General features: G+C 47.7%; 1 protein-coding gene across 1 annotated transcript; it reads left to right on the top strand.

Moving 5' to 3' along the window:
• The first annotated feature begins 54,717 nt into the window (after positions 1-54,717).
• On the top strand, positions 54,718-114,024 carry si:ch211-161h7.5. Its single transcript, XM_038808483.1, has 8 exons — positions 54,718-55,080; positions 67,358-67,472; positions 73,792-73,936; positions 83,837-83,941; positions 102,734-102,878; positions 104,875-105,022; positions 111,925-112,095; positions 113,829-114,024. The coding sequence occupies exons 2-8, from the start codon at positions 67,367-67,369 to the stop codon at positions 113,927-113,929; spliced, it is 921 nt and encodes a 306-aa protein (XP_038664411.1). The 5' UTR covers positions 54,718-55,080; positions 67,358-67,366; the 3' UTR covers positions 113,930-114,024.
• Positions 114,025-144,179: the final 30,155 nt, after the last annotated feature.

Genomic DNA, 144,179 nt, shown 5'->3' with positions numbered 1-144,179 from the left:
TCTCTGCAGATCCTGTTACCATCTGGCTTCCTACCAGTAAATGGCAACTTCTGTTACCTGTTTCAGACACATATGGAACGTGAGTTAGCAGCAGGGCTGAAACCCAAGCAATGATTAGATAATAATTCACCAGAGACTGAAATTTACCATTTTTTTGTTGATTAATGCAAATGAGGAAATACGCCATTGCAATATCTGAAAGGTTGTGGGTAAAATCTTTCAGCGCTGCTAGACAATCACTTACTTGGGCAGTGCCCCCAGTTGGTATTTTCTGTGCTATGATCTAGTAGTGTGACATTAAATCTGAAAATGGACCTGAACTATTCAGTTCATAGTTGGTTAAACTCTTTTAATGTGGATTAAGCAAAATGAGTTTGATCATCTAGCACTTACAGTAGATGCACTGCAAAGAGACTACTAACCTTTAAATATTGTCCATTCTTGTCTGATGCAGATGCCTGTTTTCCAGTTTAAGAAGCCAGACAATTTTATTTGAAGTTCTGCAGTACATTCAAATACCTGCATCCAATTGTTAGCCTTGACTCAGTGGTAGCAACTTTTCTTTAACACCAACATTGTGGGTGGGTTCAAGTGCCTTTCCAGAGGATTCACACGTCGCATCATCGACCCAGGCTCTATGCGTCTCCAACAATCTACTCAGGGTATGTCAAAGATTCCATGGCATGATTTGATGTGGCGCTTTCCTGCCCAGTAATTATCCCTCAAACAAAATTACTTAAACAGAGCTGGTCATTTTAGAACATTAGAACATAGAATTTACAGTGCAGAAGGAGGCCATTCGGCCCATCGAGTCTGCACCGGCCCTTGTAATAGGGCGCCCCACTTAAGCCCCACACCTCCACCCTATCCCAGTAACCCCGCCTAATCTTTTTTGGACACTAAGGGGCAATTTAGCATGGCCAACCCACCTAACCTGCACGTCTTTAGACTGTGGGAGGAAACCGGAGCACCCAGAGGAAACCCACGCAGACACGGGGAGAACGTGCAGACTCCGCACAGTCAGTGCCCCAAGCCGAGAATCGAACCTGGAAACCTGGCGCTGTGAAGCAACTGTGCTAACCATTGTGCTACCGTGCTGCCCGTTACTGCTGATGGAACCTTGCTCTACACAACCGTGCTGTTATTCTTGGCTATGTTACCTCAATGGCAACACAACAAATCCATTCCATTTTCTGTGACACATTTTAAACATTGTGAGGTCATGAAAGGAGCTCTTATCAACAAAAACCTTTTTTCCAATACAAAAATGTGTCGTGCTGACTGGTGATTATTAAAATAACCTTTAAAACCATTTACTATTTGAAGCAGTGTAGCTCAAAAATTACATTGTAAAATTATGTCATTTAGTGTGCCACAGAACTGAAGTCAAATTCTAGCATTTGTGGGTGACAAAAATCAAATTACCCAAAGACGTGCTGTTGTTCAGAAGCTTCAGTTTGCTGGGACCTAATTGGATTACCAGATGTTCAATCTAAAAATGTAAAGTCTATCAATAACACAACCCCAGCTCACACAAACATTCTCAGGGTATTAACAGTGTTCGAGTCTTTCGTTCATGCTGTTGTTAAAGGTATAGGTATAGTGGTGGTGGTGGTGGGGGGGGGGGGGGGGGGGGGGGGGGGTCCTAAATTGGATAGCTCCTGAAAATGGGAAAGGGATTGCAACACATGTTTAACCTGTATCCGCTCAACATAATGCATGCAGCATGCCGTCTCATGCTGCCTTCTCACTGTCAGATTGCTGTGTGCTACCAGTACTAATTGCGCTGTTTATTAGCTGCATACACCTACACAAGCCCCAATATCATCACTTGTGCAGAGATCTACCATGCGGTTCAAGTGCAGTCTCGCATACAATTTAAAACTCAATAGAAATGTGATTTACACTTCTCGGATGCAAAGTAAGAATCTTTTATTGCCTCTACTGATTACAATTGAGAGAAGCTTAAATCTATTCACAATAAAGCCTTGTCATCAAAAGACTTGAAGAGAAATAATTTAGAAAACAATTTTAACGTTCAAAAGTAGTACAGAAATGGTTTCTTGCTTAAAGCAAAACTGCTTGCGCGAACTTAGAGTGGAAAAGTGAAAATACGAAAATAAGGATAGCAAGTAGTTAGATCAATGTATTGAGTGATCCTGGATAGAAAATGGCTGTCTGAACTCTCATGTTTAAGGAAAATGTTATCAGTCTGAGGCCACCTGTCCATACCTCTATGTTGTCCTGATTGGTTTGGGTGAGTTTCAGATACATTTGATTGGATAGTTAACTGTCAATCCTCAATGTGCAACATAAGTTTTAAATGTTTCATGTTTGAATATTTGTGTGTGCTAAGGAATGTGATTTTGTGCTGGAATCGAGTCTGGTTCTTACTGGTTTTCTGCTGACTTTCATTTTATCCATATTCTGAACAATGGTGGTTTCATATTGCTATGGTGCTTATTTCGACCTTGATCTGATTACTGGTACAGCTCATTTATTTATATGAAATCTGTTCATTAGAACAATAGTCAGTTCATATTGTCAGTTAAAATGTTGCATTTATCTTCAACTAGTTTGTGGATGTGTCAAGTTTTGTACCTCTGTTGAAGTTATGTGTTTTGTCATGACCGAATGTTATGAATACTGAAATCCTTATTTTAAAATGGGTATTAAAGACTGGGCTTTAATATTTACATTACAATGGCCTTTTACCTATCAGAAATAGTGAATTCCCCTTTCCCTTCAACTTGCTAGCATTATTTCAAACAAGACCGCACTAAGTAAAGCTAACCCTTACCTCTTGTGGCTGCTGGAAGTGCTCTCATTTAGAATACCGCTGTGCAACAAAGAACAGTGGCTCGTTGTGGGAGGGAATCTGCTCCAAGGTTTTCCAACCCAGAAGGAAAAAGGAGTAAAAATGGGGAAATAAGAGTAATGGTTCGAAATGGTTTTTTTTCCCTATTGGGAATGCTGCACTGGAACTCTTAGTGGAGGATGTGAGAAAGGAGGGGAAATGTTTCAATCAACATGCGAGCAGGAGACCCTCCAAACTTGTGATGAGAAGGCAATGGGAACAGAGGTAAATCCCAAGAGTTTAGCCCTAAGGGCCTGGATGCAGGACCGCATGACCATAAAAAGGAAATAGAAGACGGAATAATTTGCTGCCCGATTTGAGGGTGGAGGCAGAGATCCTAAACTCTTTTAAAAACTTCCTGGATCTGCATTTTAAGTCTTGTAAGATACAGGGCTGTTGCAGGAAGGTGAGATTAGAAAGGATACCTGGGTGTCACGGGCTGTCATGGACAAGATGGGCTGAATAGCCTCCTTCTGTGCTATAACTTTTCTATGATTCTATTCTAAGGTGGTTCAGCCACCTTTATTGAATACAACTGCGGCTTGGTAGGCCATTTCAGAGGGAAGGTAGAGGTCAACTACATTATTATAGGATTGGAATCACATACAGGCCAGACTTGGGCTAGAATTCTCCAGCCGTTGGGATTTTCTGTTCCCTCATGCAGTGCATCCCGCCTGCGGGTTTCCCGGAGCGTGGGGAAATCCCTTGACAAGCGGCGCGCTGGCGAGGAACACAGGGCTGGGGGATCGGAAAATCCAACCATTGGTAAGGGCAGCAGATTTCCCTCCTTAATGCATATTGGAGGATCAGAGGAGTTTTCACAGCAATCCTGCAGCTTTGTGGTGACCATTAGTGATACTAACTTTTATTCAGTTAACTGAATTTAAATTCCCTAACATCTATATTGCGATGTGAACTCAAAACTCAATATCATTAGTCAAGGCCTCTGGATTATGAATCCAATAACATAGCCACTGTGCTACTATACCTAACCAAAGCTAGTTGACTCACTAAGGTTGATAAAATGTCATTAAAGGTGATACAGTGTCACCAAAACGAATGAGACTAATGGTGTTGACAGAATTAGCAGCTCTCACTTCTTCAATTGTCCGCTATTAACAAACCTAATGGATTGCACCTTTTGAGATTGGAAGCTATCTCATTGACAGCACCATGGATCAATACCCGTGAGCATCTTGGGTCAAGCAACCATTTCTGGTTTCTCTATGGGGCCGGGGCTAAGGCCAGGGACTACAGCAATATTGGAGAAAGACTAGAACTAAGGGACACAGCTTAAAAATTAGTTGTCTCCCATTGTGCGATGAAGATAAATTTCTCCTCTCAGAGGATCATGAGTCTGTGGAACTCTTCCCCAGAGAGTAGTAGAGGCATCATTGAATAATTTTAAGGCAGAAGTAAGTAGAATCTTGACTAACAAGCCAGTGGAGCTGAGACCACAATCGGATTAGCCATGATCGTCTCGAATGGTGGAACAGGCTCAATAGGTCTACACCTGCTCCTAATTCCTACATCCGTATGGCCCACAATACCTTCAGAATCATTATTGTTCATAACTTGCCATCTTGAAAGGGCGATTCATGTTTTACACAGGTCATAATATTACCCATCGTTATGTTGATCAATGATATAAGTTGCATACTGCACAATTTTCCTACACAAAAAAGGTTAGCCATGAAGGATTCATGGCATCAATCTTGAATCTAGATTAGAATAATAAGTATACACTAAAAATGAAGAAATAACAGCAGAACCACTAGTACAGGTTGGAAACTGGTAAGTCAGGCCCTTGTCCAAAATGATTTAGTGTCTGAGGTGTCCTTCAAATGACCCCTACACTCTACATATATCGAGGAAAATGTCACATAAAACACCTTCAGTGTAAATTCACCCAGTATTTCATCCATTGTCAATGTCCACCTTTGTTGTTTGTGCTTCACAACAGAATGAGCATAGCCTATTTGCCAGTATCACACTGCTGGTGTAGAGCTCCATTTGTTGGAAACTTAATGAGTGGGTAATCATGGTGAAGGTGTCTGTGTTTACGTTTGGTGCATTAGGTTCCCACCAAGAAGCTGTAGCATTGTTGTTTCAGAGCTCCAAGGTCCCAGGCTTGGGTCACTGTCTGTGTGGAGTCTCCACGTTGTCTCCGAGTCTGCATGGGTTTCCTCTGGGTGCTCCGGTTTCCTCCCACAAAATTGCAAAAGACGTGTGGTTAGATTAATTGGACATTCTGAATTCTCCCTCTGTGTACCCGAACAGGCGCCAGAAGGTGGCGACGCAGAATTTTCACAGTAACTTAATTGCAATATTAATGCAAGCCTACTTGTGACAATAAAGATTATTATTATTATTATTATTATTAAATCATCCCTCAGGTGAATAAGGTTTATTGAATAAATTGAGTATTGTATGATTAGCTCAGGTGTTTTGCAATGATGCGGGTTGTCAGTGCTCCTGCCTTGCTTCAGGCACCTACCTCCCTTCTGATAATTTCCACATGGAGGTCGTGTTGTCCAGATTGGCTGCAGAATTCCATTGACAGCCTGTTATCGGTTCAGGAACCTTGGGCGGGATTCTCTTTCCCCAGGTCGGGCCGGAGAATCACCGGCACCGGTGCGAATCGCGCCACGCCGCCGGTCCGCTGATTCCCCAGAGAGCGAAGAATCGTCGCCATTGGTGCCGACGCGGTGCCCGTCGAGGGCTGCTCTACGGCCCCCCCCCCGCCAATTCTCAGCCCGTGATGGGCCGAGCGGCCACGCCAAAAAAATCGGTCCCGCCGGCACCATTCACACCTGCTCTTACCTGGCGGGACCTCAGCGTGGATGTATCTGGGGATGACCCGGTGGGGGGGAGGGGGGGGGGTGGGGGGGGGGCATCCGGCTGTGGCCTGGCCCGTGATCAGGGCCTACAATTGGTGGGCCGGCTTCTCGGGCTGGGGACCTTTTTTGTTCTGCACCGGCCCAGTAGCCCTACGCCATGGTGCGTTAGGGCCAGCGCAGAGAAGGGAGCCACTGCACATGCGTGCATTGGCGCCGGTCCCACTGTGCATGCGTGCATTTCCGCCAGTGCCACTGCGCATGCGCAGACCAGCGGTGCCCATCTGATGCCGGGGATTGGCAGCTGGAGTGGCGTGTGTCGCTCCAGTGCCATGCTAGCCCCCTGTAGTCAGAATTTCTGCTCCTGAAGGCATGTTGACACCGTCGAGAAACGCGACAGCGTTTACAACGATGTCAACACTTAGCCTCAGGATCGCAGAATCCCGCCCGTTAGATCTTACTGGGCTGAATATTTCCCTGTCCTTTTCTGACAGCAATAATGGTACACCATTGAGTTAGTTGGAGGAATTAGTATTACTCCATTATCATTGGCTAACAGACTGTATTGGAAAGATATCTCATGGTTTGTATTGTCCAGAATAAAAATAATATACTGGGCAAAGTGGTAGAGAGGAGGTCTTGTGGAGCACTGGTAACATCCCTACCTCTTGAACTGAAGCTCTGGGTTCAAGTGCAACTTCAAGACTGGATGACCATGGAAGGTTGATTATCAGTCTGTAAACCCTTCCAATATGCTTGAAGGCAAGCAGTAAGAGTGGAAGAGCTTCCTGGTCAACCATACTGCAGAAAGCAACAGCAGGCCACTGCAGTACTTTGCCAAGCAGAATCATGGAGCAATCCAGTGGAAGTCCCTAGTTCCCAATGCCTTCTTAGGGAATGGCACCGAAAGAGGAAGAAAGCAGTTGGAGATATTTTCCCCAGAACCTTGCACTCCCTTTGAGCTTTCCCACAATTGAGAAATGTGCAGTGGTTAGCACTAGTTAATTCAGTGACATATTCTGGCTAGTTCCCATTTTGCCCAATCTTGTGTGCTTAAACTGCCGAAAGAATGTTCCACTAAAATGAGGTAGGGGGCGGCACAGTGGTGCAGTGGTTAGCACTTCTGCCTCACGGCGCCGAGGACCCGGGTTCGATCCCAGCCCCGGGTCATTGTCCATGCGGAGTTTGTACATTCTTCCCGCGTTTGCGTGGTTTCGCCCCCACAACCCAAAGATATGCGGGATAGGTGGATTGGCAATGCTAAGTTGCCCCTTAATTGGAAAAATATAAAAAATTAAACCAAACAAGAGGGAGCCAAAGAAAAAAGAACCAGCTGAAAAATAGAAAAACACCAAAAACCTATTGGTTAGAGTAGACAATCCCTGCTGAAGGAAGAAAATAATACCTCATGTCGCCATGATTATTGATGTTAAAGGAACTGTAGATTGCAGCTATTGTACAGTGAATAACGGCAGGTAGGGGGTGGTTGGATGGGGTGGGGTGGGGGGGGGCGTGGATGTGATTACAAGGGAGTGGAAGATGTTATAAATTGTAAATCTATGAGCTAAGCTATGGAGTTTCAATGTCTGCCCAAGTAATTGCTATTACTCTGAAGCAAATGCATTTTCCTGTCACCTTGGATCAGAAGCTTAGTTTGAATTTTCTCCAACTTGTCTGTAATTGGATTTGCTTTCCTCTGGTTCGTTGATGGGAACAGAAGGCCGTCCTGAAATCGAAACATTGACTAATACCGCACTACTCTCTGTAGACGTTTAATCAGCACACCACACCTGATCTCATTCCGCTAAAACATTCCCAGGAGGACTACATGTTGGAAACATTTCACAGAGCAGCACACTTAAAACCAGTCTAGATCAGTACATCAACAAATATATTTACTGCAATGTAAATAATCACGGGCTCGGTCCATTTTCTGAAAATAAATGTCATTTACTCATTAAATCTAACGGCACTTAAAGGAGAAAATTTCAAGATAAAGTACACTTTAATTTTTCTGTAATAGAGGACAAACCTATTTTAGGCTCATCCCTTTCCTAACTCATGATTAGTTAAGTTATTTTCTCTTTACCTCGTTGATTCTGCTGTTATTCTCTTTCCCACTTATTGAGGTATTATTATCTCATTGATTATGAAGTATGTTAATTTTCTTCCTGGCAGTGTAAACAGCAATTTCTGGAGTGAATTGAAGTGGGATTGAGTTAATCAAAATTAAAAGCAAGGAGGGAGTGCTTTCAATGTAAATTCCTCACCAATCTAGGCAAAGTTAAAAAAGATCTTAATAGAGATATTGAAAATTAAAGGTAATTTGATATCACCCCGGAATCTGTCATTTTAATTCTCTGCAAATAGCAAAGGAAGCAATCCAGTAGTCAATTTATGAATTAGCACATGCTGAATGATAACTTGGACTGTGTCTGCAGAGATCTTTAGTTTAATTCCATAAATCCCTCAACTGTATTTGAAAAATGCCTCGTAACCTCAACCTCAAATAGACATCCCTACTTTGGAGGTTTGGTAGTGCAGAATTTGAGTATTGCTGAAAAAAGACACATGTTGTCAAAACATTTTGCCTTGCACTCATCAGCACAATCACATAAATACCAAATGTAATGGGAGCAACAATTAATACTGCATAAGAAGAGAGTGCTGATGGGTTAGCAAGTGGACTCTAATCGGTGTCTTAGCCAATTTTTTTCCCTTTATTCGTACATGGGAAGTGGGCTTCGCTGGCTGGGCCTGCATATTTTGCCCATCCATGAGGGCATTTAACAGTCAACCACATTGCTGCTGATCTGGAGTCACATGTAGGCCAGACCAGGTAAGGACAACAGATTTCCTTTCCTAAAGGACATTAGTGAACCAGATGGGTCTTTACCACAATTGACAATGTTTCATGGTCATCATTAGACTTTTATTTCCAGATTTTTATTGAATTCAACTTTCACCAACTGCCCTTGTGGGATTCGAACCATGTTTACCTGAGTCTCTAGATTACTAGTCCAGTGATAATACCACTATGCCACTGCCTCCCCTATTGGCAATGTCTCTACCAATTAGAGTCCACTTGCCAACCAATCAGCACTACGCAGTATAAATTGTTGTTCCCTTTACATTTGGTATTCTTGTGAATTGTCTTGATGAGTGCAAGATGAAAAGCTTTGACAAATTGTGTCTTTTTTAGCACTATCTGTACTATGGCCAATGTTAAGAAAGGTTTAGCAGCTGAAGTTGAGTGCTGTACTGATTTTGGGTATCAGGAAGAAGTGCGGTGAGCTAGTCAATTCTAAGCCCCCAACCAGCTGTTAGAGGTAAATTGTACTTCAAAGCTACATAAAAATAATAATCTTTATTACTGTCACAAGTAGGCTGACATTAACACAGCAATGAAGTTACTGTGAATACCCCCTAGTCGCCACACTCCAGCACCTGTTCGGGTACACAGAGGGAGAATTCAGAATGTCCAATTCACCTTACAAGCACGTCTTTCGGGACTTGTGGGAGGAAACCGGAGCACCCGGAGGAAACCCACGCAGACACGGGGAGAATAAGCAGACTCTGCACAGACAGTGACTCAAGCGGGAATCAAACCTGGGTTCCTGGCGCTGTGAAGCAACAGTGCTAACCACTGTGCTACCATGCCACCCAAGATATTTTCACCCTAACTTAGGCTTTATTCCCTACATCTTTGGTCTGTCAGTCGAAAGGGTCACAAAGATGAAATAAACCATGTCTTCACTTTCCTCACCAAAAAAACACTCTGAACAAAATTAGCATCATGTAAGATGTAGCACATTATCAATTGCAACAATCAATACAAGTTTAATATTTTAATATCAAATTGTAGGGGGTTTGTGAAGTACTCTGCACAGTTTTGGTTGCTGTACAGTTATACTTGCCTTAGAGGGTTGCAAAGAAGCTTTACTAGGTTTATTCCTGGGGTAAGAGAATGTCCTGGAAACACGTGGAAGCTTGACAGGATTGATACTAAGAAATTGTGATCCCTGGGTGAACAGTCTGGAACTAAGGGTATAGTCGTAGGAAAATAGGTTGGCCATTTAGAATGGCAAAGAGAAGACATTTCTTCACTCAGAGGGTTTTGGATTTTTCTACTTTTCTATCCCAGATGTCTGGGGTTGCTAGGTTCCTGAGTGCATTCAAGGCTAAAATTGACAGATCATTTTACTCTGAGAGAATCAAGGGGTGTAGGGATCAGGTCAGCAAGTGAAGTTAAGATCAAAACTCCACCATGACCTGAGTGAATAGAGGAGTAGGAACAATGGGAATCTATTTCTTGCCAGCTCTGATGGTGATAAACATGCCCGTTGATTTTTTTTTCTTTTCTGGCAAAGTGTCAGACGATCTGGACAGCAAACCTGGCTGCATTCCTGGGTTGTCCAATGCCGGTTTTCAAACAGAACCAGACACTTTGCCAATTTTTTTTGAAAACTCTGCCGTTCAAGCATGCAAGGCATCAATATGGCACTGATGGTGCATGAGGGAGCGATCTTCTGCGATTATGATTAACATGTATTGTGCTGATTGAGAGATAACTTTATGTGTATCTCATTCTGTACCTGATTGGGAAGTAGCAGAATTGCAAGCACTTGCAACTTTGTTCATGATTTATTGATTTTTGTATTATTGGGTCAATATACATGATTCACCGATATAGAAAATAGAGAGAACAATTCTCTATTTCTCCTGAGTATTCTGGTGAATCACACCCATTAAAACAAAGGAGCAAAATCAATAAACAATGAATGAAATAACAGTATTGGCGGTGTTGGACCGTTAACATTGCTGTAAAAATGTTCTATTCAGCACTATTTGTATGGATGTCATGTCTCCTTAAGGAAACTATTCGAAGGCATTTCACGTAAGGAACAATGGATTTATTGAGATTAGGTAGAAGCATTAAGAGAAATGAGGGAAAACACAGTGAAAAAGATGCATTTTGAGGAGTTTTATTTAAGTTGGAAGCGAAGTAACAAAGTGAAGAGGTTTGGAAAGAAGACCCAACGTAAGAGTTGAATGGAGGAAGACTTTGTAACCAATAGATAAGTAAAGAGAAGAGAGTGTGAACAGGAAACCACAGTAAGGCCAGAGGAAGAAAGGACATGTTCGGGACGTTAGGGCAGAATGGTCGCACAGTGGTTAGCACGGTTGCTTCACAGCGCCAGAGTCCCAGGTTAGATTCCTGGCTTGGGTCACTGTCTGTGTGAATCTGCACGTTCTACCCATGTCTGCGAGGGTTTCCTGCGGGTTCTCTGGTTTCCTCCCACAGTCCAAAGATGTGCAGGTTAGGTGAATTGGCCATGCCAAATTGCCCTTCGTGTCCAAAAGGGTTAGGCGGGGTTACTGGGTTGGGGGGATGGGGCGGAGGTATGGGGCGTAGTTGGGGTGCTCTTTCCAAGGGCCGGTGTGGACTTGATGGGCCGAATGGCCTCCATCTGCACTGTAGCTTCTATGACATAGGAAAGAAGGCCCGACCAGGAATGGGGAACGCTTAAGAGGAGAAATCGCAATGGCATTGGGAGGGGAAGAGGGTAATTCTATTCTGCACATCCTCACTCCGTATTCAGATAATTATGGGTGTGATTCAGCGACCCAGTTGTACCCGGCGCAGATCGGGGTGCAACGGGTGAATCGCGGGAACGCCCCAAACTAGGTGAGATCCAGATCTGAATATCCAAATTAGCATAACGGCGCATTTAAATACCCAGACATCAGATTCACCCAGTGCCCAGGACTCACCGGGCATGCCTGGGAGACCTCGCCAAGGTTCTGTTTAGTACTGGTCCACACAAATGTAGGTGAAGCATAAGGGTACCTAGGAGGATCTGCCAGGCCATTGGAGACTTCTGAGTGGATGGTGCCAGGGCACACTGTCAATGCCCCGGCACCAGACTGACACCCTAGCAGTGGGGGAGGGGAGAAAGACTGCGACTGCTGGGCAAAATGGCGCTCCAATCTGCGAACACCCTGAGGCCCAAAGAAACGGCAACGTGCCGTTGGATCGCGGGATGTTTCTCGGCGCTGTGACCCCTGAGAAACACCCCGCCAAACATGCCATTCTGAAGTTAAAGTCCGCTGAATCGCGCCCTACATTTTAAAAACATACCTTTTTGGTGGTCATCTCAGTTCGGTTGCATATTGAACTGGCTTTGCTGAACACTCATTGCATCCAGGGCAATCCAACTTTTCACACTGAACTTCAAAAAAACTTTAAATTCCTTATTTGCAACAGGGAATCGGTGGCTGTTTTGTGCCAGTTTTCCGGGCGTAAAACACTACCATTTTCCCACCGGCGTCGGGACTTAGTCTCCAGAATGGAGAATCCAGCCCCATGTCTATCCCCAGTAAGTATTATCCTCATTGGACTAATGCCTTGAGTGAGTCCCAGATAATTGTGCTCAGTTTCTTTGACATACATTGCCTGTCATCATCCATCTGTTAATCAGAAGCCTGAATATGCCTTTGGCATCAGGGGAAATTGTCTGGCATCGTTCTCCCACTGAGTGAAGGTTCCTACCAGCACTACATATCATAAAGTCTGGCAGACGTTGGCACATTTAACCTTTCATTTAAATGCTGAGAAATTATGTAGTAAGATTTAGGATGAGCAGTTATGGGGAACAGTATGTGAAATAGAGAGAATCCTATCCGGCTGCATCACAGCCTGGTATGGCAACTGCTCGGTCCAAGATCACAAGAAACTTGCCACCCCCACATTGATTCTGTGTACATCTCCCGCTGCCTCAGGAAGGCAGACAGCATTATCAGAGACCCCTCCCACCCAGACATTGCCTTCTTCCAGACCCTTCCATCAGGCAGAAGGTACATAAGACTCGTACATCCAGACATAGGAACAGCTTCTTCCCCACAGCTACAAGACTCCTCAATGACTCCCCCTCGGCCTGATCTGTTACCTGTAAGAACACTATTCACGACGGCCTATGCTGCCCTTGCTCATGTATTTCCTTTGTTTGGCCCTTTGTTCCGCACTGTAACCAATTACTGTTTGTCGATGCACCATTGATCAATGTTCTCTGTTGATTATTCTTTTGTCTACTATGTAAGTACTATGTATGTTCCCTCGGCTGCAGAAAAATACTTTTCACTGTACTTCGGTACAAATGACAATAAATCAAATCAAAAATCAAAGCAGTACTGTAGCAAGCGGAAGGGTCGTGGGTGGGGTATGACTATCCCATCTCTCTGAGATCAGCCAATTTGTCAGTCAGGATCCTGAAATAGCTGATCGCAAATAATTTACTAATTTAACTTTAAATTCACAATTGCATTGTTGTTTTGAGTATGATCAAATGCCATTGGGGGGTGAAGTCGTGTCTGTGCTGTGCCACATTAACCAAATGTGATCTTTAACGTCTGACATCTTTCAACCTTAATTCTGCCCTGGCTGCTGGGAGCCTAATTTAATGATCTAGGGTGAAGTGTCAGAAACGCATTAAAAGCTGTTTCCCCAAAGGGTCGGCCTGATGCCTGGTTGGTGATATGGAGCGATGCCAACAGCGTGGGTTCAACTCCCGTACCGGCTGAGGTCTTTTCTGAGGTACCGTCTTTTCAACTTTGTCCCTCGCCTGAGGTATGGTGACCCTCAGGTTAAATCACCACCACTCAGCTCTCAAAGGATACAGCACAGCCTTTGGTCCTCCGGGCCTATGGCGACATTCACATTTCCATATCACCGGTGAACAATGTATTTGTAGATGTGTATCTATTTTATTACCCGTGAATGAGAAATTCAATTTAAAATAATCCAGCAGCAAAGCCTTTTTACTTAAGAAAAGGGAAAGGTTAATTTATTTCAGTCTATTGTTCTGGAGGTTACATAAAAAGGATGAAGTTACTAAGGACTCACACACATACAAAAAATAGTTATAAATGAAGAGAAAAGACTACTTATAAAATTGAATCCGTTCATTCCTTATTCAGTATAGGCCTGGTATTTTTGAAGTGGAGATATTGAGCGAGATTCTCTGAAAATGGGGCTATGTCCCCACACCGGCAGGAAAACCGGCGCCAACCACTCCGGCGTCAACAGCACACCCCCCCCCCCCCCCAAAAGTGAAGAATTCTCCAATTTCCCGGGGACTAGGTTGACGCCGGAGTGGTTCCCGCAGCTCTAGCCAGCGGTGAAGGGCCGGCGCGACTTCGCGCATGCGCATACGGCCGGCGTGATCTTACGCATGTGTGGACCCGTTGCCGTTTTTCCACACATGCGCAGACCGGCCGGCGCTTTTCCGCGCCTGCGCAGACCGGCCGGCATATTTCCGCACATGCGCGGGGGTTCCCTTCATCGTGCTGGCCCCCCCGGTAATATGGCGGAGCCCTACAGGGGCCCAGTGCAGAGGAAAGAAGGCCCCCCACGGTAGGCCCCGATCGCGGGCCAGGCCACCTTAGGGGCCTCCCCCGGGGTCGGATCCCCCCGTGCCCCCCCCCCCCCCTCCCCTAGGACCCCTCCCCCGCATAATTACCTGCCAGGTCCCACCGTGCATGAAGTGAGTAATTCACGCCGGCGGGACTGGGCAAAACATTATGGCCATTCGGCCCAGCGGGGCCCGGAGAATCGCCGGGGATCCGCTGTCGTCGCGGTGGTGGGGCAGGATTCACGTCTCCCCCACGGGGATTCTCCGACCCGGCGCAGGGTCAGAGAATCCCGGCCATTAAGTTAACAGTAGTGAACATTTGAAGTTATAGGATTGTACTTGCAGCTGCGATAGCTTCCACTATCGAATTGCTGGAGTTTGCTTTAACAGGTCACTTAGTAGGTAGAATCAGGTTTGCAGGGAGGAGAGTAGATTCCTTACTTCTGTTCTGCAGGCTGAGCACTTTTAGGTAGTTAGTTACTTTACTGAAGACCAGTAACTGCTTTTAGATCCCCCTTGTCTGACTCTCCATGGGTTGAACCTTCTTCAAGATGATTCTCTGTTGTAAACCAACATTGCTAAAAAAAAAAATTATCTGGTAAATATCTCATACGATCTGTGGAATCTTACTGTGCCAAAACCCGTTGTCACTTTTCACTACATTACAACAGTAACCACTCTTGAAAAGACCTTCAGTGATTTCATAGTTATTTCGGCCATCCTGAAATCAGGAAAGACATGTAAACGTGAGTTCTTTCTTTTATCTTCCTCCATGTAGAGTCCAGGATGGTCGCACTCTTAAAATGGTAGATTGATCATATGGGAGCGCACAATACCAAATATCTTTAAAAGAAAACTCTTTCTCAAAATTTATGCTCCTGATTCAATGCCTTTCACAGATAAACATAATTTACAGCACACACTTTTATGTCAAAGCTGGGAAGAAATACACTTTTAAATAGTAGTGGTGCCTGGGGACAGGAGAAAGATGGGCTGAATATAGAGAAAGCGGATTACTTAATAAGGTAGGAGTAACAGCAGTCCTAGAGAATTGCAAAGCTTATTACAATAGAAGTCAACTGATTGAGAAACATCCAAGGCAAATTACATCTCAATTATCAAGTTGTTGCCAATAATCAGAAACCCATTAAAATCACTGAGCCACATCATCAGTACACAGAAACACAATACGATCAAAAGGAAATATGCCAGAAACTGATCAACAACTTCTTACCCAGAGTTCATTTATTTAAGATATTGACGTTTGCTCATTTAGAGCTCTGGATTCCAGTCAATTGAACAGCCATCATTCACGTTAGACGGATCATTAAATGTATTAAAGAGCCATTGTTCAAATTGGATTGCTCAAATTGTGCTTCTATTATAGTTCGCCCATTAAAACAACTCACTGGCCCAAAACTTGCTGGAGCAGGACATCTCGCAGCTTGCGTTGTGAGTGGATTTTTATTCCTCATGCTTCAGCTGCAATTCTTTTCCTGTTGAAAATTGCTCAGAATGCAAGCTGATAACAGCAATGGGGCATCCAGGTGAGAAGAGGGACAACACCTCCGTGTGCAGTTAAATTTAAGGCTGGAGAATGCACTGAACTAAAATGAATGATGAAGAAGGAAATAGGGTGGACTAGACTCGAATTAAATGCAAATTGAATAGGGAGAGAGAATCATAGAATCATAGAATTCACAACACAAAAGGAGGCCATTCGGCCCATCGAGCCTGCACCAGCCTTTGGAAAGAGCATCCTACTTAAGCCCACACCTCCAACCTATCCCCGTAACCCAATAACCCCACCTAACCTTTTTGGAAACTAAGGGCAGTTTATCATGGCCAATCCACCTAACCTGCACATCTTTGGACTGCGGGAGGAAACTGGAGCACCCGGAGGAAACCCACGCAGGCATGAGGAGAACGTGCAGACTCCACACAGACAGTGACCTGGGTCGAGAATGGAACCGAGGACCCTGGAGCTGTGAAGTTCTAGGAACAATTTACCACTTGCCAGAGAGACACTCTACAGTTTGAAATTGTTCCCTTTCTGCACCTACAAAGTTGACGGGCATTGCAGGCACAAACATTACCCAAATTTACACCATGATATCGCTGTCCTAATTTCTTTGCCGCAGTTTTAGTTTATCCTTATCCCACATATCCACCCAGAACAGCTTCATTTTGGTTCATTTCCAGCTGCTCAACAACATTTTCAACATCAGAGAAATAGGAGATCTGCAAAAGTGACATCAATAAAATAAGTGATTGTAATATCTAGTGAGAGGCACTCGACAGATTGAAATGTATGGCATTTCTATATTATGAGAGATCCTTGGGGAGTGGAGTTCAGGTAGACTCATGAACTCCATTTCACTCCATAGCTTACTTGCTGCTTCTCCAAGTTAGCCTCGGAGACCTCATTAAGCAGCTCTTATATGGGTTCAGCTTCTGGGGCAGGCCGTCTGCAACATTTCTGAGGCAATGTAACACTACAGCAGAATTGCCTAGGTTGGACGGCAATTTTTTTTTTAACGCTTCCAACTGTGTATTTCAACTTTATAATGAGTGTGAAGTAAACATTATATTGGTAGATGACATACTTGTCCGCACCGCCATGTGCGCAAAGTGCCTTGCAGTATGCTTAATCAGAACTGTTTCTTGAAAGTGTCTTACCTGTAACTATTTTCTATCAGCGTACATACTATATTGCAATGGTTTCCTTAGTATTGGGTAGGGGGTGTACTTTTGGCTTGTCCAAAACCATACCCTTCTATTGTCTCTTGTTTTTACACCAACAAATATTAACACTGAGGAACAAAATACTTCCCACGTAAGGCAGCCAAAGTGGGCTTTCCAATCGCAGCATAAGAGAGCTGTTCATAGTTTAAAGTTTCCTTTGAGCTGTCCAACATTCAACTTTGACCCTAAGATCAGGAAAGTATCCAATTTGCACCGATTTCACATTTTCACCCCTACACCAGGCAGCCATTGAGCCGAATGTTGTTCTTTCTCGTACGCATCTAGTTAAAATTGCTTTGAAATTGCCAAAATTCATTTCACGTAAGATCTTCCAGCCAACAGAAAAAGACTATTATTCTTGGCTGGATTTATTACTTGATTGCTCCCCTTTCCACAAACATTCAAACCCTCTGCCACCGATGAACAGCGGCAACCGTGTCTACCATCGACAAGATGCACTGTAGTAACTCACCAAGGTTCCTTAGACAGCACCTTCCAAAACCATGACCACTACCATCTAGAAGGACAAGAGCAGCAGATACCTGGGAACATCACCGCCTTTAAAAATGGCGTCCCGACCTCGTCCTGTACTGAGGAGTTCCGGCAAGTGGAGCGCCTCAATGGAGGAAATGAGATTAAGTGCGGCCTCATCGGGGAGTTGCCCATTGAGTCTCTGAATCTACTCGAATGGGAACCGAATCCTGGTCGATAGTGGAGTGCTTCTTGGCGCTTTGAGTGGCGGGAAACACCCAACTAAACACACTCATTGTGGGATTCTGTTCCCATTCTGGTAAATCGTGCCCAGTGTCATTTTTACGTCCCTCTCTTTTGGACGTACTGTGACCAGGACAGGAGTATCAGATTAGCTCAGATGTTTAGTGTAGTTACGCATAGTTACTGTAGTTAGATCTTGTTAACCTCATCACTAGTATCAATGTTAAAGTAAAGAACTCACGCAATTATTGTTATAGTTACTCAATAAACCTTTTGTTACTACTGGATGAATTCGAGTCTTCATCGAGATTCAGCAACCTCATGGTTTCCTTCTTCAGGGTAACCTCAAATTACCCTGGTTTAATTTGTCTTAAAACTTTATTCACTGCACCAGAAGCAGCACAACACAAATTCCAAACTGTCTTTCCCTAATCCTCGGCATCTCCACATCCTAATCCAAGGGAGTAGGATGGTGGGGTTCTCGCAGGGCAATTATTTATTATCCTTACTGACTTGTGCACTCGGAGTTCCAGGAAGAACTATATGCCGGAGAAGGGTATAGGGCTTTGCGCGATGGAACGGTGAAGATGCACACGGCACCCTCACAAATTGAGGCCATAGAAGCCAGTCACTGTGAGCAGCCAGAGACCAGAGGGAGAGCAGAACGAAGAAGTTGCTGCACACGCACCAGGAAGGCAGAGGAGGGGAGGCAGGGCAACCAGCTACTAACCTGTGGTAAGGGTGTAGAAACCTAGGATATCCTACCGCAATATGATGGAGAACCAGTGGCGAAGGCGACTGAGGCTAAGTTGTGAGGTGGTGGCGGACAATCGTCACATGGTCCTGCAGCACACCAGTCACAATCCATCGATCCCCATACCCTTCCAGTGGCTGTGAAAGTAACCATCACGTTCAACTTCTATTCCTCAGGATCTTTCCAGGGATCAGCAGGAGACCTGTTTGGTACATTCCAGTCAGCTGCACACAACTGCATCAATGCAAGAAGCCACAGCCTTTCCCCAGTTAGCAGGTTTTCTCATGCGCAGGCTATTATTGACTGCACCCATGGTGCCATAAGGCTTCCACATCCTTCTCGTCAAACTTGGCAATGCTTGGACATATTTAAATAGATCCAAACCACGCCTTTGACTATGGCACTCTTTCTCACTATCCTCATCACTGTCATCCAACTGTATGTTTCCCTTTACACCTGCCAATTTTAACTGACTGTCTTGTTTCATGGCCATTTTCTGAAGTTCAAACTCTCTCTCTTTATCTTTTTCCCTGATCTGTATCTCCCTTTCTCTTTCTTTTTGTTCTGCTCGGGCTATTCTTTCTTTTCTCCTTTCTTCTCTCTCCTTTTCTTTTCTCTCTCTCTCTCTCTTTCTTTTTCCGCTCTCTCTCTTTCATATTCAAGCCACTTTAATTCTTTCTCATGTTCCATTTGTTTGGGTTAGCCCTGCTGCCTCACGGCGCCGAGGTCCCAGGTTCAATCCCGGCTCTGGGTCACTGTTCGTGTGGAGATTGCACATTCTTCCGTGCTTACGTGGGTTTCACCCCCACAACCCAAGGATGTGCAGGGTAGGTGGATTGAACATGATAAATTGCCCCTTAATTGGAAAAAAAATTAATTGGGTACACTAAATTTTTTTTTTTTTAAATGTTCCATTTGTTTAATTTGCAACTGAATTTTTGCCATTTCCAATGAGTCAAACTGTATCTCAGGCAACTTTAAATGCTTAGCCACCGCCTTAATTAGCTCACCTTTTCGCATTTTGTCAGGTAATGTTAACTGCAACGTTTTTGCCAAATCTAACAGTCTGCTTTTACTCTCTGTCGGTAAGGTACTGCGTGTGACAGTCTCCACCCCCAAAAACTTCTGGGCCTCTGAAAAAGCCATTGTCAACAACACACTTAACTAAAATACCACACCGGAAAAGCAACAATCCTTCACTGTCTTTAAGTTCACAAAAGCCAATCCAATAGGTAGACTTTTATCCCGGACGAGCCCCCAATTGTTGTGGGAGAGATGTTTTCAGAACCCCAAAATGTATCATGGCGTTCAACCAACCCCCACGTTTAATGGATTATTGCTTTTGAAGCACACGGCTTATACCCCAGGTGTCGTATTACAATTATGGACATGTGGTGTTTAAAACAAAAGTGTTTATTCCATGAACTCTAATTAACCTTTTAAATAAACATTGGATCTCTTAACACCCCTTACTTCAAAGATAACACCGAAAATAAAACACCACCCAGTCCTGCACACTGTTCCTTTACACATCCAAAAGACTTAACAAATCCTTCAAACAGAAGCACATTAGATTTATATTCAATACTGAGACCTTTTTACAATTCCGATTTCACCAATGGATTAAGAGATAGTCCTTCATGGCAGAGATCACCAGCAATGCAGCTCATAGCCACACCCAAGCTTTCTTCAAACTGAAACTAAAACTCCCAAAAAGCAGAAGTGAGCTCAGCTCCTCCCCTGTGACATCACTTCAGTAATATGATCAGCTTTATTTCTTAAAGGTACATTTCTTAAACATCCAATTCTTAAAGGCACTTTCACATGACACTGTCCATCCTCCACAAGGGAGAGGATCAATATCAATGAGTTTGATTCAGTTACATTAAATAGGTTGAAGCCCTCACAATCATAATCATGGGCCTCAACATATTACAAGCATATGACAAGAATAAGTCATTCACAACCTGATCCCTCACACAAACTCCAATGACTGTAAATGAGGGGCCTCTGCCACCAAATTGCCTATTATCAATTCATGCTCACAATGCTCAGAATGACAGAATGTCAGAATTCAACTCCTAAACATGCTAATAGGATTGTTTGTTGTAGAATACATGCAGATATGGCATCATATGGATGCTCAGAATTATACAACAGCTCTGGTTAATGGTCCAGTTTCTGATGCCATATTCAATATCCCTGCCTTCCATATATCTCTGCTCACTGCGCAAAGCACATCCTGTGGCAATTCGAATACAAATGCAGCCAAAGTTGGGGACACAGCAGATGACCAATAATACCTGCATGAAACATGGCTTTTTGGGCCGTAATGCCTACTCATGGGCCACTGTGTAATACTGCAGTGCCTTGCACTCTGCACTGACGATTGAGATGCATCTGTCACCCAGCATCTGTTCATGTAGTCTGTCCCTTGAGTCTCCTTTAACGTGAATCTTGGATGGACAATGAAATACAACGAGAGTCTCAGTGGATGAGCTTTTGAACGCTCAAAGCTTTGATGAGAGTCCCGACAGCTGTTACAATATGAGGACATCTACTCCCCAGATGAAACATTGTTTGATTGATAGCTCAGGATCTCCAATCTCTGTGGTCGATTTCACAATGTTTGTTGACAGACGTTAAGTGGTTTCAAGGGTTTGTGGTTTTTGAAACTTCATAGGGAATGGATTATTGGCATTTTTATTAGTTCAGTCCAGACTTTTTCAAGCTAAAGTTATCAATGGTTAACATTTTATTCAATTTAACTTGGAGATCTGGGTGCCCTTTAAAAACAGCACCTCAATCTCGGAGGAGCCGGTCTTGAGAAACAAATTCCAAGTGGGGAAGAATTCAGGAAGAATCTCCTCAAGTTCCAAAAAAATGACTTAGGGCAAGCTCCCCATTCAAGAGACTAAGGGCTGGATTCTCTGATTTTGAGACTAAGTGCTGACGCCGGAATGGGAACTGTGGGGCGAGATTCTCCCAAAACGGGAGAAATCGTAAAGCTGCCGTAAAACCCGGGCGGGTTTTACGGCAGCGCGCCCCTTCCCGACCGGGGACCGATTCTGGTCCCCGGTCGGGGCTAGCAGCCCGACGCCGTAGGCTCCGGCAAGACGGGCTTAACGAAAATCGTTAAGCCCGCTTGCCGGAGTTAGCGCCGGCTGACGCGTCATATGACGTCAGCCGCGCATGCGCAGTTTGGAAGACTCCAACCCGCGCATGCGCGGGTGACATCATCGCGTTTTTGGGCAAAACCCGCGCATGCGCGGGCCGGGTTGCCCCTCAGCCGCCCCGCGAATGGATACTGCGGGGCGGCGGAAGGACAAGTAGTGCGCGGGCATCGGGCCCGCTGCCCGCGATCGGTGCCCACCGATCGCGGGCCCATGGCATCCTTGGCACGGCCGTGGTACTGCCGTGCCAATCGGTGCCATGGTTATAAAAAGCGAGTTTGTGACGCCGTGGGCGAAATTCTCCCCCCCCCACGACGGGTGGGAGAATAGCGGGAGGGCCTTCCCGACTTTTTTGACGCCCTCCCGCTATTCTCCCCCCCGCCCCGCCGAAATCCCGACAAGAATCGCTGCCGCCGTTTTTTTACGGCCGGCAGCGATTCTCAGCTGTTAGAAGGGCCGAAGTCCCAGCCCTTTTTACGAACTTTTTACGAACGGCAAACACACCTGGTCCTGCCATTCGTAAAAACGTCGTGACAAACTCGCAAAAAATAACCATGGCACCGATTGGCACGGCAGTACCACGGCCGTGCCAAGGGTGCCATGGGCCCGCGATCGGTGGGCACCGATCGCGGGCAGCGGGCCCGATGCCCGCGCACTATTTGTCCTTCCGCCGCCCCGCAGTATCAATACGCGGGGCGGCTGAGGGGCAACCCGGCCCGCGCATGCGCGGGTTTCGCGCAAAAACGCGATGACGTCACCCGCGCATGCGCGGGTGGAGTCTTCCCACCTGCGCATGCGCGGCTGACGTCATATGACGCGTCAGCCGGCTTTAACTCCGGCAAGCGGGCTTAACGATTTTCGTTAAGCCCGACTTGTCGGAGCCTCCGACGTCGGGCTGCTAGCCCCGACGGGGGACCAGTTTTACGATTTCTCCCGTTTTGGGAGAATTTCGCCCCGTGTTTACGAACGGCAAGACCAGGTGTGTTTGCCGTTCGTAAAAACGGCGGAAAGGGCTGGGACTTCGGCCCATCTAACAGCTGAGAATCGCTGCCGGCCGTAAAAAAAACGGCGGCAGCGATTCGGGTCGGGACTTCGGCGGCGGGGGGGGGGGGAGAATAGCGGGAGGGCGGCAAAAATGTCGGGAAGGCCCTCCCGCTATTCTCCCACCCGTCGTGAGGGTCGGAGAATTTTGCCCGTGGTGTTTTACGACAGCAAAAACGGCGCAACAGGTGCACCGATTCAGCAACTCTAAATGTGCTAGCACCATCGGCACGTGTTTCAAGCGAAATGGCGCCGGATTCACCGGGTCCGTGATTGCCGCACATGAGGCTCATATGCCGCAGCCGCACTTAAACGATTCATCCTCCCCAGACACACCATCCCATTCAATGAAATGGCTGCATGGAGAGCAGCGCCACGGTTCAGGGGCGCTGAGCTGGGGACCCCCTGCATGCTGAGGTGGAGAGGGGGTGACCCTGTACCCCAGCCCGGGAGGAAGGCCGTTAGGCACCGCCGTTTGCTGTGCCTGGGAGCAGTTGGCAGACGCGGTCAGCGCCATTGGTGAAGTCTTCCGGACTAGCATCCAATGCAGCACGAAACTGCACCACCTCCTCAGGATGGTCAGGGTGAGTAGACAGCGCTGTGCCCCTGGAGCCAACACCCCTCCCTCCCCACACACATGTAACCTCCCCCACCCCCAGGGGATGGCCGAACACCCACCCTGCCCCACATGCCAGCCGCAATGGCTGGGTGCCCTGGCCACTGACGCCATCATCTACCCAAACACTGGGCTGAATGCGCCGGACTGTCTAACAGTGTCGTTGTTTGTGTTTACGCACCCCCCCCCCCCCCCACCCAGCCAGGAGAAGGCCGCGCACAACCGCCGGAAGCAGGAGAAGACCGGAGGGGGAACCACCAGACCTGCGTCCCCTCACCATGCGCAAGCAGTGGGCACTGGATGTGGTCGGCAGCCCCGAGGAAAGGTAGGTCGCCGATGTGGAGATCGACGGTGGACGAGCAAGTGAAACACCCTGCTTAGTTGCAGATCCTCATGACACATGTGTGGAAACCCCCCCAACGCCCCCCTCACCCTCACCCCTCACACACCCACACCCACCTCACCCTGTCCCCTGAACCCAACCCTCTCCCCCACCCCGCCCCTCCGTCTGGCTGTCCAACCATATATGTCATCTTGTGCCTCACAGGACCTGCCGGAGAGGGAACTGGTCCATCCGGGGCCCCCACCCCAGCCAGTGCCAGAGCCGGTGCCCCCCAGATGCCAGGGCACTGACGGGGAGAACAGCCTGAACACCAGCCCTCTGCCCGAGGCCCAGGAGACGCCAGGAGTTTGGGTTTGAGGAGGACACGGACCTTCCGTCATTGCTATCTCCAACACCCTCCACCACCTCGGTGGCACCTCGGGGCAGCACGGTAGCATAGTGGTTAGCACAGTTGCTTCACAGCTCCAGGGTCTCCGATTCGATTCCGGCCTGGGTCACTCTCTGTGCGGAGTCTGCACGTTCCCCCCATCCTGTGTGGGTTTCCTCCGGGTCCTCCGGTTTCCTCCCACAGTCCAAAGATGTGCGGGTTAGGTTGATTGGCCATACTAAATTGTCCTTAGTGTCCAAAAAATGATAAGTGGGGTTACTTGGTAACGGGGACAGGGCAGATACGTGGGCTTCAGTACAGTGCTCTTTGTAAGGGTCGGTGCAGACTCGATGGGCCGAATGGCCTCCTTCTGTACTGTAAATTCTATGATTAGTGAGGAGGCTTCTGGGACACTCTCTGGTGCGCACCATACAGTCATTCAGGTACTGCAGGTAGGAGCAGCCGAGGAGCCGGACAGGTCGGAGGGCAGGCCGGCCCCAGGAACCAGCTGCCGCCCAGACGGGTCCCGGGTCCTGGATCATCAGTACCACCCACAGTGCAGACGCAGTCAGAGACCCAGGGACTACGGGAGGAGATGACATCCGGCGTCCAGCACCTGCGGGCGCAGGCGGAGGAGTCCATCCGCGTGCAGGAACAGGGGGTGGCGCCGGTCATGTGTGCCACCTAGGCCAAAACCACACGGATGGCGTCCGCGGTGGAGGCAATGGGGGCAACAGTGTTGGATATGGGTCAAGTATGTGCAAGGCCTGGGGCATTCTGTGCAGGCTGGGGCCGAGGCCCAGGACAGGGATGCCCTCTCACAAGCAGGTGAGTGCCAGAGCCACCTGAAAATTGTAGCTGCACTCCTCAGCATGGCCCAGTCAGAGCAGGCCGTGGCTGAGAATGTTGGCAGCATTGCCCAGGTGCTGGCCGACATGGCACAGACTCTGAAGGAGGTGGCCCACACGCAGGGGGATGTGGCACAGTAACTGGCTGATGTGGCACAGACCCTCAGTGTGGTGGCACAGTGGCAGCGTGATGTGGTGCAGTCCCAGATGGAGATTGTCCACTCCCTGTGCTCCATAACCGCGAGCATGCAGACCCTTGTCGAGAACAGAGCGGGCCGCCAGTACTGGCAGCGCCATATTGGGGGGGGGGGGGGGGGACTCAGAGGATGTAAGGCCAGAAAGTTGGACACCAGTTTAGTTGGCACGGGTGGAGGGCACAGTTTAGTTATAGGGGCTGGGACACAGACTGTATATTATATTTCAGAATAAATCTATGTTCACACCGTTCAAACCTGCCTCTGTGCTCTCTCTGATGGGTGTTGGCCGGTCAGTGCTGGCCAGTGAGAGTGGGGCTTGGGGAACGAGTGAAGGCCCCATGGGTGGACCGTGCTCACCTCTGCCCCACGCACCCCCCCTCCCCCCTACCCCCCATCCCCCACCGCCCTCCATGTGCTGGACGGGCCAGCTCGCATGCAAGGATCACCCAGGTGGAAGGTGACACTGTGGGCATGAGTCAGACATTGTCTAATGATGTGGAGCAAGGAGCCTATCACAGAGCCGGCTGTCATCATCTTCCATCCCATGGACCAGACCCACTGTCTCTGCCAACCCAGTGCCCCCAGCTTGTAGCACCGCAGGTATGTATAACGGAGGGTGTGTGCATGTGGGTGGTTCGGTGGTGTGGGAGATGAGGGGGTTCGGTGGTGTGGGAGATGAGGGGGTTCGGTGGTGTGGGAGGTGAGGGGGTTCGGTGGTGTGGGAGGTGAGGGGGTTCGGAGGTGTGGGAGGTGAGGGGGTTCGGTGGTGTGGGAGGTGAGGGGTGTGGGATGGTGGTGTCCGTGCCCCTGTCCAACAACCCCCCTCCCCTCCTAGTCGGTGAAACGTGAGGCGTCGAGGGCGTCCCGTGCGCACTGGCCCTGGCAATGGTGTTGTGCGGCCTCCCATGCCTGCCCGGGCCTCATTTTCCACCTCATCCTCCTCGTCTGATAAGGCCAGCCCTTCCTCCTCATCCTCCTCCAGTACATCGCCCCTCTGCTGGGCTATATTGTGGAGGATGCAGCAGACCACCACAATGTGGTTAACCCTCCTAGCCTCGTACTGGAGGACTCCTCCAGAGCGGTCCAGGAACCTAAAACGCATCTTCAGGAACCCGAAGCACCACTCGACAACACCCCTGGTCGCTGTAAGGGCATCATTGTAGCGTTGGTCTGTGGCCTCCGTATAGGCGTCATCAGCCACGTCCGCAATGGGTAATCCCTGTGGCCAAGCAGCCAGCCCCACAGGCGGGAGGGGTGCCCCTTGAACATATTGGGGTTTACCGAGTGCACCAAGATGAATGAGTCGTACACACTGCCTGGGTATAAGGCGGACTGAGCAGCCGGAGCATGCGCATCTGATGACTCTTTCGGCTAGTGTACAGCGGCCTGTTATCTGCCGGTGGCCATAGGATGACATGCATCCCATCCATCACCCCCTGGACTGGAGACATCCTGGCGATGGCAGTGATCCCCGCTGGCCGGGCATCCTGGTGGGCCGGTCCACAGGGTATTGTATGTACCGCTCCGCCTGGGCATACAGGGCGTCCGTGACGGCGCGGATGCACCTGTGCGCCAATGCCTCTAAAATCCCGGACGGGTCCCCACTCGGTGATTGGAAGGACCCCGTTGCATAGACGTTGAGGGTGACCATCACCTTGACAGTCACCAGGAGCGGGTGTCCTCCCCCATACCTCTGCGGTGCCAGGTGTGCCATCATCTGGCAAATGTGTCTGACAGTCTCTCTGCTCATCTGCAGTCTCCGTCTGCACACCCGATCCGGAAGGTCCTTAAATGACATGCGGCGCTGGTACACGCGGGGCCACATCTTGAATGGGTGGCCCAATACTGAGGTCTGACATCTGGTCCCCACCCCCCCCCCCACATTGCAAATCCTGCCTCCCCCCCATTGACATGTAGAGGTATCTTCCTCCCCACCACCACAGGAATTATTAGTCACCCCCCCCCCCCACAGCATGAACGCATGAGGTTGACCAACCCCCCCTATCAGAGACCCCCGTCAGAGACCCCTATATCAGAGATCCCTATAATCCCCATATCAGAGATCCTTATATCAGAGACCCTCCAAGTCAAAGACCCCCCCCAAGTCAGAGATTCCCCTATGTCAGTGACCCCCCATCAGACACCCCTGCCTGGAAGTTAAAGAGCAGTCCAGGCAGAAACAGTGAAAATCACTCCCTTACACTTGCTGCTATAGACTGAAGTGCTTCTGACAGAAGTGTCAAAAGCAACAATTGTTACATGTGCCCGAGGCTTCGTAGAAAGCTGCAAAACATCACTAGGCTTTAAACTCCCTCAGGTCCTTTGATCGCGGGGCTTCTATTCACTTTCAAAGAGAAATCACTTTCAGTAGGGTGTAATTGACAGGGTAAAAGCTTCCAGGCAACCAGGTGACTGGATAGTTTATTTTATTTCCCTTCATGCTTGAATGTAGCTCATGTACCCAGCTTTGAAATTAACCACAAAATATTTTTAAACATCTAGGAGATAAATGCTTTCGTTTCTGCTTTTTATCAGCAGAACTTATTTTGAAATGGTCAGAAGCTGTCAATCATAGCTAGATGTAGCTGACTACTGCTGTTGGCAGGGGACCGGATCAGCATAAAATCCTGTGCCAATCCCATTTTTATCCCTACGCTTGATTCGCTGCCGAAACAGGAACCCCGCTACCAGTGGCAGCTGGTGGTGAAGCCAACCCAAAGTGTTGAAGTCCTACAAGTCCATCTACAGAAATTTTGCTTCTCACCTCCTTTCTACCTCTTATACAAATGCCTTAAGTACCACATCTGAAAACCTGGGAGCCCTCCTCTCTTCTCTGCAGCTTTATCTGATGCTTTCCTGCTCCTGAATTCCTGCAGAGACAGCCTGCAGCAGAATCTGTGTCGTAAATGCCCCTTCTCTTTGAGAAGTGCAGGCTGCCTTTAAGAGCTGGTGCAAGCTAGCTAAAACACATGCTCGCCCCGCATGCTGCTTGGCCTCCTGTTGAGCATGCAGCCACAGCCATTGGTTCATTCCATGCTGGCTGAACCCTGAAATACCTGAAATGTGGAGGGTAGCTTGCTGCTTCTTCAACAGGATGGGGTGCTGACGATGACAATCATGACCCTCTCCACCCTGAGAAACAGGAGAAATCCAATACTTAACTCGTGGGCAATGTTTTCCGAGTATTTAATTATCAATTTCAGGCACTAATGTCCTATGTCCCAGTAACTCAACACTGTTTGACCCAACACTGAGTCGGGCATCCCTGACAGCCAGCTCAGAAGAACATCATCATGCTCCTGACACGTATAAGTGAATGGCCTAATGGTTGTTTCAGGCCCACTCTGTGAAACTGGATCCAAATGGATTCTTTGACGGTCACTGTAACCTGAGCATTAACGGCCACCAAACACTATTCTATTTTTAATGATTTGTCCTTGTGGAGACAGGAAGAAAACACAAGTATTTTCCCAACAGTACAGTAAAGCTTGTTCACACCCACTCCAGGGACTTATGTGAGGGCCACTGCCAACATGGAAAATGGCCAGAAATGTATCTACTTAAAGTGGGTGAGGTATCTGTGAAAGTCAAGGGGTACAGGCAACAGGCAGATGATTTACGTGAGACCTTGGACCTTGCAGGTGGTGTTTGGACCTGGTGAGGGGGGCATGGGAGGGGGGAGGAGTTGAGGGGGGACAGACCTGGGGTGGGATGGTGGGACTTTGGACTTCGGGGGGGGTTGAAGGTTTGTATGGTGTGATGGTGTGTCGGGGGGGGGGGGGGGGGGTGCTGGCGGTGGATAGATCTTGGGGGGGACAGTGGAGGGTGTCAGAACTGGGGAGGAAGTGGAGGGGGTCAGATTTGTGGGGCATGGTTGGTGGGATTGTTGGACCTTGGAGTGGTGTGTGGGGGGAGGATGGTTAGACCTCTGGAGGAGAGGGGGTAGGGAGTGTGGATGTGGACAGATCTCTGATGGGAGTGAAGGGGACTGGACCTGGGGAGGAGGGATGCAGGGGTTGGCCATCAGCAATGGGTGGGGGGAGGGGGGGGGGGGGGGAGAGGGGATAAGGAGCACGACCTGAAAAAGGGGTGGGGTGTGCAGTGAGGTGGGAGAAAGTCGGGATCAAGGGGGGCATGGAGGCAGTCATTCTCAAGTCAGAGGTGGGTGGGACCTCGGGGGAACAGGGAAGTGGAGGGCCTTGGTGGAGTCTGGAGGGAGTTCAGACATCAGTGTGGGTGGAGTAGGTTTGAGGAGGGGAATTGGGGGGGGTGGGACCTTGGGGGCTGTGAGGAGTTCAGAGGTCGTGAGTTGGATTAGATTTGGGGGTGGGAGTATGGCTTGGGCTTTGAGGTGAGCTGAAAGGGTTGGGCCTCAGGTGGGTATAGGGGTGGGAATCAGGCTTATGTGTGGGAGAGGTGCCCCTTGCGGGGGAAGACCATGGGGCGTTTGTGGAATATTGTGCGGGTTGGTTAGTTGTGGGATGGAGGGAGTCCCCAGAGAGATTGGGGATATGGGTGAATCCGGGTGAGGGGGGGACATACCATCACTGCAGTCACATAAATATTGGGTAATTCAGCTCATCTTCAGAAATTCCTCTCCCAGCTAATTGGAGTAAGATATTTTTAAGTTAGTAAATGTGAGTCACTAGATTACTTGTTTAAACAAGTAAGATGGGGGATGGAATCTACAAACGAAGGCAAACTGAAAGGAGACAGGTGAACACATGACAGACGAAACTAAGGGGGACATAAATCACCGGGGAATAAATAGATTCGCAGAATTGGAGTGTAAAACGACGCTTAAAAATAAAGTGAGACACTTTTAAACTTAGCAGAGTACATAATGGGCAAAATATTTCCAGAAAATGTCAAAGTTTAAGTGCCGGTGAGCCTCTTAAAGAATTTTTCTTTTCACCATGTGAACCTCTTGGCGATCTCCCGCTCATTCCCTCGCCCCAGGGAAACGTAATCGCTGCAATCACTGGGGACCACCATATAAACGCCTCTCCAGCACTTGTTCCAGTTCTGTTGCAGGTGAGGTGGAGGCCAGGAAGCCTGCTCCAAGATTTTCCGAGGGAGCCCTGACCAGACTCCTGGTTGGAGTCCAACAGAGGCGAGATACCCTGTACCCGCACTCCAGAGAGCAGCCCACCGGTAAGGTCATCACCCCCGCCTGGGAGGGTATTGCGGCATTTGTCAGTGCCAGCTCCCTGTGGAAGAGGGCAGGGCAGTAGTGCCATGAAAAAATTATAATATATTTTTTTAAAATTTAGATTACCCAATTATTTTTTCCAATTAAGGGGCAATTTAGTGTGGCCAATCTACCTACTCTGCACATTTTTTGGTTGTGGGGGTAAAACCCACGCAGACACTGGGAGAATGTGCAAACTCCACACGGACAGTGACCCAGAGCCGGGATCGAACCTGGGACCTCAGCGCTGTGAGGCAGCTGTGCTAACCACTAGGCCACCGTGCTGCCCTATGCCATGAAAAAATAAATGACCTTCATGTGACCAGGGTCTGTCTGCCACCTCCAGTCTCTCAAACCCTCCCCCAACCCCTCGCACCACCACGGTGATCTCTCGCCCAGTACTTCGTAGGTTGCCCACCTACCACAAAGCTCTCTTTCCACGACCACCACCCTCCCCGCCAACCACCTTGGTGCACCACCCCACCCCCCCCCACCCCCGTCTCAACTCTGCTCCTCGCACCCCCACTCCCACTCCAGTCCCACTCCTTCCAATACTCAACCATCTGAACTGGCAGGACTCCCACCTACACTCACTCCATCTGTATCCCCACAGGACGCATTGAGCACAACCGGCGTGAGAGGACGCAGCCACCTGGAGTCATGCGGGTGCTCACCCCCCTCACCCACACCCCCCTCACCCACACCCCCCCCCCCCCCCCTCACCTACCACCCTCCCCCACCCATCCCATTCACCCTGACATGAGGAAAGAACCCTTGAACTGACCGGGGAGGACCAGGATTGCGTCTGCACTGATGGAGAACTGGGGGCAGTGAGAAAAAGTGAGAAACCTAAAGACACACAGTTATTCCTCAAACCTCACTCGAGTAAACATCTCACATCACTTCCCCCGTAATGTACTAATGCCATCTCCCATCCCTTGCAGTCAGATTGTGCAATCAGAAGAGCAGGACGAACAATCCTCGCAACCTTTGGAAATCACAGAGCTGAGCTGCTCAGTGTGGACATAACTAACAAGGAGGGATCACATCTGCCAACCGCATCGTCCTCCAGTGCACATACTCACGCCTCGGTGGGATTAAGTAGAAGGCTGGTTTCCAGATCACTCACTGGTGAGCACCTCACAACTGATAATCCACAGCAGGTGGAGGCAGAGGATCCAGGACGTGGAAGGATGCCCGAGCCCAGGACACAGCTGAGCATCCTGGCTGATAAAGTGCCTCTAGGTCCATTCATCCCACAGCTGATGGAACTGCAAAGGCAGAGATGTGAGAATCAGGAAGGGGTGACAGATTCCATCCTCGGACTGCAAGGCCAGCTGGAAGGGTCCCATTTTTTTCTGACCGAGGAGATGGTGCCGTCAATGCAATACAATGAGACCAACACTGCGAGGGCGGCATCCACAGTGGAGACCTTGGTGCAGGAGGTTTGGGATGTCCACTCCATGGTTCAGCTCATCACTCTCCTGACTGAGGGTGTGAGCTCCATGATCCAGGGCTTCAACGGCATTGTGCAGGCGCTGGTGGGAATCTGTGAGGATTGCAGGGCTTCTGGACCACATTCTCCTGGAGCAGTACAGGGGGCCATGGGCACCCGAAGGGAAGAGGATCGGCAGGACTGCAGCCCGGGACCCTCCACTCAGGAGACCTCAGGGGCGTCCAGCCCATCTGAAACTCCTCCTCCTGTGAGGGAGACACCTCCAGGAGGGTAGCACTGCAACAGCTGTGTTGCCCGAACGTAGACCTAGATCTTCAAGGACCAGGCCCCCAGATGACACCTGCCAAATTCACTTTAGCCAATATAGCGTGGAAGGCAGCAAACTGCCTCAACCTCAGCTGTGAATCCTGGGGATACACCTAGACATAGTGGGAAGGGTGAGGGAGGGTAAGAAACAGTAGGCACCGAGTGGACATGGGTGAACAGAGCTGCCAGTACAAATTGGTCACCAGTACAAAAGCATATGTAAATAACTTTGTTCACCAGCAGGTCCTCCTCCCTATCATTTCATGATGCCATTCTCTGCGAACCCTCGTGTACACTCAACGTTTCATCCATGTGCAGTGTGAGAGGGGCAGTGCAATGCCTCTCCTACCTCCCCATTGATGACTCAGTAAAGACGCACTGATGATGGCAGACCCCCACCCCAGCATCAACACTCAGGCCTCTCATTGCAGCCACTCTTCTCCAGTGATGAGGATTCCATAGGCTGACAAAGTGTAGCAAGGCTGACCCACCCAGGAGGTTAGTTGGAGGAAAACACCAGGACCCCTGACCTCGAATGTTCTGAAGCAAACGAGAGCTCGTCCCGTGTCTCTGAACCTCTGAGAAGCCAGTTCATTGGAAGGATGCATTCAGCTTTTTATCAGGCAGGGGTCTGGCATATTGTTGAGGTAGAGAGGAGCATCGCTCTGCCCCCAATGCAAGTCACCGTCATTCCTCTGTCGAGTCCGGCCAATGGCTTTGGCGCTCTGCCCGGTGGAACTGGACACCATTTGGGCACCACCGTAATGATGAGGTAACAGTCCCCAGGGTAGGAGATCTTCTCACCCCTGGTCCTGCTCATCCCCAAACCTAGAGGCTATGAAGGTGTCCCTCGCCCGTCAGCCCATGCGGGTGCTGACCATGGCCCGCAGTTTTTCCTCCTCCTTCTCCGTGGGTGATCCTCCACAACCCAAAGATGTGCAAGTTCAGTAGATTGGCCACGCTAAATTGCCCCTTCATTGGAAAAAAAATAAATTTTTGGGTACTCTAAATTTATTTAATAAAAAGTTAAAAAATAAATGGTATTGCATGAAGCCACAGAGACTGCAGGGCCACGTGGGTGCCGTCAATCACACCCTGAACCTGGGACGTGCCTGCTAAACAGGCAAAGGCCATGGCTCCAGCACCTTGGCTGTGCTGGTCCCTGTCCAAGTTGATATACATGTGGACCCTTGTATAAAGGGCATCTGTAACCTCCCTAATGCATTTGTGTGTGGTTTACTGGAAGATGCCACACAGGCTACTGGTACTGCACCGAAAAGAGCAACTTACATACACGTTCAGAATGCCAGTCCAGGGGCTGTGGGTATCCTTCCGTTCCATGTGGTGCCAGCTCTTGCAGGACAAGGCAAAGGTGCTCTACCACTCCAAAGGACAGGCAAAGTTTTCTCTGGCACTGTGTCTCCGATATCTACAGACAGTGGATTATCCGATTGTGAGGCTATCTCCTCACGCTGGCATGGGAACAGTCGCATTTTACGCATAATTCGGCGCAAAACGGCCACTGATCCTCCGTTTGGCTGAGGGCCAGCATCCAAGCAGCGTGGAGCACCCGGCTCTAACTGCCGATATGGCCCGGAGAATTGCTGGGTCAATGGCCGCGCATGCGCATGGCGGTGGCCTGCAGCGGCCGCACCGTACAACATGGCGCTGGCTGCACACAGTTCGGCCTGCGTATCCCAGACCATCCCCCAACAGTGTGCCCAGCCCCAGGCAAAGTCCCCCCGGCTCCCCCCCCCCCCCCCCCCCCCCCCCCCCCCCCCCCCGGTTCCCCTGGTTGTAGCAGGGAGGAGGGAATCAGTGCACCCTCCCAGGATGCCCAATTGTTTGGGGGTCTTGACGGTTCTTCTTGGGTTGGGGAACCCCCCCCGATAGGACTGGAGTTATTAGACTCTTCTTCATAGTATTTGTAGGGATGATGCATTGCCTCGGATGGGGTGGGAGAGGTATAGGTTTGGCTGGGGTGCAGGTTTTGGGGTGCGTTGGAGGTCCCGGATGTATAGTTTCCTGTGTCAGAGGTGCTGGGCTAGGCCCAATCTGGCACTGTGGATAGTATCCAGCTGCCTCCAGAGGCTTGGGCTGTCTCTCTTTGAGGGGGCTTGTTGGAGGCACCCTGGGAGGTTGGATTTTGCTTCTTCGGTGCATGGGGGCTTGGGGATGAGCCAAATTCTATCTTGGTGGATATCCTGTGGGGTGCTCTGGGGTGCTCCGGTTTCCTCCCACTGTACAAAACATGTGCAGGTTAGGTGGATTGGCCACCGTGACAATTTGCTCCTTCGGGTGGGGCCACATGGTGGGGGATTGGGCCTAGACAGAGTGGTCTTTCGAAGTGTAGCTGCAGACTCAATGGGCCGAATGCCCTCTTTCTGTACTGTAGGTATTCTCCGATGAGTCTGGTTTTCGAGGAGAAGAGGTTGTGGTGGGTCGTCAGTGCCTTTGGCCCTGCTGGAGTTGAGGGAGATGTACGTTGGTGCGCACACAATGCGCAGAAAATTTGTCCTGCATTCTCGTAATAGTTGTGGGCTCACTATGGGAGGATGTGCATCATATTACCATGGTTTCCATGGCCCCATCTTGTTTCTCCCTTGTTCTTTAATGGAGCTGTATGGTATCTGGTTATGTCTAATGATTGTATCAAGCTAGTTGTGATGTTCTCCTCTCCCTCTCTCTCTCTGCTGAGCCATCTTTTTAATTCCTTGTTCTGGCGATGTATTAATTCAGTGTTTTTCAAACTTTTTTGTCCAGGACCTATTTTTAGTAACTAGCCGACGTTTGGGAACCTTGCCGGCTGACATTCGCGACTCACGTCGGCCGCCCTTTACGACCCACGCCAACCGATCTTCGCAACCCACCATTTTCACTTACCCTTAATATACAGGTGAGCCTGCTTGGCCCTCAAGATGTCACTTGCTTTGTCATTCATTGTTACATTTCTGCTGAGGATTTCAGCTGATGATTAAAGGTTTCGCTTCATCCTTTGAAAAAATCTTTGTCCTCGAACTTGCCACGTTTATTCTTCAATTACCGTTGAGGTTTTGAGGGTTTTAATCTTTCATTTGTCAGTACATCCCTCATATAGCACACATGGCTTTGCATCCTGATTTGCATTGGCACACTTAGTAAATCCACGTGTCAAGAAATCATCTTTGTACTGCTTTTTTCCGGATTTCTGCTTCTTCTCAATGGATTGTTCATCAGAGGCCCTGGAGCTCACACCAGCACTGCTGGCAGCTACAAAATGGAGGGATCTCTCTCGCGCCCAGAGCACATGACCTGCTCTCAGCCACCACTTCTGGAGAGAAAGCTCCTTCGATTTTTAAGAACCATCTGCTCCTGGCGTGTTGACGTCATTGAATCAAAGAATTTACAGTTCAAAAGGAGGCCATTAGGTCCATCAAGTCTGCACCAGCTCTTGGAAAGAGCACCCTACTTCAGCCCATGCCTCTACTCGATCCCCATTACCCAGTAACCCCACCTAACCTTTATGGACACTAAGGGCAATTTATCCTGACCAATCCACCTAACCTGTACATCTTTGGACTGTGGGAGGAAACCGGAGCACCCGGAGGAAACCCACGCAGACATGGGGAGAATGTGCAGATCTGGCACAGACAGTGACCCAAGCCAGAATCGAACCTGAGACCCTGGAGCTGTGAAGCAACTATGCTAACCACTGTGCTACCATGCTTCCCCAGGCCTGTGCTGTACTGAGGGGGCACGCATTCGCAGGCGGCCGGCATTCTGAAAGCCAGTCGTGGACGGCATTTTAAAAGCCGGCATGGCTGTTGGGCACTTATTCCCGTGATCAGGAACGTCACGACCTATGGTCCAACCCTCCCAGTTTGAAAATGGCTGTATTAATCTGTAATTTTGTTGTGTTATTCTCCGAAATGGAAATCCTTAATAAATGTACTTTAAAAAAAATACCATTTACATATTTATTTAGTACAAATGTAACACAAAATTATATGGGATCTATGGATAGGTTGTAAATTCACAGCGCACAACACAATTTGTATAACAATTTTGGGGAAAGAGAAAAGAATGCAGTTCTTGACTGTACTGAATTTTTGCATTCTGTATCATTCTTCTTTGAAAAAATTCAGATCAACAATTCAATCTACATGATTCCCAAGCTGTGGTAGGTAGACGTCTGACTGACAAATCCTGTGGATAGTGTCATTAGTGTAAAAACGGCAGATATTATTTATGGTATATTGTGGGTTGGCGCCAGAGAAGTCAGAATGGCAAGTTGCATCAGCTAGAGCATTGAACTGTTTTATAAATGTAGTCATTACTTCGTAGCCGCTTTCCTAACATCAGTTGATTGCTCTGCGATTAATTATCTTTAGGGGATCAGCTTTGAGCCTCCATATTCACCATTACTAGTCACTCTGCCTACTGCATGCAAGTGTAATGAAAGAGAGACAAACCTACATTTATACAGCACATTTCACAATGCCGCAATCACTTTACAGCCAATTCAGTACTTTTGAATTATAGTAGTCAGTGGTATTATGTGGGTAATGCTATCAAATGCGGTGCAAGCTCAAGGGGGTGAATTGATTACTCCTGTTCCTATTATGTATGTTGGTATGTCATTCTGGAAGAATGAGATGAGCTGGGCTAGATTACCTTAGTCATCCATAATTATCTTATGAATAGAGGATGAAATCATGGCTGGAGTTCCGTTTATTTTATTGCTAATGGATGTGAGCAGGCTTTGTGGGGTGAAATTGCCACGATAGAGTGCATAATGGGCTCATTGTGAATCAGTAACCTGTTTTACACTGAACATGATTCTCAAGAGTCTTTTCCATGGACTTCTATCTTGACCTTTATCTTCTTACTTATTATCCCACTCTATCTTGGTGCTTTTATGGTTTTTTTGAGGGATCAAAATATCGTGTTGCATAGCAGATATTGAAAATCAGCAGAGTCTTCAGACTTGCTGATCAAGAAAACACAGGTTCAATTTTGAACCATTCAGTCTTTGTGCTCTGGCCTCATAAAAGTTTTGTCTCACAGAGACACCAGAGGATTCCAACACTTCTCACTGACAGTGAAGTCCTATGTTTTTCAATGATTCCACTTTGTTACTCGGGGGTCATCTGAACTTTCTACCCTGTGATATCACTGACAAATTAGAATCCAATTGCATCCATTCTATGAAATAATTATATTGAATAATATCATGCACCCAGACAAGAGAAAGTCTTCTACTTCTTCTACAGAATGGAAAAGATTTTATGCAGTTCATCTGGATTGCAAATATTGAATCTTTCTCCGAAATATGAATTAACTGTCATCATGTGCAATGTGTGACATGTTAGTGAGGGCTAAGGCAGTCTCCAAAATCAGTGTTACCGCCTGCACAGTGTGATAAATAACTAATGGGATATTTTCCGATCAAATTAATAATATTGCACAATATAGTTAAAGTGAAATTTGTACTCTCTGGTTTGTTTAACAGCCATGATGGGATCACCTCTGGGGTGCACACAAACTAACAGTGCATTATGTCATTGCTGTTCATAATATTAATGACCTAGGGTCGCACAGTGGCTAGCACTGCTGCATCACGGCGCCGCGGACCCAGGTTTGATCCCAGCCCCGGGTCACAGTCCATGTGGGGTTTGCTCATTCTCCCCGCGTCTGTGTTGGCCTCACCCCCAAAACCCAAAGATGTGCAGGATTGGTGGATTGGGCCTTAATTTGTCCCTTAATTGGAAAAAAAATGAATTGGCCGCTTTGAATTTATTTTTTAAAAACATTACCAACCCATTCATGCATATATATTGGGCTATATTTGTAGCCAAGTGTCAACAATGGGCTTTACCGTTTTACCAGGGCCACTCTGGTGAATCTCAAAAGAGGAAAATATATTGTGCATGATTGAGTGGGAGGGCTGAGATAACTTTTATCAAAACACCTCGCGGGGGAAAGGAAATAAGTGATTCTACTTAGAAAGTTGTCAGGATCTGGAATGCTCTATTTCAGGGAGGATTATAAGAGGGAGTTGGATAAGGCTTTAAGGATGAGGAGCCTACCGTATGCAAAAACTCAGTGGCGTGGAATGAAGATCCAATACAGACATGATTGACAGCTTGGCCTCTTTCTGTGCTGTAGGTTTGTTTGATTGTGGCAGCAGGTCTTAGACAGAGCTCTCCAATTCTGAAAATCCACAAAGTTCAAAACAGAAAAAGTACTAAATGGCACAAATACGAATGGGGTCGGGCCATCCAAGCTCTGAAGGTTGGATTACCAGAATTCTTATGGTTGCAGATGGGAGAAGTCTCTCCGAGAGGACACATGAAGAGACAGCAAGATTACCTAAAGTCAGATTTCTGTACTTTTTTGATACTTGTTGGATTACTAATAAATTGGCCCTGATTTTAACTGGAGTAAGCCAGGTCAGGGTGGTAGGGCTGTGAGCAGTGAAAATAACAGGGTCATGTGCTGTCATCATCAGGCACAATCTACTTATTTCCAGCAAGTGTCTGCTTCCTTTCCAATGGTTTCCCATGTTAACCTGCTGTTTTGAGCAGCCAGCAGTACACCCACCCTGCAGGAAGAAAGCCGAGTCCTGTTTTAAATAAGTAGATCAAGTCAGCTTCGAGGGATAGACAGGGGCCGGAATTCTCCGGCCATTTACGCTTGCAGGATTATCTGCTCCTGCCTTCAGCCCAACCCTTCCGGCGGGTTTCCCAGTGGCGTGGGTCAGCTTCAATGAGAATTCCCATTGATAGCGGCGGGATGATAGGATCCCACAAACATGGTCAGCTCCGCCATCAGGCAAGATCTGCTGGAATCCTGATCCTGATGAGGCTCAGAAAGTAAATGCCACATTTCATTCAGGCTGCCTTGTGGGCCAGAAGGCAGGGTTGCTAACTGTGATTAAATATATTTCTGTCACCTCACCACCACACACATTCCAGCCTCTGGTCAGCCAACACATCAATCCTTGTGGCTCATTGCCTTCCTACACCAATTGGAAAGCAAAAAGACTCATTACCCAATAGCATGATGCTCGACTGTCAGCCAAACGGACATCATGCTCGAAGAACCTACTCCGACTTCTGTTCTCTTCTTGCCCCACTTTCAATATTTTAATATTTGGTCAAATAATAATAATAAATGTTCAAAGGAAATGACAAAAAAAATATATTTTTATGGCACATTAATTTTTCTCCAACATAGAACATAGAACATTACAGCACAGTACAGGCCCTTTGGCCCTCGATGTTGCGCCGACCTGTGAAGCCCCTCTAAAGCCCATCTACACTATTCCCTTATCGTCCATATTTCTATCCAATGACCATTTGACTGTCCTTAGTGTTGGCGAATCCACTACTGTTGCAGGCAGGGCATTCCACGCCCTTACTATTCTCTGAGTAAAGAACCTACCTCTGACATCTGTCCTATATCTATCTCCCCTCAATTTAAAGCTATGTCCCCTCGTGCTAGCCATCGCCATCGGAGAAAAAAGGTTCTCACTGTCCACCCTATCTAATCCTCTGATCATCTTGTATGCCTCAATTAAGTCACCACTTAACCTACTCTCTAACGAAAACAGCCTTAAGTCCCTCAGCCTTTCCTCATAAGATCTTCCCTCCATACCAGGCAACATCCTGGTAAATCTGCTCTGCATCCTTTCCAATGCTTCCACATCCTTCCTATAATGTGGCGACCAGAACTGCACGCAATACTCCAAATGCGGCCGCACCATAGTTTTGTACAACTGCAACATGACCTCATGGCTCCGAAACTCAATTCCTCTACCAATAAAAGCTAACACACCGTACGCCTTCTTAACAACGTTGCACAGAGCGGTGTCCTGGAGATTGATCAATTTCTGGAGATTCTAAGCCAATTGTGAAGGGTTGGAAACCCCATCCAGTGGGACTTCTGCATGAGTAAGCATTGGACAGTCTTTGGGCTACCGTCCCTTTGAATCACTTCAGATATATACCAATGTGAAAATAGTCAACTCTGGTATTGTTTTCCTTTGGATTCATTTGGCAATTTAGGATGAAAACCTATGCAACTGTTTTAGTTTTTGGAAAGGGTCTCCACATAGAATGACTTGAAACCAATTAAAATATATTGGGCGGGATTCTCTGTCGACTGACGCCGGAATCGCGAAACGCTATTGTACAGAGAATCGGTTCCGACGTCGAAATCATGGTGGGCGCTGATTTCACATTAAATTGCAATTCCCCGTCATCTCGACACCGGCATCAATGCGTTCCACAACGCACATACAGTTTGCATATCAGTAGCGAGCCCGACCCGGTTTTCTCCAGGGCCTCGGCGATTCTCCACCTCCGGTGGGCCGAATTCTCAATGGCGAGGTTCACTTGTACTTTGAAAAATTGTGAAGCCAGTATCGTGGCTAATGGGGGAGGGAGAGGAGGTACAGAAAGTGCTTAACATCGCCATAGTTTGCTGACAATCATGCCACTGGCTCGGTGCCTTCTGTCAGGGCCAGGGGGAGTAGCGGATGGTGGCCAGAAAGTGGGCTGTGGGGTCAGGGTGGACGGGGATGGAGCACCATTGCTGCAGCCTGAAAGACAGCCATGCAACTGCCCACTGTGAACTTAGGGTTACAGGTCATATAGGTGTCCATCCAGGGAACTCCCCTCGGTGTCCTCTGGCCCCAGCTGACCCATCAACGAGATGGGCGTGCTCCAGTGCAACCAGTGCCACCTTGTTGGCTGGGATGAGTGTGTGTGGGGAGTGTAATGTGTATATATGGCGCTTGTCAGCCTCCTGAATGTCAATCACGGACCCGCCGAATCCCACACCGCTTTTAATTGGAATCGATTGTGTTCCACAGGGCTCCGGTGCTAGCCCCTCCACAGTCGCTGAACCTTACCCCAGCGTCAACACTTAGGGTGCGATTCTCCGCTCCCATGCCGGGTGGGAGAATCGCGGGAGGGCCGCTCTGGCACCCCCCGCGATTTTCCCACCCCCCCCCCAAAACGCGACACGCCGCTCAGAGAATCGCAGGCGGCCGTTTTTCACAGCGACCCGCGATTCTCCGACCCGGATGGGCCGAGCGGCCTGCCGTTCCCAACCAGTTCACGCCGGCGGCAACCACACCTGGTCGCTGCCGGCGTGAACATGGCGGCAAAAGCTGGTTTGTGGCTTGTGGGGGGCGGAGAGGGGAGTGAGCACCACGACCGTGCTCGGGAGGGGACTGGCCCGCGATCGGTGCCCACCGATCGTCGGGCCGGCGTCTCAAAGGGACGCACTCTTTCCCCTCCGCCGCTCGCAAGATCAAGCCGCCACGTCTGGCGGGACAGCGGAGGGGAAGACGGCAACCGCGCATGTGCGGGTGACGTCATTAGGCGCGCCGGCCGCGTCATTCTAGGCGCACCGGGCCTTGACGCCAGCGATAAGGCCCCGCGGCCGAGATTTACGGCACAGCCCTCCGGAGGGGGGGGGGGAGAATAGGGGGCAAGGAGCGGCCTCTGACGCCGTCGTGAACCTCCTCCGGGTTTCACGACGGCGTCGGGCCTTGCGGAGAATTCCGCCCTCAGTCTCAGGAACGGAGAATCCAGCCCATTAACCTGAACTTATTAGAAGCCAAGCAATAACTCCATGTTAAAAGAAAGACTGAAATTTGCTTAATTTTTTCCTCCCCCCCCAACTTTCATTCAGATATTTTGCTGGGGATTGGTTAGCCATAGTTTTGGAGTGGAATGTATTAGAATTGTTTCTTCAATAGAATTTCTGGTCAGGCAGAACAGTCTGATGCAAACTTGTGACTCGTCCTCGCCTCCTCGTCTTGACAGGAGTGTACTCAGCTTTAATTACTTTTGTAAAAAAATTATTTGCTTCTCTCCATTTCCACTTGCCTTTCTGCTCAGTTATTCAAAGATTTCTCCTGCTTCCCCTAGAACCGACTAACCAAAATGACTGACGAGCTAGATTTTCTTACATTCACGGACTGAATGTGTACTTTGTCTTGCTGTGGCCTGTGAGAGAGAACACTCCGCTCCTTTTTCAGCGCACACAATTTTAAAAAAATGCTAGGCCTCTATAATAAGAAAATTCGACATGCTCATGCGATGCAGAGGTAGAATATCAATGCAGGTATCAATGATAGCACACTGCTGAATATGTCGTCCACTGTCAATGACCGCCTACTACCTTTATGAATACCACAAGCAAGATGCATTTTTGATCATTATAACTGAGACATACTGACCTTTTAAAAATAAACTCCTTTCCCGCATTTGCATGCAGGAGTACTGCACAATCATTGAGGGCTCTTCCCAGTCCTGTGGCGCAATCATCAGGGGCTCTCCCTCACTCTGTACAGCCAACAACCACCCAAGGTAGTACCTCCAGCGCTCCTCCACTCAATGCCAGGTTTACTCTTCAATGACCGCCTCCCCCCTCCCTCAATGGCTGTTCCCCCATCACTCACATGTCCAATAGGCAGCACGGTGGCGTAGTGGTTAGCACTGCGCCCTATGGCACTGATGACCCGGGTTCGAATCCCTCAACCTTCATGCCAAGCTGGCCATCATGGACTTACCCGTGCTGCTGGGTCCATGGATCCTCTTGTGTCACTGACTCAGATCAGTGCTGTGCCTGGGGTTATAGAACACAGAGGTCCCCCGGTCCCCACCCACCCCATGCCAAACAGCAGTGTCTATCTGGTCAGCACTGTGCTGTTGGACTCATGCAGCCAACAAAGGTTCGAATTTCACCAGGGTTGGGGTGAGAGGTGAGGTAGAGCGAGAGGTGAGGTGGAGTGAGAGGTGAGGTGGGGTGAGAGGTGAGGTGAGAGGTGAGGTTTGGTGGCTGGATGAAGACAAAAGGTGAAATGTGGAAGGAGGGCTGTGCAAGGAGGCGTCTGGGGAAAAGAACAAACACGAGGGGGGCAAAATGGATGTTGGGCTGTGCGAGTGTGGGGGTGGGGGGGGGGGGGGGGGGCAAGGCCTCACAATGGCAGCCAGGGGAATATGGGAGGAAGCAGCAAGCCAGATTTCTAATTTTAGGCTTTGAAAGGGACAGTCACAACTTAATAGCCTCGCATCAAAGTTTGAAAAGCTGGATAGTGGAAGGCAGGACGCCTTGGAGAGTGAAGGCTGTAGTGAAGGAATGAAGCAGCTTCATCACTTCTGCCATCCCACCAGTGAAGCGGAGGCACAAGTTCACAATTAGTACCATTCATCAGTGACCAAACAGATTCCATTCACTCACCATGAGCAGCCAAAGCCTGAAGTATTACAAATATTCGGATAATGGGATTATGTTTTAGGATTGTATCTTTAGGGTTATATGTTGGGACTGTAGCTTTAAATCTAGGGTCATGTGACCTGTGCTGAAGTCTGCCTCAGAGCAAGTCTGTGTAGTTTATTGTTAGCCATCTGAGGAAGACTCAGATTGTTTTATTGAGAGGAGGTAATGACACTTGGCTGTAATGACAGCAGATTCTATGCATACATTGATACATAGAAGATAGGAGCAGGAGGAGACCTTTTGGCCCTTCATCACGATCATGGCTGATCATCCAACTCAATAGCCTAATCCTGCTTTCTCCCCATTGCCTTTGATCCCATTCTCCCCAAGTGCTATATCCAGCCGCCTCTTGAATATATTCAAAGTTACTCAAACTTTCATACAAGAGGAGTAGACCCGAGCAATGGGATCGTAAAGTCTCAGCCGCCAGCAGGATTTACGGGTGCCACCAAAATCAATGAACATTTGTCTGGCTCGCTGCATCTACTGCAGCAGAACCCACCACAGTGGGGTTGGGAACTCCCACCCTAAGTCTCCTAAAGTCCCTGAAAGGTATCATAGATTTTTAAATTTAAAAAGGTTGTGCTGTAAACTATTCTCTTACTTTGAAAAGGTAAACCAGGGGCTGGTTTAGCACAGGGCTAAATCGCTGGCTTTTAAAGCAGACCGAGGCAGGCCAGCAGCACGCTTCAATTCCCGTACCAGCATCCCTGAACAGGCGCCGGAATGTGGCGACGAGGGGCTTTTCACAGTAACTTCATTTGAAGCCTACTTGTGACAATAAGCGACTTTCATTTCGTTTTTTCACTTCAAAATGAAAGGAAGTTGGGATCAAGGATAACTAATTAACATCTCTAGATAGATACAATGCTAATAGAGTCATATAGGTCTAGAGCACAGAAAAGGCTCTTCGGATCATCGCGTCTGCATGGTTAAAAAGAATCACCTAAATATTCTTCTCCCATTTTCCAGCACTAGTGACTTGGCAAGCCTCTGCTTCTCTGGTGGGATGGCAGAAGTGATGAAGCTGCTTCATTCCTTCACTACAGCCTTCACTCTCCAAGGCTTCCTGCCTTCCACTATGTAGCTTTACAAACTTTGATGAGAGGGTCTCTGCCTCCATCACCCTTTCAGTTAGTGAATTCCAGATTCCCACCACCCTCTGGGTGAAAAGATTTTCCCTCACATCCCCTCTAAACCTCCTGCACCTTACCTTAAATCTATGCCCCTGGCCGTTGATCACTCTACAAAGGGGAATGTTTTCTTCCTGTCTATCCTATCTATGCTCTTCATAAGTTTATTTATCTCAATCATTTCATATAGAATTTACAGTGCAGAAGGAAGCCATTCGGTCCATCGAGTCTGCACCGGCCCTTGTAAAGAGCACCCTACTTAAGCCCATGCCTCTACCCTATCCCCGTAACCCAGTAACCGCACCTAACCCTTTGGACAATAAGGATCAATTTAGCATAGCCAATCCACTTAACCTGCACATCTTTGGACTGCGGGAGGAAACCGGAGCATCCGGAGGAAACCCACACAGACATGGGAGAAAGTGCAAATACCACATAGTCACTGAGGCCGGAATTCAACCCGCGTCCCTGGATCTATGAAGCAGCAGTGCCACTGTTCCGCCCACGGTCCCCCCTCAGTCCCCCCTGCTTCAAGGAAAACAACCCCAGTCCATCCAATCTCTCTTCATAGCTAAAGCTCTACAGCCCAGGCAATATCCTGGTAAATCTCCTCTGCTATCACATCCCTCCTATAACGTGGATTCCAGAACTGCACACAATACTCTCGCTGTGGCCTAACCAATGTTTTATACAGTTCCAGTATAACCTCCCTGCCCCTTAAACTCCTTGCCTCGGCTAATAAAGGCCATACCATATGCCTTTTTAACCACTGTATCTAAATGTTCTGCTAACTTAAGGAACCGATGTGCATGCACACCAAGGTCCCTCTGATCCTTTGTGCTGCCCAATGTCCTGCCGTTTATCATGTATTCTCTTACCTTATTTGTCCTGCCCAAGTGCATCACCTCACACTTATCCGGATTGAATTCCATTTTCCACTGATCAGTCCATCTGACCAGCCTGTCTACATTGTCCTCTAATTTAAGGCTACCGTCCTCACTATTTACCACCCAACAATTTTCTTTTCACCCGTGAACTTACTGATCAACCTTCCTACATTGATGTCGAAATCATTCATATAAACCACAAACAGCAAGGGTCCCAACACCGAAACCTGTGGGATCCCACTGGACACAGGTTTCCAGTCAGAAAAACACCCCTCGACCATCACCCTTTGCTTCCTACCATTCAGTTAATGTGTTTCGTGTTCCCAGGCAGAACAGAGTAGCGATTCTGAGATCAGGTTATAGGCTTCCCCTTAAACACAGGGATATTACAGACAGATAGTAGTTGCAATTTTGTCTTGTGTGGCCTGTAACCAAATGAGAATTGGAGAGCAAGAGATAGAACCAGTCAGGCCTGCACCTTAAGCAGAAAAAGTGCTGAATCTATCATTGACCATGCTGAACACAGGTTGGAGCTCGTGCTCAGATTGAAGACCGAGTTCAAGAGGATTCAAAGGAGTCTAGAAGGCTTGCATAGCTTGAAGCTGGAGGAAGACGCCTACAGTGTAAATCACACAGTAGTAGCGGGATGAGAGATTATCAAAGAACAAAGAAAATTACAGCATAGGAACTGGCCCTTCGGCCCTCCCAGCCTGCGCCGATCTAGATCCTTTATCTAAACCTGTTTCCTATTTTCCAAGGTCTACTTCCCTCTGTTCCCGCCCGTTCATATACCCGTCCAGATGCCTCTTAAATGATGCTATTGTGCCTGCCTCTACCACCTCCGCTGGTAAAGCGTTCCAGGCACCCACCACCCTCTGCGTAAAAAACTTTCCACGCACATCTCTCTTAAACTTTCCCCCTCTCACTTTGAAATTGTGACCCCTTGTAACTGACACCCCCACTCTTGGAAAAAGCTTGTTGCTATCCACCCTGTCCATACCTCTCATAATTTTGTAGACCTCAATCAGGTCCCCCCTCAACCTCCGTCTTTCCAATGAAAACAATCCTAATCTACTCAACCTTTCTTCATAGCTAGCCCCCTCCATACCAGGCAACATCCTGGTGAACCTCCTCTGCACCCTCTCCAAAGCATCCACATCCTTCTGGTGATGTGGCGACCAGAACTGCACGCAGTATTCCAAATGTGGCCGAACCAAAGTCCTATACAACTGTAACATGACCTGCCGACTCTTGTACTCAATACCCCGTCTGATGAAGGCAAGCATGCTATATGCCTTCTTGACCACTCTATCAACCTGCGTTGCCACCTTCAGGGTACAATGGACCTGAACTCCCAGATCTCTCTGCACATCAATTTTCCCCAGGACCCTTCCATTGACCATATAGTCCACTCTTGAATTTGATCTTCCAAAATGCATCACCTCGCATTTGCCTGGATTGAACTCCATCTGCCATTTCTCTGCCCAACTCTCCAATCTATCTATATTTTGTTGTATTCTCTGACAGTCCTCCTCGCTATCTGCAACTCCACCAATCTTTTTATCATCTGCAAACTTGCTAATCAGACCACCTATACCTTCCTCCAGGTCATTTATGTAGATCACAAACAACAGTGGTCCGAGCACGGATCCCTGTGGAACACCACTAGTCACCCTTCTCCATTTTGAGACACTCCCTTCCACCACTACTCTCTGTCTCCTGTTACCCAGCCAGTTCTTTATCCATCTAGCTAGTACACCCTGAACCCCATACGACTTCACTTTTTCCATCAACCTGCCAAGGGAAACCTTATCAAACACCTTACTAAAATCCATGTATATGACATCTACAGCCCTTCCCTCATCAATTAACTTTGTCACTTCCTCAAAGAATTCTATTAGGTTTGTAAGGCATGACCTTCCCTGCACAAAACCATGCTGCCTATCACTGATAAGTCTATTTTCTTCCATATGTGAATAGATCCTATCCCTCAGTATCTTCTCCAACAGTTTGCCTACCACTGACGTCAAGCTCACAGGTCTATAACCCCCTGGATTTTCCCTGCTACCTTTCTTAAACAAAAGGACAATGTTAGCAATTCTCCAGTCCTCCGGGACCTCACCCATGCTCAAGGATGCTGTAAAGATATCTGTTAAGGCCCCAGCTATTTTGACCCTCGCTTCCCTCAGTAACCTGGGATAGATCCCATCCGGTCCTGGGCACTTGTCCACCTTAATGTCTTTTAGAATATCCAAAATTTCCCCCTTCCGTATGACAACTTGACCTAGAGTATTTAAACATCCATCCTTAGCCTCAACACCCGTCTTGTCCCTCTCCTTTGTGAATACCGATGCAAAGTACTCATTAAGAATCTCACCCATTTCCTCTGAGTCCACGCATAAATTCCCTCTTTTGTCTTTGAGTGGGCCAATCCTTTCTCTAGTTACCCTCTTGCTCCTTACATCCGAATAAAAGGCTTTGGGATTTTCCTTAACCCTGTTAGCCAAAGATATTTCATGACCCCTTTTAGCCCTCTTTATTGCGTGTTTGAGATTTGTCCTACTTTCCCGATATTCCTCCAAAGCTTCATCAGTTTTGAGTTGCCTCGATCTTATGAATGCTTCCTTTTTCATCTTAGCTAGTCTCACAATTTCACCCATCATCCATGGTTCCCTAATCTTGCCATTTCTATCTCTCATTTTCACAGGGACATGTCTGTCCTGCACTCTAATCAACCTTTCCTTAAAAGACTCCCACATTTCAAATGTGGATTTACCCTTAAACAGCTGCTCCCAATCCACATTCCCTAGCTCCTGCCGAATTTTGTTATACTCTGCCTTTCCCCAATTTAGTACTCTTCCTTTTGGACCCCTCTTGTCCTTGTCCATGAGTATTCTAAAACTTACGGAATTGTGATTGCTATTCCCAAAGTAATCACCGACTGAAACATCAACCACCTGGCCGGGATCATTCCCCAATACCAGGTCCAGTATGGCCCCCTCCCGAGTTGGACTATTTACATACTGCTCTAAAAAACTCTCCTGGATGCTCCTTACAAACTCTGCTCCATCTACACCTCCAACACTACACGAATCCCATTCAATGTTGGGGAAGTTAAAATCTCCCATCACAACCACCCTATTGCGCCGACATTTTTCTATAATCTGTCTGCATATTTGTACCTCTACTTCATGCTCACTTTTGGGAGGCCTGTAATAAAGTCCCAACAATGTTACTGCACCCTTCCTATTTCTTAGCTCCACCCATATTGCCTCAGTGCTCGAATCCTCCATCGTGCCCTCCTTAATCACAGCTGTGATACCATCTCTGAAATATCCTGTTGGGAAAGTAAAAAGGAAGTAGCCCATTAATAGCTGGGAACACTTGTGAACTGTAATTCTGTGGAGAGTGCAATGTGTGAAGTAAAAAGCAAACATTTATTTCCATAGTTGAAAGCATAAATTGCCTCATGAAAAATTGTTTAGTCATGAGCGTTTTAGAGTCATTTGATACAGTAAGAGTTTTGAAATGTGAAGTCTTCTTTCAGCTGTCAACTGGAAGTTCAAATTTCTCATTAATGTTTATCGGTCTCTGCAGAGATTGTTACATAAGGAATGATTCACCCCCCCCCTCCTCCTCCCACTGCTGATCAGTAAAAAGAGAAGAGGGACAAAACGGAAAATTCTGGAAATATTCAGAAAGCCTGGCAGCGGGTGTGGAGAGTGAAACAGAGTTAACTGTGCCAGGTTTTCGACCATCAACCACGACCGTCCTTCTCTTGGCTGATCAATCTTCTCATACTGAATAATCTCATTTCTAGCCACTCATTCCTCCAAATGAAGTGTTGCTGTAGGTACCTGTATATGCCATAGTTATGCCTTCCTTTTTGTGGAATATGTGAGACATTTTTTGTTCCAGCTACTCAGATCCCTTCACTTCTTTTTCCAATACATTGATGACTGTATCGGTGCTATTTCCTGCTCTGAACTGGAAAATGTTATCAATTTACTTCCAATTTCCCTTGCCTTTACATTGATCGCCTCCAAACCTTCTTTGTCTGTCTTTTAACTTCCCTGTCTCCGTTTCTCATGATAGGCTATTAACTAATAGGCTAATGTTCATTGCAAACCTACAAACTCCCACAATGACTTCCACTATACTTCCTCACGCTCCGATTTCTGTATTAACCTCATTTCATTCTCAAAGTTTCTTCATCGCCGTCTGATGTTGCAACCTTTCATACTTGGGGCTGCATTTTATGTGGGGCGGGGGGCATGAAATCTGCATCTATCAATAAAACAGTAGCATAATAAGACATGCATCGCAAAGTTATAACCCTGAACCACCAGAATGCCAAATAAGAAACCAACATTGAATTTGAAATTTGACTGAAAGCTGCACACAGGCTTTATTGAAAGAGTTGGTTTCATCAACTGTAATTGGACCATCTGTAAACAAGGGAGAAAATCATCCACTCTACTCCTAAACCACATACAGTGCATCAACAAATGCATAATCTGAATAGAGATCTTCCTACCTGAATCATGCCCTCAAAGCAGATTTATGGGAACAACATTGACGTGGAAGCATCATTTGGTTCAGAAAGAGTAGAAAATATAGATTTTACTTTTATTTTCCAAACATGTCTGTCATTTTTAAGCATCCTCCCCATCTGCACTGGGAGATTGAAAGATGACCTTATAGTTCAACCCCACTCCTCATCCATGAACGGGTATACATATAACTTATCTCCATAAATTATCCAGTCACACACATTAAACAATCTGCCCACTATTATCAAAGGAAAAGGATACCTTTGCAAATCGGAAACTAGTGATTGGGCCACTTTTTGGTCTGGCAGGTGAAGGGATAAAGGGATAAGGCATCCCTACCAAGGACTGCAGAATTTGGAAATCTAAAACACGTATCTCCGAAGGACTTTAATGATGGCTATACCACATTTAACTGGAAACTGAGAATTGGGAATGTAAAGGAATAGATATATCAGATAAACACAGTTAGTAACCAAGGACGAATCTTCGTTGTTTTGAGATCAGTAGAATCAAGTGCTACAGTGCGGAGATAAAATAACAATAATAATAATAAACACTAACTAACTGTAATCATGACATGCATGATGATGTAATCCAATTCAACAGGGAACCAACCATGAATAAGGGGCACAGGGGCCTTATAAAACCAATCATTCAGATACATGTTGTTAATTTTATATCAGTTTGGGGTTAATTGTATCCAGGTGGTGGGTATTCATCGGGAAATGTGCTCTTATACATCAGAAGAGGTTGGAAGAATAGTTGTTGATGCATGATCCATCATGGGTGTCTCTGTAAGCCAAAAAAACCCAACCTGCATAAGTATTCTATCCTTCACAACCTGGCTATATTAGATCTAATATGAATGGGAGAGTCACAATGGAAATTGAAATACCAAGAAAAACAAATAAACAAATAAAATGCCTAGCTTTTTTCACTGCTTGAATAGATGGGTTTTAACATGCTTCCAAAGTCTGAATGGATCATTGGGTTATTCAGCCAATCAACCTGTTCTGTGTTTCTTATTTATTCCATGTTTTCGTGGTTAACTAGTGATAATTTCTGTGTGATACTGTAGCTATGTTTTTGTGAGGTGCACTCAAGTCCACAATCCTCCTTGAAACACTAAATGTAAGAGGTATGAAATCGGAAAATAGTTTCCACACAGGCAAAATGGATCTCCTCTTCCCTCTTCTGTTTGTCTAGGAGAGCATGACCTTCCTTTTACAACTCTGCCAAAGAACATGAAGCTAAAAGGTTATCCTGTCTTTTGCATTTCAAATCCTGACAGACTCATGGTGCATTACCAATTACTAATCTATTGGAGTCCAACAACCTTATTCCAAAATTGCCACATTTCACTTTGCTCTCTAATTAGATGCACACTCCTGTTGTAATGAAGTAAACTGCTTTATTACCTTAATTTGTTTAATCATCGCTGCATATAATTACATTTAAGCAATTGGCACAGTTGTCACATTCTTGCTCATTTGCAAACAATCAAGAAATCACAACTGGATGGTTAGGTCAAATTTTTCCTCACTCAAGGGACAGAGGAGGACATTTTGGAAAAATGAAGTTTGACAAAACAAGAGAATTTTTAAAAAAACAACCTGAGATGTGAAACAAAAGAACTTACTGAGCAAAATAACACAATTAGTAATGAATAAGGGTGAGTATTAGAGTGTAATAGTGTGAGGGTGGGTGTTTCCATCTCACTCAAAGTCTCAGGGTGCTCACTCAGTCACCCTCATGCATGGTGAGAGTGCATGATAGTGTGAGAACCCTGATACTGGTAGTGAGCTTGACCATGGACATATTCTGCTCTCCGCATTACCTACCTACCCTATACGCTCTCAACAACTGGTCCAGACGCCAGTGGGCCCCAGTCTCGGGCACCTCCACTCCCAGAGCCCTACCCCTTGGCTTCCCAGCCATTACCTCCCTGACCCTGCTACTTAGCTTCCCGGCCGTCAGCTCCCCAGACCCTGAACTCACTGCTCCTCCATTCATAGATTATTTCGCTCTCACATTTGTTGCTCACTAATGGGCCTATCAGCAATGAACATGGCGACGAAATGGTCTATCAATGGAGGAGCAGGCATTTTGAAAATTGGCTTTGGGGCCACACAGAGAGTCTCTGTGGGCCACGTTCAATCTTGGGCTGCATGTTGGACAAGCCTGTTCTAATTTGTTCTCCCTCTTTTATAAGATACACAGATGCCTCAAAAATCAAATGCACTTTTCCCATCAGCTCATTCTATGACAGGAACAAAGGACTGCAGCTCCATACTTTTGTTCTTGCAGATAAACTTATTTCAGCAACAGAAATTAATCTCTAATTGATCTCAGTTTGTGTTTATTTTAGCACCGGTCATAATGAAGTGGATCAATTAGATTTCTACTCTGGCTGAATTAGACTGTGTAGCCTAAAGAGGTAGGCTATATTTGACACACGGGGCAACTTTCTGCCAAAGAGTCTCTTTCTATCTATTAAAAAGGGCTATCAAGATATCAATGTCTCTAATTATCTATAATAAAATAATTTGCAGTTTTTAAAAGCATTTTTTATCTTGTTTGATAGCTCAACAGAAGAAATTACCAAAAGAGATTTGGACATTGCAACTACGGATTAAGTTGATAGGTCAAGCAAATGCATCGCTGTCAGAAGGAATATCTGGGGATTATGATGGAGTGAAAAAAGCTATTCTGAATGCTTTGGTTCCAGTTGGTTCCACAGGCATATAGACAGATATTTTGAAATGTAAGAAAACAGCCTGGACAGACTTGTATTGAATTTGAGAGAATCAAACAAAATAATTTTGACCAGTGGATAAAGGCATTAAAAATAGACGTAACCTATGAAACTCTTCGAGAAATAATTAGTTTGGAGGAATTTAAAGATACACTTCCTTCAGTTGTGAGAACCCGTGTGGAAGAAAAGAGGGTTAAAATAGCTGGGCAGATAGCAGAGATAGCTGATGATTATGAGCTGGTCCTTAGACCATAACCATTTTTTCGGCACCCTTTGTCACAACACCCTGGGCTGGTGTGTGGTCAATTCCAGCCCCACTTGACCCAGAGTCGCAACACAGGTGAAATTAGATTTTATTTAAAATGCCCAAGGATCTTGGTTGAGCCAAATCAACTACAATCACCAGGGGCGAAATTCTCCGACCCCTGCAGGGCCGGAGAATCGCCCGGGACTGGCGAAAATCCCGCCCCCGCCGTGGCCGGAATTCTCCGCCACCCGGGAATTGGCGGTGACGGGAATCGTGCCGCGCCGATCGGCGTGCCCTACGCGCCGATTGGTGAGCCCCCTACGGCGATTCTCCGGCCCGCGATGGGCCGATGTCCCGCTGCTGAGAGGCCTCTCCCGCCACCGTGGTTTCAACCACCTCAGGTGGCAGCGGGATTGGTGGCGCGAGCAGGCCCCCGAGGTCCTGGGGAGGGGGGGGGGGGCGATCGGACCCCGGGGGGTGCCCCCACGGTGGCCAGGCCCACAATCGGGGCCCACCGATCGGCGGGCGGGCCAGTGCCGTGGGGGCACTCTTTTTCTTCCGCCGCCGCCACGGCCTCCACCATGGCGGAAGCGGAAGAGAACCCCCCCTACCGCGCATGCGCCGGTGGTGATGTCAGAGGCAGCTGACGCACCGGCGCATGCGCGAACCGGCGAAGGCGGTGGGCGTCAAAGGCCGTTGGTGCCGGTTTTGGCGCCAGTCAGCGTGTCGCCAACCACTCTGGCGCGGGCCTAGCCCCTCAATGTGAGGGTTTGGCCCCTAAAGGTGCGGAAAATTCTGCACCTATGGGGAGGCCCGACGCTGGAGTAGTTGGCGCCACTCCGCTACGCCAGGACCCCCCACCCCGCTAGGTAGGGGAGAATCCCGCCCCAGGTTTGTAACTTTAAAACACTTTATTATGTTCAGTATTAAATTAAATAAAGAGAAAATGTAACTATCTTCAAGCCCTTTCCCACCTCTTCCTTTTTTATTTGCCCCATTCTCTAAACACAAACACACAGATAAACAGCTCAGAGAGGAAAGGGTGGTGGAAAGGGAAGTAAAATATGAACAAAAATAAAAGGATAAGGATCCTGATGCACTGTGATGCCTTCACGTCAATGTCCTTCTGATGTTCAGGCTTTCATTGGAGTGTTATTAGCATACGTACAAGGGGTTGGCAAGTGTCCCACTCAATCTTTAGGTCTGTGAGTACACTCAACATCAAGTTTCTATGACACACCCAGTGAAACCAGGTGTGTACAAGGCCACTATGGCTCACACCACTCTGTCTGATGTTTGTGGCCCATTTCAGAGGCCTGAACCTGTAATGAGGGGAGCATTGAGAAGCTGTAATTCTGTCAGAGAAGCTGACTTTTAGATGAGATATTACACCAAGGCCCTATCTTGCTCAGGTGGCAGTATAAGGTCTGTCAGCACTATGTGGGAGAGCAGCTGGAGTATCCACCCCAGTGTTCTGCCCATTGTTTATCTCTCAGCCACTTAAACAGATTATCTGGTCATTTTCACATTGTTGCTTTGCGATCATGCTATGTATGAATTGGCTGCCCAAAGGGGGGGGATTTTAAATATATGCAAGAGACAGAGAGTGAAGTAAAAGAAGTTACTTGGGGTTTCACTTCAAGTTAAATTCGGACCGTGTGAAAGAACAGGAATCCTAGTTTATGCTCTCTAGCCTGAGACCATCTATAACCCATCCATTTCCAATGGTAGCCATGATGTGGAGATGCCGGCGTTGGACTGGGGTGAACACAGTAAGAAGTCTTTCAGCACCAGGTTAAAGTCCAACAGGTTTGTTTCAAATCACTACCTTTCGGAGGGTAGCTCCTTCATCAGGTGAGTCTTAATGTTGAAGTAGCAGTGATGTTTTGAATTGGGGGAGGGGGGGAATTCTTCACCTTGCTCTTCACTGAGGTGTACCCTGCTGACATGCTGTGTTCAGAGTGGGAGAGTGTGGCTGGTCAGGAGTGGTGCATTGACAGTGTCTGTCTCACGGGGTGATGGTTTGAATGTTGATGAAGCTTTGGCTCGAGTAGTTTTACGCCCCGCTCAGTGGGACATGGAGGAATTCTGCTCTGCTGACTGCTGAATAAGTGACGTTTATGTCAGTTCGGCGTCATGTTACAAACCGCAGAACGAGCCCCGCTTTGACTTGTGTAACTTGCTGGAGGCGGTCTCCTGCCTGTTATATAACCACGTAATTTATTTCCTCCAAAATCTCACGCAACGTCAGCAGTGATTTTGTTTTTTTAAAAATCCCGTCGATTTATTGCGATAAGTGGTAACAGTTCGCAGTTTTTGTGAAGGTTCTTGGCCAAAGGATATTTCACTGAAAAGTTTCACTGTTCACTGGAGTGAGTGAGTATTACCTTTCGCTGTAAACCTCTAAACGTGCCTCTGTTGCCAAATGCAAATGTCCAGTGTCGCTACCAGTAGATGGGTCTGTTCTTAATCTGTTAAGCATTGACTTTCATTAAAATTGCTTAATACCTGTATGTTCATAGCAGACACAAACCCGGGGACCCCCAAACTACAACTACCCATTTGAAAATTGATGTGTTTTTTGCTTTAATATTTGAGTCACATGTTTTATGAGCCCTTTACTCCACCCCGTCCCCAATATCAGAGCAAACCCTTTGCCGTGAAAAGGATCTGTGTTTTAACATCTACAACTTCATGTATCAGCTATGGTTGAGTTGGTAGCACAGTCGCCGCTGAGGGCAGTGTTGTTCCGGGCGTCGCCTGTTCGATTAAACATGAAAGCGAGGGCCCTGTTTCTTTGTACCTAAAGAACCCATGACATTATTTTGAGGCAGAGCAGGTGGGGAGTTATCGCTGTGTCCTGGGCCAATTCTCCCCTGCCAACACTGACTATTTGGTGACCATCAAATTGCACCAAATGATGTGTTCACAGGTGGCACAGTGGTAAGCACCTGATGCCTCACAGTCCAAAGATAGGCAGGTTAGGTGGATTGACCATGCTAAATTGCCTCTTAGTGTCCAACGGTTAGGTGGGGTTACAGGAAAAGGGCCTTGCTGGGGTGCTCTTTTGGAGGGTCGGTACAGTCCCGATGGGCTGAATGGTCTCAATCTGCACTGTCGGGATTCTATGATTCTATTCTATTCTCACTGAGGGAGGGCTGCACTATTGGAGACGCTGTCTTTCAGATGAGACCTAAAAACCAAGACCCCTCTTGGGTGGATGTAATGCATCATTTAAGAACAGATCAGATCAGGTTGCTCCAGTGATTTGTCCTTTTCCCTGTCGTCTTTTTACAAATGTAAATCGGTGATCCTTTTGAATCTTTTTAAGAGACTTTTTCTCCTTCTGTATGTTGAAGCCAATCTATTAACGAGCTTCCATTTAAAACTACCCAGCTTTTTAACTTCTAAGCACAAAACTCTGGACTCCAGCTCAAATCACACTTGTGAATTTACCAATCTAGCCACGAAGAAAGCCATTGTGATCTTAAATCAGTGACACAATGAAAGCATTGCGAAGGCCAAAAAAAGGGGAACATTCTGGTGATTGTAAATAGATATCATAGGTTTCTTATCAGCTGGTTCCATTATATATAACTAATTATACTTGCTGTTATAAAAGTTGTGTGACCCCTCTCCCCACCATTCAATCTTGGGATCAGAATGATTTTTTTTATGTTTTTTCCTTCTTCCAAAGTAAAGCTGATTTTAATTCTTTGTAGTATTCAATTTCAGATGTTTTACCAATGCTTGCTCCTGTTACCTTACACCCCACCGCCTCCCACACCTTTCCCTCCACGAGTTTCTGTCTTGTATTCACACTTGGCGAGCATTTCCAAATTGCCCTGCCCGTTATGATGTCGACCTCTGGCGGAACCGGAAAACCCCTCCTCATGTCTGTCCCTCTCCACATTGACACTATATCACATTCCCCACTCACTGCCTGTCTGACTTCCAGGATGGACCACTGTTCCTGCTTCACCGAGTGACAACCATTCCTGGTGCAGGATAATACAGCTCTTTGCGGATTTGTGGTTGAAACATTACATCCTGTATGCGTCATCCGATGCCTTATGCACATTGTATACCTTGTGTAGCCCATTTTATTTTATTCCCTTTTCTTCCCATGTACTTAATGATCTGTTGAGCTGCTCGCAGAAAAATACTTTTCACTGTACCTCGGTACATGTGACAATAAACAAATCCAATCCAATCCAAATTAACTTTCAGCTCACTACACTAGTGTACTGGTCCATAATCACGGTTCAGGACTTGCTCCTCTCTCGCATTTCATTTCCCCCATCACATGACTACCCTGTGAAAATTGCCCTCGAGAACAAAAGTCAAAAACAGAATGCAAATTGCCCAAATCTCCCTCCCAGTCAGGGTGCACAGCACATGACGTGACATAGTACACATCAAGTATGAGGAAACACATGGGCCACAGAGCCACTATTTACTGAAAGATGGCATATCAAAACGTGTTCTATATTTTACATCATCTCGTGCTCTAAATTTACACAGCTAATTTTCACTTTATTTTCTTGAAGTGAAACCACTTAATCTTTTCCTTAATTCATTGCTAAACAGCGCAAGTCCGCAGTTGGCATTAGTGATATTAATTCATTGCTAAACAGTACAAATCCGCAGTTGGCAATGATACTGTATCAGCTGTAGCTCAGTGGTACTAATCTAGGCCTGAACATGAAAGTCGCGATTTAAATCCAGCTTAAAGACCTCTGCACAAACTCCAGGCTGACATTTCTGTGCAATACTTAGACGTGTGACATAATTGGAGGTGCAATCTTTCAGAGGAGATGTTAAACAGACAGCCCCATCGCTGCCATCATACGCGGTTGTAAAAGACCCCAGGCACTATTTTGAAGAAATGTAGAGGTCATTATCACATTGCTGTGCACAAATTGGCTGCCAGGTTTCTTCTGATAGAACTGGAGACACTTCTTTTGCTTAATTGACTGCTAAGCTGTTTGGGAGGTTGTAAAAAAAAAGTGCCTTATCAAAGCAAATCTTTCTTCTCCCTACATTAGCTTCACAACCTTCTCAGCATTAAATTAGCAATAACAGATAACCTCAATACATCGCTTGCATCGTGTGCATCATACCATCACAACTCAGAAAATAACACTAGAGTAGTGTGCAGAGAAATCAAAACGGCATGTAGCATGTGAAATAATCTTAAAAAGCCAATCCGGTTGATAACTTGGAATGAGAGGGGGTTAAATGGCCCTGTGGAAAGGTCCCGGGTGTTTGCACACTTGAGAAGTTTGAAGACAGATGTGATTTTTTTTTACAGGAAACCCATTTAAGAATTAAGGATTAAACAACAATGTTGCTTAAGGGATGGGTGGGGCAGGAAAATCACTCAGGTTTCCATTGTAGGGTGTGGCAGGTCACTGGGTTGATTAATAATGGGGCTCGGGTGTGAGTTGTGTAATCATCAATGGGTCATGGTGGGCACGCTGTTGGTGTTGGTCAATGTGTATACACTGAACTAGGCTGACATGGCATTCATTAACAAGGTGCTGGTAACTGGCTCCGATCTTGATTCACATCAGCTAATTATTGGGGGGGAGAGGGGGGACCCCAATTGTGTTTTGGATCCTAGATTGTATCGATCGAGTCCCAAGTCTCGGAGTGCATCAGGGTTGGCGAAGGAGTTACTGGTGTTCGCGGAATAGGTGGGGGTGGCATACCCGTGATGGTTTAAGATTCTTATGTCCATTGGGCCAACTCCCGGATTGACTTCTTCGTGGTGAGTAGGTCTCTTCTCCCTGGAGTGAGAACATAGAACATACAGTGCAGAAGGAGGTAATTTGGCCCATCGAGTCTGCAGCGACCCACTTAAGCCCTCAGTTCCACCCTATCCCCATAACCCAATAACCCCTCCTAACCTTTTGGACACTAAGGGCAATTTAGCATGGCCTAACCGGCATGTCTTTGGATTGTGGGAGGAAACCGGAGCACCCGGAGGAAACCCACGCACACACGGGGAGAACATGCAGACTCCTCACAGACAGTGACTCAGCGGGGAATTGAACCTGGGACACTGGCGCTATGAAGCCACAGTGCTAGCCACTTGCGCTACTGTGCTGCCCCAAATGGTGAGGGGGGGAGGAGGGGGCACATGGCGATCACTATATCTGATCATGTCCCGCATTTTGTGGACCTGATGTTGGAGCCCGGCCGCTCTCAGTGACCTCTGTGGAGACTGATCATGGCCTTGCTCATGGTTAAGAGATTTTGTGAGCAGGTATCCTCTCCCATTGGGGAGTACGTTGAGTTCAACAGGAATGAGGCAGTCTCTCCTACCACACTCTGGGAAGTCCTGAAGACGGTGCTTGGGGCAGAGATAATCTTTTTTTTTTAAGGTGCATAGGGACAAATCTGGGAAGGTGGAGAGACAGAGGCTGGTGGACTCCATTCTCGAGGTGGACCGCCAGTACTCGATTGCTCCAGTACTGGAGTTATTGGCGGACAAAAAGAAGTTGCGAATGGATTTTGAGTTTTCAATGGGTGAGGTGGTGACCCAGCTGCGTCACTCGAGAAGAACTTTTTATGAGTATGGGGGTGGGCAGTGGAAGGCCAGTTGTCGATTGGCTTGCCAGCTGAGGCAGCAGGCAGCCTCCCGGGTGATAGTGCAGGCCAGGAACTCGGGTGGCAAAGTAGTTTCTGCCCCAAAGAAGGTTAATTTGACGCCTTCTACCGTGGGTTGTATGACTCAGAGCCCCCGGCGGAGGGTTTATCAGTGAAGAAATTTTGGATGGGTTGACCATAATTGAGCAGGAGAGAAGACAGAATTTGGAGACGCCAATAGAAGATCATGAGCTGTATTTGATTTAATGCAGATGGACAATGCACAGGGTCCACATCGGTTCCCCATTGAATTTTACAAACAGTCTGCTGGTCAGTTGGTTCCACTTCTGCAGCATAAGTTGTCCTGGAGGGTGTTGCCGGCCAAGTTGACACCAAAGTCAATTTCCTTGATCCTGAAGAAGGACAAGGATCCCATGGGATTTTGATCATATCAGCCTATTTTGTTGTTAAACACTGATGCGACGGTGTTCGCAATGTTTGGAGCCTTGACTAACGGGGGTGATTTTGGAGGAGCAGACTGGACTTGTTAAACGCTGGCAGTTGCCGGCCAATATTACGAGATGGTTAAATGTTGTGTTGTCACCCTCCTTGGGGACCGAGCCAGAGCCCAGAGGTGATTTATTTTGATGGACACTGAGATGGCATTTGTTAAGGTTTGAGTGGGGATACCTCTTCGAGATCGTGGGGTGGTTTGGCTTCAGGCCAAAATGTATTTAATGGATTAGGAGGCTGTTGTACAGAGTCCCTACTGCAAGTGTATGTAGTAATGCACTGAGCTCAGGCTATTTTCAACTGAGCAGATGTAGAACACGGGTGCCCATTGTCTCTGCTTTTGTTTGCCTTTAGCAATCGAACCGCTGACCATTGTGTAAATGGCGTCTACCAGATTGAGGGAGATAGAACAGGGGTGGAGGGGAGCACAGGGTGTCCTTTTATGCAGACAGTCTGTTGCTATATATTACTGACCCTCCCTCATTTGTGGGGAGATAATGGAGCTGCTCAGGAAGTTTGGCTCCTTTTTGGATTACAAGTCAAATGTGGGCGGGAGTGAATATTTTCCGGCGAACCCCCTTCCCCGCCACCCCCCACCCCCCACCCGGGAGGGGAACTGATCTGGGGAGGATGCCATTTCCGCCGGCCAAGACTAGCTTCCGGGATTTGGGTATCTGGGTAGCCCATGATTTGGGCCACACTCCGTACATGTAACCTTTCTAGTCTGGTGGATCCCTCCACCCCAAGCCTGCAGGCATCTGTGAGCACTGACTGCAAATACTGGGGACCTTGGTTTTACAATTTGAATAAAAGATGGTCTTTTTTTTTGCTCAGAATTATGAATTATGCTGAAATAATTAAATGTGTGATAGTTTGCTGAAATAATTCAGTGTGTGAGAATGGTAGCACTGGAATAAATGTTTATTTCAATAATATTACTCCAGATTTTGCTGAGCAGGCCACTCTCAGCAGTCCCCATTAGACTTGTCCATGCAAGTTTTCTGATCAGAACGTTGCTCCTCAGCCTGAGCGACAGGGCATCTGGAACCTAGATTAACAATGAGACAGACAATGTATCGTTCTACACCAGGGGTGGGCAAACTTTTCCGTGCAAGGGCCGCATTCAGAAATTCACAATTCACAAAGGGCCGCATAGTATATTAAGTAAAATAATTACTTCACCCGGTTATGATTCTGGGCGCCTCATATAGAACATAGAACAGTACAGCACAGAACAGGCCCTTCGGCCCTCCACGTTGTGCCAAGCAATGATCACCCTACTCAAGTCAACGTATCCACCCTATACCAGTAAGTAACCCAACAGCCCCCCCACCCATTAACCTTTTAAAAAAAAAAAAAAAAAAATTTTTTAAAAAAAAATTTTTTTTTTTTTTTTTTTAATGACTTGGAGGGCCGCAGAAATACCTTTGGCGGGCCGCATGCGGCCCGCGGGCCGTAGTTTGCCCACCCCTGTTCTACACAGTGAGAGTTAAGGATTGAAACCTAAATACAGGAAGGACAAGTTGGATAAAAGAAGGGGGAAGGGAGAATTAGAGTGGGTTAATTCTTTTTTAAATATTTTTTTCCAATTTGGGTTGTGGAGGTGAGACCCAAGCAGACACAAGGAGAATGTGCAAACTCCAGGCAGAGAGTGATCCAAGGCCAGGATCGAACCCGGGTCCTCGGCTCCGTGAGACAGCAGTGCTAACCTCTGCACCACCATGCTGCCCAAAATAGATTAATTCAATGTTAAATCTGGTGCAGAATGAAAGATTTGTGTCATGGAAAGAGAGCAGGATAAAACATAAAGGAAAACCACAATAAAATGCCAAGTTTTAATCTAATTTAAAGATCTTCTAAAGAAGTATACTGAAATTGTTCACTTCTTAGACAAGCAAAGCTAATTAGTAATCATCAGTTATTATCAGGTCATTAAAAGCTTATTTGCCTAACAAGCCAACTTTGGGTTGTGAGTTTAATGGACAATTAATTCACTAATTTAGGAATTTGGTGAGAATAGCTGAGATGAAGCCTGAAATGCCACTTTTGCGAAGCTAATCACACAATTCAACCGGCACACTGTCGTTATCCGCAACAAAATGAAAATCACTTATTGTCACGAGTAGGCTTCAATGAAGTTACTGTGAAAAGCCCCTAGTCGCCACATTCCGCCGCCTGTTCGGGGAGGCTGTTACGGGAATCGAACCGTGCTGCTGGCCTGCTTGGTCTGCTTTCAAAGCCAGCGAGTTAGCCCTGTGCTAAGCAGCCCCAATTCATGCAACATCTCTTTAATCAAGTTGCTGTTCAATTTACACATCAATAACGATGTGCATAGTTCACGCGCTGGTATTGTTTGAACAAAATCTAGCCCAGCATTCTCAGCAAGGTAGCCTGATGCCTAAAGACCATGGTTTGGAAATAGATCTTCCAACATTGCTGCTGGGGACTCTGACCCAAAATCCAGAAATCACCTTTAATTACCACACAAGATATATGGGTGTAAATCCCCTATTCATTTCAATTAATCAAATTTTCTTCACATCTCTTCGTTCGCTGAAAGCAACGGTGGCAAAGATGGTAGGATGTCCATCAGATCCTCCCAACAGGAAGGAGCATTTATAATGTTGATCAGCTTGGGAGTCCTTCCACCCCTCCCCCACTATTACCCAAAAGAAAACAAAACGTGTGTGTGAAGGTGCGCTTAAAAAAAGGTTAGTTTCACATGATACTATGAGACTATTGCCTCATGTGTTAGTCCAAACATCGCGTGCTGGTCATCTATTTAACAAGTGAGTGTCACAATTAAAAATGATCCTATTCTTACCTGACATATTTACTTTCCACTGCATAGTTATCAAGAGTGGGACTAAACTGACTTAAAAAAAAAATATTCTCCCTTTCTCTCGTCTAAAACACAGATCAATTTGAGTACCCTGCGATTGACGCAGCTAAGATCAACAGCACCATCTAGGTCTTAATAGCTCAGTACCACAATACATTCTATACTAAACCAGTAAGCCATTGTTAATCACTAATTTTTTTTAAAAATAATTTTTATTGGAATTTTTTACAGAAAATGTAAAATATAACAACAAACAGTGAAATGCAACAAAATAACCCATAACAACCGTAACACCCCCCAGACCGTATCAACATGTATCAGATCCCCCCCCCCCCCACCCCCCCCAACCCCAACAAGAGAACTTAAAAATAAATTAAAATTAAATAGACAAACATAGTCATCGCCCCCCCCCCCCCCCCCCTCCCCGGGTTGCTGCTGCTACTGTCCCAGTACCCTATCGTTGTGCCAGAAAGTCGAGGAAAGGTTGCCACCGCCTAAAGAACCCTTGTACCGATCCTCTCAGGGCGAATTTGACCTTCTCTAGCTTAATAAAACCCGCCATGTCATTGATCCAGGTCTTCACGCTTGTGGGCCTCGCATCCTTCCATTGTAGCAAAATCCTTCGCCGGGCTACTGGGGACACAAAGGCCAGCACACCGGCCTCGTTCGCCTCCTGCACTCCCGGCTCCACCTCAACCCCAAAAATCGCGAGTCCCCATCCTGGCTTGACCCTGGATCCCACCACCCTTGACACCATCCTCGCCACCCCCTTCCAGAACTCCTCCAGTGCCGGGCATGCCCAGAACATATGGGCATGGTTCGCTGGACTCCCCGAGCACCTGACACACCTGTCTTCATCCTCAAAGAACCTACTCATCCTCATCCCAGTCATGTGGGCACGGTGCAGCACCTTGAATTGGATGAGGCTACGCCGCGCACACGAGGAGGAAGAATTAACCCTCTCCAGGCCATCAGCCCATGTCCCGTCTTCGATCTGCTCCCCCAGTTCCCCCTCCCACTTAGCTCTCAGCTCCTCTACTGACGCCTCCTCCACCTCCTGCATAACCTTATAGATATCAGATATCTTCCCCTCTCCGACCCAGACCCCCGAAAGCACCCTGTCACTCACCCCCCTCGCGGGAAGCGAAGGGAATCCCTCCACCTGCCGCCTAGCAAACGCCTTTACCTGCAGATACCTGAACATGTTCCCCGGGGGAGCCCAAATTTCTCCTCCAACTCCCCCAGGCTCGCAAACCTCCCATCAATGAACAGGTCCCTCAGCTGTCTGATGCCCACTCTGTGCCAACCCTGGAACCCCCCCATCAATGTTCCCCGGGACGAAACGATGGTTCCCCCTTAACGGAGCCTCCATCGAGCCCCCCACTTCCCCCCATGTCGCCTCCACTGCCCCCAAATCTTGAGGGTAGCCGCCACCACCGGACTCGTGGTATACCTCGTGGGAGGGAGCGGCCACGGCGTGGTTACCAGGGCCCCCAGGCTTGTATCTCCACAGGACGCCCTCTCCATCCGTTTCCATGCTGCCCCCTCCCCCTCCATCACCCACTTGCGCACCATCGACACATTGGCCGTCCAGTAGTACCTAGAGAGATCAGGTAACGCCAGCTGCCCCCCCCCCCCCCCTCATATCTACGCCGCTCCAAGACGACCCTCTTCACCCTCGGGGTCCCATGCGCCCAAACAAAGCTCATGATGCTGCTGGTCACCCTTCTAAAAAAGGCCCTAGGGATAAAGATGGGCAAACGCTGGAAGAGGAACAAGAACCTCGGGAGAACCGTCATTTTGACGGACTGCACTCTACCCGCCAACGATAGCGGCACCATGTCCCACCTTTTAAATTCCTCCTCCATCTGCTCCACCAGCCTGGTGAAGTTAAGCTTATGGAGAGTCCCCCAACTCCTGGCCACCTGCACCCCCAGGTATCTGAAACTCTTCACTGCCCTCTTAAACGAGAGCCTCCCAATTCCCTCCTCCTGATCACCCGGGTGTACTACAAATACCTCACTCTTGCCTAAATTTAACTTATAGCCCGAGAAGCTCCCAAACTCCACCAACAGCTCCATCACCCCCGGCATTCCCCCTTCTGGGTCCGCCACATACAACAGCAGGTCATCGGCATACAGCGATACCCGATGTTCCTCCCCACCCCGCACCAGACCCCTCCATCTCCCTGACTCCCTCAACGCCATAGCCAGAGGTTCAATCGCCAGTGCAAAGAGCAAGGGGGACAGGGGGCACCCCTGCTTGGTCCCACGGTAGAGCTTAAAGTACTCCGATCTCCTTCCATTTGTAACTACGCTCGCCATCGGAGCCGCGTAGAGCAGCCTCACCCATTTGATGAATCCCTCCCCAAATCCAAACCGCTCCAGCACCTCCCACAGGTACCCCCACTCAACTCTATCAAACGCTTTCTCTGCGTCCAGCGCCACCACTATCTCTGCCTCCCCCTCCACTGCCGGCATTATGATAACATTTAGCAGTCTCCGCACATTCGTGTTGAGCTGCCTCCCCTTGACAAATCCTGTCTGATCTTCGTGTATCACTCCTGGCACACAATCCTCTATCCTGGTGGCCAGTATCTTCGCCAGCAGCTTGGCGTCAACATTAAGGAGCGAGATAGGCCTGTATGATCCACACTGCAAGGGGTCCTTATCCCGCTTTAGGATCAGAGAGATCAGTGCCCGCGACATCGTCGGGGGCAATGCCCCCCCCTCCCATGCCTCATTGAAGGCTCGCACCAGCAGGGGGCCCACCAGGTCCGCATACTTTTTATAAAATTCCACCGGGAACCCGTCCGTCCCCGGGGCCTTACCTGACTGCATTTGTCCAATCCCCTGACTAGCTCCTCCAACTCTATCAGCGTCCCCAGCCCCTCTACCAGCTCCTCTTGAACCCTTGGGAAACATAGCCTGTTCATGAAACTCTCCATCCCCCCTCTCCCCATCGGCGGTTCCGACCGGTACAGTTCTTCGTAGAAGTCCCTAAAGACCCCATTTACTTCTGTCCCCTTCTGCACTACATTTCCACCCCCATCCGTCACTCCACCAATTTCCCTAGCCGCATCTTGCCTACGGAGCTGATGCGCCAACATCCTGCTCGCCTTCTCCCCATACTCATATACCGCGCCCTGCGCCCTCCTCCACTGTGTCTCCGCCTTTCTGGTGGTCAACAAGTCAAATTTGGCCTGCAAACTGCGCCGTTCCCCCAGCAACCCTTCCTCCGGTGCCTCCGCGTATCTCCTGTCCACATCCAGGAGCTCCCCCACCAGTCTGTCCCTCTCCTTCCTCCCCCTCCTTTCTCTATGGACCCGGATGGAGATCTGCTCCCCACAGATCACTGCTTTCAGAGCCTCCCAGACCATCCCCACCCGGACCTCCCCATCTCATTGGTATCCAGATACCCCTCAATACTTCTCCGGACCCTCCTACACACCTCCTCATCAGCCAGCATCCCCAGATCCAGGCGCCAGAGCGGGCGCTGGTCCCGCGCCTCCCCCATCTCCAGATCAACCCAGTGCGGAGCATGGTCTGAAATCGCTATGGCCGAATACTCGGCATCCTGCACCCTCGGGATCAATCCCCTGCTCAGGACGAAAAAGTCTATTCAGGAATAAACCCTATGGACATGAGAGAAAAAGGAATACTCCCGCGCTCTCGATCTCCCAAACCTCCAGGGATCCACCCCTCCCATCTGGTCCATGTATCCCCTCAGTACTTTGGTCGCCGCCGGTCTCCTACCCGTCCTTGAACTGGACCGGTCCAGTGTGGGATCCAGCACTGTGTTAAAATCTCCCCCCATGATCAGGCCCCCTGCCTCCAAGTCCGGAATGCGGCCCAACAAGCGCCTCATGAAGCCGGCATCATCCCAATTCGGGGCATATACATTAACCAGCACCACCTTCTCTCCCTGCAGCCTACCCTTCACCATAATATATCTGCCCTCCTTGATTGTTAGTCACTAATAACTACGTTTTAAAATATCTTTCTCATCTTACCCTTTTGTTTGCACCCTTTCTGCTTAAATGAATGGAATACAGTAAGTTTATAAAGTGAGTAGCAGTCATGGAGGTCAAGGATATTTTTTATTTGTTCATGGGATGTGGGCTTTGCAGCCTGTGCCAGCATTTATTGCCCATCCCTAATTACCCTTGAGGGGGCAGTTTAAAGAGTCAACCACATTGCTGCGGGTCTGGAGTCACATGTAGACCAGACCAGGTAAGGATGGCAGATTTCCTTCCCTTCGTGAACCAAATGGCTTTTACCACATCAACAGTGTTTTCATGGTCATCATTCGACTTTTAATACCATATTTTTATTGAATTTAAATTTCTGCAGTGGCAGGATTTGAACCTGTGTCCCCAGAGCATTACTATCGATCTCTGGTTCACTAGTCTAGTGAGAATACCACTAGAAGACAATGCTCTGCACAGTACCAACCCTCATAATAGTGTGACAAAAATGTGAAAATTATGAGAATGGCCAAAACATGAGAATGAGCAATCACTATTTAATAAATTGGGTTGGAGCCTCAGCATATTTTAATAGATGCCTTAAAATAAATTTGTATTGGTGCTTTATAAGATCACAGGAAAAGTCGGAAGAACATGTTAATAGATTAACCAGAAATGTTTTTTCTTGTGAATTTCTGTCTTTGCTTCTCATTGACTGAAAATGTTTAATTAGGATTCCGCAATGGTGAAGAAGAGCCTGTGTAAGAATTATCTTGTGGTCCTTGGCTTAGTTGTCTACATCATCACTCTGGTTATGAATGCTCTTGCCGGGAGAGGATCCAAATCAGGTAAGGAAACCCCACGCTGGTTGAACTCATTTGAAGCCAGAGAACACCTGAGCACAAGATTCCAGATGCATCCGAGGTCACTTCAACCATATTCATTAGTAGAACTAAAGCTTAATGGTCTGGAGCTGCCAATCAATTGTGCTGGTTTTCTCTGATACAACCCATGCAAGAGATGGTAGAAATTTAAGTGCAAGTTAGTTCAGCCCAACTCCAGTTTCTGTGACCTTTCCCTCTGGTTTAAAAATAAACTTCAGGGAAGCAGGCCTTGCTCACAAAACTGGCCATGTCCCCCAGGTTAAATTAATTGCCATTGTCCTCAATTGCAGATCTTTGAGGAGGATGTCGTGTTCTCTACTCTACTTTTCCTGGATGGCTCGGATGCACAGTGTTGAATAAAGAACACAAAGCTTTGTTAACAAACACAACTATAAATTTATTTGCACTACTAACTAAGATTTGTTCACATTCCTAGAGTAAACATAGAATTTACAGTGCAGAAGGAGGCCATTCGGCCCATCAAGCCTGCACTGGTCCTTGGGAAGAGCACCCCATTTAAGCCCACAACTCCGCCGCACACTCGTAACCCAGCAACCCCACCCAAACACTTTGGACACTTAAGGGCAATTTAGCATGACCAATCCAACCTGCACGTCTTTGGACTGTGGGAGGAAACAGGAGCTCCTGGAGGAAACCCAGGCAGACAGGAGCAGAATGTGCAGACTCCGCACAGACAGTGACCCAAGCCGGGAATCAAACCTGGGACCCTGGAGCTGTGAAGCGACTATACTAACCGTGCTACCGTGCCGCCCACGTATAAAACTATGCTGTCTCTAACTTACAGAACTCTCAAGTATACAACTGCTCTTTCTCACGCCTCACTATCTAATCCTCCCAATATCTAATCTTCTTGATCTAATAATCCCAAAATCCCCAAGCCACATGATATATATATATATATTATATATATATATCAACTGTTCTGTGGTTCCCTCTAGTGGTATCAATCATTATCCTTAACTTGTTAACCCTTTACATCCCAGTCAATAAACATATCCTGACAAGAGGGTACAAAATTTAAGCTGGAATGGTTGGGTGCAAAGGCATTATTCGATCTCTGGGTCACTATCCATGTGGAGTTTGCACATTCTCTCCGTGTCTGCATGGGTCTCACCCACACAACCCAAAAAGATGTGCCTGGTAGGTGGATTTGCCATGCTAAATTGCCTCTTAATTAGAAAAAAATAATTGGGCACTAAATTTATTTAAAAAAAGAAAGAAAATGGCATTAATCGACATACTTTTAAAGGTTTGGGATTATTTTCTTTTAAACTTAGAATTTACGACTGTACTTCAACATTTAATATATTTGTGCATATTTGAAGTCATTTTCTGTGACTTAGGGCACGATTCTCTGGAAAGATATCTAAGTGCAGTAGCGAGCGGGAACTGCCGCGAGCTTCCCGGTGCTCGGCCTGGCGAGGCCGGCAGCACAATTCAATGTTAATTGGTCCACTTAACGAGGCTCCAAGGGTTCAAGCAGCACTTAAACAGCACTTGCACAGTCAAACCCAGTCAGCTTGCAGCCATGGTGCCGAGAAGACCAGCCCCAAGCTTCGGCGATGCGGATCTGGCGAGGCGCCTAGATGCGGTCGAGGCCGGGAGGGATGTCCTGTTCCCCTGAGGGTCCCGGAAGGTGAGCCACAGGGCACCCAGTGCCTCCTGGGACAAGGTGGCGGCGGCTGTAAGCTCGGAGGATGTGGTAAGGTTTAACATGTATTGTGTAGGTAAACCCAAAGTGCTGTTCGGGAAGGAGCTCCTCGAGGGGTAGAAATCACAAATTTGGAAGGTGTTGGTGAAGGAAGCTCGTATGTTGCTGCAATGCATCTTGTAGATCATATACACTACTGCTACTGTGTGTCAGTGGTGGAGAGAGTGCAAGTTTAAGATGTTGGGTGAGGTGCTAATCAAGTGGGTTATTTCGTTCTGGGTGCTGTCAAGCTTCTTGAGCTTTGTTGGTGCTGCACTCATCCAGGCAAATGGAGAGCATTCTATCACATGCTTTGGGAAGTCCGGAAGTGAGGCATTCCAAAAGATGTCCCCAGCTCTGGCTTGTTCTTGTCGCCACAACGTCTATGTTTTTAGATCCAATTCCGTTTCTGTCAATGGTGATTCCCTTCCCACACGGCCCTACTCTCCACCCGACCCCAAAGGAAATCGATCGGGGCTGCAGTGATGGTATGGTCATTAAATAGCAAGGAGTGATGGTCACATTCTCAAATAAATGAAAATACTGCAGATGCTGGAAATTTGAAATAGAAACAGAAAATGCTGGAAAGTTTTAGCAAGTCAATGGACTCGAAATGTTACCTCTGAATCTCTCTCCACAGATGCTGCTAGATCTGTTGAGTTTATCCAGTATATTATGGCTAATTTATTTTATGGCTAGATTCACTTGTTTTGCCAATGGTCCTTGCCTGACACTTGTGTGGCATCAATGTGACTTGCGGTTTTCAGCCAAAGCCTGAATATTGTCCAGACCTTGCTGCATGAGACACAGACTGCTTCATTATGTAAGGGGCTGAAAATGGCACTGAACATTGTGCAGTTATCACTGAACATCCTCACACCTGACCGTCAGATGTAGGGAAAGTCATCTTCCTTTGTTCTAGGTATGACTGCAACCAGTGAGAGTTTTCCCCAATTCTTACTGACTTCATTTCGCTGGGGCTCTTTGATGCCGCACCCATTCAAATGCAGTCTTGCTGTCGAGGGCAGTGACTCTCGCCTCACCTCTTGATCTCAGCTCTTTGGCCAATGTTTAGACCAAGTCTGTAATGTGGTCTGGAGCCAGGTTCTCCTGGCAGACCTCAAACTGGGCATTTGTGAGCAGCTTATTGCTGAGTAAGTGCACTGACATCTTCCATCACATAGAAACAAAAAATGCTGGAAAATTTTAGCAAGTCAATGGACTCGAAATGTTACCTCTGAATCTCTCTCCACAGATGCTGCTGGACCTGTTGAGTGTAGGGACAGCATGGTAGCATTGTGGATAGCGCAATTGCTTCACAGCTCCAGGGTCCCAGGTTCAATTCCGGCTTGGGTCACTGTCTGTGCGGAGTCTGCACATCCTCCCCGTGTGTGCGTGGGTTTCCTCTGGGTGCTCTGGTTTCCTCCCACAGTCCAAAGATGTGCAGGTTAGGTAGATTGGCCATGATAAATTGCCCTTAGGGTCCAAAATTGCCCTTAGTGTTGAGTGGGGTTACTGGGTTATGGGGATAGGGTGGAGGTGACTCCTAAACCAGACTCCTAAATGACCCTTTTATGGACTGTCCTCATTAACACTACACCCATGTCTGCTTCATCCAATGCCAATGCTTATGTAGTTACATTGTATATATTGTGTTGCCCTATTATGTATTCTCATGTATTTTCTTGAATTCTGTTCAATTCCCTTTTCTTCCCATGTACTGAATGATCTGTTGAGCTGCTTGCAGAAAAATACTTTTCACTGTACCTCGGTACACGTGACAGTAAACAAATCCAATCCAATCCAATCCAGGTGTTGACCTTGGGTAGGGTGCTCTTTCCAAGAGCCGGTGCAGATTCGATGGGCTGAATAGCCTCCTTCTGCACTGTAAATTCTATGATAATCACATCGCTGATGCATTGGATTAGACTGATGAGGTGGTAACTAGCCAATTGGATTTGCCATGCTTTTTGAGCAGAGGCCATACCAGAACAATTTTCCACAATTTCTGGTTGATGTCAGTGTTGCAGCTATACTCGGACAGTTAAGGTATGAGTACCACCAGGTCTGGGGCACAAATCTTCAGTGCTACAGCTGGAATATTGCTGGCACCCATAGCCTTTGTTGGCTCCATATTTCTTAATATCACATATATTGAAACAATCTGGCTCTGGCTCTGGTTTCTGTGGTAGTGGGGACCTCATGAGGAGGTGTAGTTCTGTCTGAAGATGGCTACAAACGCTTCAGCCTTGACTTCCCTGCCATTAAGGATATGATTTTTCATGGAGCTTTCTCTTCCCATTTGTTTTGTAACTATTCACCACTATTTATGACCTGATGTGGCAGAACTGCAAAGCTTTGGACTGATCCATTGGCTGTGAGATTACTTAGTTCTGTATATTGCATGCTGTTTTTTCTGTTTGCCATGCCTATAGTCCTGTGTTGTAGCTTCACCATGCTCTCGTGCACTCCTCAGTGAACCAGGTTTGGACTCTATCTTCATGGTAATAGCAGAGTGGAAGATAATTGGAAGATGAGGTTTCAGGTTGTGGTGAAATACAATTCTGCTGCTTCTGATGGTCCACTTGGATGCCCTCCTTTTAGATGCTAGGTCCTGAACCCCATTTAACATGGTGGTAGGTCCACATTACATGATGGCAGGCATTCTTTAGTATGCACTGGTTATTCCTGCCTATTCTTTCATGGACAGAGGCATCTGCTACACCTAGGTTGGTGAGGATGAAGTCATGTCTGTTTTCCCCTGTGTTAGTTCCCTCACAACCTGCAGAAGGCCATGTCTGACATTATACCATGGGCCTTACCATGGGCTTGTATCAAATGTTGAGTACTCTCAGGGCCACCCCCTCCTGTGTGTGTACGATTGTGCAGCCACCTCCAGTGGGCTTGTTCTGCCAGGGGATTAGAACAGTCCCAGGGATGGTGATGGAGGAATCAGAGATTTCAGTTGAAAGGTGCATGCCTATGAGTATGGCTGCATTAGGTTGTTGCTTGACTATTTCATGGGACAGCTCTCCCAGCTTTGGCACAGACGGAAGTGTGGAAAACTTTGTAAGGTTGATTCGGCCGGTTGTGATTCTAGTGCACCAAGTTCGGGTCACTTATCTCCACCACCCTTGCTCAGTTCTAGTTCTCCACTGCTTTAACATCTCAACTTTAAAAAAAAAACATAATTATCTACAAAATTCTTAATGTGCCTAGTAGGCAAGAAGGTGAGGAACACCCCACCCTTCCCATTGCCCTTATATGCCAGTACCTCCAGGCATGGGACCTGGCAGGCTTAAAACCCTACTCCCCTCTCTCACCCATCATGGGAAAAATTGTGCCAGGGCAGGGAGAGGGCCACTAGAGTGCTTCAATTGGTCCAACGGGTGGTGGGTCACCCTGGCGTGTGTAATATTGCAATGAGGTTGAGGATGGATGTGGAGATGCTGGGAAATGGCACCCACGTCATTATGTCGAATTTTACATCCCCTGCCCAGCTGCCAATCCGTTTCCCTGGGAAGCCTAAAGTTCTGCCCGATCGCATTTCTAGCTGTCTCTCGCTCTCCAGTCAGGTCTCGATCTCAGATTCTTCCAATTCTATGCGAAGGTTTGCTGAAGCCAGCCAATGGCATTTTGTCTGTGCAAAGACCCAAGTATGAATGAATGTTCTGAATTCCCTGAACCAAAGTTAAGTTATGCTGCTTTTATCTGTTAAAAGACTCATGCGCGCTAACCTGTCCCACACGGCTCATGTATTACTAACCATTGTAGAGAACAAAAAGCTGAGGGGAAGTTTGATAGATGTATTCAGAATAATGAATAGAGGGTAACTGTCACCACTTGTGAAAGGATCAAGAACAAGTGGGCACCGGTTTAAAGTCATTGGTAAAAGGAGCAGAAGTGACGGGAGGAAATACTTTCTCACGCAGCACGTGGCTGAGGTCTGAAATGCACTGCCTGAGAAAATGGTGGAGGCAGGTTCAATTGAGGCATTCATAAGGGAATTAGTGCGTTATCCTAAAAGGAAGAATCATAGAATTTACAGTGCAGAAGGAGGCCATTCGGCCCATCGAGTCTGCACCAGCCTTTGTAAGCCCACACCTCCACGCTATCCCCATAACACAGTAACCTTTTTTGGACACTAAGGGCAATTTATCATGGCCAATCCACCTAACATACACATCTTTGGACTGTGGGAGGAAACCGGAGCACCCGGAGGAAACCCACGGACACACGGGGAGAATGTGCAAACTGCGCACAGACAGTGACCCAAGCCAGGAATCAAACCTGGGACCCTGGAGCTGTGAAGCAAATGTGCTAACCACTGATCTACCGTTGCCCCCCCTCCCCCCCCCCCCCCCAACCACCATTTGGAGGGTTAAGAGGGGGGGGTTGGCGTAGGTGCATTGTTCATTCGGAGAGTCGGTCGAGACATGCCAAATAGCCCCTCTGCACTGTTAAGAATTCTGTGGTTTTCTTTCTGTTTAGACTTAAAATGTCAATGTTTTGTTCAGATTACAAGTCTGTGCTAAAACAGCCATACAATAACAATATTTGTCAATTTACTAGGTCCCTTCCATCAATCCACTGGAAATGTATCAAAGAAATACAGCACTGATATCACCCCTGCAGCATGGACCTTCTCTATCTGGGGAGTCATTTACATCTGGCAAGCTGGATGGCTTGTCTATGCATGCAGTGGATTATGTCGAAGGTAATACTGTGCTCCAAATAATGTACATATTGTCTCTATTCTGTTCTATTAAGATTAGTCTTTGACTATCATCTAATTTTGTTCAGTACATGCCCAAAAGAACAGTGATGCAATAGATGGATGTTGAACAATTTGAGGTATGGTCGCGGTTCAGCAATCCCGTTATGGCCAGCGCAGATCTGGGCGCAAGGGGCAAATCACACGCAAACCCCAAATTGGCGTCTGCGCTGGGTGCTGGTCCGATCGCAAGTCACCCGACTGGCTCCGCCCGGCGTGATCTGGATCTCGCCCTCGCTGGGTGTGACCCAGATCGGAATATTTAAATCAGCCTACCGGTTAATTTAAATACCTGGACTCCGGATTCACCCGATGCCTGGGACTCCATGACCGCTCCTGGGAGACCCTGCCAGGGAACCGTTTAGTACTGGCCCATTGGAGACCCCTGGGTGTTTGTGAACCCAGCAGGGTGTCACCTTGGTACTCCTCATGGCACCAGGCACCCAGGCAGTGTCACCTGGGTACCCTGGCAGTGCCAGGTTGCCAGGCTGACAATGACCGGTTGCCTAGGTGCCAGATTGGCACTGCCAGGGGTCAGGCCTAGGGTGGCATTGCCATTTAGAGGGGGTGAGGGGGGTTCCTGGGTGCCTCCCCAAGGTTTGGAAGGTGAGGGGGGCGGTCAAAGAGGTGAGGGGGAAGCGGCTGAAGGGGGGGGTTGGGAAAAACGGGGACGGAAGAAATGGCACCCTGATGGCTCACCAGCCTCTAAGTGCAGCCCCGGTGGGGAGAAACTCCCCAAGGCCAAATAAAGTGGCAAAATGACGTTAGATAGTGGGACGTTTCTCGGCACTGCAGAAGCTTCCTACTAAACATGCCTAACTTTAACTTCAGTCCATTGAATTGCGGCCATAAAGTTAAGGAAACTACAACTGCTATTTGAATTCAGCATATTGTAGATTGTCAACTTTACTCACTACAGCCTGGCCTGTACCCTCTACCTTTCTAAGGAATGAATGCAAATAGGAGAAATGAAGGACCCATTCCCGAGATTTGGCATAAACGTACCTTTTCTGTTCTTGCTGCTGTAAAACCTTTGTTCTTGAAGCATAATTGAAATCCCAATGACCAGGGAGGGACTTAACCTCTTTTTAAAAAATGGTAAATTCCTAGCCGGAAACATTCCACAATTTAGTCCGGTTTGATTGAATATTTTTGGAGTAATTTGTGCTGGAATTAGCAATTGAATCCAAAACATCAACTTTACCCCATTGTTTCTTTCAAAATCAAGCGCCTGGCTGAAAGAACTAATATCAATGATGATGAGCATAACGCTGCTGGACTGCTATTAAAACCCATTTTGTTAATTAATGTTCTCTGGGGGAATGGATCTGCCATTCCTATCAGCCTTTATGTGACTTGAGATCTACAGTAATGTGGATGACTATTAACTGCCCGCTAAATGGGCCAGCAAGTCATGGACAATAAGTAATGGGCAATAAATGCTAGTCCTACCTGTACCACATGCTGTCCAAGGATGAATAAGTTTTTAAAAAAAAGCTGCTCATCCATTTATTTCCCTTCCCTTCATTCCATTCCTTCCATATTAATCAACTTCTTCGAACTGGAAGGTGGGTAATTAAGCTTCCCACTAGATAAACTCAATCTAGGACATAGATTAGCACATAGGATCTGTCACTCCCTTTATATGAATGTGAAAATCCTTTGTTCGATATAAATGTTCCACAATTTGACTTTGATTAAAAAGTCAAGTCCCCTTCTGCAATTAGATTTAATTCAGTCTACATACATAAGGGCTGGAAAATTTGCCACCTATGTGCCTGTTTTCTCTATGCTACAAGTGTTGTTTTGGCTCCAAAATGGCATCTACTGTACATGCTCACACTTGCGCTGCGAGTTGCGCCAGATGCCATGCTCGAGGAGGTTCTTAGTGCAACATCCAGGGAGTATACAGAATCGTCAGATTGCACCATTTTGGAGCTAATGCTGTCTCAAACACATCCAGCTGAATGTATCTTCAGCAGCTGGAATAATCACCCGCGTCAAGAACACAGTTGATGGTAAATGCCATGCTATTCCAAATCCCAGAAGGGAAATTTGAAAATTTCCGCTTCCAGCGGAAAGATTACATCGCCCCTTCTCTGCCAGGCTTGCAGTGCAGCATCAGCGAACCTTTTGAGCATGACCTTCTGTTGCACCATCATTTTCTTTTTTTTTCCTATGCTCGGACTCTCTTCCATGAGTAGTTCCATCACTTGCCCCCCTCCTTCCCTCTCCCCTCTTTAAGAGGCACAGGCTGACTTTAAGTGGTGCTAAGCCTCCTGTGAACCTGGACCCCCTGCCGACACATCCTCAGCAGTTCACTTAGTCCTGGCTGGACAACGCAATTATGCAAAGCAGCACCAAGTTGTGCTGCCTGACTCGGAAGTAATGGGTTAGTCACACATCACGATCACCGAACCTATTTTTGGGGTTGGCCAAGGAGTTTAATATCCAGTAATTACAATCTCCAGGCTAAACCAATGCAACTATTTTGAGAACTTGTTTGGTTGTCACAAACAATCAACAAGCCCTTGCGATCAGTCCAGTTATTTGTATGACTTGCAGTGAGGTCTGAATTTAGCATGCAGTCATTGAAATCCATAACTGTTAGGCTGGAAATAGTTAGCAGTATGTGTAGGTCAGGTCAAGGAATCGGCTTGCATCTTGAGAGTGAGGAGATTGGCTGTTAGTAGTTAAGAATATCAGAGGAAAGCATAATGATAAATCTAGTGTGCAGATAAATCAAGGCTAACCACGGTGGCTAATGAATGGCCATAGCAACAACACCCTTACCCCTTTATTTAATTTTTGAAAAATTGGACTTGGAACTTAAGATCGAATTGGATCAGGGCAATCGGACATGATTCACTTCCCAAATTAAAGACATGCTTTCTGTTCCAATATTTATATCATAAATTGATTATGTGTGCAAAAGTGTGGGGAGGACCCAAAACTTGGAAGTATCGTGAACTGTGAAGAAGATGGTGATAAACTTCTAAAGAACAGAGAAGCTGGAGAATGAGTGGATAAATGAAGAATGAAATTTAGTGTGAAGAAGACTGAAGTGATGCATACTGATGAGCAGAATGTGAAAAGGCAATATAAGATGTAGCCGCCTGGGGTGGCCACTTCCTGATTCCAAAATGGAGGCCCGCAAAGAATGCAGGGAAAATCGGCCAGCCACAGGACACACAAGCAGGTGCAAGGTTTCCTGTGTATTAAGATTTGCAGACCCCAGACAGAACCAAAACCAATAGCCATCTACTTACTAATGAGCAATCCACAGAAACAATTAGAAACATTGAAGCAATCGGGACCAAACCAGACTCCCGGCGCCAGCGGGAGCTAGGACAAAGGCAGGCCAACGGACACATAGATGGGTCCAACGATCAGGGAACAGCTCCAGTATTGGAGAAATCGATAGAAACGATTGGGACATGGTCCAATTAATTGGGACCAAGTCCGGGGTCCACCCAGAAGGGCGCGAAACCCCTGGGGACTATAAAGTAGAGTCCCCAAGTTCAGTTCGCTCTCTTGGCAGCTCTCAAAGAACTCTTGACCGTGACTCTCAACAAGGAGAGACCTGCCTAGCAGCTGCACCAACCAAGTAAGTCTCCAGTCAACGCACGCTACGAGATAGGCGCTCCTAGCTACTATTCCATAACAGCTTGAAACCTGCAGACTCAGAACCGGACAAAGGCCATTGTTCCTCTGACCTGGTGGACCTTTTGAAAGCTAAGTATAGGCCTTTAGTTGTAGTGATAGTCTAGTAAGTAGAGTTTTATGCACGAGTAGTGATTGACTGTGTGTATAATAAATGTGTTTTGATTTGAAACTTACTAACTGTGTATTGAGTTATTGATCAGCACTTGGCTTTGAACCTCGTGGTCGCATCAGAAAGATACCTGGCGACTCGAGAGCAAAGGTTATTAAAACAGAGCAATTAAGTAAAAGCATAACGAGCAACAAAGATAAAGGATACAATTCTAAAGAGGGTGTAGGATCAGGAAGACCTGGTGGCATGTGTGCAAAATCAGTGAAGATGATGGAGCACATTGAGAAAGCACTTGATAAAGCAGATGTGCGCCTGGGCTTTATAAATAGGAGACTGAAGTACAAAAACAAGGAAGTCATTCTGATAAACCCATCCTAAATGCTGTTTCTGTCTGAACTGGGGCGGAATTCTCCGACTCCCCCGCAGGGTCGGGGAATCGCCCGGGGCTGATTCTCCGCCACCTGGGAATCGGCGGGAGCGGGAATCACGCCCCACCGATCGGCGTGGTCCCCGCGCTGATCGGCGTGCCCCCCCCGTGCCGACTCTCCGGCCCGCGATGGGCCGAAGTCCCGCCGCTGACAGGCCTCTCCCGCCGGCGGGAATTGGAGCACCTCTGGTGCCGGCGGGAGTGGCGGCGCGAGCGGGCCCCCAGGGTCCTGGGTGTGGCGCAGGGCGATTGGACCCCGGGAGGGGTGCCCCCACAGTGGCCTGGCCCGCGATCGGGGCCCACCGATCGGCGGGCGGGCCAGTGCCATGGGGGCACTCTTTTTCTTCCGCCATGAAGAGAACCCCCCCCCACCGCGCATGCGCCGGTGGCAACGTCAGCGGCCGCTGACGCACCGGCGCATGCGCGAAGCGGCGAAGGCCTTTCGGCCAGCCCCGATGCTGGGCAGCGGGCGTCAAAGACCATTGGCGCCGGTTTTGGCACCAGTCGGCATGGCGCCAACCACTCCGGCGCGGGCCTAGCCCCCGCACCTTTGGGGAGGCCCGACACTGGAGTGGTTGGCACCACTCCGCTACGCTGGGTTCCCCCCCCCCGCCCCGCCGGGTAGGGGAGAATCACGGCCCAGGAATATTGTGTCCAGTTCCGGACACCACACCTTAGGAAGGATGGGAAGGCATTCGAAAGGGTGCAGAAAAGATTAATGAAAATGATTGGTTGCGGGGATGAGGAACCTCAGTTACATGTATAGATTGGACAGACTGGGCTTGTTCACCTGAGTGAGGAGAAGCTTTCGAAGAGCACACAGATTTTAGATGATTTGCAAAACTCGAAAGCAGCATTGACATGAGGAAAAACGCTTCTACGCAGCGGTCGGTTAGGATGTGGGACACACAGCTTGAGAGTGTGACGGAGACCGATTCAAGCAAAGCTTTCAAAAGGGAATGGAGAATAATCTGGGGGGAAATCTTCAAGGCTGTGGGGAAAGGTGGGTGAGTGCGACTTGGTGAGATGCTTTTTCAGAGAACGAGCGTAATGGGTAGAATGGTCTAGGACAATTGTGGAAGAAGATTTGGAGCAGAGGAGTTTCTCTGCAGTCAAAGGAATTGAGATGAAAAACTGACGCATTGTCTCTGTTGGGTGGCACAATTACAAACTGACAGATTTACAAAAATGGGCAGAGAAACCAAAAGGTCCCACCCCCTAACCCCTCCCCCCACCCACCCTGCTGCTGATGCTTAACAATCCTTAAAGAAGTAGATCAATGGCTTCCACCGCGAATGGAAACCCTCCTCTGATACCCTCATGGCACATTTTGGCGGGATTCTCAGTTTCTGAGACTAAGTATTGAAGCCAATGCAGAATTCGTGGACTTTCACGACAGCAAAACTGGCACCACACCTGGACAGTTCCACCACTGTTAAGGGCCCAGCCACCGGCGCCATGTGGAACACAATCGATTCCAATGGAAAACGGTGTGGGATTTGCCGCGTCTGTGATTGACACTCGAGAGGCTGACAAGCTGCAGCCGCACATATACATTACAATCCCCACACACACTCAGCCCAGCTAACAAGATGGCACTGGTTGTGCTGGAGAGCGCACATCCCTTTGACGGATCAGCTGGGGCCAGAGTCGCCTGGGTGGGTAGGTGGGGGGGGGAGGGGGCAAACCTATACCACCCGTGGCCCATGTTTAATGCAGCACGGTAGCATATTGGTTAGCACAATTGCTTCACAGCTCCAGGGTCCCAGGTTCGATTCCCGGCTGGGTCACTGTCTGTGCGGAGTCTGCACGTTCTCCCCGTGCCTGCGTGGGTTTCCTCCAGGTGCTCCGGTTTCCTCCCACAGTCCAAAGTTGTGCGGCTTAGGTGGATTGGCCATGCTAAATTGCCCTTAGTGTCCTAAAAGGTTAAGTGGGGGTTGCTGGGTTACGGGGATAGGGTAGATACATGGGCTTCAGTAGGGTGATCTTTGTAAGGGCCAGTGCAGACTCGATGGGCTGAATGGCCTCCTTCTGCACTGTAAGTTCTATGAAATGTTCACAGTGGGCTGTCAGCAGCGTTCGCAGCAGCATGGCCACCTTGCCTGTTGTGCCAATAGTACTCCATGCCCATCCACCCCGACCCCACCACCCACCTCCTGGCCAACCCCATGCCCATCCAACCCCGACCCCACCCCCCTCCCTCTGGCCTTGGTAGAAGCCCCCCAGGCCAGCAGCACAACTTTCAGCAAACTATGGCGATGTTGGACACTTTCCGTACACCCTCTCCCTCAGCAACTGCCGCGCAGGTTTCATGATTTTTAAAAGCACAAGTGAACCGCGCCATCAGGAATTCAGCCCATCGGAGGAGGAGAATTGCGGAGGCCCTGGAGAATACCGGGTCAGGCCTCCTAATGATATGCAAATGGTGTCACTGTACCTGCGTTCCGGTACGCAATGACACCACTGTTGCGGTGACAGAGAACTGCGATTTGGCATCAAATCAGCGGCCAGCGCGATTTTGGTGTCGGAACCTATTCTTCGCTCAATCGCATTTCACGATTTTGGTGTCGGCAAACGGAGAATGCCGCCTTTTATCTTTTCCAAATGGAGGAATTCTGCCATATCACTCACCCATCCCTCTATCGTAGGTGGCTTCGAGGCTCACCAACCAAACAAGATCCCCCTCCGGAGGCAAAGACTATATCGTCAGCCTCTCTCCTCGTTTGCAACCTTGGAGCCTCAGAAAACCCTGAAAACCGCCACCCATGAACTCAGTGCTACTTTCAGCCCTATAATCTCTGACATAGTTCTCCCAAAGGATTCCCAAAACGCCACTAATTACAGACAGGACCCAAACATATGGGTGTGGTCTTCTGGCCCACCAGAGCATCACCCACATTTATCCTCCACCTCTGGAAAAAATTACGTAAACGCGACTTTGTCATGTGTACTCTCTGCTTAACCTTGCGCACAAGAAAGTTGAATTTATCCCTCTCAGTGCCTCACTCCAAATCCCTCCTTCAAAGCTTTCCCCAAGTTCTTCCTCCCATTCCCTCTTTGACATGTAGGTATCGAAGCAATTCTTAAGCTTTCCCTGGCTGCCTTTCAGTACTTCAGGACTTCATCTTCTGGAATGTTTCTGTGAGGACTGGAGCTGATCCCTCACTTGCATGGGGCTGGCCCTCTTTAGCTGATCCAATGGGAATAGTGTATTCTGTTGGTTGAACTTCCTCTGAAGAGGGAGAGGAGGGCAGGAGAGCACAGGCAGGGTCCCAGGGAGAGACCTTTAAGCGAAGCATGGACTTAGTTGGTGCAGGGGCAGCAGAGGGGATAAGACAGGAGGGTACACCACAGACACCATTACTCAGCAGCTAGAGTGTACAGACAGTGCTCCAATGACCTCTGAATGCCTGAGCTTCAGTGCTGTAGAAGACTACATCTCTCCAGGGACACAGTCACAGCAAGATGTGACATTGCTAGTCCAAAAATCACCGACAACTGTGTGGACAGACACCCCATGCCAGTGGTGCTGAAGATCACAGTTGCCCTCTCTACGCCTCTGATTCATTTCAGTGGGGGGGATTTGTGAAGCGTATCTCAATCAGCTGCACACAGTTGTGTGAAGCTGTGCTAAACCATTGAGATGTTCATGACACAGGTTTAAAACATATGAGACAAAATAGTGAAAGTAACCCAGTAAATTCTTCAGGAACGCTGAATATAGGAAGGAGCGTTCCAAAAATTCAGCACCAGAGCAGTAGTGGGCAATCTGGGTCCTGAATGTTGCCCATGCATGCGGGATTGGCACTGTTGCCAATAATCATGTTGGTGAACCACAAGCCTTCACTTATATCGATCAAATGACCACACAACAAGTTAGTTAGTTCAAAAGATGGTTTATTTACATGCGCAAGAGTTACCTCGACATGCAAACACAATATCTACTATGAGTTAAACTACACCTATCAGCTACAATAACCTATACTTAACTTCAGGGCGACCGGCACTGTGCAAGTGGATGAGGCCTTTATCTGGATTTCACTTGTCTGGTTCAAAGAAACCTCTGCTGGGCTCATCCATCAGATAGCGATCGTTGATCTTGAACTTGGCTGGCTGTTCCTGCTATACGATTGGGTTGGCACAGGCCGGATCCAAAAGAGACGGAATACATGGCTGTGCTCCCTTTTATCCCTCTGGGATTTCGCGCTCTTTCGGGCGGTCCTTATCCTTGGACCCAATAGTTCGAGGGCTCTGATCACTGTCTTCGATTTCGGTCAATAAAGGGGCAGGTGCCTTGGTAGCTGGGTGGGTCCTTAGTGGTCATTGACCTTGGCAGTTGTGCTTTCTGAGTAAGGGGAGTGGCGCCGATCAGTGGGTGGCTGTACCGGTTGCTTGATTGGAGTTGTATTGACCTGGGAAAATGGGCCATTAAAATGCAAACGAGCGGGGTGTTTCGATCAGGTCCGGTTACCTGTGTTTCAGATACACATTGGCTCTGTATCTGTCTGAGTCCTGGGTTGGCCATAATTCCCATAGTCATTTGGAGATGGCCATCTTAGATGGCTACACCACATTCCGCTGATTTCCGTTCACACAGTTTTTTTCCTACCGGTGTGACTGAAGTGATACGCAGGTAAAGCATGGATAATGTGGTGAGGTGCATTCTGATTGCTCACAACATTGACTGAGAGAGTCATGCTCTCCATAATAATAATCTTTATTGTCACAAGTCGGCTTACATTAACATGACAATGAAGTTACTGTAAAAAGCTCCTAGTCACCACATTCTGGCGCCTGTTCAGGTACACCGAGAGAAATTCCAGATTGTCCAAATTACCTAACACCACGTCTTTCGGGACTTGTGGGAGGAACCCGGAGGAAACCCATGCAGACACAGGGAGAATGTGCAGACTCCACACAGACAGTGAGCAAAGCTGGGAATCGAACCTGGGACCCTGGAGCTGTGAAGCAACAGTGCTACCCACTGTGCTACCGTGCCACCCATATGCATCCAAAGTGCAAATATTTTTCGTTTTTACCATTTAAAGTTGGTGAGAGTTCTATTAATATATGAGTGATTAAACATTTTCTAGAACTCATTATCAAATATTCGGCGTGTACTAAATATATTCAATCTTATTCATGGAGTCATGGTTAGCCAACAAGCCTTGCGGCCGTCCGAAAGGGAGGGGCACTTGTGCGACCCACTCACTAGCTTAGGTTACCAATCACCGCAGCAGAGGCCAAAATTGAGTATCCAGGGAACATATATAATGCTGCACCACATAAGATTGATTTAGGGGCTGTAGATCATCTGAGAAAATGACTGCTGGATTTTGGTTGCAGGAATGCTGAAGAATGAGGAATAGCAGCATAATTCATTTCATTCTGGATAGATCTTCTGTACCATTAACTCAGTGAGCCACTTAATTACACTTCATTCACAGGTTATTGGGTAAGGGAGTTCCTGTAATTAGTTATTCTTTCTAGAGTGAATATTTGCTTGCATTGCAACAATGATTGATGTGATAAGGTGCTATATGAAGGCAACTTATTAATTAATATATAGATTTTCCTGTGCTACAAACTAAAGCACTATTGTTAATACTATCTTGTTTCTTTCTGATGTTTGTTCACACAGAGATACCCTTGCATGGATGCCTTCTGTGCTGCCCTGTCTATTTTACTTAGTTTGGATTATAAACAATCTTCTGAACATCAGTTGGCTTTTCCTTTGGGACAGAGAGTAAGTAACAAAGTGCTACTTCCACCGCATCTATTAAGATTATCTTGATGGTTCTCGTTGAAAATGCTGTTGCTTGGGACATCCATGGTGTGTTTGTACTCTACCGAAATGCTGGAGCTTTTAAATGTTTACTTTCGTCCTTCGTTTTAGCCGGGCTCTCGGGAAGTATCGCTTGCATTTCTTAATGAAGCAGTTTGTCCTGCAAAACTTTGCTGTCACTTCAAAGCCCAAAAGGAAAGTAGAACAGACCTGTTTGTTTAACTGATGATGGAGTCATTATATGGTCCCAGCAATGGAAGCCAAGCACAATGTCATTTCTCTCAAGTTATGCATGCAGAGAACCGAATAGCAAAATGAAGTAATTTACTGTCTGTCCCGTAAAGCAGTGTTCTTCAAAGAACGGGTGTCGGGAGGGTCGCAGAGCCGTTGTCCGCGGCGCTCCCGATTGCGCAAATACCCCAGGCAGCAGCCCCCGGCTTTTCATAACGCCGGCTGCAAGCGGCCGGGAACATGTTTATTAAAAAAAACATCGGCAGCATTGCACATGCGTGCTAGATGATCGGTGCGCATGCGCAAATAGGACGGTTGCAGCTTTTTGATTTACAAGTTCTGTAGTGGTTTTTATTCATTTATTTTATTCATTTAATTTTTATTTTTTTCATTTATTTTATTCATTTTTTTTACAAGTTGGGGGGGGGGGTTTATTCATTTTTTCATTTATTTTATTCACGTTATTTTATTTTTTACAAGTTCAGGTGGGTTTATTTGATAAAATATTACAGGAAAAAAATTCAGAACTTTGGACAGATGGAGACTCCATACTTTCCGACACCGGAAGGCTTCACCTTCATCCAACACGTTCCATTGGAGGAGCGTGTACGAGGGCCAAAGGGACCCAAAACCATTTCCTCCATTTTTGTCAGCAGCAAACATCCCTACAACTGCTACTTGGGAAAGGTTCAAATCCCAGCCTCGTCACCAGTTAAATAAGGATACAGGGAGTCCATGCCAAGTAAAATAAAGAATTTGGGTTTGTTTACAATATGGGATATACACCTCCTAGTGGATCCCTACAGGTTCTCTTTCTGGTCGATTCCTTAAGGGTCGACCTTTTGTACATTGCTAAATTGAGTTCCCCTGCCCCCCAGTGGGGGATCTCGTACTCCCATGAGAGCCATGGGGAAGATCATCATGCCCACCCTGTAAGTCCCGTGCGGGATATTACAGTACATTCATAGAAAATGTAATTTAATCATATGTGACCTATAAGTTCTGTTACTGATATCAATGGATCAGGCCCGAGATTGGGCTAAAGGTTTTTAATTGCACCATCCCCCATTTTTAAAAAACGTGTCTCCAATTTGCTTGGTAGCAGGTGGATCCGTGTGCAATCTCCTCTTCAGATCCTGATCACTGATTTTGGTCTGGTCAGCTAGCTGATGTACAGGAGTAAGGCCAACACATCCTGGTGGTTATCATTGATCAGAAACTGAACTGTGCTGGCCATGTGAATACAGTGGCTCCCAGAGCAGATCAAAGGCTAGGAATCCTACAGCGAGTTAATCACATCCTGACACCCCCCCCCCCCCCCCCCCCCCCCCCCCCCCAACCTTTCCCTTCAAGTCACTCACCACACTCCAAATTGGAAATATATTGCCGTTCCTTCGCTGTCGCTGGGGCAAAATCCTGGAACTCCCACCCTATCAGGACAGTGGGTGCACCTGCAGCAGTTCAAGAAAGCAGCTCACCACCACCTTCTGAAGGGCAACTAGGGACGAGCAATAAATGCTGGGCTAACCAGCGACACCCACACCCCGTAAATTAATAAAAATAAATTAGCATTCCCTTATGTAGCAGACTGGAAGCTCAGTGGTTTAACTGTGAAATCTGGAATTCGCTGTCCTAAAATGCTCGAGATGCTCTATGAATTGAGTATTTTAAGTTGGAGAGCCATTGTTTGATTGTTAGGTAAGGGTTGCTAGGGGCATTGGATTAAGGTGGGTACATGGAGTTGAGATAGAGATGAAATGGTGAACATATCTTTCCTGAGCTGTGGTGTTCAGAACTGAATTTTATATTTTTGAAAGCATCAAAGCTGGGACCGGTTTGGAGATTTTCCTTTTCCAGTTCCTTCCCCCTGAAGCAGTGGCGGACTGGGTCTAAAAATATTGGTTGCCAGGAGACAAAGGGAGCCCACCCACAACTACAATGCTATCATTTAATTTTCATAACGAATAAATAAAATTTTCAAAAAATACATATGGAAAAAAGGGTACAATTAAAATTCTTGTGGAAAAAGTGTATTTCTTAATAATTACAGTGTACATGTACTGTACATATTACTGGCAGTAGATACCAAATGTAAATACAGAATGTTATAATTGAATTTTTTATTTTATTTTTTTAATTTTAAGTAATTGGTTGATATTTTTAAATAGTCTACTGCACAATTTACCCATTAACAGATAGTTCAAAAGCACAATAGAGCATTGCATGCAGTCCACTATATTAAGAGCAATTGTTTGTGTTCACTAGATGATTGTGCGAATCTGCCAATAATTGCTTCTGCATCCAATTCATCTAACAATTCCTTTTCAATGGATAGCAACATGTATGATTCCAAATTCTCCTCAGACAGCGAATTTCTTAACCTTGTCTTTATGATCTTTAGCTTTGAAAATGTCCTCTCACATTGGACTTGAGGAACTGTGTGAGTGTGCAGATGACTTTATAAAGTTCATAAAGGTTATCATATGCCTTGTCATGAAGTCTGTTGGATGCCAGAATTTTTAGTACACACGATGGGCAAGTGCTGCAAATTTTACAATTATTGCAACTGGAATCCATATTCTCACCATCATTAAGCAATAGCTTTAATACATCAAAGTTTGAAGCAAAAGAAAACAATTCCAATATTACTTGATCTTTGCTGATTTGTGGAAACAGCTTAATAATACCTTCCAATGCTTCATCTTCAAGGCCCTTCTCTGCAATAGTTTTAAACTTTGCTGGGTCCAAGCAGGACAAATCTTTATACAACTGTTCGTGTTGTACAAAGCAAGATTCTAGTGACTGGACAATGCAATCCATTATTAGGTTAAACACATTTACTCGAAAATCAGCTAGAGAATCTGAGGAATTTCTTTCATCATCAATAAGCTCATCTGCCATTCTTTTCTTCTTCCTCTGCCTCTTAACTGGCAATGCTGTTTCCAACGCATCAATTTCCAATGTTTGATTTTCATCCATATTCATCTGTGAAATCCTGTCATTACATTTATTTACAAATTCCAAAGCCTTGCTGTGAACGTTATCAAATGTTCTTGTCTGTTCCTTCAACTTTGTTGTAGCTGAATCTACCAAACTCCATGCAGTAAACATATCTAAACCACTTGTCTGTATATAACTTGATAACGGGGTTGTTGTTTCAAATATATACAAGTAAGTAAATGCTGTCAATATGGTTTCAAACTTTAGAAGACTTTGAAGTAAAACATTTTCTTCATGTTTTGTTTTTTGCATCAAACTTTTCTAAATCTTGTATCATTGATAAGCATGTCAATAGTTTACGAAGGTACTGGCAGCGGCATCATCAAAACGTCCAAATATAGTTGTTGCTGCATTGGATTTTCCTGACCATCTGGTCTCACGAATTAGCTTTAATCGTTTCATTTTTTCTTGTCCTAGATGTTTTCCAACAACTTTTATCCATACAGCCATTCTCTTGTATGATGCTTTCACAAAAGTTGCTATATTCTGGAGCAAATTGAAAAAAGAAACTGCAGGCACACAACATTTTGTTGTTTCAGTTATCACCAAATTCAAGACATGGGCATAGCACCATATATGAACATGTTGATCAGCCACATCAGCAATTTTACTTTGTAAACCATTATACTGGCCATGGTAGCTTGCAGCGCCATCTGTGCTATCAGATCAACATTTTGGGGGGTCAATTTTAAGATGCTGTAATGTTTCAATCAATAGATCAAAAAGTCTCTGTCCTGTACCATCATTACTTGGCACAACTGAAAGTAGTCGCTCACAGATGATACGTTTAAGCACATACCGAATAATAATGCTAAACTGATCAATGGATGAATTATCTTGTGTTGAATCAACCTGAATAGAATAATATTTTGCTTGAGAAACTTCATGACTAATTCTTTCTTGTATCATATTCTTCATAATTTTGATTAACATGTTTATAGTTGTTTTACTCAGGTATGTAACAAGTCCACCATGGCCTTTATTTTGAGCCTTTCCTTGTTGCTCTAATCATTTGATTCTTTGTTTAGACTTGTTTTGCACTGCACAAACATGAGCTGCCATAATGGGGTCATATTTTGTCATCAACTGCACTGTAGCTAAAAAAATGCCATGATTCAGAACCTCATTATCTAGAGTGTAGGCCGATTCATTTCTGTGACCTCGAAAAGGAAGTGCTTGCTTGCCTAACATCTTTATGACGTCTATAATCCTCATGACAATACTTCTCTGCTTCAATACTTCTTCTTTCCTTTTAATTAGTGATGCTGCAAAAAATGTATCTAAGGTGCCATCATTAACCACACTGATATATTGCTGAGCATTTCTGACATGTGGTGTTGGCGATTCATGTAAAGTCAAGCTCTGGCTAATATGGCTGTAGTCACTAAAGCCACGTACAAAGGGTGATGGATTACAAGTGTTGGGAAACTCAAAGACTAAGCAGTATGAACAATATAAGCAACTATTTTCTTTGTTATGTGTTAGCCATTTTCTTGGGACGGAGTCATTCATAATTTTCCTCTCATACAAACGAGCATCAAATGGCAGATCATCAAGTGGCTGAAGTGGATGTTCAGCAAAAAACTGTTTTAGCTTTGCTCGTGATGGATATTGGAAGATTCCAGTAATTGATCTTTCATTTTCTTGCGTAGGTTCATTTACAGGATGTGCTTCAGAAACCAAGCCATTTATGCTTGAAGGAATATCTGATTCCCTGTCACTAGTTGAAGCTATGTGTTCAGATGTTGCAACTACAGGCAGTACAGATACCGGAACAAGGAAGCCAGAATAAATATTGGGCCTGGGTTGATTAGTAATGGATGCACTTGTATTTGTCTCTACATTCAAAGTAGCTCTTCTCTGTTCTTGTAACTCGCATGTCATTGCATCATCACCATGAGCATTGTTTCTTGCTTCTTGATTATTTGTTGCAGAACTGGATATTGATGTGGATTGTGCTTGTGGTATTATAAACTCTGTAATAGGCCTGCATCGCTTGGCTGATTCCTTCCTTTCTGCTTCTTTTTGTTCTTTGCGTTTTAGCGACCCAGATTTATGCTTTTTCTTTTCCATGCTGGTAGGGGTAATATTCCTGAAATAAAAACTTAATGAAAAATAGCCCACATTGGGAAAAATGAATATTGATGATTGCAAGAATAACTTGAAGGAACACCAGATAAACCCCTACTTGATAAAAAATATAAAATAACTTACTTACACTTCAATAGGCTATGTTCATTAATCAATACTGCTGTGGCCTATGCAGCTTCAGAAGAGGAGACAATCCACTGTCCAGTGTTCACACCAGCAAGCAACTGAGACAACTGTTGAAACTTAGAAGTTTGGTCCGACTATAGTAAGACATTAAGAATGGTCCCACAACCAAAGTTAACATGTCCAGTTTGATACCAGTGTAGTGTTACAAGTCGCAACCCTTTGAGTTTACCGATCATGGCTTATCACTTCAATATCTTTGACCTCATGATTCACGGTCAAAGGTACCGCTTCTCCTTTTCGGTGACCTCACGACCCTATGTACTACTTGATATCCTTTCAAGTTGCCGACCATCTCAAATCGCGAACTGTAACTTTATCTTTAAATTCACACACTGTTGCTGAAAACGTGGATTTCCAACTATATCCGACCCGGGTGAACCAGCCCCCCCCCCCCCCCCCCCCCCCCCACTCCTTTTCACATCCGTTTAACACTGCTTCGTTCCTTCATACACTGAGTGATTATTTGTTTGTTTCTTTATTGCATTTTTATTTGGTATTGCTCTTTTTAAAAACAATTATATTTTATTAAGTTAGAATACAAATCTCAGGAAAGAAGTTGGAGATTTATTTATCTAATTAATTATAATTTTTAAGGGCCCTTCAGAGATTCACGGGCCCCTTCTTGGCTCTCCGGGCCCTGGACCGATGTACTGGCTGAACCAAGACTACTGCTTGATATCCTTTGAAGTTGCCGACCATCTCAAATCACGAATTGTAACTTTATCTTTAAATTCACACACTCTTGCTGAAAACATGGAATTTCCTTAATTATGCCTGACCCGGGCCCCCCTATTCCACATCCTTCCACTACCTCCCCTGCTTGTTCCTTTTCGTGCACTGCTTATTTGTATCCTGTTCTCTTTTTTTTCTTATTCCTTTTTATTACTAAAACAGTTGTCTCTGTTTGTTTCTTTATTGCATTTTTATTTGATATAGGGGGCCCACTTCATCAGGGGCCCACTTGCCATCGGGCAAGCTGACACCCTGGCCAGTCCGCCACTGCCCTGAAGTCCAACCGCACCAATATAACGGCGCCTTTCACACCGTTGATCTTTAACCATATTGATTCTCTGTGAATTTTTTTTTTAAATTTACGTCAGTCCTCCCTGTGGCAAGTGTTACTACCCTCATCATTACAGCCACTTCCAAGCAAATTCTGTTCCTGCTATAATTATTGGCATGTTAATAACACAACCTGATCAATGAATTTGACCAGCAACTTCAGAAGACTAAGAGCCACACCACAATTCGAGAATCTCCTTGAGGTCCTGGGCACTTTAATTTGCCTCCCAAAGTCGGTATCTCGCCCTTAGCCTCCCTGTTATTTTTAAGAACTGGCTGGATTTGCACATTAACCTTCCATTAAACCTCGCTGCCTCTTAGTCCACACTTCTCTTAATTTCTCTCTCTGTAACAGGTTCTAATTCAGCCTTCCTGGTTTCATTTCCCCAATCTTAAAATCTCAGCATGGTAGCACAGAGTCAGCACAGTAGCTTCACAGCGTCAGGGTCCCCGGTTCGATTCCCGGCTTGAGTCACAGTCTGTGCGGAGTCTGCACGTTCTCCCTGTGTCTGCGTGGGTTTCCTCCAGGTACTCCGGTTTCCTCCCACAGTCCAAAGATGTGCAGGTTAGGTAGATTGGCAATGATTAAGAAAATTGCTCTTCGTGTCCAAAAAAAAGTTAGGTGGGGTTATTGGGTTACGGGTATAGGGTGGAGAAGTGGGCTTCAGTCAGGTTCTCTTTCCAAAGGTGGGTACAGACTTGATGGGTCAAATGGCCTTCTTTTGCACTGTAGATTCTATGGAGGACACACACTATTGGTCCCAACATTCGCCAAAATCCCAGTTGCCCATTGCTCTCACTGCACTGTAACGTGCTCGCACTTGTGGAAAGTTTCAGTGCAAAGAAAATTACAAGCTGAAAGGGACTGGAATAACTAGAAGTTCCACTCCAGCGATGTCTAGCTCTATGTTTTAGTAAACGTTTAAACAAAACAGTTAATGTTTGAGTCATATATATAGCGACTTCAGAACTATTAAATCTATGGCTTCCTGCGAATTGATCAATTTGAATTGCCCCACTCTATTCCCACGTACTGAGCATTGCTGTGCATGCACCTCTGTTACAGTACTCCCTTTGCCTTGATTTATTTTGTCCTGGTTGTTTGTCAACTTTGGCTCTCTTGCCTCTGAGTCACAAGGGTGTGGGTCAAGTCCCACCCCGGGACTTGAGCACAAGAAGAATAAAGGCCATCACCACAGTGCACTAGAAAATTATCTCTTTCAGATGAGATGGTAAACAGTGGCCCCACCTGCCTCTTGTAACAATTCACCTGAGGGGGGAAAAAAATCTCTTTATCATCCTTTCTGGTTCTTTTCTTTTTTGATTTCTTTCAATTTGTGTCCTCTGATTACTAACCCGCCTGCCAGTGGGAATCATTTCTCCCTTTGAACCCTATCAAAACCCCACAAAACATTGAACTCTTTATTGAAGCTCTCTTTGTGAGGCCGCCGTGGTTCAGGAATTTCAATCTGGAGGCTGGGCAACTCAAATTCAATGATGCCGATTTAATCCTGTCTTCCAGCCCCAGGGATTAGCCTTCTGACAACTGGCCCTGTGTTGTCCTGTTCCTGATGTCGGTTGAGAGGGGTTGGAGTTGGCCGAGCCAGCCGCACCATCCCACTCAGCTGGAGCCTAGGGTGTCGAACGCCTGGCTTCCGATGAGATGGCATGTTGGATGTGATGATGGTTTGTGCTTTGATCGTGGGAGATCCTCACGAGTGCTCACTGATTTTGATCCTGCCTTACCCTTGTTTTCTACTTACTTTGTGTGCCAGTGGGGAAGTGTTTACTCTGATGTCTTCTCTGCATCTCAGATGTTACCCTGGACTTCGCTCCCTGATAATCATGTTGTTGTCTGTTGGTGTTGTCGATTTATTTGTTCGCAGGGAAGTGAAGAATATGGGTTTGATGTCCTACACCATTGGTTAGACTGATTTCATGATATTTTTAATATCATGCTAAGCCAAATATTTAATTGGAGATTTGTGCACAGTTCTTTTTATTCTAATGTATCACCAGGGGAAGATGACCAGATCCAGGGCAGTGTGAGAGGTGGAGGGTCTGAGTTGGTCAGGTTAGTTCTGGCCTCACAAAATTGATTAGCACTATTGTTTCACAACACCAGGGACCCTTGATTCCCACTTGGGTCACTATCTGTGCAGTCTGCACTTTCTCCCCGTGTCTGCGTGGGTTTCCTCCGGGTGCTCCGTTTCCTCCCACAAGTCCCAAAAGACGCGTTGTTAGGTGAATTGGGCATTCTGAATTCTCCCTCTGTGTATCCGAAAACGCGCTGGAGAGTGGCGACTGGAGGATTTTCACAGTAACATCATTGGAGTAAGCCTACTTGTGACACTAATAAAGATTATTATTATTTTCCCTTAATTTTCTTTGATGCCCTTTCTTTCTTAGGCCCTGGCAGACTGTGTGTTATCCTCTTGAGGGCTGGGATTCATTCAACTCCCCACCAGGGATGAATCAACTTTTCTCCTGATGTGGATCTCCTTCTTCGTCTTGGACTGTTTTCATTATCAGAGCTTTATTGAGAATGAGGCTGGCCTAAGTTGTTTTTTAAAAATTCATTTATGGGATAATAGCGTTGCTAGTTAAGCGAGCATTTGTTGAACCATCCTTAGTTGTCCTTCAGAAGGTGGCGGCGAGTTATCTTCTTGAACCGCTGCAGTCCCTGAGGTGTAGGTACACCCATTGTGCTGTTAGGGAGGGAGTTCCAGGATATTGACCTAGCAACAGTGAAGGAACGGCGATATATTTCCAAGTCAGGATGGTGAATGACCTGAAGGAGCAGCTCCAGGTGGTGGGGTTCCCAGGTATCTGCAGCTCTTGACCTTCTCGATCGTTGTGGTCGTGGGTTTGGAAGGTGTTGTGTAAGGAACCTTGGTGAATTATTGCAGTGCATCTTGTAGATGGTGCACAAGGCTGCTACTGTTTGTCGACGGTATAGGGTTTGAATGTGGGAGGCGTAGCAATCAAGTGGGCAGGTTGGTGTTGAGCTTTTTTTATATAAACTTAGAAACCCAATTCATTTTTCCAATTACGGAGCAATTTATCGTGGCCAATCCACCTACCCTGCAATCTTTGGGTTGTGGGGAGGAACCCACGCAAACACGGGGAGAATGTGCACACTCTACACGGACAGTGACTCAGAGCTGGAAATCAAACTTGGGACCCTCGCCGCTGTGAGGCAGCAGTGTTGACCACTGTGCCGCCGTGCTGCCCTGGTGCCGTGCTGCCCTGGTGTCATGCTTCTTAAGTGTTGTTGGAGCTGCACTCATCCAGGCAAATGGAGAGTAGTCCATTACACTCCTGACTTGTGCCTTGTAGATGTTGAACAGGCTTTGTGGGGGAGGGGGGGGGGGGGGGGGGGGGGGGGGGGGGTCAGGAGGTAAGTTACTCGCCGTAGGATTCCTTGTCTTTGACCTGTTTTGGGAGCCACAGTATTAATATGGCCAGTCCAGTTCAGTTTCTCATCATTGGTAATCCCCCAAGATGTTGATTGTGAGAGGTTCAGTGATGGTAATGCCATTGAATATCAAGTGGGTGGTGGTTCGATCCTCTCTTGTAGGAGGTGGTCATTGCCTGGCACTTGTGTGGCACGAATGTAACTTACCACTTGTCATCCAAGCCTGAATATTGTCCAGATCTTGCTGCGTTTGGACATGGACTGCTTCATTGTCTGAGGAGTCGGGAATGATACTGAATATTCTGCAGTCATCTGCGAACATCCCCACTTCTGACCTTATGATAGAAGGGAGGTCATTGATGTAGCAGCTGAAGATGGTTGGGCCTCGGATACTAACCTGTGGAACACCTGCCGTGATGTCCTGGAGCTGAGATAATTGACCTCCAACCACCACAATAATATTCCTTTGTGCCAGGTATGACTCCAATTAGTGGAAAGCTTTCCCCCTGATTCCCACTGACTCCGGTTTAGCTAGGACTCCTTGATGCCATACTCAATGAAATGTTGCCTTGATGTCAAGGGCAGTCACACTCACCTCACCTCTGGCATTCAGCTCTTTTGTCCATGTTTGAGCCAAGGTTGCAATGAGGCCAGGAGCTGAGTGAACCTGGTGGAACCCAAACTGAGCGTCCGTGAGCAGGTTCTTGCTGAGTAAGTGCCGCTTGGTAGCACTGTTAATGACTCATTCCATCACTTTGTTAATGATGGAGAGTGGACTGATAGGGCAGTTATGGCTGGGTTGGCTTTGTCCTGTGTCTTGTGGACAGGACAAACTGGGGCAATGTTCCACATTGCCAGGTAAAAGCCAGTTTTCTAGCTGGAACAGCTTGGCTAGGGGTGTGCCATGATCTGGTGCACTCGTCTTCAGTGCTGTTGCCGGAATATTGCCAAGGCCCATAGCCTCTGCAGTATCCAATGCCTTCAGCCGTGACTTGACATCACGTGGAATGAATCATATTGGTTGAAGACTGGTATCTAAGGTGCTGGGGACCTCCTGGAGGAATAGATGGATCATCCACTCAGCACTTCTGGCAGAAGAGTGTTGCGAATATCTCAGCCTTGTCTTCTGCACGTATGTGCTGGCCTCCATCATTGAGGATGGGTATAATTGTAGAACCTCCTCCTCCAGTGAGTTGTTAATTGTCCACCACCATTCACAGTTGGATGTGGCAGGACTGCAGAGCTTAGATCTGGTGCATTCATTGTGGAATTGTTTAGCTTTGTCTATTACTTGCTGCTTATGCTCTTTGGCAGACAAGTGGCCCTGTGCTGTAACTTCAGCAGGTTGATAGCTCATTTTTCGGTATACCTGGTGTTGCTCCTGGCATGCTCCCCTGCACTCGTCACTTTCCCTGTTTGATGGCAAGTTATGTGTCTGGTTGGTTGTCTCCTCCTTGGAGAGTTTTTCTTCCCTCTTCTGTTTTGGTGACATGATGGTGATCCTGATTCTGGTTCGGCCTGGTGGATGGTTAGGGCCCTTCATATCAGGGTGGAGAAGATGGGCTGGAGGACAGAGGAGCAAGGTGTGGTGATACAGAAGGTGGAGGTGGTGCTCTCAGACCACAGTGACCGGATTGTCTCCCTGGAGGCAGAGGTGGTGTTGCTGACTGAAGTGCAGAAAGCGTTGAAGGCCAAGGTGGACAAACTGGAGAACTTCTCCAGACGGCCAAATTTAAGAATTGTTGGGCTGCCGGAGGTCTGGAGGGTTCAAACATAATAGACTCTATGTCCAAGATGTTTGGAAAGTTCGTGGGGAGGGGGCTTTCCATCCGCTCCTGAATTGGACCGGGACTATCAGTTGCTGAGGGAGAAGCCCAGATCTGCGGAGACACCATGGCTATCATTGTCAAGACAAGGAAGGGGGTCCTGAGGTGGATTAAAGACTTATCGAGAATGAAGATGGGAGGGCCACACCATCAGGACAGATCACGATGTTGCAGCAGAGCTGGCAAGAAGGCGTGCAGCATTCAATAAGGCCAAGTCCGTGCGGGCAAGATTTGGTGTGGTGTACCCGACTCGGCTTCGGGACAACTTTCAAGGAGAGCGATTGCTACTTTTTATATGCTGGAGGATGCGAATGAGCTCATCAAGAAGTATGCTCAACGCCTCCAGCTCCTGTTTTGTTTGTTTTGTTTGGTATTGGAGATAGGGAAGGGTGGGAGAGAGCTTAGGTCCTTCTGTGGGTTGTTTGTTTGTTTGGTAATCGGGGTAGAATTTCGCAGGGAGGAGGGGGAGGAGTAGATTGGTGATGGTTTCTTGGTCTTTGTGCTGGCTCAGTGGGGGATATGATGGCCACCTTGGGTGGGCCCGGAGCTGGCGCAGGCTGAGGCATTGCCGAATTTCCTCACAGGGCGGATATGGCTGATCCAGGGTTGTGGGGGGGAGGGGGGGGGAGAGCGGATATGAAGCCCCCTGTTGGCTGATAACTTGGAAGGTAAGGAGGTTAAATGATCCAGTAAAAAGGTCCTGGTGTTTGCAGGCTGGTTTGAAGGCTGGTGTGGTTTTTACACAGGACACCCATTTGAGAAGCGAGGATCAAACAAGGTTGTGGGGGGACCTGGGTGGGGCAAGCTCATCATTTGGGTTGTGATTGTAGGGCGTGGGGGGCCGCTGTGTTGATTAATAGAAGAGTGTCACTTTCTGCGGTTAATATATTTGCAGATCCGGGAGGAGATACATAATCGTTAGTGGGTCGTTGGCGGGCACGTTGGTGGTATGGTCAATGTGTATGCACTGAACTGGGATAACACAGCATTCATTAATAAGGGCTGGCCCGGGGGGGGGGGTGGGTGGGGGGGGGGAGAGAGATGCAGACTTGGGCAGAACCGTGGAGGATTTATGCATCCGAGGGATAAGGACTTTTTTCCACTCCATGGGGTCTACTCCCGATTGATTGATTTTGGGTGGGTAGATCTCTTCCTCCCCGTAATGAGGGGTTGTGGGGTACTCGGTAAACATTATCTCGGATCATGTTCCTCATTTTGTGGACCTGATGTTGGAGCAGGCTACTTTCAGCGACTGCTTGCAGATTGGATCATGGCGTTGCTCACGGACAAGAGACTTCGTGAGGGCATATCCTGCTATCATTGGGGAGTGTGTTGAGTTCAACAGGAATGAAGTGGTCTCATCTTCCACGCTGTGAGAAGCTGTGAAGGTGGTCATTAGCGGGGAGATAATCTCTTACAAGGCGCATTGGGATAAATCTGGAAGGTTGGAGAGGCAGAGGCTGGTGGCTTCCATTCTTGAGGTGGATCACCAGTAATCCATTGCCCCCACACCAGAGTTGCTGGTGAGCAGAAAGAAAGTGCAGATAGAATTAGAGTTGTTGTCAACAGGCAGAGCAGTGAGCCAGCTGTAACATTCGAGGCGGACCTTTTATGAATATGGGGAGAAGGCCTGTTGCCAAACAGCAGCCTGCCTCCTGGGAGATAGTGCAGATCAGGGACTTGGGCGGTGGGTTGGTTTCCATCCCAGAGAAGGTTACTGAGCAATTTGAGGCCATCAACCGAGAGCTGTGTAAGTCAGACCGCTAAAGGAGAGAATCGTCAATGATGCAGTTTTTGGATGGGTTGACCATCCCGGAGTTGGAGCAGTAGAAAAGGCAGGAGTTGGGGGCATTGATCAGGCTGGAGGAGATAATGAACTGGATTAGGTCAATGCAGACGGACAAAGGGACCGGGTCCGGATGGATTTCTTCTCAAATTTTCCAATAATTTTTGGTCCGTTGGTTCCCCTTCTACTGGATATATTAACTGATTCCTTGTCCAGAGGGTGTTGCTGGCCACATTGGCTTAGGCACAAAGATGCGCAGGCTAGATGGATTGGCCATGCTAAATTGCCCTTCGTGTCCACAAAGGGGTTGGAGTTACTGGGTTACCAGGATAGGGTAGGTAGGTAGGGTTCTCTTTCCAGGGGCCAATGCAGACGTGATGCGTCGAATGTCCTCCTTCTGTACTGTAGAGTCTATGATTCTATGATTAAGGGCATAGATTTCCTTGATTCCGAAGAAGGACAACGATCCTATGGAATTTGGGTTTGTATCGACTTATTCTTTGTTAAATGCTGATGCTAAGTTATTGGCTAAGGTGTTGGCAATGCATTTGGACCCTGCCTTCCGGGGTATTTCGGAGGAGCTGATTGTTTTGTTCAGGGAAGGCAGTTGTTGACCAACATTCGGATATTATTAAATGTTGTATTGTCACCATCCCTAGGCCCTGAGCCAGAGGTGCTTATTTCGATGAGTGCTGAGAAAGCATTGGATAGGGTTTGAGTGGAGGTCCCTCTTTGAAATCCTTTGAAGGTTTGGCTTTGGGCAAAAATTTATATCATGGATTAGGTTTTTGTACAGGGCCCCCACCACGAGTCCTGCCTTTTAATGCCCTGAGCTCGGGTTACTTTCAACTGAATAGGGGTACACGGCAGGAGTGTCCATGGCAGGAGTGTCCATTGTCCCCAATTTTGTTTGCCTTCGCAATTGAGCCACTGGCCATTGCGTTGAGGTCATTCACCAGATGGAGGGGATAAAGTGTGGGGGGAGGTAGCATAGAGTTTCTTCATATGTGGATGATTGGCTACTATATATATCACAGGCCCACTCTCCAATGTGGAGCATGTAATGAAGCTGCTCAGGAGTTTTGGCTCTTTCTTGGGGCACAAGCAGAATCTGGGCAAAAGTGAATATTTTCTAGTGAATCCCCCGGAAAAGCGAGCTGATCGAGGAGATTGCCGTTTCACCCCCAGCCAGAATTACCTTCTGTTATCTGGGAATCAGGGTGGCCCATGATTGGACCACATTCCATAAACTTAACTTGCTAGCCTGGTGGATGGGGTGAAGGCTGACTTGAAACAGTGGGACGCCCTCCCTCTGACCTTGGCGGGAATGGTACAGACGGTGAAGATGAACATTCTACCAAGGTTTTTGTTTTTGTTTATGTCACCCAGTCTTTCTTCTCAAGGCTTTCATTTGCCGGATCGGTAAATTGAAATCTACTTTGTTTGGGCTTTGAAGACACCTCGTGTTTGTAGGACGTTCTGCAAAGGGATAGACAGTGGGGGTTGGCAAAACCTAATCTGATATGTTACTATTGGGCGGTAAATATTGATAGTGTGGGGTGGCTCAGGAATCCGGATTCTATCGGGGGTGCATGGAGGAGGGTTTGAGTCTGAGGGTCCTGATTACAAGCCCAGCCCCGATTACCCCTGCAAGATTCACTTTGAGTCCAGTGGTGATAGCCACTTTGAGGATTTGGAATCAGTTCAGGCACCATTTAAACTGGACTCCATGTCGCTGGTGGCTCCGATGTGTATGAAGCATAAAGTGCCGTCTGACTTGGATTCATTGTTTGAGGCATGGGAGAGGGAGGGATTGGAGAGGCTTAGGGACATGTATTTGGAAGGTAGGTTCACCGGTTTGGATGAGCTTTTATAGAGAGGTTCCAGCTCCCAAAATAAAAATATTCAGATACTTGCAGGTTTGCACTTTCTATATAGGGAGCTTCCTTCATTTCCCCTGGCACCATTACCCTCGCTCTTGGTCAGGGTCCTGCCCTTGGCCAAGTTAAGATTTTTGATATTTATGGGCAGATGTTGCCAACAGAGCAGGCTTGGGTTGGAAGAAATAATATGGAAATGGGAGGGTGAACTGGGTTTGTTTTTGAGGTGGGGGCTGTGGAGGGAGGCTCTTCACAGGGTCAGCACCAACTCCTCATGTGTCAGGTTAAGTTCTGATCCAGTTCAAGGTGGTGCATAGCACGCACCTGACCAGGGCGCGTATGAGTGGGTTTTTTTCGGGCGTGGAGGGGTAGAAATGAGCAATGCTCTAGGGGCCGGCGAATCATGTTTTGGGTCTTGCTCCAAACTTGTAAGTGTCTGGGTCTCCTTTTTGGACACACTACGGCGGAGATTTTGGGCGTTCGATTGGAGCCGTGCCCATTGCTGGGCAGTTTTGGGAGTACCGGTGCTGCAAAAACGCCTCCTCAGTAATAGCCCGGAGTCTAATTCTGCTTGGGTGGAGGCCCCCAGTGCCACCTAGGGCTTCAGCTTGGCTGCGGGATCTGATGGATCTAGAGAAGGGGGAGTATATCCTGAGGGGGTCAATGGAAAGGTTCTACTCGACATGGCAGCCTTTAATCTCCCTTTTCAGGGAATTGATTACTGTCGGTGGTTAGGCGAGGGGCGGTTATCTTTTTGTTAATCTTCTGCTTTCTTTATGGACGGCTAAGGGGGGAAGGGGGTGGACTGGGGTTCCGGGGGGGGGGGGGGGGGGGGGGGGGGTAGTTTGCATTGCATTGGGGTTTTCTGCATTGTTGTCACTTTGTTATAATGGAAATCATTTATGAATAAAAATATGTTTAAAAAAAAGATCTGGGTTGGGCCGAGGGCTGTATCCAATAATTTATTTTCCTCTATGATTAGTTGGCTGGTTCTTGCCTCGTTGTTAATTGCCTTGTTATCTGAGCGATTAGCTCTGATGGTTCTATCTTTCTCTTCATCTCTTTTCTTCTTTATTCAGAGACTTTGGGTATGGGGGGTGCCTCCCGCCTCCCCTAGCACTGGTTTCTCTTCTGAACTCACTGTGGTAATGTTAGATGCCAGATCTCAGTGTCGTGGACATTCAGCTACCTTTTGCTGCCTTTTGCTGACCTGATCCTTTTGCTTTTAGGTGGTCATGGTTGTTGGGAAGATTCCTTGGTTGGAGGTGGGGGGGGGGGGGGGGGGAGGTGTTGGTGCTGACCCTCCTTCCTGGGGCACTTTTTCCTTTTTCTACTGGGTCCACAGCTCCTTCTTCGTGGAATGGGATTCACCCTTTTTCCCGAATGGGACCCAACTATATTTATTTTGGCTCCAAGATATCCCATCGTCCTCTTTGGGGCTGTGTTACTTCTGGTGGTCTGGTGATCTGGTTGGTCCTCTGATCTGAGACTTGAAGATGGGTTTATGGTGGCTCGGATTCTTACACTTCGTTTCTTGCTCGTTTTCTGTAGGAGACCCTGGATTGAGGTGCTCGGTCCTCTTCTTACGATTCTGTAATTAAATCATGACCATCTGTTCTGTCTTGGGCCTGGGGAAGAGTTTAATTGGCCTGTAAGTGTTCCCCTTTAACTCTGGGGTTCTTGGGATGTTTTGTTTCTTTCTGTCATTTGTTTTGAAGCTATGGGTATGATGTTGGCTGTATCCTGCCTTGGAGTGAACTTGTCCTGTGTCGGTGAAGGAAACATGAGGGGATTACATCCCTGGTTTATCAGCTCTTATTTGTTACCATACTGCAATGACTTAATATTTGTGCTTTGCCTGTTGTACATTGATATATCTTGCTATCTTTCCTTTTCTGTTTGCTTTGATCTGACTTTTGCAAAAATTGAAAATACCAACAAAAATACTTTTTTTTTAAAAAACGTCGTCTTCCTTAGAACAGAGACGGTTAATCCCAATTTTAGTCTCTTCAACATATGAAAGCTTCTCATCCCTAGAATGTTCTAGTAAATATCTTCAATAGACTTTCAAAGATCTAGGTATCCTTCATATCATGTAGTGCCGAGAAATGGACTCACTAGCCAAGCTGGAGTCGAGAATCATTGAATCCCTACAGTGCAGAAGGAGGACATTCGACCCATCGAGTCTGCACCGACCTTTGAAAGAGCACCCTATCTAGTCCCACTTCCCCGCCATATCCCTGTATGCTATACATCCCTGGACACTAAAGGGCAAGTTAGCAAAGGCAATCCACCTAACCTTCACATTTTTGGACACTAAGTGCCAATTTCTTTTTTTATATAAATTTAGTGTACCCAATTCATTTTTCCAATTAAGGGGCAATTAGCATAGCCAATCCACCTAGCATACACGTCTTTGGGCTGTGGGGGCGAAACCCACACAAACACGGGCAAACTCCACACGGGTAGTGACCCAGAGCCGGGATCGAACCTGGGTCCTCGGCGCCATGAGGCCTGCAGAGCTAATCCACTGCGCCACCGTGCTGCCCCTCTCAGTGGCAATTTCGCATAGCCAATCCATCTAACCTGCACATCTTTGGACTGTGAGAGGAACCAGAACACCTGGAGGAAACCCACAAAGACACGGAGAAAATGTGCAAACTAAATACAGACAGTAGCCCAAGGTCAGAATTAAACTCGGGTCCCTGATCCTGTGAGGCAGCAGCGCTAACCAATGTGTCACCGTGCCGCCCTTGCCGGAAGTAGCAGGTCAACAGATTTTGTGGAATTATGCATGAGGACAGGGCAAAGTTTTCAGACAGTAATTGGAGAATAACTGAGAGTGAGCTACTAATATATTAAGCATGTCTAAAACAAAATGGGTTAAACTTCATTTTACATGGAACGCCCTTTCACACATCCTTCTAACTCTTGCCTCGGTTTAATATTATAATGGCATTGTAGAAACCGAATTCCAAATTTTTGCTATTTATAGCCAGATGGTTTCAGAAAGTTAATGTTCAAACATATTAATGAGACAGAGAGAATCTTCGCTCCTTTCATAAAATATGAAACAGGAGAGCTGAAATCCAATTGTACATATGAGGGACCTTCTAATAAATGTAGGAGCATTTCCAGGTAAGTGAACAGAATAAATATGTTCCTACTCCAGAAAATTGTTGTCAATTATTACTCCCAATCACCATTGAGTTTCACTATCGTCAGCCCTGCTCTCTATATCTACTGTTTGATTTGAATTTTCTTTTATTTCAGATGCATTATCGCTGCGCTCATTTTCCTGGCTTTAATTACATTCACCAGTTACCTGATTTTATTTCTTTCCTATCGTGCCCTACATCTTCAGCGCCCCTGGATGCAAAAGTACAGAAAGGTTGATTTGTGGCTTGTCAGAATACTGGTAAGTGTTTTCAGAATATCGTAAAACTGCCCCACTTAATATTTCATAAGATGGAATGGAGGAATATTTATTATTGGTTTAGCATGGCGATGGGGGAATAACAGAGTCAGTTTTCAATTGTTTCCACCCAGGAAACACTCATCCCTGAATGCAGAACTGTGGAAAATTGGGCGGAGGACCTTTATTTTGCCCTTTTGCATGGTTTAGGGGCTTCCTGGGGTTGATGGAGAGGAGAAGAAGGGGAGAGAGGAGCCCATCACCTGAAGGAGGGGTGAGGCCAAAATCGGGATCCGTGCCAAAAGAAAAAGGCCCGAGACCTTTTGTCACTAGCTGCAGTGGCCTCTGGAGGTGTCTGACCTTCTCTCCTGTCAGAGTGGTGAAGGGAGTTTCATAGTGGTAGTCTTGCTGGGTTAGTAACCTCAGCAGACAGTGGCATAGTGATATTGTCGCTGGACTAGCACTCCAGAGACCCAGGATAATGATCTGGGGACCCGGGTTCAAATCCCACCACGGCAGGTGATGGAATTTATACTCAATAAAAATATCTGGTTTTTAAAGTCTGACGACCATGAAAACATTGTTGATTTGTCATAAAAAACCCATCTGGTATCCTAATGTCCTTCAGCGAAGAAAATCTGCCATCCTTGCCTCGTCTGGCCTACATGTGACTCCAGACCCACAGCAATTGCCCTCTGAAATGGCTTAACAAAGCCACTCCGTTGTATTCAACCACGACAAAAACACAAAAATGGAATGAAACCGGGTGGACCACCCAGCATCGAACACCGGAAACGACAAATGCAGTCCCAGCCCTGTCGACCCTGCAAAGTCCTCCTTGCTAACATCTGAGGGCTTGTGCCAAAGATGGAAGAGCTGTCTCACAGACTGGTTAAGCAACAGCCTGACATAGTCATACTCACAGAACATACATTACAGATAATGTCCCAGACACGATTGTCACCATTCCTGGATATGTCCTGTCTCACCGGCAGGACAGACTCAGCAGAGATGGCGGCACAGTGGTATACAGTCAGGAAGGAGTAGGTCTGGGAGTACTTGACATCGACTCTGGACCCCATGCAGTCACATGGCTTCAGGTTAGACATGGGCAAGGAAACCTCCTGCTGATTACCAGGTACTGGCCACCATCAGCTGATGAATCAGTACTCCCCCATGTTGAACACCACTTGGAGGAAGCACTGAGGGTGGCAAGGACGCAGAATATGCTCTGGGTGGGAGACTTCAATGTCCATTACCAAGAGTGGCTCGGTTGTACCACCACAGACTGAACTGTCTGTGTTCTAAAGTACGTAGCTGCTAGACTGGGTCAGCAGCAGGTGGTGAGGGAACTAACAAGAGGGAAAAACATACTTGGCCTCATCTTCACCAACCTGCCTGCTGCTGATGCATCTGTCCACGACAGTATCGGTAGAAGTAACCACCGCACAATCCTTGTGGAGACAAGTCTTGTCTTCACATTGCAGATACCCCCCATCGTGGTGTGTGGCTAAATGGGATTGACTTTGAACAGATCTAGCAACTTAAAACCGGTCATCTATGAGGTGCTGTGGGCCATCAGCAGCAGCAGAATTGCCGGTCAACCACAAAACTGCAATCTCATGGCAGTCATATCTCCCACTCTACCAGTACCATAAAGCCAGGGTTTCAACCCTGGTTCAATGAAGAGTGCAGGAGAGCAGGTCAGGAGCAACCTCAGGCACACCGAAAACTGAGGTGTTAACCTGGTGAAGATGCAACATGGGTTAATTCTAGGCCGTATGGTGCTCGTGTATGATTGGAAAACGTAAGATATATCTGCACACAGACAAAATTCTAAGTTGTGCATTCGATCATGTTAACTTCTCAGGATACTAAATCTGCTTTTCTGCTTCTATTTTGCAAAGGCGGCAGGATAAAGTAATCTTTATCGTACAAATGTACACACTTCATTGAGAAAGACTATCTCCTCACTGTTGCTGCATTGCATATTTTATAGGTACAGAACGGAGTGGCAGTTTATGCAACGTGGACAACCGTAGCAACACTAATTAACTTCGCTATTGTACTAACTTATAGTGGAGGTATTACAACTGCAACATCTGGTACAGTTTCTCTTTCCATCCTGGCCTTCAAAGTAGTTTATGGTATGTGTAGTGACAGTTTTAATAATTATTTGCGTCTATTTATCAATTATCTGGTAGTAAAACCTTTGTTTTAGAGTTCTCCATTTTGTCGGTGAATGCACCATGACACGTGACTCTAGCTCTGAAAAGCAGAAGGCCCTAGGATTGCTTATTTGTCTATTATGTTCACTGATCACTGTCGGGACATCACCATTAACTTCAGTGCTTTGGACTGGGGAGAGGAAAAGTGGGGTAGGGTTTCTGACTACTAATTAAAGTTGAGGTTGAACAAGTTTCGAAGATTGGGCTTTAACTACTTTATACCAGTGAGCTTTCCTGATGGCCTAGCTAGCTTTGGAACTGCTGATTTCTGTCAGGCACTTAGATCAAAGCAAAGCTGAGATGGTTTACACTATTGTTCTGCCTAAAGTTTCACAACCTTTGCTGAATTTGGAAAACCGCCAGGTACTTACTGATGGTGAAAGCCATTCAGCCCATCTTGGTACGTCTATCCAGAACAACCCTCCAATCTCTTCCCCTCCCCCATCGCTACAGTTAACTGTTTCCGAAATGATGCCCGGGTTTTTGCCTCCACCATTCTGTTCAGAGGGCCACATGCTGCTCGCTCTCTGCATGAACCATTTGATGGCTGTCCTAAGATTGTCTGTACTAGTTTTTAACTTGAGCTCGGGGCTACTCCCATAATTTGAATTTAAGTAATTGATGTACCATCAATTGAACACGAGACGAGTTGCTGAAAAAAGTATGGCTTTAATCTACTAGATGTTAGCCCTGCGGTCGATTACAGTATAAGGACGACCGCCGGGAGTACTGGGTATTTATACCCCGCTTGGAGGCGGGGTTAACTCAGCCTCTCGACCAATCGAGGAGCCGTCACATGACTGGTCTCAACCAACCGGTCGAGAGGCACATGACCGACCAGGGCCAATGGTAAGCCGGTGTTCTGCAGAAATGGCAGGCAGCTATGCTAATCATACCACCATATTCACCCTTTGCGGAGAAAGAAGCCGGGAGGGGGGGGGGGGGGGGGGCAGAACTGGTGGTATGAGTAGTAAGGAGAGAAGGAAAAAAAATGTATCCTTGGCTTCCCACTGGCCCAGACATTTAGCAACAGTACGTAGTGTCCATACAAGGTCCATGGTGGTGTTGAAGTTAAATGGACTCGATCAGCCTTTTCGTTGCCCGTGACGTCCTGGCAGACCGCCACAGTGGAGTTGGTGACGTTGGTTCAGCCGATGGTAGTGGTTCAGTTGATGTCCTGGACTCCGGGAGCGATGGTCCTTGAACTGTCTCCGTACCCCAGGCTGGTGGGGGAGACGCCATGGATGGGGGAGGGGTGGCCTGGGTGGGGCGCTGGGGGAAAAGGGACAGGTGAAGGGTCTGTGGTGAAGGGGGGGGGAGGGCCGAACACCGGCAGGTGCCAGGTCCCGGAGGGAGACCGTGTCCTGCCGACCGTCGGGTACTCCACGTACGCATACTGTGGGTTAGCGTGGAGTAACTGGACTTGTTCCACCAACGGGTCGGACTTGTGCACCCGCACATGCTTCCGGAGCAAGATGGGTCCGGGGTGGCCAGCCACGTTGGGAGAGTGGATCCGGAGGACGACTTCCTGGAGAAAGCAAGAAGACGTTCATGAGGTGTCTGATTAGTTGTGGTACAGAGGAGGAAGCGGATAGAATGTAGGGCATCGGGGATAACCTGTTGCCATCGGGAAATAGGGAGATCTCTGGACCGGAGGGCCAGTAGTATGGTCTTCCAGATGGTACCATTCTCCCGCTCGACCTGTCCGTTACCCCGGGGGTTATAGCTGGTCGTCCTGCTAGAGGCAATGCCCCTGCTGAGCAGGAATTGACGCAGCTCGTCGCTCATAAAGGAAGACCCCCGATCGCTGTGTATGTACGCGGGGTAGCCGAAACAGGGAGAAGATGGAGAGGAGGGCCTTAATGACGGTCGATGTGGTCATGTCGGGACAGGGAATGGCGAAGGGGAAGCGGGAGTATTCATCGATCACCGTCAGGAAGTAAATGTTGCGGATGCTAGAGGGAAGGGGCCCCTTGAAGTCTATGCTGAGACGTTTGAAGGGGCGGGATGCTTTGATCAGATGCGCGCGCTCGGGGTGGTAGAAGTGCGTTTGCACTCTGCGCAGATGTGGCAGTCACGGGTTACTGTCCTGACTTCCTCGATGGAGTAGGGCAGGTGCGGGTCTTTATGAAATGATAGAAACGGTTCACCCCTGGATGGCGGAGGTCCGCGTGGAGGGAGCGGAGGCGGTCTATCTGCGCGCTGGCGCAGGTATCGCGGGACAGGGCATCAGGAGGCTCATTGAGCTTCCCAAAATGATACAGGATATCGTAGTGGTACATGGACAACTCGATCCGCCACTGCAAGATCTTGTTGTTCTTAATCTTGCCCCTCTGTGCATTATCGAACATGAAGGCTACTGACCGTTGGCCTGTGGGGAGGGTAAACTTCCTGCCGGCCAAATAGTGCCTCTAATGTCGCACAGCTTCGACTATGGCCTGGGCTTCCTTTTGCACTGAGGCGTGGCGTAGTTCGGAAGCCTAGAGGGTTGTGGAGAAGACGGCCACGGGTCTGCCCACTTGGTTCAGGGTGGCCGCCAGAGCTACTTCTGATGCGTCGCTCTCGACCTGGAAGGGGAGGGACTCGTCGATGGCGCGCATCGTGGCCTTTGCGATGTCCACTTTGATGTGGCTAAAGGCCTGACAGGCCTCTGACGACGGCGGGAAGGTCGTGGACTGAATGAGGGGACGGGCCTTGTCGGCGTAATTGGGAACCCATTGGGCGCAGTAAGCGAAGAAACCCAGGCAGCGTTTAAGGGATCTGAGGGTATTGGGGAGAGGGAATTCCATCGGGGGCGCATGCGTTCGGGGTCGGGGCCTATCACTCTGTTACGCACTACGTAGCCGAGGATGGCTAGACGGTCGGTGCTAAACACGCACTTATCCTTATTGTAAGTTAGGTTAAGGAGTTTTGCGGTTTGGAGGAATTTTCGGAGGTTGGTGTCATGGTCCTGCTGGTCATGGCCGCAGATGGTGACATTATCGAGATATGGGAAGGTAGCCCGTAATCCGTACTTGTCGACCATTCGGTCCATCTCCTGTTGGAAGACCGAGACCCCATGTGTGACACCGAATTGAACCCTGAGGAAGTGGTAGAGGCGCCCATCTGCCTCGAACACGGTGTACTTGCGGTCACTCGCGCGGATGGGGAGCCGGTGATAAGCGGACTTGAGGTCCACCGTGGAGAAGACTTTGTATTTCGCAATCTCATTTACTATGGCGGAAATATGGGGGAGAGGATACGCGTCCAGTTGCGTAAACCGGTTGATGGTCTGGTTATAGTCGATAACCATCCGGTTTTTCTCCCCAGTCCGGACCACCAGCACTTGGGCTCGCCAAGGACTGTTGCTGGCCTCGATGTCCCCTTCCTTCAGCAACCTATGGACCTCGGACCTGATGAAGGTCCGGTCCTGGGATTGTACCGTCTGCTCCGGGTTTGCAATCGGGGGTTAGATTAGCAAACGAGGAGGGGGGGTCCACTTTGAGGGACGCGAGGCTGCAGACAGTGAGGGGGGGTATAGGGCCGCCGAATTGGAAGGTCAAGCTCTGCAGGTTGCACTGGAAGTCCAGTCCTAGGAGTGCCGGTGCGCAAAGGTCGGGGAGGATAAGGAGTTTATAATTTTGAAAAACTTTCCCCTGAATCGTGAGGTCCGCGATGCAGCACCCGGTGATGCGGACGGAATGCGAACCTGAGGCTAACCCGATTTTGTATTTTACAGGGTGGACAGGGAGCGCGCAGCGTCTTACCGTGTCAGGGTGTACGAAGCTTTCCGTGCTCCCGGAGTCCAGCAGGCAGCCCGTCTTGTGCCCATTGAGGTGGATTTGCGTCGCCGTCTTGGCAAGCGTGCGTGGACGTGACTGGTCGAGCTGAATGGCCGCGAGCCGTGGAGAAAATCCGTAGTCGTCGTCGTCATCATCGGCCGAGTGGGTGCTGGCAGGACCTTGTGTGTCAGTCCAGGATGGCGGCGCCCAGGACCAGCACGTGGAGTCGGGGCCCAAGATGGCGGCGCCCAGGACCCTCACGTGGGGTCGGGGCCCCAAGATGGCGGCGCCCAGGACCCGCACGTGGAGTCGGGGCCCCAAGATGGCGGCGCCCAGGACCAGCACGTGGCGTCCGGGGCCCAATATGGCGGCGCCCGCAGGGCCCTTGTGGTTGCTGGGGGCGGGGTTAGCGGTGCCGGAGAGCCGATCGGAGCGGCTGAGAGCGGGGGCAGAGAGGCGCGCAGGCCGGGCCGGGGGGGGGGGGGAGGAGATTGGTGCGGTGCGCTGGAAGGGCCCGGAGGAGGAGATTCCCGGTCGCTGCGCGGTACAGCAGCGACCGATTTGGCCTGGCAGACCGACGAAAAATGGCCCTACTTCCCGCAGCTCTTACAAAGGGCAGAACGGACCGGGCAGCGCGGGCAAGGGTGTTTGGCAAACCCACAGAAATAGCAGCGGGGCCCAGCGGACTTGTCGGGGCATCCCGCGGCGCAGGCCTGAGGGGGGTCGGGAGTGGCGGATGGCGGTGGGGAAGCGTGCCAGCGCGGCTGGGGAAATAGGCGCGGGCATTTAAGTCGGCGACCTCCAGGGAGGTGGAGAGAGTCCGTGCCTCAGTTAGGCTGAGGTCGTCTTTTTCCAGCATCCTCTGGCGGATAGCGGCGGATTGCATCCCAGCCACGTAAGCATCTCTGATCAAAAGTTCCATGTGCTTAGTGGCTGAAACTTGGAGGCAGGCGCAATTCCTCCCCAGGACAGCGAGGGCCCGGTAAAAATCGTCTATGGACTCACCGGGGAACTATTGTCTGGTAGCCAGCAGATGTCGGGGCGAACACTCGGTTACCGGCTTAAGAAATTGACCTTTTAGCTTATCCATGGCCACGTCGTATTCCTTTTCTTCCTCTATCATCGCGTAGGCCGCCATGCCCACGCTGGAATGGAGAATATGAAGCTTCTGTGCCATGGTGGGGGGGCTGCTTGCGGTCGCCAGATAGCTATCGCAACACGCCAGCCAATGCTTGAAGATTTCCGATGCGTTCGGAGTTTGCGGGCTGATGCGGAGACATTTGGGCTTGATCCGGAGCTCCATCTTCAAATTTCTAGTAGAACAAGTTACTGAACAAAAGTATGGCTTTAATCTACTAGATGTTAGCCCTGCAGTCGATTACAGTACAAGGACAACCGTCGGGCGTACTGGGTATTTATACCCCGCCTTGGAGGCGGGGTTAACTCAGCCTCTCGACCAATCGGGGAGCCGTCACGTGACTGGTCTCAACCAACCGGTCGAGAGGCACATGACCGACCAGGGCCAATGGTAAGCCGGTGTTCTGCACCAATGGCAGGCAGCTATGCTAATCATACCACCACAGTAATATTCTGTAGTAACTTTTTCCTGCCATTTACTATTTTATATACATCTATAGGATCACTTCTTCCAAGTTGAAAGCCAAACTATCTAGACTTTCCTCATAATTTAAACTCGTAACACCATGGAGCAGCTTTGTGACACTTTTACATCCTTCCTCCTTAGTTTGAAAGTCTCGCCTGTTTTTGGATGATGAGATGTGGTCTGACCAGAGTACTGTGCAGTCTGGACATGACTCCCTCTATCTTATACTCCACTGTCTGGCTCTGCAAATCATCATCCTATTAGCTTTGTTGATTGCTGCTCTACCTTGACTGGACATGTTGAGCATTGAGCCTATTAAGATTCCTTAGTCTCATTCAGCTTCATCGTTGGCTACTTCAACACCATTCACGACGTATGTATGTTGTCCAGTTTTTAATGCTGTGTGCAATATGCATTAAATGTAATCTACCACTGTTCAGATCTTCACATATTTTGTTCAGTTCACTCTGTAATTTCTGAAATGTCTTTTAATTTCACTGCCCCTTCCAGTTTGGGTAGAATCCTGAAATGTAATCAATTCGTACTGAATTGTCACTCGTAGTAATACAGCTCTCAGTGTTTGCCTTCTCTCACCCTGACAGTACTCTTTTAACCAAAGCCGATGGACATTTTAACCGGCATCTCATTCATCGCCTAGTTTTGTCCCTGCAAAGTTTAGCTGAACGATCAGTGGAAACGGCACCCAGCAAAATTGGAGGGGGAAATTGACCAGGAATTCTGTTTCAATGACCCTCCATGTAATCCACGCCACGTCTATCGTGTAATCCATGCCACGTCTATCATTACTCACTGCTTAGAGTCATATATGAAGAATAGGATAGTACTAAATGGTGAGCTGAGCCCATACCATAGAAGGAATCATAAAAATCCCTACAATGCAGAATGAGGCCATTCACTATCGGATCGACACCGACCGTCTGAAAGAGCACCCTACCTAGGGTCAGGCCCTTACCCTATCCCTGTAATCCAACTCAACCCAACCTTTGGACACTAAGGGGCAATTTAGCATGGCTAATCCACCTAACCTGTACATTTTTGGACTGTGGGAGGAAACCGGAGCACCCGGAGGAAACCCACACTGAGACGGAGAGGATGTGAAAACTCGACACAAACAGTCGCACGAGGCCGGAGTTGAACCTGGGTCCCTGGTGCTGTGAGGCAGTATTGCTAACCACTGAGTCACCATTCCACCAGTGCTTTCGGCAGAGGAGGGATGGTGAGTGAGCACGGCAGAAAATTGGCAGTTTGCCGATGAGTTAGAAGAGCATTGCACATGTTGTAAAATAAACCGTGCTGTGCTATTTCTTTACTGGAGGGTGCTGTAGAGCCGCAGTATCCAAGCTGCTGGTCCATGCCACTAGACAATAACTAATTGTGTCAAATTAACTATAGCATTAAGCAATATAATATATTTTTTCTTACTACTGTATTGACAGATCAATTATTAATTATTATTTTTGCCCGCAGGTTCAATTTAGAAAACTTTTTGTTTGATAAGTATGTGCGCTACACACTTACAGTCTATCCAGTCATAATTGTGGCATTGTCAGGATCTGTAGACAGAAATTACAACACTCTATCTCCAACTAGAAACAACATCTATATCGGTGAGTGTTACGGACAAAATAATATAACAATTGGTAACAAACCAAATCATTTCCTTTTGCATGCTATTTTCATTGGACTAGTTTCTGCATTTGGGTTAAGTATGTGCACTTTCCTGACACTGGCTTGTTTAAAGAATGATGTAATTTAGTGCAAAGCAGGAATTTATCCCAAACAGAATATCCAAGGGTCCTAAGAATAATATACAGAAGAAATCACAGAGACTTACAAAATTCTAACAGTATTAGACAGCATAGATTCAGAAAGTATGTTCCCGATGGTGGGGGAGCCCAGAACTAGAGGTCACAGTTTGAGGATAAGCTGTAAACCTTTTAGGACTGAGGTGAGGAGAAATTTCTTCACCCAGAGAGTGGCGGATCTGTGGAATTTGCTACCAGAGAAAGTAGTTTAGGCCAAAACGCTGTGTAATTTCAAGAAGGAATTAGATATCGCCCTTGGGGCTAAAGGGATATGGGAGAAAAGGTGGGATGAGGGTATTGAACAGGATGATCTGCCATGATCATAATGAATGGCGGAGCAAACTCAAAGGGCCGAGTGGCCTCCTCCTGCTTCTATTTCCTACATATGTTTCTATGTTGGTCCGAAATCCTTTTCTTGTTGACATTGTCTGTGAGTTATGTCACACTGGCAGTAGCTGAAATGGAACAACTGTTTAACATTCTCCCCCCAGGGTGAATTGTGCAGAGTTGCCCAAGGATATTGAGAAAATTAGATTAGTGGCCAGTGGAAATATTTCCCTCCAAGCGATTTTTATTTCCAATAATAGGCCCAAGACAAGTTTGAAGCTGACTTTATCTCAGTCACAGCAGATGGAAACATTTTGTGACCTGCTTTGAGCCATTACTTTGTAGCCCGATCCTGATGTCAACAGGATTAAACCTCAACTGTAACATTTTATATGTTTTCTTCTCTCACACGCTCCTGGGAAAAATCCACTTAGCTGGTACAAGCCAAGTAGTGTGTGAAGATTGCACTACATTCAGGGATAGCCACCTCTTCTGCAGTTCTCCGGCAGTTAGTACAAACTACAGCTACCACCAGGTGCTTAAAGTGGAGGTATGGATGCCTAGGAGATGGTGACCCAGAGGCCATGGGCATGATCTACCCGAGGCCATGGGCATGATCTACCTGAATCTACGTGTTAGCGTGCACGATTAGCCAGGTGTTTCCCAGCGTTTCCCAGAGTGTGGACCTCTAAGTTGCTGTCCTTGGTGTCTCCAAGGGTAAAGGAGAGCGAGAATGGAGAAAATGGATGCTCTCTCCAGCAGGAATTAATTGAAAGATAGTATGCCCTGTTTGCAGCTGGACATGACACTAGTGAAACCATTTCCTTCGTACCGAGCTCTAAATAAGGAGAAAGCTTACCAATCGGTCTGCACACTCGAATCAACCTCTAAGAAGTCAGATGGGATGTGGGCTGCTTCTTTTAGAATTTGTCTGGTGCAAAATGAACATAAGGAATAAGCACACAGCCCCTCAAGCCTTTCTCACCATTCAGTAAGATTGTGTCTGATCTCTGACCTCAGCTCCGCACTTTCCCATGATCCTATTCTCAAATGAAAAGAAACGAAGAGTTAACATATATTTCCCAAGACCATCGGAATAGTCATAGAATTAAAACAATGTTCTCTTTGTAGTTTAATCCTGTTCTCCTCACTCCAATTGTATTCATTGTGCACAATATTAACACTGATTATTTCTTCTCTTTCCCCAGCTGTGCTGCTGGCCGCTGCCTGCATTGCCTTTGCAGCACGCGTTGCCATAGTTACTTGGAGACATTTCAAACGGCCTCTCCATCAGGACATGGAAAATTGAGGTTTTTCTGGAAAAGTGTGTGAAAAGAGTAAAGTTGTACTGGAAAATCCAAGTTGTAACTGATTAAAGGCAAACATGGACACGTGCTCAGACAATAATGGAGTTGTTGCTTATTAAAATTCGAGTGTTCAATGGTTTGTGCTACTCGCCCTGTTGTCCAGTGCGGTGTTGTACTGATGATGTATATTCACCCTCAGCCAGGCTCCTCACTCACTTTATCCATTGTAGCTTGTCCTGCACATCATCCTGTGAAATGGCCTCATCAATAAGGAGGGAGTGACTCCAGTCTGGCAATCAGATTAATTGAAGTTTGAGGGCACTTGTACATTTGGGCCCAAAATTGTGCTCCAGGTGGTTGATAATGAATTGTTCTCAGCAGCGAATCAGTGCATTTTATCGCGGCTGAATATTTGGCCCATTTGACAGCAGCCAGACGGGATATCTTGCAAAACAAAAGCAAAATGCGGCAGATGCTGGCAATCCGAAATATAAACGGAGCATGCTGCGAATGCTCCAGTGAGTCTGGCAGGAGAGAGAAACAAAGTTTTGCGTTTCAGGTCGAGGATGTTCACTTTTGTTTCCCTCCTGGCAAATGCAACCGGCCCTTCTCGATATTTTCTGTGTTTTTAAGAAATATCTGAATGTTGCTTCATGCAGTCGATGTTGGTGTGCATTTTAGTGGCAGTGGAAACATATGAGGAAAATAGTTCATTGGGGCTATAAGTAGTCTTGGGATGATCAAAAGTTACATTGCAGCAACTGCCTTCACAACTGCGAGCTTCATTTTGATTAAAAACAATTTAACAATAAATAAAATCCTGATTCCTGGAAATTTGAAAATGTAACAGAAAATGCTCGAAAGGGCCGGAAGGAGTAAGATTTTCAATCAACATTGCCTGAATCGACTTCAGACATGGGGGAATCCTCTTCACGCTCCTCCTCCAATTATATTGCTCGTTTTGTGGCCTCTGACTGTGTCTGACCGTGGTCGCATGCAGCCTACACGTTGAGGGAATGGGATGATTTTCTGTTTGCAAATGTCTCTGGCTGCTGCATCAGTGTCCTCATTGTGACATGGGTACAGTCAGCCACTCTGAATTTGTGGGAAGCCGGCTCGAGTGGCAAGACCCTTGGCGGCTGCAACACCAAATCTGTGGGCAAGTTGATGTGGTCCATGAGGTGATCTGAGAGTGTATTAGTGATGGTGGTGTTACACCAGTGGGAAGCTGATTGAGGGATACTGCAGGGGTATATGGGAGGGGCCAGCTGCCTTCAAATCGAGGGTCACAGTAGCCTTGAGTGCAACAGGCAAGGCGTGGGGATCAGTTGATCATGCAACATGAAGAATCCTGCTTTGGATACCTTGACGTAGGCTATGCAGTCTGGTGGATTTTAACAAAGTCTTATTTAACAACTCAAAACTATGTATATATTTACAGTAGAGGGTATAGGCATGGAGCTGACCGCATTCTAGGTCTTAATGAGATCTTAACTAAGGAGCTGGACATTGACTTCAGGAAGCGAAGTGTTGTCCACATGCTCCGGTTTCCTCCCACAAGTCCCGAAAGACGTGCTGTTAGAGGGAGAATTCTCCCTCTGTAGGCCTGAACAGGTGCTGGAATGTGGTGACGAGGAGCTTTTCACAGTGACTTCATTGTAAAGCCTACTTGTGCCAATAAAGATTATTCTATAAAGATTATTTTGTTCTGCCTGCATCAATGATGCCGAGGTGGAGTTGGCTGACAGCTTCAAATTCCTAGCTATGCACATCACTAACAATCTTTCCTGGTCCACCCACATCGGTACTACAATCAAGAAAGCACAACAGCGCCGATACTTCCTCAGGAAACTTAAGGAAATTCAACATGTCCACATTGACTCTTACAATTTTTACAGATGCACCATAGAAAGCAACCTATCTGGCTGCATCACAGCCTGATCTGGCAACTGCTCAGCCGAAGACTGTAAGAATCTACAGAAAGTCGTGAACACAGCCCAGTCCATCACCCGAACCCACCTCCCATCCATTGACTCTGTCTACACCTCCCGCTGCCTGTGAAAGTGGACAGCATAATCAAAGACCCTTTCATCCGGGTTATTCTCTCTTGCAACCTCTTCCATTGGGCAGAAGATGCTAAAGTCTGAGAATACGCACTAACATATTCAGAAACAGCTTCTTTCCACTGCTACCAGACTCCTGAATGACCCTCTTATGGACTGAACTGATCCCTCAATTGTGTAACACTACATTCCGTATTCTTCACCCGATGTCTATTCATTTAGAATCATATGAATCCCTACAGTGCAGAAGGAGGCCATTCGGCCCATCGGGTCTGCACCGATCCTGTGAAAGAGCACACCTCGGCCCAATGCCCCACCCTCTCCCTGTCACCCCAATTTAAGGGCAAATTAGCATGGCCAATCCACCTAACCTGCACATTCTTGGACTGTGGGAGGAAACTTTCGGAGCACCCGGAGTAAGCCCACGCAAACATAGGAAGAAGGTGAAAACTCCAGACAGACAGTTACCCGAGGTTGGGATCAAACCCGGTGCTCTGGCGCTGCAAGACAGCAGTGCAACCACTGTGCCACCATGCCACCCACTATTTGTCCTATGTTTTCATGTATAGAACAATCTGCATGGACTGTACGCAGAACAATACTTTTCACTATCTCGGTACATGTGGCAATAAATCTAAGTCTAAAATCTAATCGACCTCAAGTGGGTCCATCTGCGGACTGAACCTGGCTCTGGGACAGGTGATCTTTTACATCACTGTACCAGACTTGCCTACCGCACCTTCCCCCAAGTATTTATCCCACAGTAATAGTAAACTTTACTTCCAAGTTTTACATTGCTATTAGTCTCATGCATCAACCTCATTGTTACAAACCTACTGCTATTCCAAAATGGTTGATATTACACTATTAATATTAACAACATTCTTAGTACCCGCTCAAGCCCCTACAGTTAGAAACTTCACGACGTTTGGATGCTTCATAACCCTTCCACATCTCGTTGGCTATTCTGCCGGGAGAGTGATAGACTCTAGTGGCGCTGTCTGTTCCTTTTGTTGGCTTGGAGGTTGGACTGGTTTTTGGGTATGGTTTCATCCATTTCTTCAATTATTTGATGTTAACCCATGCCTAGCTGGTTTGGCGGTGGATGGTTGTGTTACTCTTGAATATTTCTTGAAAGGGGGATGAAAATGATGTCCGTCAACTTGACGGTGTTTTTTTCTTCCTAAGGAAGATCATTCCTGTGGCAAAAATAAAATTTAGTAGCACAGTTGTTGATGGTGCACAAGTACTAAAAGGTTCCAGCATCCCTTGAGGCTTTGGCACGCTGGCAGGAAGTTGCAATGTGTGCCCAGTGGGTGCTGTGTTCACCTACTGCACCATCATCTTGGATGAAGGTAGACATTCCTCAGACTGTTGATCCCTATCTGGAACCACCTCCACTGGAGGTTAGCTCATGTGCGGTAGGTTGGTCTGACCATTGGGGACTTGTCAAGGCCTGGAATGATGATGGACAAACCTTTTTCTTTATAAAATTACAGTACGCAATTCTTTTTTTCCCAATTAAGTGGCAATTTTGCGTGGCCAATTCACCTACTCTGCACATCTTTTTGGGTTGTGGGGGTGAGATCCACGCAGACACGGGAAGAATGTACAAACTGCACATGGACAGTGACCCAGGGCAATGATCGAACCCTGGTCATCGGCACTGTGAGGCGGCAGTGCTAACCACTGTTTGATTTTTGATTTGATTTATTATTGTCACATGTATTAGTAAACAGTGAAACGTATTGTTCCTTGCATGCTGTACAAACAATGCACACCGTACATAGGGAAGGAAGGAGAGACTGCAGAATATAATGTTACAGTTAGAGCAAGATGTAGAGAAAAGATCAACTTAATACAAGGTAGGTCCATTCAAAAGTCTGATGGCAGCAGGAATAGGGAATCCCAACGGCTGGAGAATTCCAGCACAGCATTCCAAAATGTAAAGCTGCTTTCTTTAATCTCACCCAAGAAGTATGACTGTGTGCCTTCAGTCTCAACCTCATGGTGGCCTTTGGGCTAACTGTATGGTGTTGCGGTTCTGACTAAAAATAGTTTAGCAGCGTCCTTGTCTTGGGCAAGAACACTGATCTTTCCAATGAGGATGCTTTGCACCACGGTGATGGAAAGTTACACTGATTGGCGGTTCAGGGACTTGGGTGGTCCCTACATTTTCGTGATGTGACATGGTGGACCGAGGGTTAGCTTCTGCCCAGTGAGAACCCCTCACGCCTCAGCCCGATCCTGTGTTGTTCATGTAGCTCAGACAGTCTCACTAACTGGATAACCTTGTCGGGGAGAAGATCATCTTTGGCTTGTTGGAAGCCAGGGAGTAAATCATCTGCAACAACCACCGTGACTCTGTCTCAGATTAGCTCCGACTTTAAATCTCCACGTTCCCACCCTTCTGCCATCTTATAGAGATCATTAATGAAGGAATCAGTGGATTCCCTATGCACCTGGGCTTTCTTACATTTACTTCTCTCCGGTATTTTATTAGATCGCAAGTTGAAATTGATGTCAAAAAGATTTCAAAACATCATCAAATTTGGCTGATCAGTTTGTCATGCAATGATGTCATCTGCCATTGTCCCAATTGAGGAAAGAGGTGTACAAACTTGTTCTGCCTCTGGTTTCTTTGTTTGGATTTGTAGCAATGCTGTATCTTAAATATCTTCCTCTCCAAAGACTAATTCTGTGACGGCTTCTGGCAGAACCCAATGGAGCTGCAAGTATGGGATTGCAACCCATTTTTGAAGATTTTAAAAGAGATTCCAGGTATCCAGGATGGTGTCGTTAGTTACTGCTGAACAAAGGGGGCGAGATTCTCTGATCCTGAGGCTAAGTGTTGACGCCGTCGTAAACGCTGTCGCGTTTCTTGATGGCATCGACATGGCCTCAGGAGCAGCAATTCTGACCCCTGCAGGGGGCCAGCACGGCACTGAAGCAACCCAAGCCGCTCCAGCTGCCGCTTCCCGGCATTAGATGGGCACCGCGGGTCTGCACATGCGCAGTGGGACTGGCGCCAATGTGCACATGCGCAGTGGCTCCCTTCTCTGAGCCGGCCCCGACGCAACATGGCATAGGGCTACAGGGGCCGGCACGGAACAAAACAGGCCCTGGATGCATCCATGCTGGGTAAGAGCAGATGTGAACAATGCCGGCGGGACTCGGCTTTTTTTGCGTGGCCGCTCCGCCCATCCCGGGCAGAGAATCACCGGGGGGAGCCCTGCAGCACAGCCCTTGACTGGCGCAGCGCCGACCGCGCCGGCATTAATGGCACCGATTCTCCGCTCGCCGAAGAATCGGTGGACAGGCATTGGGGCGGTGTGCCGCGATTCGCGCCGGTCCCGGCGATTCTCTGGCCCGGCGTTGGGATGAAAGAATCCCGCCCAGGATCTTCCCACACTTGCTAGATTTTGGCGGGCTTTTCAAAATGGCAATGGTGCCTGAAGAAGGGCTGCAATGGTGGTGTAGATCGACTAGCTTCTGACTGAATTGATTCAGCGATATCACATTATAAGTCAGGACTCTTAGAAAAGATCCGTGGATTTGGTGTTTCCAAACTTGGACAACCGTGAGGCACTCAGAGCCATCAAAAAGATTTATTCATCATTTTATTTTGCTGGACTAGAGAGACATGTATTGAGACTCGCAGTCTGAGATCGATTCATTGTTTTCAAAGATTTTACCTCACACTTGTGGGCTGCAAGCGCTGCTGAAACTGGGCTTCCAAGGAGGCTGCAGTGGGATCTTCGCTTGAGTAACACTTTTCCCTTCCTTGCCTGTTTCCAGACTCTTCTGTCTCTGGAGCTCTTTACTTTCTGATGAATTTTCCCAGTGTCTGTAGCTCAGGTTAGGTTCAGTGCAGACTCTGTTTAAAGTCTCCTTTTTTGTAGTTTCTCAGCATTCTTGTGAGGATGGGGTTTTAATCCCATGGCTGCGACCTTGAAAAATTGTACTTCGGACACCATGAAGTAGGCTTTGTGGTCTGCAGTATGGTAACAGCAAATCTTTATTAACAACTCAAAACTATGTACGTATGTACAGTAGAGGGTACAGGCATGGAGCTGTCTCCACTCTGGGTCTTAACCCAACTGTCCCCATGTCCCTGCCTCTGGGTCAGGTGCCTTCTTACATCATTATGTGGGCAGTGCCATACTCTGTCTCCCATTAACCCTTTATGTACCAGGCCCTTCTACAACAGCACAGGATCTTCCCCCGCCATGGCACAGGTTTTTAAAATTAATTTCGGGCATGTGGTTGTTGCTGGCAGGACCAGCATTTATTGCCCATCCCTAATTGCCCTTGAGAAGGTGTGCTGCGGGCGCGTGCGAGAGGAGCGATTGCGCTGGAGAGGGGCTCCCGCCGTTCTGGCGGTATTTCGGCGTTTTCCAGGGGTTTCGCTGGTCGCAATTTCTTCAGCTTTTGGGGCCTGAGGGACGGGCGCCGTGTCGGGCAGGTTTGGAGCCAGTGGGGACCCCTGTGACCGGAGGAGCAGGGGCATCGAGCCCGAAGCAAGTGGCAGGGTGAAGCGTGGCCTGAGGCGAGGACTGAATCCAGCACAGATGTAGAGGGGGTGCAGCGCACACCAAGTGGCCCCCCGCTGAAAATGCATTTTTGGGATGTTTGAAGTCTGGTCCCAGGAAAAGAGATGCTTTGAACTTTGATTTTTGAAAGAAAAAAGAAATTTTTTTTAAAGTATTTTTATTATTTAAAAAAAAATGTAAATTTAATTTTTCATTTTTTAAACATTTATTTTATTATTTTATTATTTATCTCAAGATTGAAGAAAGAAGGAGAAAAATATTAAGTGCTTAAGGGATGCCAAAAACAGTTGTGAAGTGGGTTTCACCCCCACAACCCAAAGATGTGCAGGATAGGTGGATTGGCCACGCTAAATTGCCCCTTAATTGGGAAATATAATTGGGTACTCTAAATTTTTTTTTAAATAAAAAAATAAAAAACAGTTGTGAGGAATGGAGGAAACACGGGTTCGCCGCCAAAGGAGACGACCAGTAAAAGTGCAGACAAAATGGCGGATGCCGGACCGCGTGGTGGGGCCGCACTACTTACAGTGGAAAGGATGACCGAGGTGATGGCTGCGGAGCTGGGGAAGCAGTTTTAGAGGCACATGGAGGCATTGAGGAAGGAGATAGCGGTCGCACTGAGATCATTGGTGTAGGAGGTAATCGCCCCGGTGAGGGTGGATGTGGCAAAGACATCGGCTGAGGTGAGAGAACAGGGTGAAAAGATGAAGGCCATGTCGCAGCACAGCGACCAGCCTCGATGGGGGACACACTTCAGAGGGTGGTGGAAGTTAACAGAGGACTCCGAGCAAAGCTTGAGGATTTGGAGAACCGCTCGAGGCGGCAGAATCTGAGAATTGTGGGCTTACCTGAAGGGGCAGAGGGCTCAAGGCCAACTGAGTACTTTGCGAAGAGGCTGGCGAAGTTGATGGGGGAGGGTGAAGACCCCTCCCGGTATGAACTGCACCGAGCTCATCAGTCGTTAAGGCCGAAACCCAAAGTAAACCAGCCGCCAAGAGCAGTAATTATCTGCTTCCAAAAATACCACATGAAGGAGAAGGTGTTAAACTGGCCGAAGCAGAAGCAGGAGGTGCAGTGGGATGGTGCTAGAGTTTGGATTTACCAGGGCTTGACAGTGGAGTTGGCAAAGAGACGAGCGGCGCTCAGCCGAGTGAAGGCGGCACCGTACAACAAGGGACTGCGATTTGGTATGGTAAACCCGGCGAAGCGGAGGGTGACGTATAACACCAAAGATTTTTGTTTTGAAATGGTGGAGGTGGCTGAGGCATTCATGAAGGCAGAAGGCTTGGGACAGACATGAGGAGCAGAGCTGGAAGAGAGATTGTGGATTGTGATTGGGGAACTGGAAAATGTATAAATGTTATATCTTTCTTTTCACTGACCTGTATTGTAACTTACTTGACTTCACATTGTCATAGAGTTTAAGATTTTGTTTGGTTTGATTGGCAGTTTTGCTCCTTTTTTTTTGTTGCGCCGGCTATATGTTGTTCCATTGAATTTCATCGGTTAGATTGTTTTTCTTTTTCTTCTGGGACTGGGTGGGAGGGGACAGTATGCCTTTTTGGGGGAGAGGGGGACTACCCGCACTAGCTAACTAAAGTCGGCTCGTAAACAGAGGCGAGGAAAGAGGAGGGCTGCGGACATTGGAGCCTGGTTATCAGGTTTTGATGGGACTTTGAGGCGAGCATGTGGGGGGGGGGGGGGGGGGGGGGGGGCGGAATGTGAAAAAGGAGAATAAAAAATATTTAAAAAAAAAGAAAAGGTATGTTGCCTTCTTGAGCCGCTGCAGTCCCTGTGGAGAATGTACACCCACAATGCTGTTAGTGAGCGAGTTCTAGGATCTTGACGCAGCGATAGTGAAGGAACTGCTCTATATTTCCAAATCAGGATGGTGAGAGACTTGGAGGGGAATCTCCAGGTGGTGGGGTTCTCAGGAATCTGCTGCTCTTGTCCTTCTAGATGGTAGTGGCCGAGGGTTTGGAAGATGCTGCCTAAGGAACCTTTGCGAGTTTTTGCAGTGCATCTTGCAGATACTGCTGCCACTGTTCATCAGTGATGGAAGGAGTAAATGGTTGCAGAAGGGATGTCATTCAAATGGGCTGCTTTGTCCTGGATGGTGTTGAGCTTCTTGAGTGTTGTTGGAGCTGCATTCATCCAGGCAAGTGGAAATTATTCCACCATATTCCTGACTTGTGCCTTACAGACAGTTACTAGGAGTAACTAGGACAGTTACAGGCAGGAGTTCTAGCCTCTGACCTGCTCTTGTAGCCACAGTATTTATAAGACCGGTCCAATTCAATTTCTGGTTAATGGTAATCCTCGGTATGCTGACAGTGGGGATTCAGCAATGGTAATGCCATTGAATGTCAAGGGGAAATGTTTACATTGTCTCTTGTTGGAGATGGTCATTGCTTGCCACTTGTGTGGCATTAATGTAACTTGCCACTTGTCAGCCCCAACCTGGATATGGTCTAGGGCTTGCTGCATTTGGACATGGACTGCTTCGGTATTTGAGGAGTTGCGAATGGTGCTGAACATTGTGCAATCATCATTGCGAAGGTCCCCACTTCTGACCTTATGATGGAAGGGAGGTCATTGATGAAGCAGCTGAGGATGCTTGGGCCTAGGACACTATCCTGAGAAAGTCTCAAAATCCAGAGCCCTCACCTGCACTGCTCCGAGTGTCTTTTATGTACTAATGTAGAGCATGCAATCCATTTTTCAATATCTAAAAGGAAATTCCGATCTCAAGTTTACACAGAACTCTGAATCTATTGTAAAAGGGGCAGAGATTCTGCCTGTTACTCTGGTCCCTTTCTGTGGTGTGCTGAATGCAGCTTTCCCTTTAATGCCTGTTTAATCTGACACAAAGCTAGTCCCATTGCAGTGCAGTACTGTTTGTCACTGTTATGCAAGCTTGGCTTATTCAGTGAGTCAAAGAACGAGATTACCATTCTGATGGTGGATAAAGAAGTCCATGATGAAAAGGGTCACTGCCACCATTGGGTGAGTGGAGGCCGACTGGTTTATCATTTTCTGTTGATTATTTGAGATCCACGGGTCAGATATTCATGGAACTGGAGTAATACAAAGGCTCCATTTTGCTTTGCCTCTTTCCTACAAAGGGACTGAGATAAAGCTTCCAACCTGTAACATTGAGCTATCTTTCTCATTTAGATGCCAATTGCCCTTCTCCGTATGTTCAGTATTTAGCTGAGGACTGGACTTGCCATTTTTGGCTCAGAGGGTCACTTCAAAAATACAAATGCTGAGTTTTTCTTTTATTATTCTTTCTTGGGATGTGAGCGGCCCTGGCTGGGCCAGTGTCCTAATAAAAGTAAGGTTAAGGGGGGGGGGGGGGGGGGGGGGGGGTTGTTGGGTTACGGGTATAGGGTGGATACGTGGGTTTGAGTAGGGTGATCATGGCTCGGCACAACATTGAGGGCCGAAGGGCCTGTTCTGTGCTGTACTGTTCTATGTTCTATGTTCTATGATTGTCACCTATCTCTAATTTCCCATAAACTGAATGGCTTGCTAAGCCATTTCGGAAGATACTTAAGCGTCAAACCCATTGTTATGCGTCTGGAGTCACATGTAGGTCAGACCCTGTAAGGCTGATAGATCTCCTTACCTAAAGAACATTACTGGCGCAAAGTTGAGTCGTGAGTTGATGTATTTTATAAATGGGGAAAACCAGGAGACAGCTTGATCATTTTCCCAATGAGAATGGGCGGGATTCTCTGGTCCCCCAGCCGCGTTTTTCACGGCCGTTCGCTGGCGGCAGGATTCTATCCTCGACGGGCTATCTCTTTGAAACCACCCCACGCGCCGCAAAACTCGCTGGTGGGGTGCGCTGCCAGTGGGAAAACGGAATCCTGACAATCGGACCATTCCAGCCAAATATGTATCTGATATTCGCTCTCTCTGAGACCAATTCATTGTCACCAGCGGAGGAAAAGGCATTTAAACCACAGGTACTCTAATCATTAGGGCAAGTAACTTTCCACTACACGACACGCAACAATCCTGCAAACTCCTGCACATGCTGTTTGTAGTGAGATTCGCTGCATATATATCCCAATTTTACACAAAGGATTCTCGGTGGGAGAGAATAGACCGTCTCCATGCATTAATTGCATGCCACGGTATATCCCTTGCCTCGTCATTTTTAAGTACAAATTGGACTTACTCCTCAGAGCGCACTCTTCAAAGCTTAATTTCAATAAAAATGGTTGAGATCGATCATATTTTGAAAGTGTGCAGTTAACAAGAAAATTGCTTTGCACCCATGAACAAAATGCCAACATTAGTGGAACCAATCTTTTCAGCCGCCAATCAGGCAATCAAGTACCTTTCTTAAAGTTACACGAATGGCGTTTCCAGGTAGAAAATGGATCAGCTGGTTGACACACTTTCATTAACAAATTTTAAAGAACCCTAATCTTCTATTTTTTTTTCCAATCTAATGCTTTATTTAGACTTTCTTTCGACTCCATTGCATCCTCCTTTTTTTGTTGTAGTTGAGGAAGTTTAAAGTGTAGCTTATCTTAGGGTCCAATGATCATTATTTATAGCATTTAATTTCGGTTTGGCAGGAGTAATTTGATTTCTTGGCTGGTAAAGGATGAGGCACCAGGAGAGTGGGCAGAAGATGAATGTCAGAGGCTATTTTGTGTGAAGTGTGATCCTTCTTATATGTTGACTTAGATATTTCATCATGACAAGTCGGACCAATCTGCACTGAAGATTACATATTTGTACAATGGCACACTCTAAAGTTTCCGAGCTTCTTGGCACAGGGAAAATTGGGGCATGGGTGCTGAATCCTTGAAATACAACAGAAACTGAAATAGACATATTGGAAAATAGATGGGAACTTTTAAAAGTATGGCAAAGCTCCTGCCCTATAGCAAAGGCAGAGATGGGGATCCTGTACAAAATTCCTTCGTAATCAGACAGGGAATGGGATGAGAGAAGTGGCGATTGCAAACCATAAAAAAAGAAGTAAATGTAAATATTTCAGCCATTAAATCAGCAGCGGTCCTGTTATAACTGACTGAAGACTGACAGAAACACTAGAGATATGACCACTTTCAATGGTTTACGCTGTTTTTCAGGTTATTTCAGAGTTATGCCACAAGACCATGGAATTGCTTCTGGATTTGTATTAGCTCGTTGCCATTAGTGTAAGATCATGTGACCATTTAATACAGAGTGAATAAATGTATTTATCTAGTACCATTGTCTTCCCGTTGATTAATATTGTCTTCCATTGCCAGGTCCCTTTGGTTTGCTGGATGGCAGAGCCAGGTAGAGCTCAGGTCTGACATTTGATGAGCAGAGAGCTCAGTTTGCCAGCCGACCCAATGACTGTTTTTCCAAATATTGCTCCCACTTGGATAATGAATTGTAGGGAAAAGAAAAGAAAAGAATAAAGCTAGGTCAGAAATTGGAGGCCAAAAACAGGGGAAATTGTTCGACTACTTGTTAGAAGGATACAATAAAATAAAGGGGAGGTGTCAATTTTGGGTCGAAGCCGAGCGCTCTGTCCCTGATTCAGTAGGTTCAGAGTTCACGCTCCACTCCAGGGATTTCATCACATGAAGTAGACCAGGGTTTTTCAAAGTGCGTGTTGTGACCCGCAGATGGGTTGCTGGCGGGTGTTGGGAATATCGTGGAGCTATCCGTCGCGGCATTCCCGATCACAGAAGTGCCCAATGGCCACTACCAGCATTTTTGGTGAGAATGACAGCTTCTGCCACTTTGTAAATAAGAAGGAAATGAAGCTGTGTGCAGTCTTGCGGCCAAAAGCAGCAGCAGTGAGCTGGTCACATGTCCTGCACATGTACTTGTCGTCAAGCGCCTTGTATGTACATGCTTTTGCTGCCCATCGCACAGGGGAGCTTCTTCCATTTTCTAGCTGCTAGCAATCAAGGGAGGTGGACTGTGAAGATTAATCATTTTCTTACAAGTAAGAGATGGCCAGAGACACAAATAGGCAGTGTACCTCCTAGCCATGGTCTCACAACTGAATCTGCTGGAGAGAGCTGCTCAGGAGAATCAATGGCAGGACAGAACAGTGCTAGTTTTAGCTTGGTACAGAACTCCAGGACCTCTGGTTAACAGCCTGCAAAGAAGAAACTTAACTCAGGAACAAAAAACAGTATAAAGATGATTTCTTGAGGTATAGTTTTTGTCAATTGTGCCAATGTACATAAGGATGCAAAGTCCATGTGTGTTATAAGTAGGGAAGTACTGGCATTGGGAGGAGAAGTTCAGATTTTGAAAGAGAAGTGGTGGGTGAAAAATTCCTTTTGAGGGCGAGACCCCAGATTCAGTTATTAATTTAGAGCTGACTCCAAACGAATGCTGTGACAGCACATTAAAAACACACAAATTGCATGAGGCTGACGGCATTCTGGAGTAGCATCTCCCAGAAATATCCAGTCTACAAGGTATTTATAATTATAATTTTGGTGTTTATGGACTTAATTTCAAATTCGGGGCCAGGGCCCTATCGCCCGAGTGATTTCTGACTGCCGGCATCACAATTAAATGTTCAGGTGTAAATGCCCTGATTGGTCTGGCAGTGAGTTCGATGCTCAACTGGTTGCCTGCAGAGCCTGAGCGGCAAAAGCGGACGGCAGCCATGATGGGCCTGCCGTTGCTTTTCAGAACAGAGAAGAAAATGCACAAGAGGGCCAGCAGTCTCACCACACACAAATCAGGCCAACTAAACGGCATTGTGCCTGATCCAGTACAAAACCTCCTGATGCTAAAGCATTGCTTCTCATTGAAAATAAAATCACTTAATTAACCCCCGCATTGAACCCTACAGCTGTGCATTGATGTCCACCAGATGTTCAGTAGGGCGATTTACAAATTGAAAATTGCCTTCTATACAATATGTGTATAATTTTCTAATCTTTATTATTGTCACCAGTAGGCTTCACTAGCGCTGCAATGAAGTTACTGTGGAAAGCTCCTAGTCGCCACACTTTGGCGCCTGTTCGGGTACACAGAGGGAGAATTCAGAATGTCCAATTCACCTAACAGCATGTCTTTTGGGACTGGCTCTCCCCGGCTTGTTAACAAACTCTGCAAGGAGCTTTGCCACAAGTCGTGGAGGGGGCGAACAGGTTCCCGATTCCACTCCCCTTGCAGTGCATCCTGGAGGTGTCGGAACACGGACACGCCACCCGCGAGTGCTATTTTCAAAGCTCGCCTGCCCCTTATCCTCACCCCCACATGCATGATTGAAAATTCCAGCCATCATATCCAGGTAATTGCTGATGAATTATTTAATTATTATAACACTAATTATCTCATTAGCACACGAGGCAAAAGCAAGAAAAAGCAGTTGCATGAGCTCAACAGCAAATTGAACAACTATCTTAAACCGATGCATGCCTTAAAATGAAAAACGCTCACATCAGTTTTAGATTTTAGCAGGTTATTTTGCATTGGATCAGAAAATGACGGGTGCAAGACCCATATTGGGACTTGAGCAGATGATGGGTAGGGCTGTCCCCGTTCCCCCAGGCGCGTGTTTCGCGGTAATGCCCCGTTCCCTCGCAGTGGGATTCTCTCCTTCCACCACTTGCCAATGGGATTTCCCATTGAAACCATCCCATGCCATCCGGAGACCCAGGGGCGGGGGTGCATCATAAGCAGGAAAATGAGAATCCCAACGGCTGGAGAATTCTGGCCGATATATCATCATTCAGATTGAGCACAATTTGAAAAACAGCAAGACCCCACTGGTCCTCTGAGCCTCAATCATTTGCAATTCAAACAGATGAACTGGTTAAACATTTCATTGCAATGTGCAGAAGGTTACTGCTGCAGTGACCTACATAGCAGTATTGAATGCATATAATTCATTCGGTTAAGTCCTTTGAGCTATTTTGTTATACAACTGCAAATATATTATTATAATTTCTATCTTCAAAGAATTGATTTGTTTTGTTTCCTGTCATTGCATTCAATGTGCACTATCAATCTCTGTTGAAGTGAAATGTTTTACCCTGACTCACATAAAGAACAATATTACCACACAACTCCTGGGGCAGAAAATGTATCATTTTGACTAAAAAAAAAAGGATATTTAAAAAGAATCAAACAACCATTGAGAGCCGTGCCTCTCAGGAAAATTTTAGATTTGGGGGGAAAACAGGGGAGCTGTTATTATCGATGCATTGGCGTAAAATCAGCATCAGCCTAGACTGTGCCTCAGTGATGACTGCCACCTAAAGTTGGGGAACAATTGTGGAACAATGTCACTCCGGTAATCTAAACATGTATTGTGTTCCGTCACCTGCTCGGCTGTGTAAGGTTTGAATGAACAAATGAAAAATTGTTCTCTGCTATTTGTATTTTCTCTCAATGTGTCAACCCGCTAGCAAGGAAGTATAACCTTTGATTTATTGACGAATTAATTATATTTCATGCGGTTAACCTGTGAATGGAGAAGTGTGCAATACCTTAACTGAGGTAAGGGAATATGAATATTCCATTTTATTTTGTGCGCTTTCCGCTGATATAAAACTGTCCACACAACTTTTATGAACTGATTCATGTCACTCTATTGCAAATGAAAAACTGGCTTGTTTTCCTTAGATTTAAACTCTTGCTGGATTTGTTGATCGCAGTGTCAAAGTATATTTTGTAAATATAACAGAGAAAGCAAAATACTCACAAACAGCTTTTCTAATCTAAGTTTTCACCCCCGCCCTCTCTTTTTAAAAACATTTTTTTTGCCCTTAGGGAAAATTTGATTTTCTGCAACCTGAGGAACTCGTACAAGTCTCCTAACCATGCCGCAACCCCCGACAACATGGCCAAACTCCAATTCAAAAGTGTCAGTCGCCGGGCAATCAGAGAGGCGAAGGCCACGACATCGGCCCCCTTCCCCTCCAGCAGCCCCGGTACCTCCAGCACCCCAAAGATTGCCACTCTAGGGTCCGGCTTCATCTCAACCCCAACAATCCTCGATAAGTCCCCGAACAATACCTCCCCAAATCTTCTCCAACTCCTCACACCCCCAGAACATATGGGCGTGGTTCGCAAGCCCATTCCCACACCTCTCATACCCATCCACTACCTCCGGAAAAAGCCCACTCATCCGGGCCCGAGTCATGTGGACCCTGTGCACCACCTTAACTTGTGTAAGACTCAACCTTGCACAGGAGGAGATTGTAGTTCACTCGGCTCATTAACTTTGCATCAATGTCCCCATCCTATCCCTGTTCCCAACTCCTCCTCCCACTTCTACATGATTCTTTTAACTAAGGCCATGTCCTGCTCCCCCAACCACCCATAAATATCCCCAATTCTACCGTCCCCTCCTCATCTGGGAGCAACATTTTCTCCAAAAGCGTATACACCGGCATCTGAGGAAACTAAGGCAGCTCCTTGCGCGCAAAACCCCGCACCTGCCAGTATCTGAACTCACTCACCCATGGTAGCTCGAACCTCTCCCATAGCTCCTCTAGCCCAGCAAACTTCCCCTCCGCAAACAAGTCCCTGACCCGCTCTAACCCCCTCCTCCCTTCATCTCCTATGCATCCCATCCACCCTGTCCACCAGGGTAAACCTATGATTCCCAAACAGTGGAATCATCATGACCTTGTGCCCCAGTTTAAAGTGCCTCCTCATCGGGCTCCAAATTTTTATGGACGACTGCATCACCAGACTCCTCGTGTACATCTTCGGGGCGAACGGCAACTGGGCCGTCACCACAGCCCTCCTGCTTGTCCACTCGCAAGGCTCCTCCTCTAATCTGCCCCCTCCCCCTCCTACCATTGTCTCACCTTCTCCATGTTCACTGCCCAATAGTAACACAACAAATTCTAGAGCGCCAGCCCCCCCATCCCACCTCTGCCTTTGCAACAGAGCCCTTTTCACCCTTAACACCTTCCCTCCCTACACAAATTCCGAGATTAACCTTCTGAAAAAAGGCCTTGGGGAAGAAAATCGGGAGGCACTGAAATACAAACAGGAATCTTGGCAGAATATTGATCTTCAACCACCTGCATCCTTCCTGCCAACGTCCCATCTTTTAAGGTGCCCCTTAACCTCCTCCACCAACCCCGTCAATTCCACTTATGCATTGAGGTACACTCATGCGTCTCCTGAATCCCTAGGTACCGAAACCACTCCCATACCACCTTAAATGTCAGTGCCCCCCCCCCCGGGTTTGAACCCCCTGCTCCGCTGCATTCACCAGGAACACCTCGCTTTTGCCTACATTCAATTTATAGCCTGAAAAGGCCCCAAATTTCAACAGAAAGCCCATGATTCTGCCCATGCTTTCTAACGGGTCCGTTAGAACAGCAACAGGTCATCGGCATAGAACGACACCTGGTGCTCCCTGCCCCCCTCGCAGTCATCCGCCACTCAGCTGAGGAATGAAGTGCCACCACCAAGGGTGCAATCGAACAGCAGCAGGGAGAGTGGACACCATTGCGTCATACCCCTGTGTAAGCCAAAATACCCCGACTTTATCTCATTCATTCACACACTTGCCATGGGGGATGCATACAGCGACCATGCCACAAACTACGGCCCAAACCCAAACCTCCCCAGGATTTCAAACAAATGCCTCCACTCTACCCGGTCAAAGACCCTCTCTGTCTCCATTGACACAATCACCTCCAGCACTGCCCCCCCCCCACCTCCCCTATCTCCATCCATCTCGCCTATGCTTTTGCCAGGGCTTTTACATCCATATACAGGCATACAGAACCCGCAGTCCAGTGGATCTTTCCCCTTTTTCGGGATCAGAGTAGTCTGCATCTCCCCTTTTCCACAGCTTTATTAAACATGCCCAAAAGGTGGGGGGCCAACTCCATCACAAACAGCTTATAAAATTCCGCCAGGAAGCCATCTGGCCCCAGGGCCATTCCCGACTGCATCATGCCTGCAGTGATAACGTGGTTGTGTTGTAATGCACCAACTGACCACGAGGAGTCTCATTAGTATATAAGTGAATGTTAGAGTCAGGTGACCTCAGACTGACTGGGGAGCTGAAAGAGAGAGGATGCTTGTGCATGGTCATACTATTATTCATCTGTTTTGTATATATTTGACCAACAGTTAATGTTAATAAATCGTTTATAGTTTTAGCTGCAAGTGTTCTTGTAATATAAATCAGGACATCAGACAAGAACATGACAATGCCAAAACACTCCATCACCTCCTTTAGCCCCAATGACTCCACCAGTGCCTGCCTCGTCCCCTCCTCCAACTCGGGGAAATCCGGCTCATCTAAAAAACGACCAACATCAACCTCCTCCCCCACCACCTTAGCCCTAGCACAGTCCCTCATAAAAGGCCTTGAACACCTCATTTATCCATTCCTAATCCGACACCATGACCCCTTCCTCCACCTTCACCTGAAGAATTTTCCCCGTCGTTGTCTGTCGCCACAGCTGGTGGGCCAACATGCGACTCATTCCACCCGCCCCCCCCCCCCACAATAATACTGCATCTGCTGCGTCCTCTACAGCAGATCCACCTCATTTTCTAGGGGAGATAGAGAGAAACTGTTTCATCTCCTGGAGAGTCCAGAGCTAAGGGAACGCTTTAACATTCAAGCGAGGTCATTTTGGTGGGATGTCAGAAAAACAATCTTCACAGAAAGGTTATTGGAAATGTGGAACCTTGATCCAATTGAATGGTGTGAGGTGCTCGAGAGGTTGAATGGCTTACCCCTGCTCCCTTCAGTGAATAACGATTTGGATGGCAACGTGGACATTGACAAGATTTTTAAAGGGGGGGATGTCGCATGAGAGAACACGCAAAACCCTATAAATGGAAGGAAGCTCTGCTGGCCATACTGGAGCAGGGGGGGACGTCAGAAGCATGATTCAGGAGATCGAAAGGTGCAGGAGAGAGAAAGATTGCATGAAGGTTACAGGAGTAATGTGGAGAAAGAGCTGGAGGAAATTGGTGAGGAGACCCTGGAGGAAATGTTGAGCAGGACAAAGATTTTACATTTAACATGTTAAGGGCAGGTTGTAAAGGTAGAACTAAAGGGCAAGTGGGTGTTAACCTCAGAGAAGCAGTGCATTTTAGACAAAATTGGAGTTTGTAAAAACATGGAGAGATTGAGACCATGTGGAAGTCTGGTGGTGCAATATGGGGCGGGATTCTCTGAACCCCCACCAGGGGGGCGTGAATCCCGCTCTGCTGCCCCTACACCGACTGCCGAATTCTCTGGTGCCAGGGTTTTGGCGGGGGCTGGAATTGCACCGCGCCAGTCGGCGGCCACTGGCAGTGGCTCCCCCAGCGACTCTCCGGCCCGCGAAGGGCCAAGCATCCTCCCGTTTTCGGCCTGTCCCGCCAGCATATATCAAACCAGGTCCTTACCGGTGGGACCTGGCTCTGCGGGCGGCCTGCGGAGTCCTCGGGGGGGGGGGGGGGGGGGGGGGGGCTGGTGCGGGGGGATCTGACCCCAGGGGGTGCCCCCATGGTGGCCTGGCCCGCGATCCGGGCCCACCGATCCGTGGGCAGGCCTGTGCTGTGGGGACACACTTTCCCTCTGCAACGGCCACTGTCAACCTCCGCTGTGACCGGCGCTGAGACAGAGCCCACTGCGCATGCGCTGGGATAATGGCAGCACACGCTGGCACTCCCGCGCATGCGCCAACTTGTGCCGGTTGGCATGGCGCCAACCGCTCTGGCGCCGGCCTAGCCCCTGAAGGTGCGGAGGACTCCACACCTTCCAGGCGGCCCGACACTGGAGTGGTTCACGCCACTCCTCGGCACCGGTAAGGCCCACCCCGCCGGGTAGGGGACAATCCCGCCCATGTACTCTGAATTCCTGGAAAGCATGCTGAGAGCTTTATTAAGGGTGTTTCTCATACAACCAAGATGGTGAGCTGCTCAATGTCCTCGGAAACAATCTGCTGCCATTGCTACCCATCACGTGACGCAGAACCGGTAAGAAAATAATTCCAGATACATAACAGGTGTGAACCTGAGGTGAAAATATATAATTAGCTATTAATATCTATGGGGCAAGGATATGTCCAAAGTGAAGACATTGCTTATTTTAATAAATGCATCAACTTCATCACCCTTCTTCAAAACAAGCTACCTTTGTTGTTCTGGTGGGTGCAATTTAATGGCCGCATTGCACCTGGTAAGGAACCATGCGGGCCGGTTAGAGCGCAGGATAGGCTCAAATCAGGAACTGCGCCTGGCGCCGAGCGGCTTGTGGTCAAATTGATCCACTCTTGTTGCCGGGATCCGGATCCCGCCCAGATGTGGTGCGAAGCTAATCGAGGCCAATTAAGGTCAATCTCCATCTCATTCGCAGATGGAAGCCTGATCTACCAGCGTCCCATGATCTAACTGGCGCCCTGGTGAGTGGTCACGTGGGCAGTGATTAGGACTCGTCCACACAAATGCGGACCAGGCATCATGGCACCTGGGGAGGGGGGGGGGGGTTCTCCCAGGCCGTTGGAGACCACTGGGTGGTCAGGGACAGGGCAATGTGGCACCCTGGCTCTCTCTCTGGCATCCAGGCACTTTGGTAGTGCCACCGTCACTGCCAACATGCCCAAGTGGTACTTCCTGGCTGGCATAGGACACTGCCAGGGGGCCAGGGTGGCACTGCCAAGGGCCAGGGCCTGAGGGGGGCCATGCCCAAGAAAGGAAGGATGACGGGTGGGTGGGATGAAGGGTGGGAATGAAGGAGCCTCCGGAGGATTGGGGAAGTGAAGGTTGGGGGGGGCCTGAACTGAGGGGTTTAATGAAAGCAAAAAGAGCCATTTGAGTATCATTAGGACGACATTTATTTATAATACGCACCATTTACAATGGGACCCGGGTGAAGCTCACCGTGTCCTCTCTCCCTATCGGTCGGTTCCTGACTGTTGACCTTATATACAACATGGAATCAGCCCCATAATTAGTGGGGGAGCTCATACTGCTCGAGCCACATGGGGAAAATAATCAACTCAGCCCTGTGAACGCCATGCAGATTATTAAAGGAGGCCCTCAGCGATTCCATAGTGAGGTGCCCTCACTTGGGAGGGTGGGAGCGGGTGGGGTGATGCACATGTGTGCGGGGGGTGGGGGTGACGCGGCCCATGGGTGGGGGTTGGAGGGGACCCTCAAACCCACTTAGCGATCGGCCTGATCTCTGAGGTGCCAGTCTGGCCAGCGAGTTCAGCTCCCCAGTGAAGAAAATAATTCTAAAGGGCGGGATTCTCTGGCGGTGTCCGCGTTGTCGGCGTCTCGCCCGTGCCGTTCTTACGGTGGGCGGGGAGGAAGAATCCAACCCCAAGTGTGGGCTAAACTGGTGAGGAGCTCCGCAGGGCCCGGAAAAGTGAGTAAGTGTGGTTAGATAGCGGTGGGGAACCCGCTGACAGAACTGAGGAGAATCTCCCATCCAAATCCACCTAAAATGACACTTAGAAACATTTCCATTAGATCGGGCCTGACATAAATGCAAAAACCTTAATTTGGTTTCATATTTTTTCTTCTTCTCTCCTCCTAAACGAACAGAAAGGAATCTGAACTCAGGCCGAAGAGAAGCTGAATATAGCATCTCAGATTAATTGACCCTCCAGAGGAGATTGATGTGTCTGCCTGGTTTTGAACCAGTGACCTCTTTGGCATGTAAAGCAAGTGTGGAAATAGTTGGCACATGCATCTCAAGGCAGCTCGGGGATTTGTTTTGTGATTCTTTCAGTTAATCGTCAAGCTCTTTACAAAGCTGCCATCTGCTGTTACAAACCCTAAATTACATGTCAGGGAGCAACATAGCGATGTTGTTTCATTAACATCACTATTGATGGATTAAATATTCAACAGGTTGAAAGCAAATATTTGTTGATGTGAAGGCGAATGTGCCAGTATTATTTTAAGAAGCTAAATATTAATTGCCTCTTGGTTATAGTTCAGTGCATTATTAAAGGCAAAATAGTTCCCATGCACAGTCAATACATAAAATTGTAATTTAAGTCATTATTCCACACATTAATTAGTGATAAAGACAGAATCAGGAGTAAGGATACTGTCCCCCTCTTTCCAAGACACACACAGGATATTGTAATTACAGGTTGTATTCAATTATATTTTGAAAACTTTCCCCACGCGGTATTTTACCAAAATTTGTCAGGTTCAGACTGAAAACCGACATGTTATTCTCCGGGTGCACAGCTGAGTTTTCACTCCAGACTTTCTGGCACGCTTGTGCATGAGGCATCTGGGGGCGTAGATTGCGCCATCACTGGTGGGTCAGGAGCTGGTTTAGCACAGGGCTAAATAACTGGCTTTTAAAGCAGACCAAGGCAGGCCAGCAGCACGGTTCAATTCCCGTACCAGCCTCCCCGAACAGGCGCCGGGATGTGGCGACTCGGGGCTTTTCACATTAACTTCATTTGAAGTCTACTTGTGACAATAAGCGATTTTCATTTCATTTTCGTTTCACTATAGAGACAGCAAGACGTGCTCCACAGAGATTAGGGCGCCATCTTTAGGCGGCACCCCGATCTGGGCTAAAAAGTAACACCCCCCTCCCCACCACGGACAGGGAGGGGCCCCACAAGCAACACCCCAAATAGGGATCCCCAGAGGACCCACCCCAGCCAGGCCACCTGATAAGGTGGCGGTGGCAGAGGGCAATGCCAGGGCACTGCCCAGCCAAGTCCTTCACCACTCTGCAGCTATATTTACCTGTGCACGACTGGCATGGCCATCACAAAGGGTTTTCGTTTTTGAAAACCAGGAATGACTCGCGCTGGCGTGATGGCACACCCGTTGGGTGGGACAATACAGAGAGGCATGAAGCCCTATAATGATACTCAAGTTTATTATAAAACATGCGAATCAGACTCACCCCTTCCTTATTTATTTAGTAACGAACCAAATGATCTCTTGCGTATAGAAAGTGCTCAGAAACAAAAAGGCCTTTAACCAGTGTGGACTGGCCATTTTACCTGAACATGCTAAATTATTGCCATAAGTAAACAAATCCACTTTGGGAAGCTTTTCTGTGCTGAAGGCAAAGCATAGATATTAAAATTCAGATAGCCAGGTGGTGAAGGATAGATCCATAGGGCGCGATCTAATGACCGCATTGCGCTGGGCTTGAATCCGAGCGAACCGATTAGGTTGCGGGAGCGTTCAAAATTGTGAATCGGGGCGGGCGCCAATTGGTTTTGGTCTATCTGGCCCACTCCCATTTGCGAGATCTAGATCCTGCCATGACGTGGCGAGAAACTAATAATCACCAATTAAGACCAATCTCCATCCCATTAACGGAATGACCCCCTATCGAACAGCCTCCCGTGATCTAACTGGCTCCTCAGCGAGCGGTCACACAGACACCCTTTAACACGCCCAACGTGAAGCTGCTGTGGGGATCGGAGGAGGTGAGCAGCCATCTTGGAAATCTTGAAAGCTATTACTAACAGGGAATTGACAATGTTAGTAATGTGAGCACTTCACAGCTCCCAAGTACATTCCCGTGGGTCGACATACCATGTGCAGTCGGGTGCTACTGCCAAGCATCCCAATCCTACTGTGAGGCCTGAACACTGGAGGCCTCAACACCACTGAGGTAGCCAACAATCAAACACCCAAGAGCTGGGCTTCAACAATGGGGACATCCCCAAGACCATGGAGTGGGTGTGTGGATTGTGGAGGCAACGTGCGGGGGTCTGGGGTCCGTCCAGGGTCTGGAGTCTGGTATCCAGGGGCCCTGCTGTGGCTGGGGGGGGGGGGGGGGGGGGCGGTGCAGGGTGGTCAGGCACCCCCCAGTATAATCGGCTCGTTAGATGGCAACCAGAGAGATGGCAGGAAGCATAAGGATGGGGGAGTTGAGGGTCCTGGGGTGGAAGCCAGAGCCGATTGTGGGTCTCTCACCCTCTCCAATTCCTTCCAGATGGTATGGACGATATTGTAGATCCAGCAGCAGCTGCCATTGCAGTGGCAGTCCAGGCAGCCAGACGCATGAGAAGGCGGCACGTCAACATCAACAGAGGCTCGAGGCAGCGGCCTATGTGCAGTGTCTCACCCCACAGCCTGAGCACCAGGCCCCCATCGGGCCAGTAATGGGCCCAGAGGGGGGGAGGCCATCGATGGCCCAAGGTGTGCAGTGGTCCCTGGATGTTTGAAGAGATATCAGACAGCATGTGGCGCAGGAGGCTCCGCTTCAACAAGGAAACGGTGAGGCACCTGTGCCATGCCCTTACGGACTTGACACCACGTGGAGGAGGAGAATATCCATTCCCGGTGGCTGTCAAGGTCACTGCAGTCCTGAACCTTCATGTCTCGGGTTTATTCCAGGGCTTGAGTGGAAACTTGTGTGGCATATCGCAACCAACAGCCCCCAGTGCATCTGTGAGGTCACGGATACCCTGTTTGCCCAGGCAGCTGACTATATCCAGCAGAGGGCAGCAGGGCAGAGCTACTGATCAGCTGTTCTGGGGGAATTTGCATACGTGCAGTGCGGTCAGCCTAAGTTGAAGGTGAATCTGCGAAGTAGACCCGAGGAGTTTGAGTGAAGGCAATCATCCAGCAGAGGGCAGCAGAGCAGAGCTACTGATCAGCTGTTCTGGGGGAATTTGCATACGTGCAGTGCGGTCAGCCTAAGTTGAAGGTGAATCTGCGAAGTAGACCCGAGGAGTTTGAGTGAAGGCAATCATCCAGCAGAGGGCAGCAGAGCAGAGCTACTGATCAGCTGTTCTGGGGGAATTTGCATACGTGCAGTGCGGTCAGCCTAAGTTGAAGGTGAATCTGCGAAGTAGACCCGAGGAGTTTGAGTGAAGGCAATCATCCAGCAGAGGGCAGCAGAGCAGAGCTACTGATCAGCTGTTCTGGGGGAATTTGCATACGTGCAGTGCGGTCAGCCTAAGTTGAAGGTGAATCTGCGAAGTAGACCCGAGGAGTTTGAGTGAAGGCAATCATCCAGCAGAGGGCAGCAGAGCAGAGCTACTGATCAGCTGTTCTGGGGGAATTTGCATACGTGCAGTGCGGTCAGCCTAAGTTGAAGGTGAATCTGCGAAGTAGACCCGAGGAGTTTGAGTGAAGGCAATCATCCAGCAGAGGGCAGCAGAGCAGAGCTACTGATCAGCTGTTCTGGGGGAATTTGCATACGTGCAGTGCGGTCAGCCTAAGTTGAAGGTGAATCTGCGAAGTAGACCCGAGGAGTTTGAGTGAAGGCAATCATCCAGCAGAGGGCAGCAGAGCAGAGCTACTGATCAGCTGTTCTGGGGGAATTTGCATACGTGCAGTGCGGTCAGCCTAAGTTGAAGGTGAATCTGCGAAGTAGGCCCGAGGAGTTTGAGTGAAGGCAATCATCCAGCAGAGGGCAGCAGAGCAGAGCTACTGATCAGCTGTTCTGGGGGAATTTGCATACGTGCAGTGCGGTCAGCCTAAGTTGAAGGTGAATCTGCGAAGTAGGCCCGAGGAGTTTGAGTGAAGGCAATCATCCAGCAGAGGGCAGCAGAGCAGAGCTACTGATCAGCTGTTCTGGGGGAATTTGCATACGTGCAGTGCGGTCAGCCTAAGTTGAAGGTGAATCTGCGAAGTAGGCCCGAGGAGTTTGAGTGAAGGCAATCATCCAGCAGAGGGCAGCAGAGCAGAGCTACTGATCAGCTGTTCTGGGGGAATTTGCATACGTGCAGTGCGGTCAGCCTAAGTTGAAGGTGAATCTGCGAAGTAGGCCCGAGGAGTTTGAGTGAAGGCAATCATCCAGCAGAGGGCAGCAGAGCAGAGCTACTGATCAGCTGTTCTGGGGGAATTTGCATACGTGCAGTGCGGTCAGCCTAAGTTGAAGGTGAATCTGCGAAGTAGGCCCGAGGAGTTTGAGTGAAGGCAATCATCCAGCAGAGGGCAGCAGAGCAGAGCTACTGATCAGCTGTTCTGGGGGAATTTGCATACGTGCAGTGCGGTCAGCCTAAGTTGAAGGTGAATCTGCGAAGTAGACCCGAGGAGTTTGAGTGAAGGCAATCATCCAGCAGAGGGCAGCAGAGCAGAGCTACTGATCAGCTGTTCTGGGGGAATTTGCATACGTGCAGTGCGGTCAGCCTAAGTTGAAGGTGAATCTGCGAAGTAGACCCGAGGAGTTTGAGTGAAGGCAATCATCCAGCAGAGGGCAGCAGAGCAGAGCTACTGATCAGCTGTTCTGGGGGAATTTGCATACGTGCAGTGCGGTCAGCCTAAGTTGAAGGTGAATCTGCGAAGTAGACCCGAGGAGTTTGAGTGAAGGCAATCATCCAGCAGAGGGCAGCAGAGCAGAGCTACTGATCAGCTGTTCTGGGGGAATTTGCATACGTGCAGTGCGGTCAGCCTAAGTTGAAGGTGAATCTGCGAAGTAGACCCGAGGAGTTTGAGTGAAGGCAATCATCCAGCAGAGGGCAGCAGAGCAGAGCTACTGATCAGCTGTTCTGGGGGAATTTGCATACGTGCAGTGCGGTCAGCCTAAGTTGAAGGTGAATCTGCGAAGTAGGCCCGAGGAGTTTGAGTGAAGGCAATCATCCAGCAGAGGGCAGCAGAGCAGAGCTACTGATCAGCTGTTCTGGGGGAATTTGCATACGTGCAGTGCGGTCAGCCTAAGTTGAAGGTGAATCTGCGAAGTAGGCCCGAGGAGTTTGAGTGAAGGCAATCATCCAGCAGAGGGCAGCAGAGCAGAGCTACTGATCAGCTGTTCTGGGGGAATTTGCATACGTGCAGTGCGGTCAGCCTAAGTTGAAGGTGAATCTGCGAAGTAGACCCGAGGAGTTTGAGTGAAGGCAATCATCCAGCAGAGGGCAGCAGAGCAGAGCTACTGATCAGCTGTTCTGGGGGAATTTGCATACGTGCAGTGCGGTCAGCCTAAGTTGAAGGTGAATCTGCGAAGTAGACCCGAGGAGTTTGAGTGAAGGCAATCATCCAGCAGAGGGCAGCAGAGCAGAGCTACTGATCAGCTGTTCTGGGGGAATTTGCATACGTGCAGTGCGGTCAGCCTAAGTTGAAGGTGAATCTGCGAAGTAGACCCGAGGAGTTTGAGTGAAGGCAATCATCCAGCAGAGGGCAGCAGAGCAGAGCTACTGATCAGCTGTTCTGGGGGAATTTGCATACGTGCAGTGCGGTCAGCCTAAGTTGAAGGTGAATCTGCGAAGTAGACCCGAGGAGTTTGAGTGAAGGCAATCATCCAGCAGAGGGCAGCAGAGCAGAGCTACTGATCAGCTGTTCTGGGGGAATTTGCATACGTGCAGTGCGGTCAGCCTAAGTTGAAGGTGAATCTGCGAAGTAGACCCGAGGAGTTTGAGTGAAGGCAATCATCCAGCAGAGGGCAGCAGAGCAGAGCTACTGATCAGCTGTTCTGGGGGAATTTGCATACGTGCAGTGCGGTCAGCCTAAGTTGAAGGTGAATCTGCGAAGTAGGCCCGAGGAGTTTGAGTGAAGGCAATCATCCAGCAGAGGGCAGCAGAGCAGAGCTACTGATCAGCTGTTCTGGGGGAATTTGCATACGTGCAGTGCGGTCAGCCTAAGTTGAAGGTGAATCTGCGAAGTAGACCCGAGGAGTTTGAGTGAAGGCAATCATCCAGCAGAGGGCAGCAGAGCAGAGCTACTGATCAGCTGTTCTGGGGGAATTTGCATACGTGCAGTGCGGTCAGCCTAAGTTGAAGGTGAATCTGCGAAGTAGACCCGAGGAGTTTGAGTGAAGGCAATCATCCAGCAGAGGGCAGCAGAGCAGAGCTACTGATCAGCTGTTCTGGGGGAATTTGCATACGTGCAGTGCGGTCAGCCTAAGTTGAAGGTGAATCTGCGAAGTAGACCCGAGGAGTTTGAGTGAAGGCAATCATCCAGCAGAGGGCAGCAGAGCAGAGCTACTGATCAGCTGTTCTGGGGGAATTTGCATACGTGCAGTGCGGTCAGCCTAAGTTGAAGGTGAATCTGCGAAGTAGACCCGAGGAGTTTGAGTGAAGGCAATCATCCAGCAGAGGGCAGCAGAGCAGAGCTACTGATCAGCTGTTCTGGGGGAATTTGCATACGTGCAGTGCGGTCAGCCTAAGTTGAAGGTGAATCTGCGAAGTAGACCCGAGGAGTTTGAGTGAAGGCAATCATCCAGCAGAGGGCAGCAGAGCAGAGCTACTGATCAGCTGTTCTGGGGGAATTTGCATACGTGCAGTGCGGTCAGCCTAAGTTGAAGGTGAATCTGCGAAGTAGACCCGAGGAGTTTGAGTGAAGGCAATCATCCAGCAGAGGGCAGCAGAGCAGAGCTACTGATCAGCTGTTCTGGGGGAATTTGCATACGTGCAGTGCGGTCAGCCTAAGTTGAAGGTGAATCTGCGAAGTAGACCCGAGGAGTTTGAGTGAAGGCAATCATCCAGCAGAGGGCAGCAGAGCAGAGCTACTGATCAGCTGTTCTGGGGGAATTTGCATACGTGCAGTGCGGTCAGCCTAAGTTGAAGGTGAATCTGCGAAGTAGACCCGAGGAGTTTGAGTGAAGGCAATCATCCAGCAGAGGGCAGCAGAGCAGAGCTACTGATCAGCTGTTCTGGGGGAATTTGCATACGTGCAGTGCGGTCAGCCTAAGTTGAAGGTGAATCTGCGAAGTAGACCCGAGGAGTTTGAGTGAAGGCAATCATCCAGCAGAGGGCAGCAGAGCAGAGCTACTGATCAGCTGTTCTGGGGGAATTTGCATACGTGCAGTGCGGTCAGCCTAAGTTGAAGGTGAATCTGCGAAGTAGACCCGAGGAGTTTGAGTGAAGGCAATCATCCAGCAGAGGGCAGCAGAGCAGAGCTACTGATCAGCTGTTCTGGGGGAATTTGCATACGTGCAGTGCGGTCAGCCTAAGTTGAAGGTGAATCTGCGAAGTAGACCCGAGGAGTTTGAGTGAAGGCAATCATCCAGCAGAGGGCAGCAGAGCAGAGCTACTGATCAGCTGTTCTGGGGGAATTTGCATACGTGCAGTGCGGTCAGCCTAAGTTGAAGGTGAATCTGCGAAGTAGACCCGAGGAGTTTGAGTGAAGGCAATCATCCAGCAGAGGGCAGCAGAGCAGAGCTACTGATCAGCTGTTCTGGGGGAATTTGCATACGTGCAGTGCGGTCAGCCTAAGTTGAAGGTGAATCTGCGAAGTAGACCCGAGGAGTTTGAGTGAAGGCAATCATCCAGCAGAGGGCAGCAGAGCAGAGCTACTGATCAGCTGTTCTGGGGGAATTTGCATACGTGCAGTGCGGTCAGCCTAAGTTGAAGGTGAATCTGCGAAGTAGACCCGAGGAGTTTGAGTGAAGGCAATCATCCAGCAGAGGGCAGCAGAGCAGAGCTACTGATCAGCTGTTCTGGGGGAATTTGCATACGTGCAGTGCGGTCAGCCTAAGTTGAAGGTGAATCTGCGAAGTAGACCCGAGGAGTTTGAGTGAAGGCAATCATCCAGCAGAGGGCAGCAGAGCAGAGCTACTGATCAGCTGTTCTGGGGGAATTTGCATACGTGCAGTGCGGTCAGCCTAAGTTGAAGGTGAATCTGCGAAGTAGACCCGAGGAGTTTGAGTGAAGGCAATCATCCAGCAGAGGGCAGCAGAGCAGAGCTACTGATCAGCTGTTCTGGGGGAATTTGCATACGTGCAGTGCGGTCAGCCTAAGTTGAAGGTGAATCTGCGAAGTAGACCCGAGGAGTTTGAGTGAAGGCAATCATCCAGCAGAGGGCAGCAGAGCAGAGCTACTGATCAGCTGTTCTGGGGGAATTTGCATACGTGCAGTGCGGTCAGCCTAAGTTGAAGGTGGTTTGTGGAGAGGCTGTTGGCAAGTGACAGTTAAACCCGAAACACTTTGTGAGTGTTTCCCACCCTACCTCCTCCTCTAACCAACCCCCCCACCCCACGGTGGTTGGGAAGCGGGAGCAGGGGCCTGTCGTGAAGGTGAGTGAGTGCCTTTAAATTTGCTTACCTTTCAGCGAGAGCAGGGTTTGAGGGAATATCAGGTAAGCTCTTCCTTTCTTTTTCTTTTTCTTGTTTTTTTTTTAAATCTAGAGGTGATGTCAGGGAAGGCAGTACAATGCTCCTCCTGCAGAATGTTTGAGGTGAGGGACGCCGTCAGTGTCCCTACTGATTTCATCTGTGGGAAGTGCACCCAACTCCAGCTCCTCAAAAACCGTGTTAGGGACCTGGAGCTTGAGCTGGATGAACTTCGGATCATTCGGGAGGCAGAGGGGGTCATAGATAGGAGCTTCAGGGAAGTAGTTACACCGAAGACTGGAGATAGGTGGGTAACTGTAAGAGGGAATGGGAAGAAGCAGTCAGTGCAGGGACCCCCTGCGGTCGTTCCCCTGAGTAACAAGTATACCGTTTTGGATACTTGTGGGGGGGACGACTTACCAGGGGTAAGCCATGGGGTACGGGCCTCTGGCACGGAGTCTGTCCCTGTTGCTCAGAAGGGAAGGGGGGAAAGGAGTAGAACATTAGTAATTGGGGACTCAATAGTCAGGGGCACAGATAGGAGATTTTGTGGGAGCGAGAGAGACTCACGTTTGGTATGTTGCCTCCCAGGTGCAAGGGTACGTGATGTCTCGGATCGTGTTTTCCGGGTCCTTAAGGGGGAGGGGGAGCAGCCCCAAGTCGTAGTCCACATTGGCACTAACGACATAGGTAGGAAAGGGGACAAGGATGTCAGGCAGGCCTTTAGGGAGCTAGG

Source organism: Scyliorhinus canicula, chromosome 10 (genome assembly GCF_902713615.1).
Source record: "Scyliorhinus canicula chromosome 10, sScyCan1.1, whole genome shotgun sequence".
Classification (NCBI taxonomy): domain Eukaryota; kingdom Metazoa; phylum Chordata; class Chondrichthyes; order Carcharhiniformes; family Scyliorhinidae; genus Scyliorhinus; species Scyliorhinus canicula.
This window is presented reverse-complemented; position numbering and strand designations above follow the sequence as displayed.

What these genes read in the sequence shown, in the direction of transcription:
- si:ch211-161h7.5 (XM_038808483.1), top strand. Translation starts at nt 67,367, where the DNA reads ATGGTGAAGAAGAGCCTGTGTAAGAATTATCTTGTGGTCCTTGGCTTA. An exon ending in TGTGGCTTGTCAGAATACTG is followed by an intron (nt 102,879 to 104,874) that starts GTAAGTGTTTTC and finishes CATATTTTATAG; the next exon opens with GTACAGAACGGAGTGGCAGT. An exon ending in TAGAAACAACATCTATATCG is followed by an intron (nt 112,096 to 113,828) that starts GTGAGTGTTACG and finishes CTCTTTCCCCAG; the next exon opens with CTGTGCTGCTGGCCGCTGCC.